Source organism: Chanodichthys erythropterus, chromosome 12 (genome assembly GCF_024489055.1).
Source record: "Chanodichthys erythropterus isolate Z2021 chromosome 12, ASM2448905v1, whole genome shotgun sequence".
Classification (NCBI taxonomy): domain Eukaryota; kingdom Metazoa; phylum Chordata; class Actinopteri; order Cypriniformes; family Xenocyprididae; genus Chanodichthys; species Chanodichthys erythropterus.
Genome location: NC_090232.1, coordinates 46,162,315 through 46,306,493, shown reverse-complemented (window position 1 = coordinate 46,306,493; position 144,179 = coordinate 46,162,315). Strand labels below are relative to the sequence as shown.

Genomic DNA, 144,179 nt, shown 5'->3' with positions numbered 1-144,179 from the left:
GCTCTGTAATTAGAATTCTTAATAGTAAAATTGAATAAAAGCTCTCTAGTTGTAATTGTTACTATTGAATTGTAGAGCTCTAAAAATTTAGAGAGTTCTCTAAATGTTATTTTTACTTGTAAGAATTCAACCGTAGAGCTGTCTAGCTGGAATTTTTACTAGTAAAATTTGATTCTAGAGCTCTGTATTTAAAAGTGTAAGGAAGTCAATGGAGACGAATGACTATTAAAAATAATTTGTAGAGCTTTCTTATTGAAAATGTTACTAGTTAGAATTAATGATAACACTGTTTACAGTGTCATTGTTTCATAATAACTCTAAATTATGCATAATTACATGCAACTAAGCATAAACCAAACCCTAACCCTGTAGTTACTTAATATCACTTATAACTTAAATTGAGCAGCTTAAAACAGCTTGCCTTAAAACTGGACTTGGACTGTTTAAGCATTTGCCATAGAAGATCTGTTTTTTAAAGACAAATGTGAGTCTTACTGCACTGAAGGCCCAGCATGATCCACATTGCTTCTGGTCTTTAACACCAGTCACATAGCCCTTGTCCCTCCAGTCAACGGTATTGGGCAGCACAACACTATCTGTCAGCCGCAAGAATGTAGAGCCACCACGGGCCTTGGTGTTGTTCATGGAGCCCATGCATCCATGGAACACCACCTGTCTGTATTCCTCATTGCTCTGAGAGAGAGAAGAAATATGATGAATCAGTAAAATAGAAAAAAATAAATCAATATTTAAAAAAAAAAAAAATTAATGTGTGTATATATATATATATATATATATATATATATATATATATATATATATATATATATATATATATATATATATATAATTTTTTTTTTACCATGTCAGCAAAGTATGTCATGCCAAGCCTGTAGGATCTGATGCCCTGATCTGCTATCATGTTGTGGACCAAAACCAGTTTGCGATTGGACAACCAGGTCATCTTACGTTGAGACTCTTCCTCAGTAGAACTGTAGCTCTTACCTGAGGTACATGAGAGAAGTTGACGATGAATTGTGTTTTAAACAGCATTAACTTGTATGTTCTGCAAAAATAAAAAAATAAAAAATAAAAAATAAATGTTTGCTGTTTTTATTACACAAAAGGTTCTTTATTGGAAAAAGTTTCTTTAGATTATTAAAATGTTCTTCAAACTAAGGAAAAAAAGGGTTCCTTTAAGAACTGTTCACTGAAAAGGTTCTCTTACCATATCTCATTTTCCATGTGTGGAACTCAATGTCCTCCAGAGAAAGACTGGCAGCACTGGCAACAGCCAGAACAGCAGCAGCAGTGACCAAAAGCCTCATCCTGCACAGTGAAAGAGATGAGACAAGTGTGAGGGCAGACTGAGGTGCGCAAGTTGAAAAAGAACTGACTGCTGAACGTCACTGATCATTTCTTCTCTGACACTCCCACACATTTTCTCAGTATAGTTCCATATGTCTGAAATGTGGTTAAACCTGAGTTTGCGAGTACTTACTTGAGGTGGCATATATAGATAATATCCTTGATGTCAGTCACCTGCGAGTCAGTGTTTGTGAGAATGAAGGTCAGAGTTTGTATAAGAGTCTTTAAGGTGATGATACACGGGGCAACTTTTTGAACAATGTTGGGCCCTTTCCCATTGAGAATGGGCAACAAATTTCTATCTGGATCCTTTAGATTGAAATTTGTTGCCCATTCTCAATGGGAAAGTGACCAAGCAACTTTGCCTGGCAGCATTGCTCAAAAAGTTGACCCATATATCACCTTAAGTACAGGAATACAGGAGACAATGGAGACTGGTAAGTATTGAGCTGGAGTCCTTAAGGAAAGCATTCATGTGACTGAAGTGCAAACGAGACCGGACAGTGAGTGTGTGTGTGAGTCTCTTGTAGTGCGGGTGATTGAAGTGCTGATGATGTGCAGGTGGCGGTGATTAGTACTCTGGGGATTGAGTGCGCTGGTATTGGTGGACAGTGGAACCTACAGGAATGCTTTATTTTTTTGTGTTAAATTCAGAGGGGAGAATTAGCACTGAATAGGTCCTCTGTGAGATCTGGATTGTGTTCAGCAATCTAGGATGAGTGATTATTGTTTTATACAGAAGCATAAATGTGTATTTTGTACATTTTGTGCAAGTATTTTGAAACTTGTGTTACCTTGATGGTAACACTTTATTTTAGGGTCTTTTAACTAGTTGCTTATTAGCATGCATATCACTGGAATATTGGTTGTTTATTAGTACTTAATAAGTACATATTAATACCTTATTCTGCATTACCTTATTCTACATTCTTAATCCTACCCAATACCTGAACTTAACAACTACCTTACTAACTATTAATAAGCAGTAAATTTGGAGTTTACTGAGGTCATAGTCATAGTTGATAGTGAATTCATGTTCCCTATACTAAAGTGTTACCACCTCGATTTGTGCTGAATTATTTGTGTTTCAGATTCAAAACTAATCTGTGATAAAGCTAATACTGTGAAAATACAGTAATAGTTTGAATGATGCATATGGCCTTATAAGTGCAACTTTGTTTTAATTTCAGTTGTGTAAAGGCCACTAGCATTGTCTTTCTGTCTTTTTGTTGTCTTTAAACACCACATTGATTGTTATAACTTGGAAAGTGGAAACCAATTTTTATTTTATTTTATTTCTAAACATTTTTGTCTGTTCTGTAACCTAACTTATCTGCAACCCCAAAAGCAAAAGCTATTTTTAATGTGTCCCTTTGGTCACCGTCGAGAATAAAAGACCATAAGTTTAAGTGTTTTGGCCCTTTATTTTGGCTGGCAACATTAGCATGTGTTAGCATGTGTTATCTAGCATTTAAAGGGTTAGTTCTCCCCAAAACGAAAACTGTGTCATTAATTACTCATCCCCGTGTTGTTCCACATCCGTAAGACCTTCGTTCATCTTCGGAACACAAATTAAGATCTTTTTGATTAAGTCTGAGAGGTTTCTGTCTCCATTGAGATCCAATGCAACTTCCATTCCAAGGTCAAGAAAGGTAGGAAAAAGACATAATTAAAGTACTCCATGTGACTCCAGTGGTTTTAACTCAATTTTATGGAGTGATGCAAGTGCTTTGTTTGAGCAACAACAACAACAAGAAAACCTTATTTGCCACTTTCTTGCCAAATTATTGATCTGCAGCGTGCGTTTACAAGAGCTTCATAATGCATGCATTTTGTGTTCATGCGAGAGCTGGCATTGTTGTGTGAACATGCTTTGGATAATATTATTTTGTAAATAAAATTGTAAATTGCGATGCCGAGAACTGTGGGAGTGGAGGGAGGGTGACGTGATAGTTAATGAGAGACACCTGTGCACCATATACTGTCCTTGTTCCGCTTCCACAGCTCTTGGCCCCACCCCATTTGTCACAAAAAAATTTAAGTTTTACTAAGTTTACATAAATATTTTAGGTAAGAAATTTCCTCCAATGTTTTGAGTATTCTGAACTTAATGAGTTTTACAGTGTAGTAACAGGCTAAATAACAATACATAGGGAAAAAAAAATAGTATAATACAAAAGCAACATGAACAACAAAGGCAATACAAAGACATCTCAACAAAATGCATGTAAACACCAATAGTTCCATGTAATGAATCAATGTAATGGCCACTTACTTTCATGTATTTCAGGAAAAGTGGAGGAATTGACGTGTTATAAATTCGACAGATATGATTCTCTGATTTGCAGTGTAAACTAATATGGCAGTGCCCATCCCACGCTATAGATCAGCAAACATGACCATTATAAAGGTTTTTGAATGACAAAACATTCACTTAAACGTATTTGAGATTCAGAATATCAGTTATTTGATGACTTAGCTAACAAGTTTGTGAATATTTTGATTAAAAAATAAATGATTAAAGAATAAAAGCAATTCATCTACGTGATGCGTCGCCATGGAAATAATAAGGTGAAACTTTCTAAAGTATTTATGTCTGAGAACCTTTATATACACATTATATACACTTTTATACTCATACAGATGCTGAAATTGCATACAATGTGTGGTACAGTATAACTATTTTGAGTGTGTGCATTATTCTGTCACTTATTTTCTCATAAAGAACTGAAGTTGGTAACCCTATGTGTGTCAGATGCCATGCCACTTAATGTTAACTGCCTCTCATAAAATCTCTGATGAGTTTTTCAACAAGACTTTACCCTATCTGACGTTGAAAATGATATAGCATATCACAGGATGGCCTGCTCTGAGTGGCCTGCATACGTTTTGCCTCAGGACAAATCCGCTCTATGACTGGCATGAAGCATCTGTTTTCACAAGCACATCAAAGTGCTCAGTTACTGTAAGTGCATCAGATTTTCTAAGTGTGTCTACTGGAAAGAAACAGTTGATTTGTAAAGCATTAAATCATTCTGAACAAGACACAATGGTATGAATGCCTAAAGCAAATTGTGCAAGAGATTTTCATTCCTGTTTCAGCACTATTCCTGTAAAGTACATTTACTGTGAGGTTTTTAAGTGATTGTTTCCTCATCCTAATAAATCATTCTCCAAAAATGTCCAAGAAAAGATAAAAAAGTATCATGAGTCCACAACTCATGTGTTATTAGTTGTGTTATAAGAAAACTGAGAAAATCCTGTGCGTTAAAAAAAAGACTAAATAAAACAGTTTATGAGCTTCACATCATCAATAGTATTAACAGCTATAAAATAAGACAGTTGTATAACATGTTTTCTATCTTTTGCAGAAAGGAGAAGTGACCATGACAATTAACATCCAAAAACATTGATTCTGTCATATAAAATCACTTCAGCAGTACATTTTATTTCCCAATCATGTTGTTTTAGTCCTCAGTGTTGTTTGCGTCCACAGCAAAGATATCTGAAGAACTTCCTGTACTGCTGCCTGACCTGGACAAGAATGAGACAAGAGGAGCTGAGTGACTTCATGACATCAATTCAACCTTTGAAACTCATCAACCATAGTGGAATTTGTTTATAATAAACAGATAAGACTAGATTTGCATTTTTCAAAGTATATACTGATGCTTTCCTTTCCCTTTCTGTCTCTGGAGACACTGAAATGGTTTACTTATAGAGGAGAATCAAAAAATGTTTGACCTCTTTATTGAGGACACAATAGATCAGGAAGATGAAGGTTCCCTGCAGGGAGTTCAAGATCAGGAAGAGGATCTCCAGCTCCTTACTGCCATTAGTGAAGAAACCCAGAATCCAGTAGCAACCAAGAACCACAAACTGAGCCAGTGTTTTAAATGTCATAGTCTTGCAGAGAAACTAGGATAGTTAATGTGTCTTTATTGACTACATGTACTTTTCTAACAGAGCAATTAAATCATGTTTGTTACTTGGTTTGTTTCACATGTGAAACTTCAGCATTGAGATTTGTGAGAGTTGAGTTCAGAATGATGATGATTTTGATGAAGAGAATCGTGTTTGACTGCAAAGTAAAAAATAGTAAATAATCCCATTGTTTTCCATTTAATAATAAGGCTTGAAAAAAATTAAATGAGAATTGTGTTTACTGTTAGTATCATGCAAACAGGTCCCAGAAAAGTCCAGATGAAGCCCTTATCGATTTTAATCCAGCACCTGTTTGGAGGAAGATACAGTAAAATAATAATGAACAAACAAGGATGAAGATGTTGAGCAATGGATCTCTCCAACTAAACTCACATTTCATTTCCATAGCCCTTAGGATCCACCATAGCAGACACGGCCACCACAACCAGAGGAACTGTATATCCAATCACACACAGGAATCCACTGCTAAGGACCTCCCTGTTAATAGAGCTGATCTGTGATAGGTTCTTGACACAGATGAAGAGCAGCACAGCTTCAATGAACATCCACACAAAGCCGGAGAGAAAGAGGAAGTGCAGCACACCTGATATCACGGCACACAACACCTGGAGACCAAGAGAGACGGTTATGATGATTCTCAGTGAGGCTGTGCTGAGCTGTAGGGCTCCTTCATCATTCTCACCTGATGAGGGCGTATGAGGCTCAGGAACTGTTGTGTGAGCAATAACAGAAGGTGAGCCAGAAGAAGACTGATGCAGATGTTGATTCGAGCCACATTATTCACTCCAGGACTCCACTGACAAAGGGCAAAGGTCAACAGGGCCAAACTGAAGAACACCAGCCCCACGATCACACACACCAAATTCAACAGCTCCAGCAGTGAGTCGCTCTGAGAAAACATGTCAGAGTAAATGAGTGCCAAATCTGTGTTGTTCTTCAGTGGTCACTATAAATGTTCTCGTACCTCTGGTGGTCTGCTGGTTTGCATGATGAGAGCGAATGTCGACAGATGAACACAGGAACACACAGTGTAGCTGCTGTTGGTCTCTAAAACAGAACAACCATCTACAATCCACTCGCTGATATTCCAGTACACACAGGACAGAGAACCGCTGGGGTCGAACTCCTGCAGAAAGAAGAAAGAACATGAAGAAAATATTACAAGACTGAATATTAGATGTTTTCAGATGTTCATCAGTTCTCAGGTTGGACAGAAACACATTTCAGTCTCTCACTCTGATGTGTTTGAGGGTGAAGTTGACTGGTTTGGTGAGTTCAGTGTTGGTGGTTTTGGGAAGAGTAGCTGAGATCACAGTGGACATCATGGTTTTAATCGTGTCATCTGATGTGTTGAAGAAGTCGGGCTTCAGTAGATTCTCCATTGTGTTGAAGCTCATGAAAGCTACAGCAGCTGATCCTGTGTGACAGAAACAGAAAAAGAAAAAAACTTCCATTCAATGCTGTAAAATAAAAACAATAATAATAATAATAATAATAATAATAAACTCTAAGTAAATGTGGTTTAGTGTGTTTATGTCTCTTTCTTCAAATAAAATCACATCAAGACACTTAATGTACTCGTTTCATTGTTGTTCTTGGCGATCCCGATGAGATCAATATCCACAGAAGAATTTGTCGTGTTAAGTCGAGGGATTTTTTCTAAGGTGACATTTGGTCCAACCATGAAGACTTCAACCTCTGATTAAAAAAATAAAATAAAAATACAATAATGTGAATAAAAAAGTGAAAAAGTCTTCTAGACTTGAGCACAGTATGTCAGTGATTTCATAGCGTATTCACAGTTCTGTTCTCACTTACCCACATTGTCAAGAGCGAAACTGACATTGGCAGTTGTGTTTGTCGACATCACCAGCATGGACACAAGCTTCTCACTGGCTTTTAACACACGGTTTCCATCTGACACCAGTTTATTTGGGTCAGCTGATGATGACTCTGAAAACTTCTCTGTAGTGTTGAGGACCATATCCAAAATAGTTTTTACATCCTATTTTAGTGATCATATAAATAGGAATATTTGTAAACACTGAAACAAAAGAAAGCATTTCTACGGAATAATGATTATTTTGTAATTTTTGTCTTACGGTCAATGGGAGCACATTAGTTGTAATGTTCTCTATCCGGTCAAGAAGATTTTCTACACATCGTCCTGTGGTCTGAAATCACATTTGAGCTTAACAATTTAAACTGAAAACTGATTAATTAATGTATACTGGGTCATTTTCTTATGAATTACTATGAATCAACAGCAAAATGATGCTGAAATCACATTGATTTACTGATCTTGTTTTACTGTGACTTCACATTATGAAGCTGTCTTTAATAAGGCCACTGTAAGAATTTTTAAAGTCACCACAATTGTGATCGGTATTCAATTTGCCTGGGAGCTTGGACCTTGTATATTCATATTCAAATTTCTGATTGAGTCAAGTCAGAAGTTTGATTAATTAAAACATTTGTTAAAACAATGACAAGCTAGAATATAAATTAAGCTAATTGGCTGATTATAAGTTAATCAAACTATGTTATTATTAGCATTATTTCAGCATAAACATTTACCAACTTCTTAGTTCAAATTCAAAAATGTCAGTGGACAGATATTTCATACTAGCGAAGCGGCTTCTTCTATCACCGGATGCACAGACATCAATATTTGACATAGAAAACACAACAATTTTGACACTCAACAAATAATAATAAAAGAAATTCTGAACATTACGAAATAAACAACACAAACTGCTAAAAGCGAACCAAAAATAAGCTCAGCAGCACAGATAAAACAAACAAGAATCAAGAAACTCTACAGCACAATCTATTTATGCCACACTGCATGCTGGTTACCTTCATAGTATGCACAACTTACCCTACAGTCTTCCAACAGTGTGATAATCAGACCTAGAATGAGAAAAGTCTTATAAAATCATTTTAAATGCCTTTCTGAATGAAATTCTTTTTAAATTCCTTTCCTTCCATTTCTATGGGACTGTGTGATATTGTGGTTGTAGCTGTGTTTGTGATAATAATCAGTTTTAATTCAAGTTATCTTTTAGATATTAAAATGGCAAGATACATTACTTGGCAAATACAAATGGGTTCATTCTTGATTCTGAAATCATTATCGCCAGTAATCTCAGACCAAGGTTAGAACATACCAAAGCCTATCATTTGATTAAGCAGATGTGTCATTTGTTTAAGTGCAAGCACATGATTACGTTAAATTAGATCAGTTGCAGCCTATGACTTTAATCAGAAAGATGAATTTGTGACTATGAGGTCGACAACAAAAGCATTCATTATGATTAGTTATTAGTTTATTATGTGTAACACACGTGCAAGGGCACTAGCATCTAATATCGCTAATATTTATATATATTTTAATATCACCATTAGGATGCAGTATAATGTATCTAAAGGTCTCCCTGTGGTGAAAAACAAGTTTTTGATGTTGTGATATGTCTATGTGGTGGTGTATTTATGCATTAGAATGAATCATGTGCAAATTCATAGGTCAGCGCACGTACTTTCTCAGAGCTTGACAACCACTTTTCTGTTGCATATTCTTGGTAGTTGGCTATGTTCACTAGGTAGGTCTCTAGCACTGCCCTATGTATTCCCATTCAGTGATGTAATGGCACGTTAGTGTTACGTAGGATTCAGTGGATAGCGAAGTCCACAAATCTGTAGTGATAGTCACCATCACTGTCAATACAATGTTAAACCAGTGTTAATGTGTCAATGTTAGCTGCATTGAAACAACATTACTTTTGCACCTGCAAATAAGTTTGAAAAAATGTTAAAATTTCATCCAAAAATCAATAGCAATGCCACTGAATCAATGTTACAATGTGATGTTGGTTCAACATCATGCTTGCTTTTCCCGAAAATGAAACACAACAGCTACAACTGACTTAAAATCACACAGCCTGAAATCAACTTTAGATACAAGAAGACAATACATCTCTCAAGATCACATCAGAAGTTCCTTTTGAGAATTAACAGAGATTTAGATGTTGATGTTTTATTGAAAATGTTTGGTCACCATTATGGTTATGGTAGTTTGACTCTTGGCATTTTATGGCAAAAAAAAAAGAGCCAAAAACAAACATGATCAGGTGATATAGTTGTCCGCATTATAAAGTAGAATAATTTGTTAAAGTGATTATTTGTTGTTAATAGATAATATTCACCAACAATACATTCTTTCAACAGATCAGACATTCTGAATTTAAAATAAATAATTTTTAGACACACAGACATCAAGAATCAGCATATGAATCTCAACAGGAAAGATTACTTTATCATCCTGAAAACTATACCACTTATCATTTTTGTTTCTGGGTTTCTTTGCAACAAATTATGTTTTGGTAAACACTGTAAAAAAAAACACAAACTCACATAAAAAAGCCAAGAGTCAAACTGCCAAACGAAATGAAACACTGATCACCATACTGGTGACCAAACATTTTCAATAAAACATGAACTCTGTTAATTCCCTAAAAGAACTTCTGATGAGATCTTCATAGATTTATTGACTTATTTCATCTTCAGTTGATTTCAGGCTGTGTGGCTTTAAGTCAGTTGTAGTTGTGCTTCATTTTCTGAGAGTGCAAGCATGATGTTGAACCAACATCACATTGTACCATTGATTCAATGCCATTACCATTGATTTTTGGAAAAAAAATCAAAATTTTTTCAACATCAGTTGCAGGTGCAAAAGTGATGTTGATTCAATGCATTTAACATTGACACAATAACATTGATTTAACATTGTTTTGATGGTTTCTTGTTATATGGGAAGTTATATAGTGTTCCTTTAAAAATTCTTATAAAATGAGGATCATGAGACTTTGTTATTCCCAATGTCATACCTTTATAACTTTGCCATTAAAAACGTGTTAGTGATTGTCTCTAAATAACATTAACAAGACAGAAATTGTCAACAAAACATCACTGACCTGTAGAAGTAACACTTGTAGATGTTGTGGAAGGGACCGGAGGCACAGGAACTGAAACAAAAACAGATGGAAATAGATGTTAAATCAGATTAAAATGCTGAAATACTGTGTTCTTCATGAAAACAATTACTAGGTTGAGCTTCTTACACGTGAATTGTAAATAATTATTTTATTTCAGATGTTTCAGCCATGTTTCTGTTGAGAACTTTATTCCCATTTAAATTAATCTCTATTGCAAACAATAATTGATCTGATTTCAGCCCCATCAACTGCAAATCAAATCAATGACATTTCTCAAGATCCGAGCAGAGGACGATCAACCAACACCAACTGCAACAGTGTTGCAACACTTTTGCTTTGATAAAGTAGATCAGCTGAAATTGCCTGCTTTTACCACATTCAAATTTTTGTAGTACAGCCATTTAAAATTGTTATTTCAATGAAAGTTCAAGGATCAAGAGCACAACTAAGGAAAAGTTGTTTAATCATCCTCTGCAGAGATGAGAGATGTAATTTAATTGTTTATGGTTGATGTTTCAGAGGCTTACATCAGATTTATTTATTTTTAATTTATTATTTATTTATTTATTTATTTTTTGCTGCAGAAATGAATTTAAATGAAAAAGTTTTCAACCAAAACATGACTATAACATTTGAAATAAAATAACTATTTATAATTGATATAAGAACAAATAAAAAATAATAATTATTTATTTGGTTTAATTAAGAAAATAAGTCAAATTAGGTTAAATGAACATGAGCTGTGGTATTAAAAAAAAAAGAAAAAAGAAAAAAAAAAAAAGTAAGTTCACTTTACTTTAAGAAGACATAAATAATTGAGGGTTTTCTTTCATTATTACAGTCCAGTACATCATCCTCACCTGTAGAAGCAGAACTGGAAGATGTCATGGAAGTGACAGGCTGTAAAGGAACTGAAACAGTAACAGATGGAAACTGATGTTAGATCAGACACACATGCTGAATTACTTTGTTCCTCATGAAGACAATTATTAGGAGGAGCTTCTTTTGAAAGCCACATAACAGTTCGACAACACATTCACCTGTAGTAGTGGGACTAGTAGATGTTGAAGAAGTGACAGGCTGTAAATAAACTGAAAACATAGATAAAAACTGATGTTAAATCAAACTCAGATGATGAACTGCTGTGTTCTTCATTTAGAAAACCATTATGAGGTGGAGGTGGTTCTTTTGAAGGCCACATTTAGTCTAGAATGATCCTCACCTGTAGATGTAGAACTAGATGCTGTGGAAGTGAATGGCTGTAAAGGAACTGAAAAAAAAAAAAAAAAAAAAAAACTGATAAAAATGTCAAATCAGACTCAGATGCTGAATTACTGTGTTCTTCATGAAGACACTGATTATGGAGGGTCACGTTTTAATATTGCAGTCCACTCCAGCATCATCCTTACCTGTAGATGTAGGACTGGTAGATGTTGTGGAAGTGTCCGGCTGTAAAGTAACTGAAACAGTAACAGATGGAAACGGATGTTAAATCAGACTCAGATGCTGAATTACTGTGTTCTTCATGAAGACAATTATTAGGAGGGGCTGTTTTCAACACATTCCAGTCTGTCAACATGCTCACCTGCAGAAGTGAGACTGGTAGATGTTGTGGAAGTGTCTGTCAGTAAATGATCTGAAAAATGTACAAGATGGGAAGAGATCTCATGTCAGATTTAGATGAAGTATGGTGTTCTTCATGAAGACATTAATTATGGAGGGTTGCATTTTAATATCACAGTTCAGTCTAACATCAATATCACCTGTAGAAGTAGAACTGGTAGATGTCATGGAAGTGACAGGCTGTAAAGGAACTGAAACAGTAACAGATGGAAACTGATGTTAGATCAGATTCAGATGTTGAATTACTGACTTTTTTATGAAGACAGTTATTAGGAGGAGCTTCTTTTGAAATCGACATCTTAGTTTGGCAACACATTCACCTGAAGTGGTCGGACTGGTAGATGTTGTGGAAGTGACAGGGTGTAAATAAACTGAAAAAATAACAGATGGAAAAGCAGACACAGATGACAAACTACTGAAAATCATTATGAGGTGTTTCTTTTAAAAGGCCACATTCAGTACAACATCATCTTCACCTGTAGAAGTAGATCTGGTAGATGTTGTAGAAGTGACCGGCTGTAAAGAAACTAAAACAATAACAGATATAAATGTAACACCTTACAATACGTGTACATGAATAATACTTCAATAATACTTCAATTAATACTTAATTCAGCATTACTTCTTATTCCTTCTTAAAAAGGCTGTTTGATTGAGCCATAAATGTTAACGTATTAACTATCAAACATTATTCCATTTGCCATTATTCATGCGCAAATCCATATGAATCCTGTCATAGTTAAGGATAACTCATCATTGGTTTCATGATTTCTTCATGCTTTCAGTAATCATTAGTTCATGCTGAATTAATTATTAATTCAGGTATCCGTACATTATCATTTATGTACCCTTATTGTCAAGTGTTACCGATAAACAGATGTTAGATCAGACTCAGATGCCGAATTACTGTGTTCTTCATGAAGACAATTATTAGAAGGAGCTGCATTCAAAAGCCACATTCAGTCCAGAAACATGCTCACCTGCAGTAGTGGGACTGGTAGATGTTGTGGAAGTGTCTGTCAGTAAATGATCTGTAACATTTACAAGAAGGGAAGGGATGCTAAGTCAAATTATTTTTTTTTTCATGAAGGCATTAATGATGGAGGATTGCATTTCAAAATCAAAGTCCAGTCCAGCATCATCCTCACCCGTAGAAGTAGAACTGGTAGATGTTGTGGAAGTGACAGGCTGTAAAGTAACTGAAATAATAATAGATGTAAAATCAGAATCAGATTATGAACTACTGAGTTCTTTATTAAGTCACTGATTATGGTTGTGTTTCAATTTTACAGTGCAGTCCAACATCATCCTAACCTGTAGATGCATAACTGGTAAATGCTATGGAAGTGACAGGCTGCAAAGGAACTGAAACAATAACAGATGAAAACAGATAAGACTCGTCTTTTCTTTTCTTTTCTTTTCTTTTCTTTTCTTTTCTTTTCTTTGTTCATTCTAAATGAGTACTTCTGTAGACATGTGAAAAAGTCAATCTGGTTAGTAATATGTGAAGCTGGTAATGCTGTTTGTGGTGTTGTTTATTCGCTTAACCAGATCTTCAGAGATTTAATGATTTTTATCTTCAGTTGATTTCATCTAAGGCTGTGGCTGAAGTCAGTTGTAGTTCTTATGTTTCTGCTTGTCTCTTTTTTCTGTTCCTGTTGTTTCTCTTTCCTTCAGTGATTCTGCTTGTTAACAGCAGGTGTTCATCATCAATGTTCAATCATCACTTAATTAATTACTTAATTATCTCATTAACTTTAACTCTGATTCAGTGTTATTTTAACACTATTTGGAGAGTGACCATATGTACTTTAAGCAGAGTCGATTTAACTTTTTGCTGTGTACCTAACACTTGATTCACCCTGGTAAAACGCTGCAAATAAACTAATTATATTATTATAAATAATAATAATAATAATAAAATAAAAATACATGGAAACAGATGATAAATGATAACACATTCACCTGTAGATGTAGAACTGGTAGATGTTGTGGAAGTGACCGACTGTAAAGAAACTGAAACAATGAAACAGGAAACAGATTAAAAAAATCAGACTCTGATGAACTACTGTGTTCCTCCTGACGACAATACTTAAGAGGAGCTTCTTCTGAAAGCCACATTCCAGTTCAACAACACTTCACCTGTTGTAGAGGGACTGGTAGATGCTGTGGATGTGATTGTCAGTAAATGACCTGAAAGAAATTAAATAAATAAATAAATAAATAAATAAATAAATAACAGATGGAAAAAGATGTTAAATTAAACTAAAATGATGAACTACTGTGTACTTCATGAAGAAAATTATCATGAGGGGGTTCTTCATGCCACATTCATTCTAGAATCATCCTCACCTGTAGAAGTTGAACTAGTAGATGTTGTGACTGGCTGTAAAAGAACTGAAAAGAAAAACACGAAAACCCATAAAATCAGACTCAGATGCTGAATTACTGTGTTCTTCATGAAGATAATCATTTAATGGAGTTTCTTTTGAAAGCCATATTCAGTTTAGAAACATGCTCACCCTCAGTAGTGAGACTGGTAGATGTTGTGGAAGTGACTGTCAGTAAATGATCTGTAACATTTACAAGACCGAACGAGATGCCAAGTCAAATTTAGATGAAGTACTTTGTTCTTCATTAATACATTAATACATTATTCCCCTTCAGTGATGTAATGGCACGTTAGTGTTACATAGGATTCAGTGGATAGCGAAGTCCACAAATCTGTAGTGATAGTCACCATCACTGTCAATACAATGTTAAACCAGTGTTAATGTGTCAATGTTAACTGCATTGAATCAACATTACTTTTGCACCTGCAAATAAGTTTGAAAAAAAATTAAAATTTCATCCAAAAATCAATAGCAATGCCACTGAATCAATGTTACAATGTGATGTTGGTTCAACATCATGCTTGCTTTTCCCGAAAATGAAACACAACAGCTACAACTGACTTAAAATCACACAGCCTGAAATCAACTTTAGATACAAGAAGACAATACATCTCTCAAGATCACATCAGAAGTTCCTTTTGAGAATTAACAGAGATTTAGATGTTGATGTTTTATTGAAAATGTTTGGTCACCATTATGGTTTTGACAGTTTGACTCTTGCCATTTTATGGCAAAAAAAAAAAAAAAAAAAGTCAAAAAATAAAGTAGAATAATTTGTTAAAGTGATTATTTGTTGTTAATAGATAATATGCTGAATTACTGTGTTCCTCATGAAGACAATTATTAGGAAGAGCTTCTTTTGAAAGCCACATAACAGTTCGACAACACATTCACCTGTAGTAGTGGGACTAGTAGATGTTGAGGAAGTGACAGGCTGTACATAAACTGAAAACATAGATAAAAACTGATGTTAAATCAAACTCAGATGATGAACTGCTGTGTTCTTCATTTAGAAAATCATTATGAGGTGGAGGTGGTTCTTTTGAAAGGCCACATTTATTTAGAATGATCGTCACCTGTAGAAGTAGAACTAGATGCTGTGGAAGTGAATGGCTGTAAAGGAACTGAAAGAAAAAAAAAAAGAAAAAAAAAACTGATGAAAACGTCAAATCAGACTCAGATGCTGAATTACTGTGTTCTTCATGAAGACAGTTATTAGAAGGAGCTGCATTCAAAAGCCACATTCAGTCCGCCAAAATGCTCACCCTCAGTAGTGGGACTGGTAGATGCCATGGAAGTGACGGGCTGCAAAGGAACTGAAACAATAACAGATGAAAACAGATGTTAGATCAGACTCGTCCTTTTCTTTTCTTTTCTTTTCTTTGTTCATTCTAAATAAGTACTTCTGTAGACATGTGAAAATAAAGTCAATCTGGTTAGTAATATGTGAAGCTGGTAATGCTGTTTGTGGTGTTGTTTATTCACTTAACCAGATCTGTTTCTCTTTCCTTCAGTGATTCTGCTTGTTAACAGCAGGTGTTCATCATCAATGTTCAATCATCACTTAATTAATTACTTAAATATCTCATTAACTTTAACTCTGATTCAGTATTATTTTAACACTATTTGGAGAGTGACCATATGTACTCTAAGCAGAGTCGATTTAATTTAAAATGATGAACTACTGTGTACTTCATGAAGAAAATTATCATGAGGGGGTTCTTCATGCCACATTCAGTCTAGAATCATCCTCACCTGTAGAAGCTGAACTAGTAGATGTTGTGGCTGGCTGTAAAAGAACTGAAAAGAAAAACACGAAAACCCATAAAATCAGACTCAGATGCTGAATTACTGTGTTCTTCATGAAGATAATCATTTAAAGGAGTTTCTTTTGAAAGCCCTCACCCTCAGTAGTGAGACTGGTAGATGTTGTGGAAGTGACTGTCAGTAAATGATCTGTAACATTTACAAGACCGAACGAGATGCCAAGTCAAATTTAGATGAAGTACTTTGTTCTTCATTATTACATTAATTATGGAATGTTACATTTCATTATTCATGCGTCCTTGATCCCTGGAAAGGCGCTATATAAATAAAAGTTATTATTATTATTATTATTATTATTATTATTATCACAGTCCAGTCTTACATCATCCTCACCTGTAGAAGTAGAACTGGTAGATGTTGTGGGAGTGACTTCCACTGAATGAGCTGTAAAATTTACAAGATATGAAGGAATGACAAGTCAAATTTAAATGAAGTACAGTGTTTTTTCATGAAGACATTAAAGATGGAGGGTTGCATTTCAACAACACAGTCCAGTATAACATCATTCTCACTTGCAGAGGTGGAGATTCCAGGGGTCAGAAAGTAAAAGTCCTGCCATATTTTTATTCCACCCACTGAAGCATTAATGAGATAATTAGGTGATAAATTGAGAGAGGATTGAGCATTATTGAAGACACCTGATGATAACAAGCAGAATCACCAAAGGAGAAAATCACAATATTTAAGTTACCATCATTGAGGTCAGGGTTTGTTTTAGTTGAGCTCTTGATCCTTGACTTTTTAATATTAGATTTTGTTTGGGCAGTTTTAATTCCATTAAAACCAAACAGACAAGCAAAGTTAAAAGATGATCAGGTGTTGTTGGTTATGTTTTCACATAAACATTATTTGATCTGAATCACTGAACTCATTTAGAGCCCAATCTCTGAGTTAGATTTACATTATTGATTACAGCAGCACTGTGATTCTGCAGAAGATCAACATATACAATACAGAATTTTTTTTAAAAAAAGTTGTCCTTATCACACAAAAAAATATATTTTAGGCACACACAGACATCAAGTATCAGCCTGTGAATCTCAACAACGGTGACAAGCAACATATTCTGATCAACAGATCAACTCTGAACATTAGAAAACAAGCTACTAAAAAGTCACAGAAAAACAGCAACATTTTAATAGTGAGAATAAATGAAATTACTAAGACAATTAAGCTCATAATTTATTCATGCAGCAATGCATGATGGGAGCCATGGATGAATTTTGATTGGTGGCTCCCAGAATGCACTGCAACATGCTTTATGATGGCCACCACTGTTGAGATTCACAGACTGATTCTTGATGTCTGTGTGTTTAAATGAGCTCTGCTTTTTTTAAAAAAAATCAGAACTCTTAAAAAAAAGTGTATTGTAAAAGCTGATCTTCTGTAGAATCACAGTTCTGCTGTAATCAATAATGTAAATCTAACTCAGAGATTGAGCTCTAAATGAGTTCAGTGATTCAGATCAAATAATGTTTATGTAAAAACATAACCAACAACACCTGATTATATTTTAACTTTGCTTGTCTGTTTGGTTTTAATGCAGTTAAAACCGCCCAAACAAAATGTAATATTAAAAAGTCAAGGGTCAAGAGCTCAACTAAAACAAACCCTGACCTCGATGATGGTAGCTTAAAAATTGTGATTTTCTCCTTTGGTGATTCTGCTTTTTATCATCAGGTGTCTTCAATAATGGGCAATCATCACTCAATTAATCACTTAATTATCTCATTAATGCTTCAGTGGGTGGAATGAAAATATGGCAGGACTTTTACTTTCTGACCCCTGGAATCTCCACCTCTGCTCACTTGTAAATTCATAACTGGTAGACGTCATGTAAGTGATCAGCTGTAAAGCAACTGAAACAATAAAAGAAGGAAACGGATGTTAGATCAGACTCAGATGCTGAAATGTTCATCATGAAGACATTTATTAGGAAGAGCTTCTTTTGAAAGCTACACCTTAGTCTGACAACTAGATAGTCTGACCAGCACTACACTCTTAGAAAGGATGTGTTAAAACTGACTCAAAATGGGTTAAATTCTTACACATCAGTGTGTGTGTTTAGGGACAACACTTGTTGTGTTAATTCTGACACATTCATTGAGTCAATGATTTTAACACAGTGAATGTGTCAGAAAGTGTAGTCAAGACCAGACCCTCCAAGACCAAGACCAAGACCATTCAAGAGGGAAGTTAATGAGATAATTAAGTCATTAATCAAGCACTAGTGATGAACACCTGCTGTTAACAGACAGAATCATTGAAGGAAAAAGGAAAACAACAACAAAATAAAACACCTGTGCTACTTCTGAACATGAAGATCAAATTGGCAATGGTCTCCTCGTCATGTCCAGTCAAAAAACATCACTTACACATCAATGCTTGTGTTTTGGGTCAACACTTGTGTTAATTTTGACACTTTCACTGTGTTCACTGTTTGTTCACTGTTAAGAATGTGTCAAAAAGCATTTGTTAAAAACTTGGCTAAATTCGTACACATCAGTGTGTGAGTTTAGGGACAACAATTGTTGTGTAAATTTCGACACATTCACTGTGTCATAATTTTAACACAGTAAATGTGTCAGGAAGGTGATCTGCTGTTAACAAGCAGAATCACCAAATGAGAAAATCACAATTCTTAAGCTATCATCATGGAGATCAGGGTTTGCGTTAGTTGAACTCTTGACGCTTGACTTTTTTAATATTAGACAGTTGATTGCTGGCCAAAATCAAGTGGCATGGGGAGCTTGTGCGCCTACGAAGGGAGACCACCACTCGGATTACACTACTCGAGCCAAGAGCTTCAGCGGAGCTTGAGTCCCTGGTTCACAGCTTCAGAGATGTCTTCTCAAATCTTGTCCGGCAGAGGCCCTATAGATTTCCGGCAGCCCGTCGACAAGCCATTGAGGACGAGGTTCAGAAGATGCTCCAGATGGTGGTCAAAGAACCTTCCAACAGCCTGTGGTCCAGCCCAATTGTGTTAGTTTCAAAACCTTATGGCACATTCCACTTTTGTAATCATTTCCGGAAGCTGAATGATGTATCCTTATTCGACAGCTACCCCATGCCCTGAGTGGACGAACTGATCGAGCGGCTAGGGAGGGCCCGCTACATCTCCACTCTAGATCTCACAAAGGGATATTGGAAGGTACCCCAAGTTCAGATTCCAAGCAGAAGACTGCTTTCAACACCCCCTCTGGGCAATTCATGAATGCCCCTGGCCCATGTTCAAGAAATTTCTTGGTTTGGCAGGGTACTATCGCTGTTTTATACTGGGCTTTTCCTCTTTGGCCTCTCCCCTCACAGACTTAACAAAGAAAGGCCAGCCTGACAAGGTGCAGTGGAGTACCGCAGCAGAGGAAGCATTCCAGAACCTAAAAGCTACTCTGTCTTCCTCTACAGTGCTTCAGACCCCAGACTTTTCTCAGCCCTTCACTCTCCAAACCGATGCCTCTGATACCAGGCTAGGAGCGGACCTATCCCAGACTATCAATGGAGAAAAACATCCTGTAACATACATCAGTCAGAAGCTTAACCCCCTGGAGACCCAATACACTGCAGTCAAAAAAGAAGCACTGGCTGTAAAGTGGGCTGTCTTGGAGCTCTGTTACCCATAGGGAGCTCCTTCACCTTGGTGACTGACCATGCGTGTTTGCTCTCCTTTTCCCCTTAGTCCTGCTACACTTGTTTGGATTATCTTCATCTTCATGCACTCTCTTATATCTACGCCATTCAAACCGTGTGACATCATTACAAACCGTAAGACTTTTGTTCATCTTCAGAGTGCAAATTAAGATCCTTTTGATAATCTCAACGCTTTCTGTCCCTCCATAGACAGCCTACGCAATTGAAACGTTGATGCTTCAAAAAGTTCAGAGATCAGAAAACAAACCCATATGAATCGAGCGGTTTAGCCCAAATTTTCTGAAGAGACTCGATTGCTTTTTATGACAAACAGACATAATTTAGGCTTTTATTCACATATAAACCTTGGTTAGCGAACATAAATAGAAGCTCAACAGAACCTGAATAACGTGTGAGAACAAACCTCTTGCAGAAGATCAAATGTGCTGCATAACCAATGAGGTTCATCTTGAGTGTTACGCAGCACATTTCAGCTTCTGCAAGAGGTTTGTTCTTGCACGTTATTCAGGTTTGGTTGAGGCCTGTTCGTCATAAAAAGCAATTACATCTTTTCTTGACTAAACCACTCAATTCAAATGGATTAGTTTTCTTATGTATTTATGAACTTTTTGAAGCATCAAAGTTGCAATTGTGTAGGCTGTCTACAGAGGGACAGAAAGCTCTCAACAAAAGAAAGATTTCATCAAAAAGATTTTAATTTGTGTTCTGGTCTTACGTGTTTAGTATGAAATGAGCGTGAGTAATTAATGACAGATTTTTTAAATTTTTTGTGTGAACTAACCCTTTAAATTAAAATCAGATGATGGACTACTGTGTACTTCATGAAGAAAATAATCTTGGAGGGTTTCTTTTAAAAGGCCACACTCAGTCTAGAATGATCCTCACCTGTAGAAGTAGAACTAGTAGATGTTGTGGAAGTAACTGGCTGGAAAGGAACTGAAAAACACATAACAGATGAAGACGTCAAATCAGACTCAGATGCTGAATTACTGTGTTCTTCATGAAGACACTGATTATGGAGGATTGTGTTTCAATATTGCAGTCCAGCATCATCCTCACCTGTAGAAGTAGAACTGGTAGATGTTGTGGAAGTGTCCGGCTGTAAAGTTACTGAAACAATAACATAACATGTTTAATGTTTAACGTGTGTATGTATGTGTATATATATGGATGTATATATATATGTGTATATGTGGATATGTGTGTGTATATAGTGTCTATATTTCTCTGCCTTCTGTTTCTTTGTCTTTTAATTGTTTCTTTCATACTTTATGTACACTCCTCCTCCAATTGTTGTACATCACTTTGGTCGGCCTCTGGCTGTTTTTAAATGTGCTTTAGAAATAAACCGAATTTGAACTTGAACAAATAAGACTCTGAATTGATGAAGATGCTGAATTGCTGCGTTTCATTAGGAGGAGCTTCTTTTGAAAGCCACATTCAGAACCATGGTTACCTAGTGGGACTGGCAGGTCCTCTGGAATTGACTGAATATAAATGACCAGTAATATTAACAGTTGGAAATCTTTTGGTAACTCACGATTCAATTTAAATAAATTCTCGATTTTAAATCAAAATTCCATTCGATATGTACATAGATTTGATTCTAGTATGGTTACATTTCCTATTTGACTGTGGTAGACAGTTTAATAGGTCTTGAAAAAAAATCCCACTGAATTAAAAGTGAATCACAGTAAAACAAGAGCAGTAAATTATCGTGATATATCATTTTGCTATTGATTAACAGTATTTCGTAAGATGATCCATCATGAAGTCATTTCACTGTACATGTGTAACTACAGTAATTTATTTTAAAATAATACTCTTTAATCCTGTAAATTCCTGGCAATTTATTTACATTGTGATCCACAAACATTTAGCCAAAACACAATCCAACAGAGCAAACATCATACTTAATACGGCATTACCAGCTGAGGTAATCTCTGGTGTGACTGTTGCATTGGTGCTGCTGATGTTAGTAACAGCTGAAAAAAATAATGACTAATGAATACCAATGAATCAACAAACACAATAAAAGCTCATGTAGATATAAGTACTCTTTCCACCTCTGCTCATCTTTATCTAGACTAGAGACACAAACACACTCACACACATCTGTTCAATTCTACAGATCCACAAACATTCATCCAAAACACAATCTAACAGAAGAAACATCAGACTACATTACCAGCTGAGGTCATCTCTGGTGTGACTGTTGTATCAGTGCTGCTGGATTTAGTAACTTCTGAAAAAAATACTGACTAATGAATACCAATGAATCAACAAACACAATAAAAGCTCATGTAGATATAAGTACTCTTTCCACCTCCCCTGACAGCAACATAGTGTCTGCCCAGATCCGGCCCACACCTGGTCCGCATGTAATCCACATGTACCAGATGTGGGCCGGATCTTGGCCACACTATGTTGCTGTCTGGGTCTGATCATCTTTATCTAGAGACACAAACACACTCACACACGAATGTTCAATTCTACAGATCCACAAACATTCAGCCAAAACACAATCCAACAGAAGAAACATCAGACCACATTACCGGCTGAGGTCATCTCTGGTGTGACTGTTGCATTGGTGCTGCTGATGTTAGTAACAGCTGAAAGAATAATAAATGATGAATACCACCCTGCAAACAAGAATTTGAGAATTTGCTCATTGGCAAATCTTTGGCCTTTTAGCACTGGTCCTGCACAGGCAGCCCTCACTTAGCCTCCAGGAATCTTTAGCACTTTTTTATTTAAAATAATAAAGTTTGAAGTCACCGTTATGGAGGTAATCACTTGCTTTAGTTGCTTGACTTCTTAACTCTAATGTTTTTCTGGCTGTTGTAACTGTGTGTTTCTGAGACACATTTGTTATAACGACAGCTGTGAGAAATAAAAGTAATGTGATTTTCTCTGTTGTCATGTAGTGGTCTGCTTCACTGATCTCACCCAGAGTCTGATTTCTGAGAGCATTTTTAGTAATTTTACTTATCTCTGTAACAGTGACATCAAACTTTTTTTTTTTTTTTTAATAAAACAGTACTGAGGTTTCCTGGAGGCTAAGTGAAGGCTGTCTTTGCAGGGCCAGTGCAATGATGAGCAAATTATCAGGGGCCCTGCACTGGCGTCCTTAAGTGAGCCCATTTGCAGGCTTGTTTGCAGGGCAATGAATCAACAAACACAATAAAAAGAGCTCATGTAAATATAAGTACACTTTCCACCTCTGATCATCTTTATCTAGAAACACAAACACACTCACACACATCTGTTTAATTTACATTGTGATCCACAAACATTTAGCCAAAACACAATCCAACAGAGCAAACATCATACTTAATACGACCTTACCAGCTGAGGTCATCTCTGGTGTGACTGTTGCATTGGTGCTGCTGGATTTAGTAACTTCTGAAAAAATACTGACTAATGAATACCAATGAATCAACAAACACAATAAAAGCTCATGTAGATATAAGTACTCTTTCCACCTCCCCTGACAGCAACATAGTGTCGGCCCAGATCCGGCCCACACCTGGTCCGCATGTAATCCACATGTACCAGATGTGGGCCAGATCTTGGCCACACTATGTTGCTGTCTGGGCTGATCATCTTTATCTAGAGACACAAACACACTCACACACAAATGTTCAATTCTACAGATTCACAAACATTCATCCAAAACACAATCTAACAGAAGAAACATCAGACTACATTACCAGCTGAGGTCATCTCTGGTGTGACTGTTGTATCAGTGCTGCTGGATTTAGTAACTTCTGAAAAAATACTGACTAATGAATACCAATGAATCAACAAACACAATAAAAGCTCATGTAGATATAAGTACTCTTTCCCTGATCATCCTTATCTAGAGACACAAACACACTCACACACGAATGTTCAATTCTACAGATCCACAAACATTCAGCCAAAACACAATCCAACTGAAGAAACATCAGACTACATTACCATCTGAGGTCATCTCTGGTGTGACTGTTGTATCAGTGCTGCTGATGTTAGTAACTTCTGAAAGAATAATAAATGATGAATACCACCCTGCAAACAAGCTTGCACTGGCCCTTTATGGGCCCACTTAGGCCTGCCAGCACAGGGCAAATCTTTGGCCTTTTAGCACTGGTCCTGCACAGGCAGCCCTCACTTAGCCTCCAGGAAGCTTTAGCACGGTTTTATTTAAAATAATAAAGTTTGAAGTCACCGTTATGGAGGTAATCACTTGCTTTAGTTGCTTGACTTCTTACCTCTAATGTTTTTCTGGTTGTTGTAACTGTGTGTTTCTGAGACACATTTGTTATAACATCAGTTGTGAGAAAAAAAAAAAAACTAATGTGATTTTCTCTGTTGTCATGTAGTGGTCTGCTTCACTGATCTCACCCAAAGTCTGATTTCTGAGAGCATTTTTAGCAATTTTATTTATCTCTGTAACAGCGACATCAAACTTTTTTTTTTTTTTTTAATAAAACAGTACTGAGGTTTCCTGGAGGCTAAGTGAAGGCTGTCTTTGCAGGGCCAGTGCAATGATGAGCAAATTATCAGGGGCCCTGCACTGGCGTCCTTAAGTGAGCCCATTTGCAGGCTTGTTTGCAGGGCAATGAATCAACAAACACAATAAAAAGAGCTCATGTAAATATAAGTACACTTTCCACCTCTGATCATCTTTATCTAGAAACACAAACACACTCACACACATCTGTTTGATTTACATTGTGATCCACAAACATTTAGCCAAAACACAATCCAACAGAGCAAACATCATGCTTAATACGACATTACCAGCTGAGGTCATCTCTGGTGTGACTGTTGCATTGGTGCTGCTGATGTTAGTAACAGCTGAAAAAATAATGACTAATGAACGCCAATGAATCAACAAACAAAATAAAAGCTCATGTAAATATATGTATTCTCTCCACCTCTGATCATCTTTATCTAGACTAGAGACACAAACACACTCACACATGAATGTTTAATTCGACAGATCCACAAACATTCATCCAAAACACAATCCAACACAGGAAACATCAGACTACATTACCATCTGAGGTCATCTCTGGTGTGAATGTTGTATCAGTGCTGCTGGGTTTAGTAACTTCTGAAAAAATAATGACTAATGAATACCAATGAATCAACAAACACAATAAAAGCTCATGTAGATATAAGTACTCTTTCCACCTCTGATCATCTTTATCTAGACTAAAGACACAAACACACTCACACACGAATGTTCAATTCTACAGATCCACAAACATTCAGCCAAAACACAATCCAGCAGAAGAAACATCAGACTACATTACCGGCTGAGGTCATCTCTGGTGTGACTGTTATATTGGTGCTGCTGATGTTAGTAACAACTGAAAAAAAAAAGACTGATGAATACCAATGGTTCAAAAATCACACAATTAATAGTGTATAAAAGTGCACTTGTAAATATATTTAGCAGCAAAGTATGAAATGATCACTTTGCCTGAACAAGTCTTACACATGAAAATTGTACTGAATGTCGTAGTAAAGATGTAGCAAATCTACGCTCTTAGAAATGATGTGGTAAAACTGACTCAAAATGTGTTAAATTTGTACACATCGGTGTGTGAGTTTAGGGACAACACTTGCTGTGTTAATTTTGACACATTAATTGTGTGATGATTTTAACACGGTAAATGTGTCAGGAAGGTGAAGGAGAAAATCACAATTTTAAGTCGCCGTCATGGAGATCAATGTTTGCTTTAGTTGGCTTAGTTTAGCTTTTTCAATATAATACAAAAGATTTCTTAAAAGGTTAGATTAAAAAAAATATATATATCTTTAATTTCGAGACACAGACATCAAGAATCAGCCTGTGAATCTCAACAGTGGTGAGATTAATAAAGCATGTTGCGGTGCATTCTGGGTGCCTCCAATCAAAATTAATCCATGGCTCCCATCATGCATTGCTGCATGAACAAATTATGAGCTAAATTATCTGAGTAATGTACATGTATATATAATCAGAACAACTTTCAAGAATCCTTCAGATTATATTGATGAAGCTGATCTTCTGCTGTAGAATCACAGTGCTGCTGTAATCAATAATGTAAATCTAATTCAGAGATTGGGCTCTAAATGAGTTCAGTGATTCAGGTCAAACAATGATTATGTGAAAACATAACCAACACCACCTGATTACCTTTTCTCTTTGCATGTCTGGCTGTTGTAACTCAGTTAAAGCAGCCAAACAAAACATAATTTTAAAGTCAAGAGCTCACCTAAAACAATCACTGATCTCCATGGTGACTCAGAAAATGTGATTTTCTCCTTTGGTGACTTTTTATAATCCATATGACTTATTAGTCTATCTCAGAGCACTGGAGGAGGGGAAGTTTATGAGAACATAAAGAATTAAATTTCAGTCTGTTTCCTCAAAGCACACATGGATTGTAAAACAGTCATATGTCATATACTGTGGATTATTGCTAGGATACTTTATGATTTTGTAGCTTGACAGCTTTAGTTTTCAATTATATTCATTATATGGAAGAAAGACAAGTCTTAATTATGAGGACATGAGGATTTTTAAAACTTTAAAACCTTTGATGACAGAATTTACGTATTTGTTTAGATCATTAGATCAGTGTGCAGGCCCAAACACACACACACACACACAAAACGTCTCGGCTACGTATGTAACCCTCGTTCCCTGAAAGAGGGAACGGAGACGTACATCAGTAGTGACCGACGAATTGGGATATCGCTAGAGAGCCCTATCAGCTTCGAGTGAACTAAAACAAGCCAATGGAATTGGCGTGCGATATTTGCATAATGCGCACCGCCTCCGACAGGTGTATATAAATAGGAAGCAGATGCAATCGCACTCTGTTTTTCGCTGAGGAGACAACTGGTGTCCGGGCAGCAGCAAGGGTACAGAAACTGTGGCGACGGGACGTACGTCTCCGTTCCCTCCTTCAGGGAACGAGGGTTACATACGTAACCGAGACGTTCCCTTTCAGTCGGTCACGTTCGACGTACGTCAGTAGTGACCGACGAATTGGGATCCCAACTAAAGCGCCACAGTTACAAAACCCCTTCCAGTGCCCAGCGCAAGCTCGGCCGCCCATGGCACCAGCTGGGACGGTGAAGGGGGCGAGCTTATGCCGAGAGGGTCTACTGTTGTTCCACCAAATACCCACTAAGTAAACTAGACTCCACTGGGGAAGCGAACCCGTAGGGGACGCTGCGGAGGCCACTACCTACCCAACGGGGGAGGAATTTACATGGAGAATACACATATGGACTGGCCCGAGGGGCAGTACGCATATGGAGTCCCTAGGATGGCTCCACCTGGGTACGAATCCCAGGGCTTCGTATGCCAAGGCGATGGCATCCACTATCCAGTGGGCCATCCTCTGCTTGGAGACAGCCTTTCCCTTCTGCTGGCCTCCGTAACAGACGAAGAGCTGATCTAAGGTCCATAAGCTTCGCGTTCTATCCACGTACACACGCAGAGCGCGGACGGGACAGACCAAAGCTAGGGCTGGGTCTGCCTCCTCCGAGGGCAGCGCTTGCAGGTTCACTACCTGATCTCTGAAGGGAGTGGTAGGAACCTTGGGCACATATCCGGGCCGGGGTCTCAGGATGATGTGAGAGTCACCAGGCCCGAACTCTAGGCACGATTCGTCGACCGAAAATGCGTGCAGATCCCCTACCCTCTTAAGTGAAGCCAATGCAACCAGGAGGACGGTCTTGAGAGACAGTACTTTTAACTTGACTGACTGCAGAGGCTCGAAGGGATGACCCCGGAAAGATGCAAGGACCAGGGTCAAATCCCAAGAGGGTATGGAGGAAGGGCGAGAAGGATTCAGTCTCCTCGCCCCCCTCAGGAACCTGACGATCAGATCGTGTTTCCCCAGGGACTTACCCTCAACTGCGTGGTGATGTGCAGTGATAGCGGCAACATACACCTTCAGGGTGGAGGGAGACAGTCTTTGCTCCAACCCTTCTTTCAGGAAGGAAAGCACGGATCTGACCAAGCATAATCGGGGGTCCTCTCGGCGAGAGGCGCACCATTCGACGAATAGGTTTTACTTCAGCACATAGAGGCTCCTCGTGGAAGGAGCTCTAGCAAAAGTGATGGTGTCTACAACCGCTTGCGGGAGATCACTCAGAACCTCCGCATCCTGTCCAGGGACCACACATGGAGGTTCCACAGGTCGGGACGCGGGTGCCATAGGGTGCCCCGTCTCTGAGTCAGGAGGTCCTTCCTCAGAGGAATCGGCCAGGGAGGGGCTGTCATGAGGAGCATGAGGTCCGAGAACCAGGTCCGAGTGGGCCAGTACGGCGCCACTAACAAGACCTGCTCCCCGTCCTCCCTGACCTTGCATAGGAGTTGTGCAAGAAGGCTCACTGGGGGAAACGCATATTTGCGCAGACCCTGGGGCCAGCTGTGTGCCAGGGCATCCATGCCGAGCGTGCCGCCGGTCAGGGAATAGAACCACTGGCAGTGGGAAGTTTCTGGGGAGGCAAACAGGTCTACCTGGGCCTCGCCGAAATGCTGCCAAATCAGCTGGACCGCCTGGGGGTGGAGCCGCCACTCACCCACAAGTGGAGGCTGCCGTGAGAGCTCGTCGGCTGCACGGTTGAGCACACCTGGGACATGAGTGGCCCGAAGGGACCTCAGATGCTTCTGACTCCACAGCAAGAGATGGCGGGCGAGTTGCGACATGCGACGGGAGCGTAGACCACCTTGATGGTTGATGTACGCAACAACCGCAGTGCTGTCCGAGCGGACCAGTACGTGCTTGTCTGAGAGCAGCTCCTTGAAGCGGCCCAGTGCAAGACGTACTGTACGGTCTTGAGAGACAGTACTTTTAACTTGACTGACTGCAGAGGCTCGAAGGGATGACCCCGGAAAGATGCAAGGACCAGGGCAAAACCCAAGAGGGTATGGAGGAAGGGCGAGAAGGATTCAGTCTCCTCGCCCCCCTCAGGAACCTGACGATCAGATCGTGTTTCCCCAGGGACTTACCCTCAACTGCGTGGTGATGTGCAGTGATAGCGGCAACATACACCTTCAGGGTGGAGGGAGACAGTCTTTGCTCCAACCCTTCTTTCAGGAAGGAAAGCATGGATCTGACCAAGCATAATCGGGGGTCCTCTCGGCGAGAGGCGCACCATTCGACGAATAGGTTTTACTTCAGCACATAGAGGCTCCTCGTGGAAGGAGCTCTAGCAAAAGTGATGGTGTCTACAACCGCTTGCGGGAGATCACTCAGAACCTCCGCATCCCGTCCAGGGACCACACATGGAGGTTCCACAGGTCGGGACGCGGGTGCCATAGGGTGCCCCGTCTCTGAGTCAGGAGGTCCTTCCTCAGAGGAATCGGCCAGGGAGGGGCTGTCATGGGGAGCATGAGGTCCGAGAACCAGGTCCGAGTGGGCCAGTACAGCGCCACTAACAAGACCTGCTCCCCGTCCTCCCTGACCTTGCATAGGAGTTGTGCAAGAAGGCTCACTGGGGGAAACGCATATTTGCGCAGACCCTGGGGCCAGCTGTGTGCCAGGGCATCCGTGCCGAGCGTGCCGCCGGTCAGGGAATAGAACCACTGGCAGTGGGAAGTTTCTGGGGAGGCAAACAGGTCTACCTGGGCCTCGCCGAAATGCTGCCAAATCAGCTGGACCGCCTGGGGGTGGAGCCGCCACTCACCCACAAGTGGAGGCTGCCGTGAGAGCTCGTCGGCTGCACGGTTGAGCACACCTGGGACATGAGTGGCCCGAACGGACCTCAGATGCTTCTGACTCCACAGCAAGAGATGGCGGGCGAGTTGCGACATGCGACGGGAGCGTAGACCACCTTGATGGTTGATGTACGCAACAACCGCAGTGCTGTCCGAGCGGACCAGTACGTGCTTGTCTGACAGCAGCTCCTTGAAGCGGCCCAGTGCAAGACGTACTGTACGGTCTTGAGAGACAGTACTTTTAACTTGACTGACTGCAGAGGCTCGAAGGGATGACCCCGGAAAGATGCAAGGACCAGGGTCAAATCCCAAGAGGGTATGGAGGAAGGGCGAGAAGGATTCAGTCTCCTCGCCCCCCTCAGGAACCTGACGATCAGATCGTGTTTCCCCAGGGACTTACCCTCAACTGCGTGGTGATGTGCAGTGATAGCGGCAACATACACCTTCAGGGTGGAGGGAGACAGTCTTTGCTCCAACCCTTCTTGCAGGAAGGACAGCATGGATCTGACCAAGCATAATTGGGGGTCCTCTCAGCGAGAGGCGCACCATTCAACGAATAGGTTTTACTTCAGCACGTAGAGGCTCCTCGTGGAAGGAGCTCTAGCAAAAGTGATGGTGTCTACGACCGCTTGCGGGAGATCACTCAGAACCTCCGCATCCCGTCCAGGGACCACACGTGGAGGTTCCACAGGTCGGGACGCGGGTGCCATAGGGTGCCCCGTCTCTGAGTCAGGAGGTCCTTCCTCAGAGGAATCGGCCAGGGAGGGGCTGTCATGAGGAGCATGAGGTCCGAGAACCAGGTCCGAGTGGTCCAGTACGGCGCCACTAACAAGACCTGCTCCCCGTCCTCCCTGACCTTGCACAGGAGTTGTGCAAGAAGGCTCACTGGGGGAAATGCATATTTGCGCAGACCCTGGGGCCAGCTGTGTGCCAGGGCATCCGTGCCGAGCGTGCCGCCGGTCAGGGAATAGAATAGTCTTTGAGGTAGTTGAGAATATGAACGCCTTGTTCCTTGAGGGGAACTATGGCCCCCTCCGCAACCTTCGTGAAGACACGGGGTGACAGGGCCAGCCCGAAGGGTAGGACTTTGTACTGATATGCTCGACCCTCGAAAGCAAACCGTAGGAAGGGTCTGTGGCGAGGCAGAATCGAGACATGAAAGTACGTGTCCTTCAGGTCGATCGCTGCAAACCAATCCTGGGGGGGATGCATTCGAAAATGTGCTTCTGCGTGAGCATCTTGAACGGCAACTTGTGAAGGTACCGGTTCAAAACGCTCAGGTCCAGGATTGGCCGTAGCCCACCGCCCTTCTTTGGTACAATGAAGTAGGGGCTGTAGAACCGTGACTTCATCTCGGCTGGAGGGTCCGGCTTGATTGCATCCATCGCCAGGAGGACAGCAATCTCCGCCCGGAGAACAGATGCGTTGTCCAGTGACACCTGAGTGTAGTGGGCACCCCTGAAAACCGGGGGACGCCGGGCGAACTGAATCGCATAGCCGAGTCTGATGGTGCGAATGAGCCAGCTGGACGGGCTAGGGAGCGCCTTCCACGCTTCCAGACACCGAGCCAGCAGGACTAAAGGCACCACAGACGCACCGGGGGTGGGGCAGCGAGGCAGAGTACGGGGACCCGACTCGGACGGCATGGGAGCGGCCCGGAGTGTGGTCGGACTCTGGGAGACAGCAGTGCGTATGAGAGATGGCGCACGGGGCGCGGCCTGCACCATCACACTGCCACCTGCTGGCGAAGTAAGAGGGGGCTGCGAGTGGCAAGGTCTTTGTGGGGCGTCGCACACTGACAGGCACGCCCTCTTGTGACCTGGAGGTTGGGAAAACTGCTCTTTTTGTGAAAAAGTGGGTACCGCTGGTCTCCGGAGAGCCAGCGGCGGTGGACAGACAACATTCGCAAATTCCCCCCGGCCCTCCTCCGGGGGATGAAGAGATGATGGAACTCTCTCCTGAAGAGCAGGATCCTTCCCCTCCAGGTTGCCCATCTCAGGATCGTGACTTCCTCGATCGCTTACCACCTGGCTTGGCTGAGATGGGCTGGGCACCGTGACCGCGACCGGCACTCTGGTGTTTGGCGGGTGTAGGCTGCTGCTTCGCCGACTTAGCAGAGGCGGAGGACGGCGCAGGCGGGCGCCCTCGGCGATGAGCGGGCTGAGGGAGGCAGCAGCAGACCGCTGGGGCATGACGTGTTTAATGGCCCTTAGCCTGCTTCTGTGCGGCAGCGGAAACTGATGGTGGCACGACGGGTTGCAGTGCTGCTGAGGTGGCAGGGGCTCGAGGAGCGGAGTTCGACGGGGAAGCCCTGACGATGATCCTCAGGTCACCCTGCCTACACACCGTCGAACCGTCATTCCGGCCGGAGCCGGAAAAAATGGCCGAACGGGGCATAGGGGAGGGGACCCCCGCTACCTGAGACTTCAGGAACGAGAGTGTAGACCTCAGCACTGCGATAGTCATGTTCACGCAATGAGAACATGAGCTATCCACAAAAGCTGCTTCAGCGTACTGAACGCCCAAACACGTGATGCAGCGATTGTGCCCATCAGCAGGGACCAGGGAACGACCGCACCCAGTAACGCACAGACGAAATGACATCTTTGTAAAGACGCAGGGTTCGTCTGTGAAGCTCTTTCAGAAGGGGAAATTACAGCTCTCTCGTGCTGAAGCACGCAGGGAGTGTCACGATGTGTTCGGGTACACCACTCCCCGAACACAACACAGGAACCGGCCCAAATCACAACCGTACAGCGCGCTTTAAATGGGGCAAACGGTTGCTGTGAAAACAGCATTTTAGAGCTCAATGCTCAGGCTCCTGGAGAAACTCGCGACCTCGCTGCTGTGCTGTAACGCCAACAGAAAGTGCTGCACCACTTCAAAGGCTTGAAGAACACTCTGACTACTTCAGTCTTGAAAGCTGAAGAGACCAACCGGTTGGCTCCGAAGTGAAAGACAGAGTGTGATTGCATCTGCTTCCTATTTATATATACACCTGTCGGGGGCGGTGCGCATTATGCAAATATCGCACGCCAATTCCATTGGCTTGTTTTAGTTCACTCGAAGCTGATAGGGCTCTCTAGCGATATCCCAATTCGTCGGTCACTACTGAAGTACGTTGAACGTGACCGACTGAAAGGGAACTGCTTATACTTACATAGAATAACAGAGATGATAGTCAGTGCTCTTATAAAACCTGAAATATGAAGAAAAAAATGAAATAATCTTAAGTTAATTTACAAAGACAAAAAAAACACACAAAAAAAACAAACAACAACAAAAAAAAAATCCAGTTATGACTTTAAAGGCAGGAACACACCAAGCTGACGTCAACGAACTAGTGGTGATAAAAGCAGACTGCGGGGTTGGCTCACGTCGGAAGCGTCTGTGTCCAAAGTTGCCCTGACACACCAAACCGACGCTCGACAGCCGACAGCCAAGTAGCACGTCCGTTCTGCGCCTGCATGAGATGAAATGCCTTTCTGTACCAGCAGGTGGCAGTAGCTGAACAGCCAATCAGAATGATCAGATGACCTGACGGACCGACGAGTTCTGACGAATTTCACAATAAAAGCAGACGAGGACCAACTTCAGCCGACGGTGTGAAACACACTGAAAAAACTTAGTCAGCTGACTGAAAAAAAACAATAATTGCCTGATGGCCGACGGTCGGCTTGGTGTGTTTCTGCCATAACACTGATTCTTTGAGAAGGAAAATAAAACACTGCATCTTAGATTGACACTATGGGGAACCCCTTACAGAACGAAAATATATTTCCATATATTTATGATCTATATATTAAATGGTGTATATATACTGAAAAATATATGAAATAATATATTCAGTTAATATTCAGAATAATATATTGTTATGTATGTTATAAGATCATTCTTCTTGACATTAGAGGAATGTTTTTGTCTCTGAAAAAAAATATAGCCCCAGTTTTACAGACAAGGCTTAACCTAGTTCCACACCAAAATGCATGTTTGAGCTGTTGTAACTGAAAGCAACTTGTACTAACAGATCTAAAAATATGTCTGCGCCATTGTTTTGTCTCAAGATGAACAACAGTAATGTTTTTTCTAGGTATGTTTATAAAGGATACTTAAATGTCTTAATTGAACCTAACCCTGGCTTAATCTAAGCCCTGTCTAACTCCACAAACAGCATTACCAGCTTCACTTATTACTAACCAGACTGACTTCTGTCACACATCTACAGAAGATCATAGAACAGAGGTTTAACTCTGTTTAATTTGAAGTCACCATAATGGTGATTGTTGAGATTCATAAGCTGATTGTTGATGTCTATGTTTGTCTGCATGTCATTGTAGATTATTTTTTTGTTATAATTTATGTTTTTTTGTCATTTTCTAACTGATTTTTATAATATTACTGAATCTCATGCTGCAGTAACACATGGTTTGTATTGTAAACATATTAATGATACAAGAAAAATGTTCAAATTAATTTGAATTTAAAACCATGAACAGATAACAATCATCACCTGATCTTAATTCATTTTAGCTTACTTTGCTACTGCAAAGGTGTTTGATAAACACAGTCACAGCAGCCCCCCCAGTCAGTTGTAGTTTTTGTGTTTCTCTTTTTCTGTTGTCGTCTTTCCTTCAGTGTTAACAGACTAATTAATGCTGAGATTACTCCATATTTACCCTGGAAATATGCCCATGTGAGGCCCAGGCTGGCTTTTTGAGGAAACAAGTGTCAAGAGCACAACTAAGGCAAACACTGATATCCATGGTGGTGAATTTAAAATAGTGATTTTCTCCTTTGATGATTCTGCTTGTTAACATCAGATAGCGTCAATAACGGCCAATCATCTGACCCCTGGACTTTACACCTCTGCCCATGCAGGTTTTGTGCACTTCCATTTCCCATGTTCTGTTTGGCTGCTTTTTAAAATGTTATGTGAAATTCAAAAATAATTTATTACTCTGCACAGATGGAATAAAAATAATGACAAATTACTGCAATTCACATTTTTTTATACAGAATAATTACTGTATTTTTATACAGTATTTTCTGTTTTCTTAAATTACATACAAATGTACTGTATGTAAAATTACAACAATAATCTGTAATTACTACAATAACAAAACAGTTAGATGATAAAATGGTCAAATGACTGGCAGCAACGGCTGCCAAACAAATACCGTAATATTCAAGTAAAATCTCCTTATTTAAATAAGCTGAAAACACGGTCACATGACTGGCAGCAACAGAATAATGTTTTAACAGATCTGTCTAGATCTAAGCATCTTCACTTATTACAATCCAGTTTGACTATTTCATGCAAAATGTTTAGATGTTGATGTTTTATTGAAAAATAGTAAAGTTTTTCAGGGACCCTTACGCTAGCCCTAAATGGGCCTGTAAAGAGCCAGTGCAGCCTTGTTTTCAGGGATCATACATGCAGATTTTGTGGCTCAGATAAGGTCCAATTCTGGCCATTCATATAAACATATGCACCCTACCCATACACAGCCTTATTCGGACATGCTTGTCTGAGAGTTTTTCCATGTAGCATATGCACACGTATCAGGATAATCAATAAACTTTGGAATGTTCTGCCAAAGATGAGCCCACTTGACACCGTTGTTACCATCCGAGGTAAAACAGAAGGCCCAATTTCCTTGCTCTTAGGACATCAAATGGGCCCCTCATGTGGACTACGGGCCAGATCCACATTCCAACACCCACCACACACACACACAGGCACACACAAAACTAAACAAACATACATTATTGACTGTATATGTAAAATATAACTATGCCAAGTCACATCCATGTATCTCGAGTGTGTGCATGTTTCCTAATGTTTAGACTTAGTAAATAACTGTAGTTGAGTTAGTTTTAGTTTTTAATGATGGAATTTTGTCTGTAAAACATAACTTCTTTTATATGCCTTTCTGATCTATCGAGTTTGATCTCTCCATAAAGCTCCGGACTCAAGCTATTCACTGAAGTATGTCACATAGCTGACAAATGCATTTTTCTATGTGTTTAATGATATTGTGAAGAAAGTACTCCATCTCGAAATCCGATCTGATAGTCATTAAGTATGCAAATTCAGCTAGGAGACCAAACAAAGGAACTTTGCCCGCCAAATAGTGCTGCGCATCTATTGGCCGCTACAATTCAAGAGGTGTGTTAGCTTGGGTTTCCATAAAAACAATGACACACACCTTCTCCTTTGTCTCCCGATTGTCTCACGAGCACCTCGTGCACATCTCCGGTGACCACGCGCCTCCATCGCGCTCCTCTTTTCGGGACCACCACTTCTTTGGACTCTCTCTCTCTCTCTCTTCGGTTAAGTTACTTAAGTTTAAACCTCGTTTGAAAACCCCGCCATCAGAAACCCTCTCGGAAAGGACCAACCAAGCCAGGTGCATTGAAACTGCTACACACGGACTTGAACCAATAAGCAAGTATTATAATTTATCTGAAATTTGTTTAAACTGATTTCTGTGCTGGCTCTCTCAAAAAGGTTTAACTATGTAATTTGCCATTCTTTGATCATCTTTCTTTTCCTGTGTTTTCTTCATTTTTACTCTTGTATATATATGTGTATACCTTGTGTATGTATTTAGACGTATAACCTCTGTAGTCTTAGTTTGCATATATTAAACACATTATTTGTGCTTGATTGTTCTTTTTGTTACTTTCAACAAAAGCCAGGTCATTTTAACGTTTCGATCCTATATCCTTGCTTTACGTTTGGCTGCTAGAATAGGAAGTCTTTTCTTGTGGCCAGAGAACAGACCTTCCTTTTTATAACATTCTGAGGAGCTTATAGTTTGCCGGACAAACGAACAGTTTCTCTAAATAATTATTAAACCAGAACTAATCATATATTTAATTCCGCGGCCTAGTCGCGGAAAACACCACTCTTCCGTTCCATTAAGAACATCAAACATGTTCTCCCCACTCAGTGACGCACCCACTGAGAATCCTGTTGAAAGTGCCCTAGTTATTGGCGATTCTATTACACGGAGCGTGAAAATAGAAACACCAGCCACCATAGTCACATGTTTGCCGGGAGCCAGAGCACCTGACATCAAAGCAAATTTAAAAGTGCTGGCTAATGCTAATCGTAAATACTCTAAAATTATTATTCACATCGGCACAATTAATGTTCGACTTCGTCAGTCGGAGATCACTAAAATTAACATTAAAGAGGTGTGTGAACTCGCAAGTACAATGTCATGAGAAGTAATTTGCTCTGGTCCGCTTCCTATTCATCGGAGTGATGAGATAGACAGCCAGCCATGTGATGATAATCTGCTAACTAAGTGGTGTCCGCAGAATAATATAGGTTTCATAGATAATTGGAAAAGTTTTTGGGGCAGACCTGACCTGTTGAAAAGAGATGGTATTCATCCCTCCCGGGATGGTGCTGCTCTTCTCTCTAGTAATATGGCACATAGTCTTAGAGCTGAAACATGACAAACTACGGCCCAGGTCAGGAAGCAGACAGACTGGCTAAACCGACCGTCTGCTAGCTGCCTCACGTTACAGAAGTCAGATAAATCCCAACACATAGAAACTCTTACACCTAGATATTATCACATAGAGATAATATCACATACATCTGTACCCCGAATTAATAAAAACAAAAAAACTTCCAAACCCATTTAATGGAAAAAAAAAAAAAAATGATGTTTAACAAATAAAAAAAATTGAGATAATAATGATAAACAAATGATAAAGCTTGGATTGTTAAATATTAGATCACTTTCTTCAAAAGCACTTATTGTAAATGATATTATCACAGACAATAATCTAGATGTGCTGTGTTTGACAGAAACCTGGCTAAAACCGGACAATTACATTACTTTAAATGAGTCCAGCCCTCAAGGTTATGATTATCGACACAATCCTCGACAGAAAGGCAAAGGGGGAGGTGATGCTGTAATTTATAGTAATATTTACAGTATTAGTCAAAAGTCTTTCAAATATAATTCCTTCGAAGTGATGGTGCTTTACGTAACATTATGTAAGTTGACATTTGTGCTGGCTACTGTATACAGGCCACCAGGACACCATACAGACTTTATTAAAGAATTTGCTGATTTTCTATCAGAGTTAGTACTAGCTACAGGTAAAGTCCTTGTTGTTGGTGATTTTAATATCCATGTAGATAATAAAAAAGACTCATTGGGATTGGCAATTACAGATATTCTAAATTCTATTGGTGTTAGACAACACGTGTCAGGACCCACTCATTGTCGTAATCATACTTTAGATCTAATATTGTCACATAGAATCGATATTCAACTGCGTTGAAATTCTGCAGCAGAGTGACGACATATCAGATAATTATCTAGTCTCGTGTATACTACATTTAGTTAAAGAGGCTAAACTGCCTCCCTGCCATAAATATGGTAGAACCATCACTTCTACCACTAAAGATTGATTTATAAATAACCTTCCTGATCAGTTTCATCGCCTTAGCATACCAGACAGCTTAGAAGACCTTGATGTTGCAACAGAAACTATTGCCTCTGTCTTTTCCAGCACATTATATTCAGTCGCTCATTTGTGTTTAAAAAAGATTAAGGAATTTAATCCAACACCATGGTAAATGAGCACACTCGGGCCCTAAAAACTGCAGCCAGAAAAATGGAGCGTAGCTGGAAGAAAACAAAACTAGAAGTATTTCGCATTTCGTGGAGAGAGAGAATGATTGAGTACAGAAAGGCCTTAAAAACTGCTAGATCTGCCTATTTTTCAAAACTCTTAGAAAAAAATAAACACAACCCTAGGTATTTATTTGATACAGTGGCTAAATTAGCAAGAAATAAAGCTTCAACTTCTGATGTTTCCAAAGAGCACAGCAGTAACGACTTTATGAACTTCTTTACTTGCAAGATTGATAATATTAGAGAGAAAATTATATCCATGCAACCGTCTACTACAGTATCGTGTCAGACATCGCATTGTAGTGTCCCTGAGGAAAAATTCATTTTATTTACTGCTTTAGGAGAGGAAGAATTGTCTAAACTTGTTAAATCATCAAAATCAACAACATGTATGTTAGACCCTATACCAACTAAGCTATTGAAAGAGATGCTTCTGGAGGTCATAGATCCTCTTCTTAATATTGTTAATTCATCTTTATCACTAGGATACGTACCAAAAACTTTTAAGCTGGCTATTATTTAACCTCTTATTAAAAAAACACAACTAGATCCTAAAGAAGTCCTAAGATCCTAAAGTCAATTATAGGCCAATATCAAATCTTACTTTTCTGTCAAAAATACTAGAAAAGGGAGTTTCATCGCAACTACGTTCCTTTTTAGAAAGAAATAATATCTGTGAGGATTTTGACCGTACCACAGTACTGAGACTGCTCTATTTAGAGTTACTAATGATTTGCTCTTATCATCAGATCGTGGTTGTATCTCTCTATTAGTGTTACTGGATCTTAGTGCTGCATTTGACACTATCGATCACAATATTCTCTTAAATAGACTTGAAAATTATGTTGGCATTAGTGGAATTGCATTGGCATGGTTCAAATCATACTTATCTGACTGTTATCAGTATGTAGTAGTAAACGATGAGATGTCATATCAATCACAAGTTAAATATGAAGTACCGCAAGGCTCACTAGGACCATTGCTTTTCACTCTGTACATGCTACCCTTGGGAGATATCATTAGGAAGCATGGCGTTAGTTTTCATTGTTACGCTGATGATACTCAGCTCTATATTTCTTCACACCCTGACGAAACTTACCATTTCGCTAAATTAACAGAATGTATAGCTGATTTAAAAAACTGGATGAGCAGAAATTTCCTACTACTAAATTCAGAAAAAAAAACAGAGATTCTAATTTTTGGACCAAAAACTTCTTCGCGTAATAACCTAGAATACTGTCTAACACTTGATGGCTCCTCTGTTACGTCTTCGTTGTCAGTTAGGAACCTGGGTGTGCTCTTTGATACCAATCTTTCATTTGAAGGCCATGTTACTAGCATCTGTAAAACCGCTTTCTTCCATCTTAAAAATATATCTAAACTACGACATATGCTCTCAATGAAGAATGCAGAACAGTTAGTTCATGCGTTCATGACCTCAAGGCTAGATTACTGTAACGCTCTACTGGGCGGTTGTTCCTCCCGTTTGATAAATAAACTACAGCTCGTACAAAATGCAGCAGCTAGAGTTCTTACCAGAACTAGAAAGTATGACCATATTAGCCAGTTCTGTCGTCACTGCATTGGCCTTCTGTTAAACATCGTATAGATTTTAAAATCTTGCTAATTACTTACAAAGCACTAAATGGTTTAGCTCCCCAGTACCTGAGCGAGCTCTTAATGCATTATAGTCCTTCACGTTTATTGTGATCTCAGAATTTAGGCCAGCTGATAATACCTAGAATATCAAAATCAACCGCAGGTGATAGATCCTTCTCCTATTTGGCACCCAAACTCTGGAACAACCTTCCTAGCATTGTTCGGGATGCAGACACACTCGGTCAGTTTAAATCTAGACTAAAAACACATCTCTTTAACCTGGCATACACATAACACATTATATATTTATATTTTCAAATCCGTTAAAGGATTATTAGGTTGAATAAATTAGTTCAGCCGGAACCGGGAACACTTCCTATAACACCAGATGTATTCGTTACATCAGAAAAAGAATGGCATCTACGCTAATATTAGTCTTTCTGTTTATCCCGAGGTTTACCGTAGTCAACCGGATTCGGGGCCGTTTCCAGATGAGATCGAGGACGAAGTTATCATAGTTGGTTAAATTTAAGTCTTTGTGCCACCTACAGGCCTTTTGGGTGAAGTGTAGGTTGGTAAAGAACTTGCAAAATAGCCATAGTTACATTACTCTTTTTGATAGAATAAACATGATTAATAATCGTGATTATAATTTTGAGGAAACTGTGGCACTGGCTGTCGTGTTGATGATGTCTTCACAATGGATGATCTAGTCGACTCGATCTCTGCTGATACTTCAGGGCAGCTTTTTATGTAAAATTCACTTTATAAAAGACCCACATTTCTAAATTTAATTCATGGAGATAACATGGATAATTTGACATGGTTTAGTGTAAGATTTTTGCCCATCTTTTGGAAAATGCAGTTTTAAAAGTAAAAAACTATCATTTTTACCAGTAGATGGCTGCAGAGCTCCACTATATGCTATGTGCTATCTGACTGACTGAATTCACAGTTGGATTCATATCTAAATATTATGAAATCACAATTATAATAATAAAGGGTACTTTTTGTCAAAGTTTAGTATTTTTTGTTATGAAAAAAAAAAAAAAATTTTTTCAATATTGTTATATTATGATGAGACTCCACTGTGAAAATTGACAAAATTCCTCCTCAAAATGAACATTTTGGAAAAATGTTTTTTTTTTTTTTTTTTTTTTTTTCAGTACAAAAAATGCCAAACTTTGACAAAAAGTAATTTTTATTTTTATAATTGTGATTTCATAACATTTAGATATGAATAAAAAAAAAAAAAAAAAAAAAAAAAAAAACTTATGAAAAGATGTCTTTCAGTTAGTCAAATAACATAGCAAATAGTGGAGCTCTGCAGCCATCTACCGGTAAAAGTGTTTTTTTTTTTTTTTTTTTTTTTTACTTTTAAAGCTGCATTTTCCAAAAGATGGGCAAAAATCTTACACTAAACCATGTCAAATTATCCATGTTATCCCCATGAATGAAAGTTAGAAATGTGGGTCTTTTATAAAGTGAATTTTACATAAAAAGCTGTTTTTGTAAAAATATTTATTTATTTATTTATTTATATAAATTTAAAAGATACGAGAAATCCTCCAAAAACTGCACAAATATGAAGTAAAAACATTAATAAACAGATTAAAATTACATTTATTTTTTAAAAAGCAGTTATTTTATAACAAAATTACATTTTATTGCCTGGGGTCTGTGGAGGCCCCGAAGACCCTGAGTGTACCTTTTTTTTTTTAAACTAACATAAAAACAAGCTACCACTCGGATTTGTTTTTTTCTTTGTAGATCTAGAAAATGTTAACAACGGTACAAAGTTTCATGTCATTTGGACAAAGAATATTTTTTTTTTTTATTTGAGCAAACGTCGTACCCTATATATAATTATTATTATAACCCTATAAGGGTTAAAAGGAAAAATTATATACCAATTATCAATGTAAAGCTGCTTTGACACAATCTGCATTGTAAAAAGCGCTATATAAATAAAGGTGACTTGACTTGACTTGACTTGAGCTCCACTTCGAAAGGGAACTTCAGCTTTGAGTCTGATGGATTAACTACATTTATTCATAAAGGTTGAGTTGGAGTTTGTTGGGGCAGTGTGAATTAGTCTTTACTAATCATGACAAGAAAAATACTCACTTTTATGAAGAGAGGATTCCATTGTGTATGTATTTTTCTTTATCCAAATGCCAGTTCAGAGGATGAGTTTTGTTTACAGTTCAGAGGAAAATGATCATTGGCACAGATGCATGACTTCTTGTTTGTTTCCTCTGTTTCAGACATGCATGGAAAATTCCATTACATTTATGAATTTGGATAGGACAAGAGTTATAAATGAGGAGAGGTTTAAACATTCATATTTTAAAAAGAATGAAAAAATAAACTCTGCAAATAAAAATAAATCTCTTATATTCAAACGCTTTTATATCAGGCAAATTTCTTAATGTGTAAATATTTGTATTGAGCAATAATTGTTTAATTGAGCACGTTTAACAAGTTTGAAGTTTAATTTCAGTTTTTCATAAGTTAAGTTTTTACAAAGAAATTTCATCAAAATGTGTATATTTCTGAAGGTGTTAAAAGTGTTCTGACAGAACATGAATCTTATTGCTCATCTAGGTATACAGTAACCACACACAAATCACACATGATCACACATCAGTCTGCAGTGTTCGGTTTTCAGAGACTGAGGATCATAATGAGCAGAAAAAAGATCTTACCTGATGTAAGCTGATGTACAGTGATCCTCACCGACACAATTTATTGCTCTTGGTTAACTGTGTGTGATGTTTATTTAGAAGTTATCTGTCTGTTATCCTGATAAGGAAATGTGAGCCCAAGTCCAGTGTTGACTTAACAAATTCAAATTCGTATACAAATGTGTATATTACAATTGCTCAAATGTTCAGTGTCTTTTGTAGTGTATTTTTAGAGAGCTTCCATGTTGCATTCAAAATATAGAAAGACTGTTTAGAATGGCTATATTTGGTATTTCATATTTCAAACTAGGATATTATTCTCAGAGTAACCAGAATCAGAATCACGTATTACCAACCAGATTGACTTTATTTATTTAATTGATCTATAGAAGTTATTTTTTGAATTACATAGCACTCACATATACATAAGGTGGCTTTTTAAGACTTGTTTTTATCAAACATCATTTACATAATCATCTTTTGTGTATCATTTACAAGCCAATAAAGGATTGTGTTGTTAGAAAGTAAGCTTTAAGGCACTGTTCAAATGCTCTAATAAAGAAAATGTCTTGTGTACAACCAGTTCAAATAGGGTTAGATATGCAATATCACAATGAAAAGAAAACAAAAGTTAGTGATTAACATATACATACACTGGATAACTTTTTTCATTGTTGTAATATTCACTGTTTTTTATCCTTTATTCTTTATAAGAATTTATGATGAATCTTTAAGGAAGAACAGCTCTCCAAAAATTCCTGTACTGTTGTCTGATCTGCACAAGATGAGAAAGTAAGTTAAATCAGGTTATTTCACAAGACAAATAATTACCAGATTAAGGGATAGGCAGACTTAAATACATCTGGAACAGCCTTTGTGGCCTAAAAGGTACTGAGTTTTGGAACACGACTGTAGTCTCTCATGTGTGAAAATATGATGAATTCATATGAACTCGGTGAAGCATAAAGAAGATTATCTGGTAGAGTAAAGTGATGTCTGACCTCATTATTAAGGACACAATAGACCAGGAAGATGAAAGTTCCCTGCTGGGAGTTCAAGATCAGGAAGAGGATCTCCAGCTCCTTACTGCCATTAGTGAAGAAACCCAGAATCCAGGAGCAACCAAGAACCACAAACTGAACCAGTGTTTTAAATGTCATAGTCCTGCAGAGAAACAAAGAAAGGAAGAAAGTTAGTATGTCTTTATTAATTACATGTTATTTTAAATCATATTGTTTGTTACCTCTTTTGTTTCATCTGTGAAACTTCAGCATTCAGATTCTTCAAATTTGAGTTCAGACTGATGATGATGCAGATGAAGAGAATCATGTTTAACTGCACAGAAAAAAAAAAGAATCATTAAACAATGATTTCCTTTTAATAGAAAGTCATGAGATAAAAAAAATAAATAAATTAGAATTGAGTTTACTGCTAGTATGACAGCAACAGGTCCCAGAAAACTCCAGATAAAACCTTTATCCATTTTAATCCAGCAGCTGTTTGGAGAGAGATACAGGCAAATCTGATCAATGAGCAAACATGGATGAAGATGTTGATCACTGAATCACTCAAATTAAACTCACAGTTTACTGTCAGAGCCTTTAGGATCCACCACAGCAGACAAGGCCACCACAACCAGAGGAACCGTATATCCAATCACACACAGGAGTCTAGTGCTAAGCACCTCCCTCTTTTTGGAGCTGACCTGTGATATATTCTTCACACAGATGAAGAGCAGCACAGCTTCAATGAACATCCACATGAAGCCGGAGAGAAAGAGGAAGTGCAGCACACCTGATATCACGGCACACAACACCTGGAGACCAAGAGAGACGGTTATGATGGTGTACCATCCCCTGGCACAATTGTCCCCCCTCCCCCGTTGGTCTGCACTCACAATGCACTTTACGTTCTGACCCAGAGCACGCGTATGTCATTTACAATGCAACTTTTTGTTTTGGAAAAAAGTGCTTTCGCTAATAGACAGACTGCTTAATAGATTTATCATTTCTGCCATGCAGCGATTTTAACTTGATTGTACTGCACATATCAGAATATTATTATGGAGGCAGCTGACTTTGAAGGAGAAATTAGCAGCTTCACTTGCAAACTACAATTCCTGATCGTCAATAAGGTGAGAACCAGACCTGTTATTAACCTAAATATACTTAATTTATTTAAATTAATTGAAAAGTGTACTATCCAAGTAGTAGTATAAGATGTTTGCTGTTGTAATGATGGCAGTAGTAGCTGTTCTGTGCCCCGGCACGGTTAGTGATCACACTGTATGCGTACCATGCCCAAGCCCAACTGAACCATGCTCTGGCCCACCTCTTCCAAGCAGGCCAGGACTAGGGGTTGAACCGACTATTTGACTTTAATGCTATGTCATGATGCTTTAAGCTTGACACTGACTAGTCACTGGTCCTATAGAGCCATAGCTGCCATGGGTGTGTACAAGGCAATGTGTTCAAGTCTCAGCTGTCAGCTCAAGGCTCAGGCTTATTTGTTCATTAAGGACATAATCAGCGACTAATCAACACAAACTTGACATTCATCATATAAATGTTGACTTTTGAAGTTTTGAAGTCATTCAACCCCTAGCCAAGACATCAGAATCAGAATCAGAATCAGAAAGAGCTTTATTGCCAGGTATGTTGTTTACACATACTAGGAATTTGTTTTAGTGACAGAAGCTCCACAGTGCAACAGAGTAACAGCGACAAGACAAGACACATAATAAAGAGAATAAAATAATAATATACAAATTTACAAGATAGACAAAGTGCAAAAAAAGCAAAAAACAATATATAATATATACAATTTGTATATACAGTTATGTGTGCAAATTTGAAATATAAATAAGCATTTGAAGTAAATAAAGTGTAATCGTGTTGTGTGTTCCGTGTTTGTCAAGTGTTCATGAGATGCATTGCTTGAGGGAAGAAACTGTTCCTGTGTCTGGTCGTTCTGGTGTTCAGGGCTCTGTAGCGTCGACCAGATGGCAATAATTCAAAGAGGGAGTGTGCTGGATGTGAGGGGTCCAGAGTGATCTTCTTTGACCTTTTTCTCACTCTGGATAAGTACAGTTCTTGGAGAGTGGGGAGGGTTGTGCCAATGATTCGCTCAGCAGACCAGACTACCCTCTGTAGTCTTCTGAGGTCAGATTTGGTAGCTGAGCTGAACCAGACGGTAATTGAAGTGCAGAGGATGGATTCGATGATGGCAGAGTAGAACTGTTTCAGCAGCTCCTGTGGCAGGTTGAACTTCCTCAGCTGGCGAAGGAAGTACAACCTCTGCTGGGCCTTTTTCACAATGGACTCAATGTGGTTGTCCTGGAAGATGGTGGTGCCCAGGAACCTGAATGACTCCACTGCAGTCACAGTGCTGTTCATGATGGTGAGTGGGGGGAGAGCAGGGGTGTTTCTCCTGAAGTCCACGATCATCTCCAATGTCTTGAGCGTGTTGAGCTCCAGGTTGTTAAGACTGCACCAGACAGCCAGCTGTTCAACCTCCAGTCTGTAAGCAGACTCGTCATCGTCCTGGATGAGGCCGATCAGTGTGGTGTCATCTGCAAACTTCAGGAGCTTGACAGAGCGGCCTTTAGAGGTGCAGTCGTTGGTGTACAGGGAGAAGAGCAATGGGGAGAGAACACAGCCCTGAGGGGCGCCGGTGCTGATGGTGCGGGTGCTGGATGAGAATTTTCCCAGCCTCACTAGCTGCTGCCTGTCTGTCAGGAAGCTGGTGATCCACTGACAGAGAGAGGTGGGCACGGAGAGCCGAGTTAGTTTGGGCTGGAGGAGTGATGGGATGATGGTGTTAAAAGCAGAGCTGAAGTCCACAAACAGGATCCTCACATAAGTCCCTGGTCTGTCCAGATGCTGAAGAACATAATGCAGTCCCATATTGACTGCATCATCCACAGACCTGTTTGCTCGGTAAGCAAACTGCAGGGGGTCCAGTAAGGGTCCAGTGATGTCCTTCAGATAAGCCAGAACCAGTCTTTCAAATGACTTCATGGCCACAGACGTTAGAGCCACAGGTCTGTAGTCATTTAGTCCAGTAATTTTGGGTTTCTTTGGGACGGGGATGATGGTGGAGCGTTTCTTGGTGTCTTGTAGTTGGTGATAACTTTCAGACCTTTCCACACTGAAGCTGTGTCATTAGAAGAGAACTGATTCCGAAGTTTATCAGAATAATTGCCACTCTGATCTCCTTTTCCAGTGTGTATTTGGCCTGTTTGTACAAGACTCTGTCCCCTTTTCTGCGAGCATCTTCTTTGGCCTGACGGAGCTGGCTGAGTTTTGCAGTGAACCAGGGTTTGTCATTGTTGTAAGTTAAATGAGTCTTTGTAGGAATGCACAAATCCTCACAGAAACTGATATATGAAGTTACAGTCTCTGTGAGCTTGTCCAGATCGGTGGCAGCAGCTTCAAAAACACTCCAATCAGTCCATTCGAAACAGGCTTGTAAAGCCCGCTTTGTTTCAGCGGTCCATCTCTTTACAGTCCTTGCTACAGGTTTAGCTGATTTTAGTTTCTGCCTGTAGGTCGGTATTAGATGAACTAGACAGTGATCAGAGAGCCCCAAAGCTGCCCGTGGGACAGAGTGATATGCATCCTTTAATGCTGTGTAACAATGGTCGAGTATATTACTGTCTCTGGTTGGACAAGTAACATGCTGTCTGTATTTTGGAAGTTCACGTGAGAGAATCACTTTATTAAAGTCCCCGAGAATGATTAGAACAGAGTCCGGGTGTTGTTGCTCACTCTCTGTGATCATATCAGTGAGTAACTGTAAAGCCGAGCTCATGTGCGCCTGCGGAGGAATGTAGACGCTCACCAGAATGAACGAGCAAAACTCCCGCGGCGAATAGAACGGTTTGCAGTTAATGAAGAGTGTTTCAAGATCTGGACAGAACATCTTCTTTAACACAGTTACATCTGAACACCACCTTTCATTGATGTAAAAGCACGTCCCGCCGCTGCGTGATTTCCCCGTTGATTCTGCGTCGCGATCTGACCTAAACAGCTGAAAGCCCAGCAGACTTAACACGCTGTCCGGAATGGCGCCGTTCAGCCAGGTTTCCGCGAAGCACAGAGCAGCCGAGTTTGAGAAATCCTTATTTGTCCAGGAGAGCAGAAGGAGTTTGTCCGTTTTGTTGGGCAGAGAGTGGAGATTCGCCAGATGGATGCTAGGCAGCGGCGTTCTTAATCCGCGCTGTCTGAGCTTCACGAGGGCGCCGGCGCGCTTTCCCCGACTGCGCGTCCTGAAGCGTCTAAACAGCGCTGCCGCTCCGCCGACTACAACATTCAACAAAACGTCTGAATAATCGAAATCCGGTAAAAGATTTTGTGGTGTGTACTGCCGATTGTTCAGCAGTTCATCCCTGGTAAAACTGATGGTGTTTGAAAAACAAAAAACAGGAAAATCTAACAAAAACAGTACAAACACTGAAGAGCTAAGCACTGTGGCTGCCATGCGCGGCGCCATCTTGAGTAATTAATTTAACAATTTGAAAATTGAATGAATGATTCAATGACTCACTCGAGTACTTCACTTATTTCATTATTGGATGAATAAGCATTTTTGAACAAAACTCTTGAATGAATGATTCAATGACAAATACATTTTTTTTAACAGTAACTTGTCACCACCTTGTGGCGTAACAATGTAATCTATACAATCGTTATTTGAAGCAGCAAATTACTTTCAAAATTCAATTTGCTCTATTTGTGCTACCATAGACATCAGTGTTTTTATCCAAACTATAAACTTTTATCCCAGCACTTCTGTAATGATATGAATACTTGTAACCCAGAAATAACAAAGCTGAATGGTTAAAAAGACAGTTAAGGAGGTGAAAGTCCCATTTGACTTTTATTCTCTTTTATACCACTAGATGGCAAAAACATTCAAGCATTGTTAGCCAACAAATAAGTTCCGTCATTATCAGCATAGTTCAATGAGCTGGTGTTTCCCTGAAACCATACTTCCAACGAACATTTGCAAACTGCATCGAAAAGTTTTGTGATTGGAATGACAATACTCAACCTGTGGTTAGACACAGTTTCTTGTTTTTATGACATATAGACTTAATAAATCCTTATCTTGAGCAAAATTAGCAAGCTGACATTCAGAGCAATCTATATCTTTTATTTCAAATAGCCTATATGTCTTTTACGTCCGGTGAAGCAAGGTTTCAAAGCACAATAATTAACATGATGATAAACAGCTGGCTAACCATTTGTTGACAAGACATGGTTAGATTCAGATGGTGAATATCATACTGTATATTAGTTGAGTGTCCACCTTAGAGATAATCACCATATTTATAATAAAAACATTATATGTGAAAATTTGATAATAATTATATCTTATAATGAAATTTGTACAACAGTTTGTTGGTTCTTCAATTTGATTGGCTTGATTGGTCTTTCCAGCCATGGCAATTCTCGTCACTTCATAACATTAAAGTTGAACCACTGTAGTCACATTAACTGATTTAAATATAACTTTAGTACCTTTCTGGGCATTTGAAAGTGTAAATCAACGCTTTTAATGCAGGCCTCACTAAGCCATCGGATTTTATCACAAACATCTTAATTTGTGTTCCAAAGATGAACAAATGTTTTACAGGTGTGGACATGAGAGTGTGTAATTAATGACATAATTTTCATTTTTGGGTGAACTAACCCTTTAAGGTGTGCCTTTAGCCCCAGTGTTCCCCAAATAACTTCTCTCTCTCTGGGTCAGCGACAGTAAGAACACATATATTTGAATGTTCTGGTGTGAATTTGTTAAAAGGTTTAATAGACACAGGCAAATCGTAGTCATTTAGAAATGAGATCACATGGGTGTGTGTATCGAGATAACAATCGTTTACCAATTAATCGTGTAGCTCTACAAAGTCAGTAATATAATGTAGGCTATACCTGTAATTATTGATACAGTTCTGTTTTCACTTACCCACAGATTCAAGAGTGAAACTGGCATTGGCAGTTGTGTTTGTCGACATCACCAGCAAGGACACAAGCTTCTCGCTGGCTTTTAACACACGGTTTCCATCTGACACCAGTTTATTTTGGTCAGCTGATGATGACATTAAAATCTCCTCTGAAGCGTTGAAGACCACATCCAACAATTTGGTCACATCCTATTTTTGTGATCATATAATTTGTATTACTTGTAAATTACTTGTAAAACAAAAGTAAGCATTGCTACAGTATCATATAGTGACAAACAATAATAATTTATGTCATTTTTCTCTTACAGTCAAAGGGAGCACTTCAGCTGTAATGTTCTCTATCTGCTCAAGAAGATTTTCCACACATTGTCCTGTGGCCTGAAATCACAACTGAGCTTTGAAATCACACTGAACACTGTAGAGTATTTGTTAATTTTAATGTTTTTCTTTTATTGTTTCTAAATTATATATATATATATATATATATATATATATATATATATATATATATATATATGGTGTGAAGAAGATTTTTTATTTTTTTGCATGTTTGTCACAATTTTATGTTTCAGATCATTAAATTTAAATATTAATCAAAGATAACACAAGTAAACACAATATGCATTTTTTAAATAAAGGTTTTTATTATGAAGGGAAAGCAAAATCCAAACCTACATGGCTCTGTGTGAAAAAGTGCTTGCCCCCTAAACCTAATAACTGGTTTGGCCACCCTTAGCAGCAACAACTGCAATCAAGAGTTTGTGATAACTTGCAATGAATCTGTTACAGCGCTGTGGAGTTATTTTGGCCCACTCATCTTTGCAGAATTGTTGTAATTCAGCCACATTGGAGGGTTTGAGCATGAACCACCTTTTTAAGGTCATGTCACAGCATATCAATAGGATTGAGGTCAGGACTTTGACTAGGCCACTCCAAAGTCTTCATTTTGTTTTTCTTCATCCATTCAGAGTTGGACTTGTTGGTGTGTTTTGGATCATTGTCCTGCTGCAGAACCCAAGTTCACTTCAGCTTGAGGTCGCAAACAGATGGCCAGACATCGTCCTTCAGGATTTTTTGGTAAACAGCAGAATTCATGGTTCTATTTATCACAGCAAGTCTTCCAGGTCCTGAAGCAGCAAAACAGCCCCAGACCATCATGCTACCACCACCATATTTTACTGTTGGTATGATGTTCTTTTTCTGAAATGCTGTGTTACTTTTACGCCAGACATAATGGGACACACACCTTCAAAAAAGTTCAACTTTTGTCTCGTCAGTCCACACAGTATTTTCCCAAAAGTCTTGGGGATCATCAAGATGTTTTCTGGCAAAACCGAGACGAGCCTTTATGTTCGTTTTGCTCAGCAGCAGTTTTCATCTTGGAACTCTGCCATGCAGGCCATTTTTGCCCAGTCTCTTTCTTATGGTGGAGTCATAAACACTGACCTTAACTGAGGCAAGTGAGACCTGCAGTTCTTTGGATGTTGTTGTGAATGCCACTGTTCCATGTTTTCGCCATTTGTGGATAATGGCTCTCACTGTGGTTCGCTGGAGTCCCAAAGCTTTAGAAATGGGTTAATAACCTTTTCCAGACTGATAGATCTCAATTACTTTCTTTCTCATTTGTTCCTGAATTTCTTTGGATCTCAACATGATGTGTAGCTTTTGAGTATCTTTTGGTCTACTTCACTTTGTCAGGCAGGTCCTATATAAGTGCGAACAGGTGTGGCAGTAATCAGGCCTGGGTGTGGCTAGATAAACTGAACTCATGTGTGATAAACCACAGTTAAGTTATGTTTTAACAGCGGGGGGCAAGCACTTTTTCACACAGTGAAATGTGTGGGTTTGGATTTTGTTTTCCCTTCATAATAAAAACTTTCATTTCATTTTTTCACACCAGTTTATTGTTGGTGTAAGTAAAAGAAACTAATTATTCAACATATATGTACTATATGCAAATAACCAACACCACTGACAAAACTTAAAATTATTATACTACATTATTCTGCAATATTGTGCTTTTGTTTCAAGTTGTATGGTATGGTGTCCAGCCTTCCAATCACAGTTTCAGAAACTCATCTCAACTTACCCTGCAATCTTCCAGCAGTGTGATATTCAGAACTGAAATGAGAAAACTTAGCATTAATTTAATGGAAGTTCCTTTCAAAAGTCATTTCAGTGGGACTGTGTGATGCTGTGGTTGTAGAGAACAATCTTGTAAAAATCATCTTTTATTTAATTATAAAACTGGTAAGATACATTACTTGGCAAATCCAAGTGGGTTTATTCTAGATTCTGAAATCATTACCTCCTGTAATCTCAGACCAAGTTTAGAATTTAACAAAGCATTTGATTGAGAAGATCTGCAAACCAATTTTGGGCCAGTGGTAAGTTCTTACATTTACAATTTCAAATCAGAACAACAAAATTACACTATAAACTTTTAACATTGGCATTTAACATAATTTGCCTAACTGTGCCCTGCATTAACACGTCATATTTAAAGGACCACAGCAAAAATGTTGCATTAACATTTGGCAAACAATCACACTGTAACATTCATTTAGGTAAGGAGACTGTAAATTACAAGTAACATGAATATAAGTAAAATGTCAAATCAAACTCAGTTGCATTACATGCATGTGACTGTTTCTACATAAGCTGTGACATTAACAAGACAAAAATTGTCACCAAAACAGATTTGGATAAAAGGAAGTAAAGCATCACTCACCTGTAGATGTAGGACTGGTAGATGTTGTGGAAGTGACCGGCTGCAGAGGAACTGAAACAATAACAGATTGAAACAGATGATAAATCAGATTCAGATGCTGAATTACTGTGTTCCTCATGAAAACAAAAGTTAGAAGGAGCTTCTTCTGAAAGCCACATTCAGTCCAGAAACATGCTCACCTGCAGTAGTGGGACTGGTAGATGTTGTGGAAGTGACTGTCAGTAAATGAGATTTACCATTTACAAGATAGAAAGAGATATCAAGTCAGATTTAGTGTACTTTGTGCTTTGAAGTACTTTGTTCTTTATTAATACACTAATTATGGAGGGTTGCATTTCAATTTGCAGTCCAGTCTAACATCATCCTCACCTGTAGAAGTAGAACTAGTAGATGTTGTGGAAGTTATCATCTCTAAAGAAACTGAAACAACAACAGATGGAAACTCTGTCTCAACATCTACATCAGATTTAGATGCTAAATTACTGTGTATTTCATGAAGAAAATCATTATGAGGGCTTTATTTTAATAGGCCACATTCAGTACAACATCATCCTCACCTGTAGAAGTAGAACTGGTAGATGTTGTGGAAATGACCGGCTCTAAAGAAACTGAAACAACAACTGGTAAAGTCAGACTCAGATGATGAAATATTGAGTTCTTTATTGAGGCACTTTCAATTTCACAGTCCAGTCCAGCATCATCCTCACCTGTAGATGTAGAACTGGTAGATGTTGTGGAAGTGACCAGCTCTAAATAAACAATAAACAATAACAGATGAAGACAGATGATAAATCAGACTCAGATGCTGAATTACTGTGTTCTTCACGCAGATACTAATAAAGCATAGCATTTCAGTTTTATGATCCAAGAAAATCCTCAAAAAAGAAGAATATCATTTTGAGGTGTTTCTTTTAAATGGTCACATTCAGTCTAGATGTATTCTCACCTGTAGAAGTAAAACTGGTAGATGTTGTGGAAGTGATCGGCTGTGAAGGAACTGAAACAAAAACCGATGGAAACAGATGATGAATTACACTGTAAAAAATGCTGTTCTTACTTAGAATTTTTGTCTTCTTTCCAGTCCAAATATCTAAAAATTCTTAGATTAAGAAGCATTTTCTTGACAAGTAAAAATTATTTTCTTGTTTTTAGGAAAAATAACTCAAAATTAATTGAGTTTTTCCTTAAAACAAGCAAAATAATCTGCCAGTGGGGTAAGTAAAATAATCTTATATCAAACCAAAAATAAGCTATATAATCTTGTTTTCAGTTTGGATTAAGATTATTTTACTTACCCCACTGGCAGATTATTTTGCTTGTTTTAAGGAAAAACTCACTTAATTTTTAGTTATTTTTCCTAAAAACAAGAAAATAATTTTTACTTGTCAAAAAAAATGCTTCTTGATTTAAGAACTTTAAGATATTTTGACTAGAAACAAGACAACAACTCTAAGTAAGAACAGCATTTTTTGCAGTGTAGACTCAGATGCTGAATTGCTGTGTTCTTCATGAAGATGATTATAAGAAGGAGCTTCTTCTGAAAGCCACATTCAGTCTGTCAACATGCTCACCCTCAGTAGTGAAACTGGTAGATGTTGTGGAAGTGTCTGTCAGTAAATGATCTGTAACATTTACAAGAAGGGAAGAGATGCCAAGTAAGATTTAAATAAACTACTGTGTTCCCTTTCAAAGGTTACACTCTAAGCTGCGCTTTATACAGCGCTTTGGGAACATCTTTAGTCATGACCAGCTGTGAATATATGTGTAAAACAATGTCAATGAAATTGACCTATATTTATAGCCTTGCGTGACGTCATTGGAATGCGTCGTGAGCGAGGCTATAATTAGATGTGCCACCTGTACATCAGGTCTTTTGTCTTCAGAGGCCACCCTGTGAAGTTGTGTGTGAACTATCTCAAAGCATCTATCATTTCTCTTTTTCCTTCTTGTCAGGAGTTAGATTTGATAGGCAGAGCTCAGAAAACTTTCTCTCATCTGTTCCTCCTTTCACTCTGCAGTGCAAGTGAAAGTGAATGTTGCATATTGTGGCGACCAGGGCGGGCGAGAGCCGTGAGGGAACGGCGCATCACCTGGGAGGCGCACCAGCCTTGAGTCTCACGGAGGAGCTCCGGGAGCATAAAAGGAGGAGTGACGACAGTGAAGGACGAGAGAGTACCAGGCCTGGATATTATTTTATGTTTTATTATGTTTGTGTGGCCGGCAGACGTCCGCGAGGGTCTGCCGGCATTACTTTCGTTTTGTTCTTTGTTTATTTTGAATTAAAGTTTTGTTGAATGTTTGCCGTTTCCCGCCTCCTTCTTCCCGTATATACGAACTGTGTTACACATATATTAAATTATATTATATTATTTTATATTATATTATATATGGAACGAGGAAGTATGACTGAACAAGGCAGACGTTGTGTTCCTCCATGTTCACATCTGATCGCCGAAACGGACACACATCCGTACTGTTTTGTTTGTTTGGGGGAAGAGCACACTGTCCTTGCGTTGGAAGGCGGCGAGTGTGAGCATTGTGAACTGTTCACAGTTAAGATGCTTCGTGCTCGTCTCTCTTTCTTCCAGGGATCAGCACCAGCATTACGATCGTGGGGCTCGCAAATGGATCTAGCTGACGAATGGGAGACGGGTCCTGCCCTTTTGCCCGATTTGTCACCTGATCCACGCGTCTCCTCGCGAGATCCTGAAGTGCACCCCGGTGCTTCTTCAGCTCACGCGGGGGACGATGATTCTCTTCTCGAGTTTGCTACCTCTGAGCATTCCTCACGTGATGATAAAGCCGTTGAGGAATTACTCGAGGTAGTAACTCGAGCTGTGGCGAGATTACAGCTAGACTGGCCACAGGAAAAAGAGACCCACAAACCATCTAAGCTTGAGGATAGGTTTTTGTTCGGTGGCAGAGGGGAGGGGCCAAAATGCCAGTCTCTCCCCTTCTTTGAGGACCTCCATGACGAGTTAACAAAGTCATGGAAAAATTTCATGTTACTCCGGGCTCTCATGTCCCTGAGTCGACATCACAAGCTAGTGTCTGAGACTCTCTGTGCTTTGTGACACACTTCACAGCCAGAGGTTAGGGACACACAGTGCGGCGGTGTGGGTATTCTCGTTCCCAAAGCGCTGTATAAAGCACAGGTTAGAGTGTAGCCTTTGAAAGGGAACGCCCCGGGTTATTTCACTGTAACCCTGTTCCCTGAAAAGGCAGGAACGAGAAGCTGCACTTCATTGCCGCACTGAGATGTCTCTGGACTCTCTTCAGACAAAATATCTGCTGATGTACAGGTGGCACATCTAATTATAGCCTCACTCAGGACGCATTCCAATGACGTCACGCAAGGCTATAAATATAGGTCAATTTCATTGACGTTGTTTTACACATATTCACAGCTGGTCATGACTAAAGACGTTCCCAAAGCGCTGTATAAAGCGCAGCTTCTCGTTCCCGCCTATTCAGGGAACAGGGTTACAGTGAAGTAACCCGGGGCATTCTTCATGAAGACAATAATAATGGAGGTTTGTGTTTCAATAATAGAATCCAGTCCAGCAACACACTGACCTGTAGATGTAGAACTCGTAGGTGTTGTGGAAGTGACCGGCTGTAATGGAACTGAAACAAAATCAGATAGAAACTGATGATAAATTAGACTCAGATACTGAATTAATGTGTTCTTCATGAAAAATTATTAGGAGGAGCTTCTATTGAAAGACACATTCCAGTCCGGCAACACATTCACCTATAGTAGAGGGACTGGTAGATGTTGTGGAAGGGACCATGTGTAAAGGAACTGAAACAAAAAAAGATGGAGACAGATGATACATCAGACTCAGATACTAAATTACTCTGTTCTTCATGAAGAAAATCATTATGAGGGGGTTCTTTTAAAGGCTACAATCAGCTCAGCAATATCCTCACCTGTAGAAGTAGAACTAATAGTTGTGACCAGCGGTAAGGAAACTGAAAACATAACAGATGGATGTTTATGTAAAATCAGTCTCAGATGATGAACTACTGCATTCTTCATGAAGAAAACCATTTTTGATGGGTTTCTTTTTAATGGCCAATGAGTTCAGTCTAGATGTATTCTGACCTGTAGAAGTAGAACTAGTAGATGTTGTGGAAGTTATCATCTCTAAAGAAACTGAAACAACAACAGATGGAAACTCTGTCACAACATCTACATCAGACTTAGATGCTAAATTACTGTGTACTTCATGAAGAAAATCATTATGAGGGCTTTATTTTAATAGGCCACATTCAGTACAACATCATCCTCACCTGTAGAAGTAGAACTGGTAGATGTTGTGGAAATGACCGGCTCTAAAGAAACTGAAACAACAACTGGTAAAGTCAGACTCAGATGATGAAATATTGAGTTCTTTATTGAGGCACTGATTATGGAGGGTCACGTTTCAATTTTAAAGTGCAGTCCAGCATCATCCTCACCTGTAGATGTAGAACTGGTAGATGTTGTGGAAGTGACCAGCTCTAAAGAAACAATAAACAATAACAGATGAAGACAGATGATAAATCAGACTCAGATGCTGAATTACTGTGTTCTTCATGCAGATACTAATAAAGCATAGCATTTCAGTTTTACGATCCAAGAAAATCATCAAAAAAGAAGAATATCATTTTGAGGTGTTTCTTTTAAAAGGTCACATTCAGTCTAGACGTATTCTCACCTGTAGATGTAGAACTGGTAGATGTTGTGGAAGTGATCGGCTGTGAAGGAACTGAAACAAAAACCGATGGAAACAGATGATGAACTAGACTTGGATACTGAATTACTGTGTTCTTCATGAAGACGATTATAAGAAGGATCTTCTTCTGAAAGCCACATTCAGTCTGTCAACATGCTCACCTTCAGTAGTGAGACTGGTAAATGTTGTGGAAGTGTCTGTCAGTAAATGATCTGTAACATTTACAAGAAGGGAAGAGATGCCAAGAAAGATTTAAATAAACTACTGTGTTCTTCATGAAGACAATAATAATGGAGGTTTGTGTTTCAATAATAGAATCCAGTCCAGCAACACACTGACCTGTAGATGTAGAACTCGTAGGTGTTGTGGAAGAGACAGGCTGTAAAGGATCTGAGACAGATGGAAACAGATTATAAATTAGACTCAGATGCTGAATTACTGTGTTCTTCATGAAGACAGTTATTAGAAGGAGCTTTTTTAATAGCCACATTCCAGTCCAGCAACACGTTCACCTGTAGAAGTGGGACTGATAGATGTTGTGGAAGTGACCATGTGTAAAGGAACTGAAACAATAACAGATGGAAACAGATAACTCACTGTTGTTCATAGATAAAATAATAATTATTTTCTTTTTAAAGGCCAAATTCAGTTAGTATTTTATTAGTACCATCCTTACCTATATGTGTAGAATTGGTAGATGTCGAGGGAGTAACCGGCTGTGAAGAAACTGAAACAATAAGAAATGGAAACAGATGTTAAATCAGACTTAAACGCTTACTTACTGTGTTCTTCAAGAAGACAATTACTATGCAGGTGCATCGTTTGAAAACCACATTCAGCCCAAATACATGCTCACCCTCAGTAGTGAGACTGGTAGATGTTGTGGAAGTGACTGTCACTAAATGATCTGTAGCATTTACAAGATGGGAAGAGATGCCAAGTCAGATTTAAATGAAGTACTTTGTTCTTTATTAATACACTAATTATGGAGGGTTGCATTTCAAATTGCAGTCCAGTCTAACATCATCCTCACCTGTAGAAGTAGAATTAGTAGATGTTGTGGAAGTGTTCATCTCTAAGGAAAGTGAAACAACAACAGATGGAAACTGTCACAACATCTAAATCAGACATAGATGCTAAATTACTGTGTACTTCATGAAGAAAATCATTATGAGGGCTTTATTTTAATAGGCCACATTCAGTACAACATCATCCTCACCTGTAGAAGTAGAACTGGTAGATGTTGTGGAAATGACCGGCTCTAAAGAAACTGAAACAACAACATGTAAAGTCAGACTCAGATGATGAAATATTGAGTTCTTTATTGAGGCACTTTCAATTTCACAGTCCAGTCCAGCATCATCCTCACCTGTAGATGTAGAACTGGTAGATGTTGTGGAAGTGACCAGCTCTAAATAAACAATAAACAATAACAGATGAAGACAGATGATAAATCAGACTCAGATGCTGAATTACTGTGTTCTTCATGCATACAAATAAAGCACAACATTTCAGTTTTACGATCCAAGAAAATCCTCAAAAAAGAAGAATATCATTTTGAGGGGTTTCTTTTAAAAGGTCACATTCAGTCTAGATGTATTCTCACCTGTAGAAGCAGAACTGGTAGATGTTGTGGAAGTCATCGGCTGTGAAGGAACTGAAACAAAAACCGATGGAAACAGATGATGAATTAGACTCAGATGCTGAATTGCTGTGTTCTTCATGAAGACGATTATAATAAGGAGCTTCTTCTGAAAGGCGCATTCAGTCTGTCAACATGCTCACCCTCAGTAGTGAAACTGGTAGATGTAGTGGAAGTGTCTGTCAGTAAATGATCTGTAACATTTACAAGAAGGGAAGAGATGCCAAGTAAGATTTAAATAAACTACTGTGTTCTTCATGAAGACAATAATAATGGAGGTTTGTGTTTCAATAATAGAATCCAGTCCAGCAACACACTGACCTGTAGATGTAGAACTCGTAAGTGTTGTAGAAGAGACAGGCTGTAAAGGATCTGAGACAGATGGAAAAAAGATTATAAATTAGACTCAGATACTGAATTACTGTTGTTCATAGATAAAATAATAATTATTTTCTTTTTAAAGGCTGTGGCGAGGGGGGCGTGGTTCAGCGAGGTCTGCAACTGGAGAGAATAGCGGGAGACGCTTGGTAAGTGAGTGAGTTGAATGCAAATCACGAACACCTGTTTCTCGTTCTAGTGATTGGCGCGGAGACAGGTTAAGACGCCGTGAGAAGCAGGAGTGTGTGAGAGAGAGGGGAACTGCTGACTGAGGCACAGCGTGTTGCATGGAGTGAAGCCCCCTTGTGGATTGTGTCTACCGAATCTTGGAGTGAAGCCCTTTGTGGATTATTTGTGTTGTTGTCGTTGTGCGTTGCACAGTCTTTCTCTTGAACTTTGTTCTCAATAAAAGCTCAGTCAGCAGTTGTTCGCCATCCCCGACCGCTTCCTTCCCACACACGAACTTTAACACTACTACAAAGGCCAAATTCAGTTAGTATTTAGTTAGTACCATCCTTACCTATATGTGTAGAATTGGTAGATGTCGAGGAAGTAACCGGCTGTGAAGAAACTGAAACAATAAGAAATGGAAACAGTAAGTAAGCGTTTAAGTCTGATTTAACATCTGTGTTCTTCAAGAAGACAATTACTATGCAGGTGCATCGATTGAAAACCACATTCAGCCAAAAAATATGCTCACCCTCAGTAGTGAGACTGGTAGATGTTGTGGAAGTGACTGTCAATAAATGATCTGTTAAATTTACAAGATGGGGAGAGATGCCAAGTTAGATTTAGTTGAAGTACTTTGTTCTTTATTAATACACTAATTATGGAGGGTTGCATTTCAATTGCAGTCCAGTCTAACATCATCCTCACCTGTAGAAGTAGAATTAGTAGATGTTGTGGAAGTGATCTTCTCTAAAGAAACTGAAACAACAACAGATGGAAACTCTGTCACAAAATCTAAATCAGACTAAGATGCTAAATTACTGTGTACTTCATGAAGAAAATCATTATGAGGGATTTATTTTAATAGGCCACATTCAGTACAACATCATCCTCACCTGTAGAAGAAGAACTGGTAGATGTTGTGGAAATGACCGGCTCTAAAGAAACTGAAACAACAACATGTAAAGTCAGACTCAGATGATGAAATATTGAGTTCTTTATTGAGGCACTGATTATGGAGGGTCACATTTCAATTTCACAGTCCAGTCCAGCATCATCCTCACCTGTAGATGTAGAACTGGTAGATGCTGTGGAAGTGACCAGCTCTAAAGAAACAATAAATAATAACAGATGAAGACAGATGATAAATCAGACTCAGATGCTGAATTACTGTGTCCTTCATGAAAACAATTATAAGAAGGATCTTCTTCTGAAAGCCACATTCAGTCTGTCAACATGCTCACCTTCAGTAGTGAGACTGATAGATGTTGTGGAAGGGACCATGTGTAAAGGAACTGAAACAGTAACAGATGGAAACAGATGATAAATCAGATCCACAGACCCACAGACTGTGTTCTTCAAGAAAACAATTATTATGCAGGCGCGTCTTTTGAAAGCCACATTCAGTCCAGAAACATGCTCACCCTCAGTAGTGAGACTGGTAGATGTTGTGGAAGTGTCTGTCACTAAATGATCTGTTAAATTTACAAGATGGGGAGAGATGCCAAGTCAGGTTTAAATGAAGTACTTTGTTCTTTATTAATACACTAATTATGGAGGGTTGCATTTCAATTTGCAGTCCAGTCTAACATCATCCTCACCTGTAGAAGTAGAATTAGTAGATGTTGTGGAAGTGATCTTCTCTAAAGAAACTGAAACAACAACAGATGGAAACTCTGTCACAACATCTAAATCAGACATAGATGCTAAATTACTGTGTACTTCATGAAGAAAATCATTATGAGGGCTTTATTTTAATAGGCAACATTCAGTACAACATCATCCTCACCTGTAGAAGTAGAACTGGTAGATGTTGTGGAAATGACCGGCTCTAAAGAAACTGAAACAACAACATGTAAAGTCAGACTCAGATGATGAAATATTGAGTTCTTTATTCACCTGTAGATGTAGAACTGGTAGCTGGTTGTCCCACATGCTCACCTGCAGCAGTAGGACTGGTAGATGTTGTGAAAGGGTCTATCAGTAAATGATCTATAAAATTTACAAGATGGAAAGAGATGCCAAGTCAAATTTAGATAAAGTAGTTGTTTCTTCATTAATATATTAATTATGGAGAGTTACATTTCATTATCACAGTCCAGTCTAACATCATCCTCACCTGTAGAAGTAGAACTGGTAGATATTTCAGAAGTGACAGGCTCTAAAGAAAATGAAACAGTAACAGATGTGAACAGATGATAAATCAGACTCAGAAGATGAATTACTGTGTTCTTCATGAAGACAATAATCATGGAGGGTTGTTTTTAAATAATAGAATCCAGTCCAGCAACACACTGACCTGTAGATGTAGAACTCGTAGGTGTTGTAGAAGAGACAGGCTGTAAAGGATCTGAAAGAATAACAGATGGATACAAATGATTTTATAAACTGACTTTATTTATAACAACTGTGAGTTTAAATCTCTGAATTGTGCTTTTTGTTCTAACAATTTTTTTAGCAATTGAAACTATGTCTCGGACCTGCTGCTCTCATGCACTCTCTTTAGAAGAGAAACAACTGAGGTCAAGATTTTCTAAATAAATCACATTTCAGTTTGTACCTTATCATACACCTTCAGAACACTTGGAATATACATAAAAAGTTGCATGGGGTTATTTTATGATATTTTTTACATCAGTATTTAAAGTACTTGGTGGTCACCATTCACTGCCATTATATCATCAAAAGTGAACATAGGACACATCGGACTACATTACCAGCTGAGTTCGTCTCTGGTGTAGCGGTGCTGCTGATTTTAGGTAAAACTGAAGAAAAAAAAGAAAAAAAAAATGTATGAATACCAAGGAATCAACAAACAAACAACAAAAGGTCTCATGTAGATATAATTACCTGCACCATATGCTAAATAACAGTTTGACTAAATTACCAACCCACCTATAAGGCTTTAGAACAACATCAGGTTGAGTAAATTGATTGATGAACTGTTCCCTTAAATGTAAATTAACTCATCACACAGTCTTTAAAATACACAGAATGATACATTACCAGGTGAGATGATCTCTCGTGTGACAGCTGTAGAGCTGTTAATGCTGTCATTGTCTGAAAGTTTGGATGAACAGTACTGTAATTAATAAGCACATTTCTTTAAAACAGCTTGAGCACAAACAATCATGATGTAAAAATCCTGCAATTAACTGCAGATGCACATTTCACACAATCTTTTATTTAATGTTTTTATCTAGAAACACACACACACACACACACACACACACACACACACACACACACACACACACACACACACACACACACACACATGTTTGTTTTTGTGAAATGTGGGGACATTCCATAGACATAATGGTTTTTATACTGTACAAACCGTATTTACTATCCCCCTACACTACCCCTAACCCTAAACCTAACCATCACAGGAAACTGTGCACACTTTTACTTTCTCACAAAAACTCATTCTGTGTGATTTATAAGCCTTTTGAAAAGTGGGGACATGCTGAATGTCCTCATATTTCACTTTTTTTGTAATACCCATGTCATACCCATGTCATTATACACATTTATGTCCTGATATTTCACAAAAACAAGTACACACACACACACACATCTGTTCAATTCTACAGATCCACAAACATTCAGCCAAAACACAATCCAACAGAAGAATCAGACAACGTTACCAGCTGTGGTCGTCTCTGGTGTGGCTGTTGTAACAGTGCTGCTGATGTTAGTAACAGCTGAAAAAAATGATGATTGATGAATAACAATGAATCAACAAACACAATAAAAAGAGCTCATGTAGATATAAGTAATACATGGTCCCTCTCTAAATAAAAACAAAATAACAAAGTAACACTAAAGCAGAGTTAAAGTTAATTAGATAATTAAGCTATTAATTAAGTGATGATTGTTTATTAGTGATAAACACCTGCTGTTAACAAACAGAATCACTGAAGAAAAGAGAAACACAAGAAAAGAGAAACACAAGAACTGCAACTGACTTCAGCCACAGCCTTATTAATTGCTTAATTATCTCATTAACTTTAACTCTGCTTCAGTGTTACTTTAACACTATTTAGAAAGAGGGGCCATATCTACTCTAAGCAGAGTTGATTTAACTCTGGGGATTTTACTGTGCACCTGATTCAACTCATCAGCTCATTAGTAGAGACTGCAAGTGCTCATATGCTCATGTGATTTCTTTCCCAGCTATTACCATTCAGAGGCATAACTAACAGCAGTTTGCTTTTAAAGACACACATCATGACTTTAAAATCTCTTTACATGGTCTTTATGTGCAGCCAGAGATTGTGGTTCACATTATAATAGGATGTACAGCTGTAATTTGCAACAATGTGAAGATTCAGTAAACATTGATACATTTATGGTGGACTTTTCTCTCCCCGGACTACATTTCCCATGATCCTCCCTGTTCCACACCTGAACTCACTTCCTCATCATCTCTCCCTGGATTCCCTGCACCTGTTTGTCTTCAGTAGCACTGCCATTATATTGGACTCACTTCCCTGCACTCCTTGTCCATTCTTGTTGTTGTGTACTTTGTTTTTGAGTGTTAGCTGTTCTGTTACCTTGTTTAATAAATTACCTATTTTCGTAGAAGTTCGATTTTGACTCTTCCCTGCTGCAGCTACACATGCTATAACAACTAACACTGATTCAAAAAACAGAATGATGAATAGCAATGTAATAACAAACACAATAAAAAGAGCTTGTGTAAATATCATTCTGTCATGACAGCTCTCTGAGAGTATGGCATGGTAATGAGTATGACAATGTTAATGTGTTTGGTCTTGGTGGAATAGATCTGCTACTCCGCTGCTGCTTTTATTGCTGCTGTTGATTATTGCTTTGCAGCTGCAGAGCAAGTACCGGAGATGCCGCTGCAAATACACACACAACATCTGCTATGAGCAAGCAAGACATGCTGCCACTGTACAAGCATACATGAATGACCCTCATAGCGGATCTATACAGGTGGAGCTGGGGAAGGTGGAGGGTTTCTGAAAGTGTGATGCAAATGTAATTTGTGAAATGTATTTAGATTCAAAAGAATCAAATCGATCAGAACATTGAATTCAAATTATTCAAATGCACAATTTTGCAAACATAACAAAAGGATCTAGAGCAATGTCTAAATGTTAAAGTATTAATCTTCTTGTCAAAATGTATTTAAGTAAAATTAAATGTAACATTTATACAAAGTACATAGCTTACATCCATCCATTATCTACACCAGGGTATGTAACCTATCCTATATTATATATTTTTAAAGTCGATAATGAATTAAAATTCATCCTATCTATTTTCTAAATGTATGGTATAAATAATTGTGAAAAGTGAATATGTGCATTTTTATTTATTGACCTCATAATGTTTAATAAACATGTCAGGTAACTTTATAATAACTGCACTCTATGAAGCATTAGTGAATAGTCAATTCATCATTTATAAAGCATTAATACACTGTAAAAAATGACTGTGATTTTAACAGTAAAAGACTGTAAAAATGCTGCGGTTGAAAAACTGTCAATTGGTTTACAGAAAGTTTCCGTACAATATACGGTGAATAACTGTAATAGATCTAACGGTACATTTAATGTAATTTTACGGTAAAATACTGTTAAATTCCCAGTTTTTGGAAGTGAAAAATAACAATTCATTGTAAAATTTACAGTGAAAATCCGTAAATTGACATTCCCACAATTCCCTGCGTGTCACTTCACATTTGATATATTTCATTGAAATAACTCTGTTTCTTCTTAGTTTTTCTCATTTTTTTCTAATCAGTTATGTACATTAGGGTTTTATGTTACATCTAATGTTGTTAAATTAATGTTTATTGCATTTTTTTAAATTTCATGCATGTTTCCATGATGGTGTTTAGTGTGTGTGTGAATGACACTGTGTGCGTCTGCTTGTGATGAACTTTGATTCATCATGTGACTCTCATCACCACTGTGTTTGGTGACTGTCAGTGTATCATAAAGGTACAAAACAGATATTAGTACTTCATTAGGTTGGTAAATTGACATTATATCAGTTAATGAAATACAGTATTTTACCGTAAATAAAAAAAAAAAAAATAAATAAAAATTACGTTGCTACTGTATTATTTTATGGTAAAGTTCTGGCAACCACAGCTGCCGTTTTTTTTTTTACCGTAAATTTGAGTGTAGACATTCAGTGTAGACATTAGTAAGCAGTTTATAAATACAGCTATAAATGCTTTATTCTTGATTTATAAGCATATATATATATAATGTGTTTAATAATTGTATGTTCATACTTTATTAATAATCGATTTATCATTTCTAAATTAAGAATTACATTATTTACAAACCAGTTATTTAGTAGCTGTCAGTGGTTCATAAGATAATTTAGGAAGTGTAAGTAAATGATTAATAAACTATTTAAACATTCATTTATACATCTTATTATTTAGACATATAGCAATAGTTACTTAGTGTGTTAAATGCTTTAACACATCCTAAATGATCTTATGAACCACTGACAACTCCTAAATAACTGGTTTGTGAATAATGTAATTCTTAATTTAGAAATGAAATAAATGACCATTAATAAAGTATAAAAACATACAATTATTAATCACATTATAGATATGCTTATAAATCAAGACCTAGCATTTATAGGTATATTTATGAATGCTTACTAATGTCTATTAATGCTTTATAAATGATGAATTGACTATTTACTAATGCTTAACTAATGCTTCATAGCGTGATATTCTAAAGTGTTACCAAATGTCATGATTGAATCTTTGACAGACATCTTTCTGATGATGTCTTTTGGACTTCTCCAATCATTAAGTGCACTTAAACAATTTGTGAGAGTCATGCCCACATCTCAACATCCAACCAGCAACTGACACATAGAACCAAGTCCCCGCCCCTACATTTTTGTTGTTGTTGTTTTTGCTCACAATAAGGAAAAGTCATTACTGTCACTACTTAATTTCATTGTGACTTTGAAATGATCACTTTACATGATCTTTATGTGTAGCCAGAGATGATGGTCCACAAAGGAAGTAGTTCCTTAACTACATTTCTAACATATTCACCTACTGACACAAGCACACTCACTCAAATTCACTGGCTCAGATCATCATTCATCAGGCCAGAAAAAATGAGTCAATGGACACAGTGTGTTACATTACCAGTTGAGATGGGCGCTGGTGTGACAGTTGTAAAGCCGGTGTTAATGCTGCTAGTGTCTGAAAGTTTGTATGAATAATGATTAATGAACAGAAACACAAATATCATGAATGTGTAGAAAGAGCTCATGTGAATATTATTACCTGCACAGTATGCTGAATTGCATAAAGTTGGTCTAATCAGCTCATAGACAGAATAATTGCCTGGACAGGCTTTGACTTTAATGGTAAAAGAGCCAAAAATGCAGCAATTATTGCTCCAGTGACTACAAACATCTCGAGTGACGATTCCATCCTCAACTCGTGGGTGTCCACCACGTAGCCACAGTGGGGCAGCAGTGCCACACCTGTATGTTTCAACACATGTCTCTGGGATTTGAACATTCAAGCCATTAAATAAGAGACGATACCAGCCTCTCCAGGTGACAGAAGCGTCGCACATGGAGGAGGAATATGTATAACTGGTGGCTCTCCATGCATTGTCCAGCACAGTGTAATTGTAGCAGGGGTCAACAGAGAGATCTGTATTGAAAATAAGAAATAAGACAGAATGTGTTGCTTACAAAAGGCAAAAAAGACCTAAAGTATGCCATTTTACAGTCTCCCAAACATGACTCTAAGTTACAGGTTACAGTTGTAGATGACACAAAGTCAGCGCGAACCGGAAGTTGTGACCAACCATACAGTGATGTGACATATTTTTCTCCATATAGTGGACTTCAATGGAGCCCGAACGGTTGAAGGTCAAAGTTATAGTTTCACTGCAGCTTCAAAATGTTCTGCACGATCCCAGACGAGGAATAAGGTCTTATTTAAAGAAACCATCGCTCATTTTCTAAAAAATAAATAAATAAAAATTATATAAGTTTTAACAATAAATGCTCATCTTGAACTAGCTCTCTTCTTCTTCTTCTTCTTCTTCTTCTTCTTCTTCTTCTTCTTCTTCTTCTTCGTGTTCTTCTTCTCTATTTGAATTCCGGCAGTGTAGACACTGCTAAGTGTATTACTGCTCTCCACAGGTTAAAGTTTGAACGAATTGTTATATACTTGCACTAGAATATTGTATATTACAATTTAGTTCAAACTTTGGCCTGAGGAGGCCAAGTAATACACTTAGCAGTGTCTACACTGCTGGAATTCAAATAGAGAAGAAGAAGAGAACTAACTCTAGATGAACATTTATGGTTAAAACATATAAAATAAAATAAAATAAAAAATAATATATATATTTTTTTTTAAATTGAGCAATGGGTTCTCTAGATAAGACCCTTATTTCTCATCTGGGATCATTGTAAACTGTAATTTTGACCTTTAACCGTTTGGAGGCCATTGAAGTCCACTATATGGAGAATAATCCTGGAATGTTTTCATCAAAAACCTTAATTTCTTTTCAACTGAAGAAAGAAAGACATGAACATCTTGGATGACATGAGGGTGAGTAAATTATCAGGAAAATTTCATTTGAAAGTGAAAGAATCCTTTAAAGATTACAAAGACACATTTATTTTCTTTCTGGATTAACTTCTAGTAACTAGTAATTATTATTAATTATTATTATTAAATTATGATTTCATGCCAACTTTAATATTTACCTTGGTTATTTGCAGAAGCATAATCTTAACATTCACTGTGATATGATCAAGAGAAAATAGCATTTATTTTATGCTTTCAGTGGCCTGTATAATCAGATCACTGATGCATTCTAATGCCTGATTTACAGTATTTGCACAATGTTTTTATTTTTATTTTTATTTATTTATTTATTTATTTATTTTGTGGACATTCAGAATTCACCCAAAAATTAGTTACTTGATGCAATAAAAAAAGTTACTTGATGCAATAAAAACTGAATGTAGCATCATGAATTAAAAGCTGTGCTTGCGACTGAGTACTCACTAGGACTCAATCGCAAACACAATTTTCAATTCATGCCGTTTCATAAGCAAAGTCATGAGCAAGAATTTGTGTCCTTTCCCTGATCATGCCAGTGTCTTAAACAAATGTGTCGGCACTATGACCCAGAATAAAAACAACTGTTCCTGACACTATAGGATAAACTGCTGATTAACTGCTAGTTTACAAATTAAGCCAATAGAGACACAGTGTGTTACATTACCAGTTGAGATGGTCACTGGTGTCACTGGTGTCACAGATGTAGAGCTGGTGTTAACGCTGCCAGTGTCTGAAAGTTTGTATGAATAGGGATTAATGAACAGAAACACAAATATCATCAATGTGTAGAAAAGACTCATATACATACAATTACCTGCACAGTATGTTGAACAGCAGTGAGGTGGACTAACCAGCTCATAGACATAATAATTGCCTGGACAGGCTTTGACTCTAATGGGAAAAGACCCGTAATAGCAGCAGTAATTGTTCCATTGACCACAGACATCTCGAGTGACTACTCCATCCTCAACCGTTGGGTGTCCATTACGTATCCACAGTGGGATATCAGTTCCACAGCTATACTGAGCAACACACTTGTCTGGGATATGAGCACTCTGGCCATTAATGAAGAGACGATACCAGCCGCTCCAAATGACATTGGTGTCACACTTGTAGTAGTAGTGACAGTAGTAATTGTAGTAATTGTAGTAATTGTAGTAGTAGTAGTAGTAGTAGTCGTAGTATTGTCTGCTGTTGGCTCTCCATGGATCATCCAGCACAGTGTAGCTGTAGCAGGGATCAGCAGAACGAAAATCTGTTGTAAAAACATGAGAATATGTTGCTTTAATTGTACTATTTTGAGTAAAAAAAAAAAAAAAAAAAAAAATATATATATATATATATATATATATATATATATACACACACTAGTTTTGTGTGGAAACTATTAAAACTGTAAGGGCAGGACTATATTTTGTCCATGGGGAATTGGATGGTTGTGGTTTACTATTGGTGGACAATGTGCATGTATGTGAAGTTCACCTCATAGAAACTCTTGCACCTAGATATTATCACATAGAGACTGTGTCACGAATCCTGTCAGTTCCGGACTACATTTCCCATCATCCCCCTGTCAATCACATGCACTCACTCCACCTATCACCTGTTGCCACATCCACCCTAGCACACCACACTGATCACCACACCCAGCTGCAGCTCATTATCAGGCCTATAAAGGACTCACACCACCAGTTTGCAAAGTCTTGATTACCCAGTGTGTCATTTCTGAGCGTTTCCTTGTTTCCTGTCTGCCTGTGTCTGATTTTGCCTGTTCCTGTTTATTGACCCGTTGCTGCCTGTCCTGACTCTTGCCTTGTATACTGTTCTGTGAATGATATCCACCTGCCTTGATCTACTGCCTGTACCCCGACTACGTTTCTGCCTGTTCCTTACTGTTCCTGTTTGCCCCTGATCGACCCAGCCTGTACGACTATGCTCACTGTAAATAAAAGCTTGCATATGGATCTCTGCCTCAGTCCCGCTACGTTACAGACTGTGTCTGTACCCCGAATTAGTAAAAACAAAAATCTTCCAAACTCATTTAATGGTAAAAATTTAATTGATGTTCAACAAATAAAAAATAGAGATAATAATGATAAACAAATGATAAAGCTTGGGTTGTTAAATCTTAGATAACTTTATTCAAAAGCACTTATTGTAAACAATATTATCACAGACAATAATCTAGATGTGCTGTGTTTGACAGAAACCTGGCTAAAACCGGACGATTACATTACTTTAAATGAGTCTAGTCCTCAAGGTTATGATTATCGACACAATCCTCGACAGAAAGGCAAAGGGGGAGGTGTTGCTGTAATTTATAGTAATATTTACAGTATCAGCCAGAAGTCTTTCAAACATAACTCCTTCAAAGTGATGGTGCTTTACATAACATTATGTAAGTTGACATTTGTGCTGGCTACTGTATACAGGCCACCAGGACACCATACAGACTTTATCAAAGAATTTGCAGATTTTCTATCAGAATTAGTACTAGCTGCAGATAAAGTCCTTGTTGTTGGTGATTTTAATATCCATGTAGATAATAAAAAAGACTCATTGGGATTGGCATTTACAGACATTCTAAACTCTATTGGTGTTAGACAACACGTGTCAGGACCCACTCATTGTCGAAATTATACTTTAGATCTAATATTGTCACATAGAATCAATATTGATGCCGTTGAAATTCTGCAGCAGAGTGACGGCATCTCAGATCATTATCTAGTTCGTATATACTACATTTAGTCAAAGTGGCTAAACTGCCTCCCTGCCATAAATATGGTAGAACCATCACTTCTACCACTAAAGATTGCTTTATAAATAATATTCCTAATCAGTTTCATTGCCTTAGCATACCAGACAGCTTAGAAGACCTCGATGTTGCAACAGAAACTATTGCCTCTGTCTTTTCCAGCACATTAGACTCAGTTGCTCCTTTGTGTTTAAAAAAGATTAAGGAAATTAATCCAACACCATGGTACAATGAGCACACTCTGGCCCTAAAAACAGCAGCTAGAAAAATGGAAAAATGAAGAAAACAAAACTAGAAGTATTCCACATTTTGTGGAGAGAGAGAATGATTGAGTGCAGAAAGGCCTTAAAAACTGCTAGATCTGCCTATTTTTCAAAACTTTTAGAAGAAAACAAACACAACCCTAGGTATTTATTTGATACAGTGGCTAAATTAACAAGAAATAAAGCTTTAACTTCTGATGTTTCCAAAGAGCATAGCAGTAATGACTTTATGAACTTCTTTACTTGCAAGATTGATAATATTAGAGAGAAAATTATAACCATGCAACCGTCTACTACAGTATCGTGTCAGACATCGCATTGTAGTGTCCCTGAGGAAAAATTCGATTCATTTTCTGCTTTAGGAGAGGAAGAATTGTCTAAACGTAATCATCAAAAATCAACAACATGTATGTTAGACCCTATACCGACTAAGCTATTGAAAGAGATGCTTCTGGAGGTCATAGATCCTCTTCATATTGTTAATTCATCTTATCACTAGGATACATACCAAAAACTTTTAAGCTGGCTGTTATTAAACCTCTTATTAAAAAACCACAACTTGATCCTAGAGAATTAGTAAATTACAGGCCGATTTCAAATCTCACTTTTCTGTCAAAAATACTAGAAAAAAAGGTCAGTTTCATCACAACTATGTTCCTTTTTAGAAAGAAATAGTATCTGTGAAGATTTTCAGTCAGGATTTAGACCGTACCATAGTACTGAGACTGCTCTCAATAGAGTTACTAATGATTTGCTCTTATCATCAGATCGTGGTTGTATCTCTCTATTAGTGTTACTGGATCTTAGTGCTGCATTTGACACTATTGATCACAATATTTTTCTAAATAGACACGAAAATTATGTTGGCATTAGTGGAATTGCATAGTCATGGTTCAAATCATACTTACCTGACCGTTATTATCAGTTTGTAGTAGTAAACGATGAGATGTCATATCAATCACAAGTTAAATATGGAGTACCACAAGGCTCAGTACTAGGACCATTGCTTTTCACTCTGTACATGCTACCCTTGGGAGATATCATTAGGAAGCATGGTGTTAGTTTTCATTGTTACACTGGTGATACTCAGCTCTATATTTCTTCACGCCCTGGTGAAACTTACCAATTCGCTAAATTAACAGAATGTATAGCTGATATAAAAAACTGGATGACCAGTAATTTCCTACTACTAAATTCAGAAAAAACAGAGATTCTAATTTTTTGACCAAAAACTTCTTCACGCAATAATCTAGAATACTGTCTAACACTTGATGCCTGCTCTGTTAAGTCTTCGTCGTCAGTTAGGAACCTGGGTGTGCTCTTTGATAGCAATCTTTCTTTTTTGAAGGCCATGTTACTAGCATCTGCAAAACCACATTCTTCTTAAAAATACAGCTATGGAAAAAATTAAGAGACCACTTAACATTGATTTCTGAACTTGGAGTGGTCTCTTAATTTTTTCCATAGCTGTATATCTAAACTACGACATATGCTCTCAATGAAAAATGCAGAACAGTTAGTTCATGCGTTCATGACCTCAAGGCTAGATTACTGTAACGCTCTACTGGTTTCTGTTTATCCCATGTTACGAGTCCTTCTTTAAAATCTAGGGGTAAGAGGCGGCAAGTAACAAAAAAAAACTGGAGATAATGAGAGAACCGCCGTCTCCAGGTCCCAGGGCAGGTACAATAATACTCAATAACACAAGATTCAAAGGTAACAAGATTTAGGGCCCTATTTTAACGATCTAAACGCAAAGTGTAAAGCACACGGCGCAGGTGCACTCAGGGCGTGTCCAAATCCACTTTTGCTATTTTAATGACGGAAAAATTGTCCGTGCGCCGGGGCACATTTTTGAAATGGGTTGTCCCTGTTCTCTTAATGAGTAACGGGCATAACGTTCAATAAACCAATCAGAGTGTCATCTCCCATTCCCTTTAAGAGCGAGATGCACTCGCGCCATGGCGGATTGCTATTTACATGGCGGAATTTGTTGGCGGAAAAGCTGAACATTTTTCAAGCGAAGAAACCGATCTGCTCGTGCGCAAAGTTAAAGCGGGCTTGCAAATGCAGGCTTTCAAATAGCTCTGCGCGATGAGTCAGTTAATAAATATGTGTGTGTATTGGCACGATTGTTCAATTAATTAGCCAAGTTCGTTCATCATTATAAGTAGTAATAGGCTGAATTGAAAATAGGTAGCCTAATTCTAATACACACAATGACTATTCATCATTGCATTTTTATATTTATGTAGCCTACACAATAATATTCTTTTACACTGTAATCCTTTTGTTTTTAATATTTGGCATGTTTGTGTGATGCGTATCCCTGTGTGTAATAAGCAAAGTCAACGCGCACTGTGGACGCACACAGAGGTGCAGTTTCTACCAACGCGCTCTAACAAAAAAATTATGCGGCATTGACTTTAGACTTTAGACCAGGTTTGAGTTGGTCTATGGCTCAGTCTATTTTCAGCTCCTTAAAATAGCAATGTGCCGGCAATGCACCTGAACACACCTCTTTTTTAGACCAGCATGCCCATGGGCGCCCTAACTGGCGCAAATGCATTTACTAATTTAAGGACGTGGTGCTGAAAACGCGAACGGCGCCGGACGCAAACTAGCAAACACACTTGCGCTGCGCCTTGCGTCGCATTGCGCCGGGTGTATTATAGGGCCCCTATTAAACAAATGATAGGAATTGTCAAAAAGACTTCAGGAGGGGAGAGGCCAAAATAACAAACAAAAGGATTCTTAAAGTTAAGGGATAACTTACCTACCAAAAGAAAATTAAATAAAAATAAAAAACACAATTCCCTAACTCCCTTTCTGCATAAACAAGAGAAAATATGGTTCTTAAATAAAACGAAAGCATCCACCTCCCTACATACTAAAACGAGAAGACTTAAAGTATCAGGAGAATTAAGGCAACAGAAAAGGATAACTGATGTTCACAAATAACTCTTAAATTAACTGAAAAGCTCAATGCCGCTCAGCTTACACTCAAGTCTCAGGGTTGGAAAAATTAGCTGAAACACTAGACAGCACAGGTACCAGTCAACTGAAGCCCACTTAATTGTTGTAAAGTTTTAAGTATACACACATTAGCTGAAACACATCACAGCTCTTTACCTGAACACTACAGGCAAAACAATATACACAAAAAGAAACCAACAGCACTGGGACCAGTAGATGGTGGTATCTCCGTCTCTCTCTCGGACTGGAAGTTCATTTATACTCCACCTAACAAGCTGCAAAAGGATTCAGGTGGCACTCATGAGCCTGTCAAGCAAACAGGAGGAGCAAGAGCAGCATAGAGAAAAAAAAGAGCAAACGGGGAGAAAAACAAACGATACACAATTCATAAGATAAATTCATACGTCCCTATGGACATAACACCCGAGGTTTACCATAGTCAACCGGATCCGGGCCATATCCAGCTGTGACAACAGAACAGTTTTCCACTTTGCCACAGTCCATTTTAAATGAGCCTTGGCCCAGAGAAAACGCCTGCGCTTCTGGATCATGTTTAGATATGGCTTCTTTTTTGACCTATATAGTTTTAGCTGGCAACGGCGAATGGCACGGTGGATTGTGTTCAACGACAATGTTTTCTGGAAGTATTCCTGAGCCCAAGTTGTGATTTCCATTACAGTAGCATTCCTGTATGTGATGCAGTGCCGTCTAAGGGCCCGAAGATCACGGGCATCCAGTATGGTTTTCCGGCCTTGACCCTTATGCACAGAGATTGTTCCAGATTCTCTGAATCTTTGGGTATATTATGCACTGTAGATGATGATAACTTCAAACTCTTTGCAATTTTTCTCTGAGAAACTCCTTTCTGCTATTGTTTCACTATTTTTCGCCGCAGCATTGGGGGAATTGGTGATCCTCTGAGAGACTTCTGAGAGACACTGCCACTCTGAGAGGCTCTTTTTATACCCAATCATGTTGCCAATTGACCTAATAAGTTGCAAATTGGACCTCCAGCTGTTCCTTATATGTACATTTAACTTTTCCAGCCTTTTATTGCTACCTGTCCCAACTTTTTTGGAATGTGTAGCTCTCATGAAATCCAAAATAAGCCAATATTTGGCATGACATTTCAAAATGTCTCACTTTCAACATTTGATATGTTATCTATATTCTATTGTGAATAAAACTTAAGATTATGAGATTTGTAAATTATTGCATTCCTTTTTTAATTCATAATTTGTCCCCAGCTGTAACAGTAAAACATAGTAAAAGTATTCGAGAGGGTTCCACATTTCATATGCAAAGATGTCAGCCAATCATAGCCCTGAGCATTTACACTGAAATCTCACAGCAGACACGCTAGAAGTTAGAAGTATATTTATAGAAGTATATAGCCTACTTTTAATGGCCTTTATGTGCAGCCAAAGATGGTGGTTTGCAAATCAAGTACCGCAAGCACACTCACTCACTCACTCACTCACTCACTCACTCACTCACTCACTCACTCACTCACTCACTCACTCACTCACTCACTCACTCACTCACTCACATTCAATGTTACAGATCACCACATTCATCAGGCCAGAAAATGAGTAAATAGAGACATAGTGTGTTACATTACCAGTTGAGATGGGCGCCGGTATGACAGCTGTAGAGCTGGTGTTAATGCTGTTAACGTCTGAAATTTTGTAGAAATAATGATTGATGAACAGAAACACAAATATCATGAATGCATAGAAAGAGCTCATGACTATATAATTACCTGCACAGTATGCAAAATTGCAGTAAGTTGGACTAACCAGCTCATAGACATAATAATTGCCTGGACAGGCTTTGATTTTAATGGGAAAAGACCCGTAAAAGCAGCAGTAATTGTTAGCGTGACCACAGACATCTCGAGTGACGACTCCATCCTCAACTTTTGGGTGTCCACCACGTATCCACAGTGGGACATTAGTGCTACAGCGATACTTCTCAACACACGTGTCTGGGATTTGAACACTGAAGCCGTAAAGGAAGAGACGATACCAGCCGCTCCAGGTGACAGACTGGTCACACATGTGGGTGTAAGATTGTCTGTTAGTGGCTCTCCACGCATTATCCAGCACAGCATAGTTGAAGCAGGGGTCTGTTTTTTAAAATAATGAACATAGTTTGAAAAAAAAAAAAAAAAAAAAAAAACATGCATTGTTATTATACATGATTTTATTATTATTTTTTCTCATTTAACTTTTGGTCTGAAATCTAGAAATGCATATGAAGTCATGTATATCTCTATATATTAAGTATTATCAAAACATTCAAACTGGAATTTGGTGGTTATTATCGTATAGCCAAATCAAGTCATCTTTTAAGCTTATATGCTATTCTAATATCAGCTATAATTCTTTCTTCAATAGTAGAGTCACTGACCCTCGTATCTCCCAATAATATGACCATTTTATGTGTTGTATGTACCTAATTTTAAGGCCTGCCAAGGACCAGATGATTTTTTATCATGTCATGTCTTAATACATAAAACCATAGAATTCAATAGGGTGTCCTTTCTCTTTCACATGAATGTATGAAGAAAAAACAAACAAACAAAAAAAAACAATTAGTGTTTCAAAAATTACATTTGCAGAAAGCACATACTTTGTGCTCAAAATGAGCCTAAAATCCTAATTAAGCCGAATGGAGATAGTAAAATCTATTTCCAAAAGCACAAATATAAAATGGCATTGTAAAAGTATATTTGTGAAAATGAAAACATTTAACATACACAACAATTAAAAGCAATAGACATTATCATACAGTGCACTGCCAAATTGCCAAAAAAAAAAAAAAAAAAAACACAATACATTACCAACTGTGGTCGTCTGTTGTGCGTCAGTTGTAATGGCCAAGACAAGTGTTAAGACACCTAAAAAAAAATAATACAAATGAATCAACAATATGAAAACAGCATAACATTTGAAACATGAATCAGTTGGCCTAACAATAGTTAATTCATTAAAAAAATATGTTTTTTATTTCATAATTTTTTCATCAAAAATCTGTGGAATTCAGCAAAAAGGTTTTAAACAAGGTAAAATGTTTTAAAGATGGCTAAGAGTATTAAACTCCTATAAATAACTAAAAGCATGACCAAATTTGTCAAAATATTTAATAAAACACTCTGTAGACCGTTTGTGTTACATTCATTGCAAGGGAAAAAAAGACAAGCAAAACAACACTGCTCACTTACAAAGCATTACAGAGATGGAAGCTGGTGTTCTTGTAAAACCTGTCATGAGATATGAACACAGTTTCCTGAATTGCTATTTTGAGCTTGAGATAACCACATTCATCATCTGACAGCAGTTCATGTAATAAAAGTTTTTGAGGCAATGATAACCAATGTTTAAGAAAAGAAAAATACTTACTTTCATGAAAGATGGAAGCCATTTGACAATCTGGTATATTTCTCTTTATACACAAACCAGTTCAGAGGACAAGTTTCCTTTACAGTTAGAGAATAAACAAATTAGCCATCCTAGTCAACAATTTGATCTCACAGTGATCTCAACATGATCTCCCAAACTATGAGCTTAGTTAGTCGAATTAGTTAGACTTGCTTTAAAAAGCACGCAAACCGATTGCCTTAAACTAAGTAAAGTGAAATAGGAATAGTATCATACTGACAAATGCTTAGTTAGTATAGTTCACTTACACAAGAGTTCTAGTCAATAAAAAGAACTGTAGAGAGTACGTGATCATTTACTTTAAATTAAATTTAACAGTTAGCATTATTGTGTTTTGCATGCGGAAGTTGCTGAAGTCAATTGCAAGATATTTTATGAGGCAAATTTTGAGGGATTTTATCAAGCCAATTAAAAGTTTTGCAAAATGTTTATGACATAAGTGTTAGCAATGTAATTGTACAAGTTCAGCATCAACATGCAAAAGACATTGGTTAATGATTTAGTTAGAAGTCAGGTCATCTTTTAAACCTATTTATTACTTCCCTCCCTTTGAAACCAAAGTTCCTGGTGCTCAACCAATAATGATGAATTCAAACCAGTGACTAATATTTGAACCACATCCTCTCAACCAGCTATGAATATCATATAAAATGTATATGAATTATAAGTATCTTACCTGATATAAGCTGACATATAGTGATCCTAGCCTGACACGACTGACTGAAAAAAACATCAACATTTATGTGTGTTGAGATATAGAGGGTTTTTTCCATAATTCTGATGAGGAAATATGGATCCACTGTTTCCTCCTTATATTTAAATATTTAAAAATTTTACATATAAACACTCACATATCCAGTTCCTTGTTAGTGGATTTTCATATAACCAAGATTATCTGTAGATGGCGCCGCACATGGCAGCCACAGTGCTTAGCTCTTCAGTGTTTGTACTGTTTTTGTTAGTTTTTCCTGTTTTTTTGTTTTTCAAACACCATCAGTTTTACCAGGGATGAACTGCTGAACATTCGGCAGTACACACCACAAAATCTTTTACCGGATTTCGATTATTCAGACGTTTTGTTGAATGTTGTAGTCGGCGGAGCGGCAGCGCTGTTTAGACGCTTCAGGACGCGCAGTCGGGGAAAGCGTGTGGGCGCTCAGACAGCGCGGATTAAGAACGCCGCTGCCTAGCATCCATCTGGCGAATCTCCGCTCTCTGCCCAACAAAACGGATGAACTCCTTCTGCTCTCCTGGACAAATAAGGATTTCTCGAACTCAGCTGCTCTGTGCTTCACGGAAACCTGGCTGAACGACGCCATTCTGGACAGCGTGTTAAGTCTGCCGGGTTTTCAGCTGTTTAGATCAGATCGCGGCGCAGAATCAAGGATAAATCAAGTGATATAAAGGATGCATATCACTCTGTCCCATGGGCAGCTTTGGGGCTCTCTGATCACTGTCTAGTTCATCTCATACTGACCTACAGGCAGAAACTAAAATCAGCTAAACCTGTAGCAAGGACTGTAAAGAGATGGACCACCGAAACAGAGCGGGCTTTACATGCCTGTTTCGAAATGGACTGTGTAACACGGTTAGTAGTTGTGGGAAGAAGGAGGCGGGAACCGGCGAACGTTCAACAAAACTTTAATTCAAATTAAACAAAGAACAAAACGAAAGTAATGCCGGCAGGCCCTCGCGGACGTCTGCCGGCCACACAAACATAATAAACCATAAAATAAAGTCCAGGCCTGGTCCTCTCTCGTCCTTCACTGTAGTCGCTCCTCCTTTTATGCTCCCGGAGCTCCTCCGTGAGGGACTCAAGGCCGGTGCGCCTCCCAGGTGATGCTCATTAACACTCGCGCCACCGGCCTCACGCCGTTCCCTCATGGCTCTCGCCCGCACTGGTCGCCACATACCCCCATCGCCCCTCGCAGGCCGGTGACGAGTCTTCTTACAGACTGGAGGTTGAACAGCTGGCTGTCTGGTGCAGTCTTAACAACCTGGAGCTCAACACGCTCAAGACAGTGGAAATGACCGTGGACTTCAGGAGAAACCCCCCTGCTCTCCCCCCACTCACCATCATGAACAGCACTGTGACTGCAGTGGAGTCATTCAGGTTCCTGGGCACCACCATCTCCCAGGACCTGAAGTGGGACAACCACATTGAGTCCATTGTGAAAAAGGCCCAGCAGAGACTGTACTTCCTTCGCCAGCTGAGGAAGTTCAACCTGCCACAGGAGCTGCTGAAACAGTTCTACTTTGCCATCATCGAATCCATCCTCTGCACTTCAATTACCATCCGGTTCAACTCATCTACCAAATCTGACCTCAGAAGACTACAGAGGTCAGAGTAGTCCGGTCTGCTTAGTGAATCATTGGCACAACCCTTCCCACTCTCCAAGAACTGTACTTATCCAGAGTGAGAAAAAGGGCAAAGAAGATCACTCTGGACCCCTCACATCCAGCACACTCCCTCTTTGAACTGTTGCCGTCTGGTCGACACTACAGAGCCCTGAGCACCAGAACGACCAGACACAGGAACAGTTTCTTCCCTCAAGCAATTAATCTCATGAACACTTGACAAACACAGAACACACAACATGATTACACTTTATTTACTTAAAACGCTTATTTATATTTCAAATTTGCACACATAACTGTACATACAAATTGTCTACATTATATATTGTTTTTTGCTTTTTCTGCACTTGTCTATCTTGTAAACTTGTATATTATTATTTTATTCTTTTTATTATGTGTCTTGTCTTGTCGCTGTTACTCTGTTGCACTGTGGAGCTTCTGCCACTAAAACAAATTCCTAGTATGTATAAACAACATACCTGGCAATAAAGCTCTTTCTGATTCTGATTCTAATTCTTTTGTGTTCTAGTAGGAATATTACAATATAATATTTAATTTTATCACCTTTATTTAATTCCACATCAGGTATAATATCAGGTTTTCATCAGTTTTAACTTAAAGACTGTGATGGTTGTTGTAACTTTGGCAGCTGCTGGTAACTGATCATTAGGTTTTTTTTTTCTTTTTCTCAGCTCGATGTGACCCGTATTCACTAATCCCAATATTCCCTTCTTAACTTACTCAATAAGATGGCCATTTCAAGTCTAATCCATCCCTCAAACTCTGACTATTGACTCATGCTGAAAATTGACAGAAAATGGGCATATACAGTTCTAGGGGGTATTTATGTTACAATTTTTTAATGCAGAAATGCAGTGAACGTTGATTTAGTATTTCATAGTTCAAACTAGGGTATTCCTCTCAAACCAGAGTCAGTCAAAAAAACACAATTATTATATTAAGATATTTTATAACAAAAAAAAAAAAATGCATTACAATAATACAGGAAATGTGACATGAACCAAAGAAAAATGCAATCATCTTATTTACATGTTTTAATACAAACTTAAACCACATGACAAAACAGATTTACTTTGAATTTGAGACTTTAGGTAGCTGTTGAATTATTAAACTGAATTATTTTATTAATATTTATTATTTTATAGTTATTATATATATATATATTATTATATATATTATAAAATGAGCACATTTTATCAAGGTTGTATGTTTATGTTCAGTTATTTCACTTTAATTGCAATGAAAAGGACCTATTAATTGCTATTAAAGTGAAATTACTGAACCTAAACATGCAAACTTGATAAAATGACATATTTTGTGTGAGGCATATGAATATTTATAACCTTATAACCTTTCTGAGCTCAATTAACAAAAAAGTGTAAGATTAACAAATGTGTAACTTTACTACTAAACGACTACAATTCCATACAATTTAAATAAACTTCTCTTTACCATGCACTCATTTTATTTTTAATTTGCAAATATTTAACAGAAAATATTTAAAGTTTGATTATTTTGAGGAATCTATAAAATATACTTTTTACCCTCCACCAAGAAAATCCTGCATGTTTAATTAAAATGGTTCCCTTTCTCTCAGTTGCATCTATCATTGTGGGTCGCTCTTGAGAGCCCCAATCACCTCTGATGTTTTCAGAAAAGACCAATGAAATTGGCAAGCAAAATTTGCATAGCTGGCCATGCTTGTCATTGCTCATTCAACTTTGTTCTTCAGAGCCGAATACCTGCATCTTATCTAAGAGGAGCAACTCCCTCATGCTGCTGGACCATCTGGCATATCAGCAGCTCGGTCTAAGGCTAATACTGCCTTGATTAGACTCTTCCACCCTGTCCTGAGCATTCTCAGCTGGACAACTGGTTTCTGGGATCAGAGAATGACACACCATCGCACCTGTCCACAGTTTCGTTCTTCTGGTAAGTGCATGAGGAACTGTCAAAATCATGGAAGGCACCTTTTTTTTTCTGCCAGGACAAAAATACCAGTTCCTCCATTCTCACCACCCTTGGGGCAACATGGGGGTATTCTGAGGTTCCCCAGGTGGAGGAAATGATTGCAGTGAGCTCAGCTTAGCTTGGCTATGCGGATTTCAGTTTGCCAGGCAACTTCCCAAGTACAACGGCATTCTTTTTTACCCCGGTATGAGGCAAGAGTGCTGTTGTCTTCCAGGCGAAGATCGCAGTCCTACATGATGGAGCCTGTCTCTCCAGCCAAAATGAAGACAGGCTTTTACTACCTTTTCTAAATTGTACTCAAGAGGAATGGGGGTCTCGGACCGATCGAATACTGAATCACAGATGATGAACAAATGACAATGAAGCACAAAAAATGAATGTACAGTAGACAATAGTAAATACAAACAAGAGTTTGTAACTTGAACTGTCAACACCTTTAATTACTCACCCTCATGTCATTCCAAAACCGTAAGACTTTCATTCATCTCCGCAACAAAAATCTTTTGAGAGTTTTCTGTTCGTACAAAAATATCTGTGCAACTACCACTCTGACATTAAAAACTTCATAAAGAGATGGTAATACTAGTCCATATGAATTAAGTGGTTTTGCCCAAATTGCTAAAGAGATTCAAGGGCTTTATATGATGAACAGATTTAATTTAGACTTTTATTCACATATAAACATTGATCAGCAAACATAAACAGAAGCTCAACTGAACCTGCTTAATGAACGAGAACAAATCTCTTTTCCATAAGTTAAAAAATGCTGTGTAACACAGGAGAACCTATTTGGCTCACACGCGTTAAGCAAACATTCTTGATCTTTTGTTTACCACAACTAAAGCGTGAGTTGATGAATTTTTATATGTGAAAAACGCCTAAATTCAGTCTATTCATCATAAAAAGTGATCATGTCTCTTCAAAACATTTTGACTAAACTGCTTGATTCAAATGGATTAGTTTTACAAATTATTTTTAAACTTTTTGAAGCATCAAAATGGTAGTTGTGTAGCTGTCTATGGAGGAACATAAAGCTCTCAGATTTCATCAAAAAGATCTCCATTTGTGTTCCAAAGATGAACGAAAGTCTTACGGGTTTGAACAACACAAGGGTGAGTAATTAATGACATAATTACCATCAATGGAAACTTTAAAGTTTGGACCACCTATCTCAAACATTTAAGCACATTTTGGTAGATGAGTTTGGTGGAGGAATTCATCACCAGATCCATTACCTGTGGTATGCCCCTTTCAGGTTAGTGCCCATTAACAGTGGTCCCATATGTGTATTTCTGGATTATAGGTAATGTGATTTATTATGCAATTTCCTTATTTTATACAAGTTTCATCACACATGAAGCTGAGACTGACATTTAATATCTAAAACCATCTATTCTGTTGTATAAAATACCTAATGGCACTTTTTATTTCCTGATCATGATGTTTTAGTCCTCAGTGTTGTTTGTGTCCACAGCAAAGACATCTGAAGAACTTCCTGTACTGCTGCCTGACCTGGACAAGAATGAGACAAAAGGAGCTGAGTAACTTCATGAAATGAATTTAACCCCTGAAATTTTCTTCCATATACTGTCTCTGAAGAGAGTGAAACGGTTTTCCTAGGGAGCAGGATGATAAAACGGCTGAACTACAAACTATGTACAAAAAGGCCTGTTTCTCTCAAATATTGTTCACAAATCTGTCTAAATATATGACTATTTGCACTGTAACTCATCTCCTTCGCATAGAGTTGTTCAGGTTGTTGACTGTGGCCTGTGGAATGTGGCTGTGCGAAGTTGCTGGATATTGGCAGGAACTGGAACACGCTGTCGTATACGCCGATCCAGAGCATCCCAAACATGCTCAATGGGTGAGATGTCCGGTGAGTATGCTGGCCACGCAAGAACTGGGATGTTTTCAGCTTCCAGGAACTGTGTACAAATCATTGCAATATGGGCCCGTGCATTATCATGCTGCAACATGAGGTGATGGGTGTGGATGAATGACACAACAATAGCCTCAGGATCTTGTTACGGTATCTCTGCATTCAAAATGCCAACTGTGTTCATTGTTCATAACATACGCCTGCCCATACCATAACCCAACTGCCACCATGGGCCTCTTGATCCTCAACGTTGACATCAGCAAACCGTTCACCCACACGATGCCACACATGCTGTCTGCCATCTGGCTTGTACAGTGAAAACCAGGATTCATCAGTGAAGAGAACACCTCTCCAAAGTGCCAGACGCCATCGAATGTGAGCATTTGCCACTCAAGTCGGTTACGACGATGAACTGCAGTCAGGTCGAGACCCCGATGAGGATGACGAGCATGCAGATGATCTTCGCTGAGACGGTTTCTGACAGTTTGTGCAGAAATTCTTTGGTTATGCAAACAGATTGTTGCAGCAGCTGTCCGGGTGGCTGGTCTCAGAAGATCTTGGAGGTGAAGATACTGGATGTGGAGGTCCTGAGCTGGTGTGCTTACACATGGTCTGCGGTTGTGAGGCTGGTTGGATGTACAGTACTGCCAAATTCTCTGAAACACCTTTGGAGACGGCTTATGGTATAGAAATGAGCATTCAATTCACGGACAACAGCTCTGGTGGGCATTCCTGCAGTCAGCATGCCAATTGCACGCTCCCTCAAAACTTGCCACATCTGTGGCATTGTGATGTGTGAAAACTGCACATTTTAGAGTGGCCTTTTATTGTGGCCAGCCTAAGGCACACCTGTGCAATAATCATGTTGTCTAATCAGCATCCTGATATGCCACACCTGTGAGGTGGATGGATTAACTTGGCAGAGGAGAAGTGCTCACTAACAGATTCAGATAGATTTGTGAACAATATTTGAGAGAAGTAGGCATTTTGTGTACATAGAAAAAGTCTTAGATCTTTGAGTTCAGATCATGAAAATTGGGAGCAAATACAAAACTGTTGTGTTTACAATTTTGTTCAGTGTAATTACAGAGGACAAAATAGAAATAAAAATAAAAAAAAAGTTTGAATTAGTTTTAAAAGCTTGGGGTATGAAAGCATTATTGCCTTGCAGTCAGTTAGACAGACATATCAAATAGTGTCTTTTTAATTTAACATTTTTGACAATTGGAGTGTTGAATAGTTTTGGCTCATTGGAACATTCCATCACAGGAAGGAATTGGAAGAATAGTAAGAGATTAAACAACTGCTTCTGACGTTTATCTCTAAAAGACAGAATTGCCAAAATAAGAATAGGACCTCCATGAAAACAACTGTACTAGTCTTTCAAATTCAGTTTTGTCATGGAATATTGTGGTAAACTGAGTGATGTCTGACCTCATTATTGAGGACACAATAGACCAGGAAGATGAAGGTTCCCTGCTGGGAGTTCAAGATCAGGAAGAGGATCTCCAGCACCTTACTGCCATTAGTGAAGAAACCCAGAATCCAAGAGCAACCAAGAACCACAAACTGAGACAGTGTTTTAAATACCATAATCCTGCAGAGAAAGAAAGCTAATTATTTTATATATATATATATATATATATTATATATATATATATATATGGAGTGATCAAATCATAATGTTTGTTACTTGGTTTGTTTTATCTGTGAAACTTCAGCGTTCAGATTTTTGAGAGTTGAGCTCAGTTTGATGATGATGTAGATGAAGAGAATCATGTTTATCTGAAAAGAAGAAAAATAACAGTGAATCACATTGTTTTCTGTATAATATAAATTAAAATCACAAGAAATAAGACATTTTTACTGCGTTTAAACCTTTAATTTTTAAACTTACTGCTAGTATGACACAAACAGGTCCCAGAAAACTCCAGATGAAATCTTTATCCCTTTTAATCCAGCATCTGTTTATAGGTAAACCCAATATAAAAACTATATGAATGTCGAAATTGTTATTTCTGGTGTTGACTGATGAAATATTACAGAATCTTGTGGGTGACTTTGATATAACTTGCCAGAATATGTATTTTATCAGATGGCTGAAATGTCACAAAAACCCAGAGCTGCCTTACTTCCTACTAATCAAATTATCTTACAAAAAAACAGCAACTCACTGTTCGCTGCCGTAGCCTTCAGGAACAAGCCCAACAGACACTCCCACTACAAGCAGAGCAACCATGTATCCAATCACACACAGGAATCCACTGCTAAGCACCTCCCTCTTTTTGGAGCTGATCTGTGATAGGTTCTTCACACAGATGAAGAGCAGCACAGCTTCAATGAACATCCACACAAAGCCCGAGAGAAAGAGGAAGTGCAGCACACCTGATATCACGGCACACGACACCTGGAGACCAAGAGAGACGGTTATGATGATTCTCAGTGAGGCTGTGCTGAGCTGTAGAGCTCCTTCATCATTCTCACCTGATGAGGGCGTATGAGGCTCAGGAACTGTTGTGTGAGCAGGAACAGAAGGTGAGCCAGCAGAAGACTGATGCAGATGTTGATTCGAGCCACATTATTCACTCCAGGACTCCACTGACAAAGGGCAAAGGTCAACAGGGCCAAACTGAAGAACACCAGCCCCACGATCACACAAACCAAATTCAACACATCCAGCAGTGAGTCGCTCTGAGAAAACATGTCAGAGTACATGAGTGCCCAACCTGTTCATTTCTAGAATGGTCACTACTAGTGATGCACTAAAATTTACCTAATCTTTTTAGGCAAAACAACAATTTTTGATTTTTACCAAAATGGTTTTGGAGGGCTGAAATCATTGACCGAAATAAAGCTGTTTTATGAGCGCTACTCCAGTGACACATTTTGACTGTGTTCTATTTTCTGCACATAAAATGGATAATAGCCAATGCTGTTTTCTGATGATGCGTGGAAAAAAAATCACTTAAATGTGTAGCGAAGTCTCAACTCTCAAATTCTGTTGATTTTATTATAAGATTCAAACAATAAATACCATTTTGATGCTCTTTAAAGGATTAGTTCACTTTCAAATACAAATTTTTCCTGATAATTTACTCACCCCCATGTCATCCAAGATGTTCATGTCTTTCTTTCTTCAGTCGAAAAGAAATTAAGGTTTTTGATGAAAGCATTGCAGGATTATTCTCATTATAGTGGTCTTCAACGGACCCCAAACGATACCAGACGAGGAATAAGGGTCTTATCTAGTGAAACGATCAGTCATTTTCTAAAAAAAATCATACATCAGAAGCTTTTTGAAGAATACAAAAGTGCGGTTTTAACGGAAGCGCTTGCAAGGCGATCATTTGTTTATATAAAGCATACATTTACATTTTTTTTTTTCTTTTCAAAAATGACAGATCGTTCCACTAGATAAGACCCTTATTTCTCATATGGTATCGTTTAAAGCCCTTTGAAGCTGCACTGAAACTGTAACTTTAAAGTCGGTTTTCAGCTAAGTGCATCCTGAATTTTCAGTTCTGGCCCAGAATTTTCATTCCAGTGCATCACTATTCACTGTAGACTGCATTTGATTTCTGCTAGTGCCTTCAATGCTTCAATCATGTAAGGAGGTTTTACTTGTACTATTTCTTAACACTAGAAGTCCCAGAGAGCAGCCATTTGGCTTTTCTACCTATAAAACCCGCAGGACAGCCGATGGGCTGGAAGGCTTTAGGCTAATATCCTTAATCAGCTGTGAACAGTTGCTTTTGTTATGTAAACAATGTGGGGCCATGCTGAGCCACTTCAAGGAAACTTGTGTTTCACTTTGCCATCTTAGGGAGAAATCAACACACATGTTTTTTTTTCCTTTGTTGCTGAGATCTATTGATAAAAAATATACAAAATAAAATAAAGAAACCAACCATTTGTACACATATTTACAAATAATATTAAAAAGTGAGTGAGTACATTCCAGCAATCACTCACAATCCTGGCACTGCCTGGCAATATATTATAAATACATTTTGTATATATTCATTATATATTAATCTTATATTTGAAATACATCATAAGTCCATTTTTAAAAGTGTTTGAAAGATGGGTTCAAGCGTACTATAAGTGGTAACTAAATACATTTTTCTATACAGAGATAGTATGTTAAAAGCACATTTTAGTTCAAATTCATGGTGTCTCAAAATAGCACAGTTGAGTACACTTAGATTTTCTTAAGACTATCTTAAGAAGTACTAAAGAAGAGGTTTTAGTATATTAAGTACAAAATAAGTGCACGGAAATAGAGCGCTGTACATTATGGAAGTGTAAAAGTGTACTAAAATAAAGTGTATTTTACTGCATTTTTTTTTTTCACCTGGGTAGACACTCCAACACTTTCCGTTTGGATTAAGATTATTTTTATTACCACACTGGCAGATATTGATCATTTTACTTAAGTAAAATGCACTTAATTTAGATCTCCCCAGGAAACAAGACTAAATATCATATATAATTTTCTCATATAGAAAATCCATCTTGATTTAAGATTTTTTTTTTAAATTTACTTAAAATAGGATAAAAAAAATACTTAGTATGAAAAGCATTTTTGCAGTGTGAATGAGTGAGTTAACTTTTTAAACATCACTTGCACTCCCTCATTTCAGGGTTAACATACTCAGAGTTTTCACTTAACCCACTGCAAAAAAAAATGCTGTTCTTACTTAGATTTTTTGTCTTGTTTCTAGTCAAAATATCTTAAAGTTCTTAAATCAAGACGCATTTTCTTGACAAGTAAAAATTATTTTCTTGTTTTCAGGAAAAATAAGTCAAAATTAAGTAAGTCTTTCCTTAAAACAAGCAAAATAATCTGCCAATGGGGTAAGCAAAATAATCTTATTTCAAACCAAGAATAAGCTATATAATCTTGTTTTCAGTTTGGACTAAGATTATTTTGCTTACCCCATTGGCAGATTATTTTGCTTGTTTTAAGGAAAAAAGTACTCAATTTTGATTTATTTTTCCTGAGAACAAGAAAATAATTTGTACTTGTCAAGAAAATGCTTCTTGATTTAAGAATATTTTGACTAAAAACAAGACAAAAATTCTAAGTAAGAACAGCATTTTTTGCAGTGCCACCTTTCTGAAACCGGCCCATGGTCAATCAAGTTCTCTGCTTTTAGCAGCCCTCCCTCCCCCACACATACATACAAGCCACCAGCAACCATTCACAGACACACCCCCAACCCCCCTGCAGATTGCTCAGGTAATGACCATATTTACACATGAATTGATGCTAATGATAGCCAAAAGACTAGCCAGTTAGCATCCACTTGGCTAAAGGAGGGTTACAAATCTCTGGGACTTCTAGTGTTAATCAGCTGTGAACAGTTGCTTTTGTTATGTAAACAATGTGGGGCCATGCTGAGCCATTTCAAGGAAATTTGTGTTTCACTTTGCCATCTTAGGGAGAAATCAACACACATGTTTTTTTTTTTTCCTTTGTTGCTGAGATCTATTGATAAAAAATATACAAAATAAAATAAAGAAACCAACCATTTGTACACATATTTACAAATAATATTGAAAAGTGAGTGAGTACATTCCAGCAATCACTCACAATCCTGGCACTGCCTGGCAATAGATTATAAATACATTTTGTATATATTCATTGTATATTAATCTTATATTTGAAATACATCATAAGTCCATTTTTAAAAGTGTTTGAAAGATGGCTTCAAGTGTACTACAAGTGGTAACTAAATAAATTTTTCTATACAGAGATAGTATGTTAAAAGCACATTTTAGTTCAAATTCATGGTGTCTCAAAATAGCACAGTTGAGTACACTTAGATTTTCTTAAGACTATCTTAAGAAGTACTAAAGAAGAGCTTTTAGTATATTAAGTACAAAATAAGTGCACGGAAATAGAGCGCTGTACATTATGGAAGTGTAAAAGTGTACTAAAATAAAGTGTATTTTACTGCACTTTTTTTTTCACCTGGGTAGACACTCCAACACTTTCCGTTTGGATTAAGATTATTTTTATTACCACACTGGCAGATATTGATCATTTTACTTAAGTAAAATGCACTTAATTTAGATCCCCCCAGGAAACAAGACTAAATATCATATATAATTTTCTCATATAGAAAATCCATCATGATTTAAGATTTTTTTTTTTAATTTACTTGAAATAGGATAAAAAAATACTTAGTATGAAAAGCATTTTTGCAGTGTGAAGTAGTGAGTTAACTTTTTAAACATCACTTGCACTCCCTCATTTCAGGGTTCATTTTCACTTAACCCACTGCAAAAAATGCTGTTCTTACTTAGATTTTTTGTCTTGTTTCTAGTCAAAATATCTTAAAGTTCTTAAATCAAGACGCATTTTCTTGACAAGTAAAAATAATTTTCTTGTTTTCAGGAAAAATAAGTCAAAATTAAGTAAGTCTTTCCTTAAAACAAGCAAAATAATCTGCCAATGGGGTAAGCAAAATAATCTTATTTCAAACCAAGAATAAGCTATATAATCTTGTTTTCAGTTTGGACTAAGATTATTTTGCTTACCCCATTGGCAGATTATTTTGCTTGTTTTAAGGAAAAAGTACTCAATTTTGATTTATTTTTCCTGAGAACAAGAAAATAATTTGTACTTGTCAAGAAAATGCTTCTTGATTTAAGAATATTTTGACTAAAAACAAGACAAAAATTCTAAGAACAGCATTTTTTGCAGTGCCTCCTTTCTGTAACCGGCCCATGGTCAATCAAGTTCTCTGCTTTTAGCAGCCCTCCCTCCCCCACACATACATACAAGCCACCAGCAACCATTCACACACACACCCCCAACCCCCCTGCAGATTGCTCAGGTAATGACCATATTTACACATGAATTGATGCTAATGATAGCCAAAAGACTAGCCAGTTAGCATCCACTTGGCTAAAGGAGGGTTACAAATCTCTGGGACTTCTAGTGTTAATTTCCTGTCTTGCATGCTCTCGTACCTCTGGTGGTCTGCTGGTTTGCATGATGAGAGCGAATGTCGACAGATGGACACAGGAACACACAGTGTAGCTGCTGTTGGTCTCTAAAACAGAACAACCATCTGCAATCCACTCGCTGATATTCCAGTACACATAGGACAGAGAACCGCTGGGGTTGAACTCCTGCAAAAAGAAGAAAGAACATGCAGAAAATATTACAAGACTGAATATTAGATGTTTTCAGATGTTCATCAGTTCTCAGGTTGGACAGAAACACATTTCAGTCTCTCACTCTGATGTGTTTGAGGGTGAAGTTGACTGGTTTGGTGAGTTCAGTGTTGGTGGTTTTGGGAAGAGTAGCTGAGATCACAGTGGACATCAAGGTTTTAATCGTGTCATCTGATGTGTTGAAGAAGTCGGGCTTCAGTAGATTCTCCATTGTGTTGAAGCTCATGAACGCCACAGCAGCTGATCCTGTGTGACAGAAACAGAAGCTTTGGTAACACTTTACATGTAATAACATGTTAAAACAACAACAATCAAAAAAGTTTATATTTTTTTTCTTTTTCTTTTTTTTTTTATTTAAATAATGAAACTAAAACATCTCACATACTTGTTTCATTGTTGTTCTTGGCGATCCCAATGAGATCAATGTCCACCGAAGAATTTGTTGTGTCAAGTCGAGGCATTTCGGTGGCCTGTGGTCCAACCATGAAGACTTCAACCTCTGATTAAAAACAAACAAACAGTTATGTGCTATTCTTATTTATTTATTTATGTCCAATTAAATACTTCACTTTGCACAAAACATACACAAAATAAAATGACTTCACTATTGTTGGGTTGTCATCACTGATGTAGTTTGAACCCTTACGGTCATCTTTAAGGTAATCTTCTGAATAAAAACTAACTCTATAATTGATTATTACTATAAACTGCACATACATTCTGTATTGTTGTTTGAGTGTATGATATATGTCTTGTGAACTTTGATTGATAGTTTGTGCTCAAGACACCAAAACACACACAAAACACACTGTGGTCAACATAAACCATGAACTTCCCAGTAAGTGAACCAGTGTTTAATTGCATTTAGTTGCAATTATTCTTTCATGTTTTTTTGTTGTTGTTGTTGTTGTTTTTTAATTAGGATACACCAAAATACTTGACAAAAATTATATAGATACTGTAGCTGCATTAATCATTGTTGCTGTCTGCCACCTGTGATCCACCGCTGCTCTTCAGACATCATAAATAAACTCAGTTTCATTATCAATAATAACTCTTTCTCCACTCACCTACAGTGGGAAGAGTAAAACTGACACTGGTACTTGTGTCCGTCGGCTTCACCAATGTAGAGATGAGTTTCTCACTGTTTTTTAACACACGGTTTCCATAGGAGGCGAGTTCAGTTGGGTTTTCTGATGATGATGACTCTGAAATCTTCTCTGAAGCGTTGAGCACCATATTCAAAACTCTGGTCACTGTCTAATTTATTGATTAAATAAATACAGTTACTGTACTGTTACAGTTATTGTAAATGTCAAGAGTAGCAATAAGTGAGAAATGCATTGTCAATCATTATGTAACTGACACAGATTTGATCATTTTGCTCTTGAAGACTTACATCCAAAGGAAACACTTGAGCTGTAATGTTCTCGATCTGCTCAAGAAGATTTTTAAAACATCCTCCAAAAGTCTGACTCTGAAATCACAATTAAACTTTACACCGTAAAACACTCTATGAAGATAATAATAATAATGATAAAAAAAAAATGTTTGTGCATAGATCAATAATAAACTGTGCTTACTGTGCATCCTTCCTGAAGCATTATATTTATACCTTCAATGACAGAAATAAGCATGAAGTAAATAAATAAATAAATAAATAGAACAGTGAATGAAAATGATGTAATTTGTGAAATATTATGAATGTGAGCGTTAGTGTCAGGACAATTTTTTTTTTTTTTTCTGTGAAATTTAATGTGAAAAATAGTAACAGCTAAAAAAATTATAAATAATAATGTACAAATACTCAAATAATAAAAAGAGCTCATATAAATATAATTACCTGCACAGTATGCATGATCACAGTAAGTTGGTTTAACCAGCTCATAGACATAATAATTGTCTGGACAGGCTTTGACTCTAATGGGAAAAGACCCATAATAACAGCAGTAATTTTTCCAGTGACCGCAGACATCTCGAGTGACGACTCCATCTTCAACTGTTGGGTGTCCACCACGTATCCACAGTGGGACTTCAGTGCCACAGCTATACTTCTCGACACACACGTCTGGGATCTGAGCTCTCTGGCCATTAATGAAGAGACGATACCAGCCGCTCCAGCTGACAGACTGGTCACACTTGTAGAAGTCTGACTGCTGACTGATGTTGGCTCTCCATGGATCATCCAACACAGTGTAGTTGTAGCAGGGGTCTGCAGAGAGATAAGCTAATAAGTATATATATACACTTTTTTTTTTTTCCCAGAACCAACACTGAATATTTAGAGAACGCTGTCATAACAAAATTCTGTTAGCTGTGTTCCAAGTATTGAATTGACTGTATAAACAGGCAAGACTAAAAACTCAAATTATTAAAACTCAAACTCAAAATTATTGAATTAGTTAAGTTAGGTTTTATTTAGTTTTATTGTGAATTCTTATGAATTCAGAAGTGGTTAATTACATGTTGTACTGGTTTACTGGTAAGACGGGGACATGATGCAACACAGTATTTGGGTGGGTTGGGTGTACTTATGGTCTTTCTCAATTTAGTAACATATCCGATCATAAAGCAAAATATGTTGAGTTTTCAAGTATTTTATATTTATGATTTAGTTAGGCTAATATTTTGACCATTTATTTAGACTATGGACATATTTTATGAGTTATTTGGCCTTTTGTGAATTCTCGTTAGCAAGGTAAGGTAATTAGGGCCTGAGCACCAATGATGTGAGGACCCTGTTGTAATTGCTCAATCAATTATTCTTCTTCTCCGAAATGAATCACATTTTTAAGGGCCTAAACATGCTCAAAAACTCATCAACTTTGCATACGCGTCAGAAGTGGTGAAAATTTATGTCTGATGTGAGTTTCAGAATTAGGTGTAGCAAAATGGCTTGATAGCGCCACCTACCATCGGGATTTCACCTGAGAACCCAATCACCTTCAAGTGATAACAAAACAACATGTAATGTATTTATTCATTTGGCAGATGTATAAAGAAATGTACATTGTCGAGTGAGATTTGGATTGCAAACCAGGGGCCCAGCTAACAGAATTTTGTTAAGAACATTCTCTAAATATTCAGTGTTGGTTCTGGGAACATTAAAAGTGTCCAGTAAGGTATAATATTCCTCAAATGTTCTTTCAACTTAATTTTGATCTAAAATTCAACATTCTAGGAACGTTGATTTGTAACATTCCAAGAACATGAAAATGTTCAGTTTCCTTAATGTTATTAGAACGTTATTTAAAGGTTATTATGATGTTCCTGAAACATTCTTTCAACTTAATTTTGATCTAAAATTCAACAGTCTAGGAACGTTGATTTGTAACGTTCCAAGAACATAAACATTTCCAGTTTCCTTAATGTTAGTAGAATGTTATTTATAGGTTAGTATGATGTTCCTGAAACATTATTTCAATCATTCAAACACTGAAAGAAAGAGAAATAAGAACACAAACTTTCTTCAGCCATCTCGGTCTCTCCGCTCTGCTGATTCTCTTAATCTGTACCAGCCTCGTTGTAAACTCTAAACTATGGGTAGGAGGTCTTTTTTATATTGCTCCCAGGTTGTGGAATTCTCTGCCTTTTCCTATCAGGAATGCTTCATCTTTTACTTGTTTTAAGAATTTTCTCACAACATATCTTTTTAGTGAAACTTTTAAGTAATAATTTTACAGTACTTGTTGCCATTGTTGATTTATGTTATGATTATGATTGTCATTAAGGAGTAGTATTGTTCTTTTGTTGTTTTTATTGTTGTAGTGCCTTGAGTGTAAGAAATGTGCAATACAAATAAAATGTATTATTATTATTATAGTGCGTGCGCTCCGTGGGCATGGCCACATTAGTGGATAATGAGCTGACTCGCGAATGACTGACATCTCTCTCTCTTTTCAAACAGATTACACAAACAGAGAATATTTAAAACCTGATTTAAGTTACAGTTCTGTGGCTAGGGGGGCGTGGTTCAGCGAGGTCTGCAGCGGGAGAGAGTGTCAGGAGACACGTGGTGAATGAGCGGGTTAAGCGCAAATAACGAACACCTGTCTCTTATTACAGTAATTGGTGTGGAGACAGGATAAAACACCAGGAGAAGCAGGAGTGTGCGAGAGAGAGAGGGACTGCTGACTGAGACCTGCTGGATCCTGGAGAGGATTTATACTGGAGTGAAGTCATTTGATTTGAAGTTATTTCTCTGTTGTGTGTGTGCACTGTGTTTATGTTGATTATTGAAAAGACCAATAAAATACTCTGTCAGCAGTCAAAGTTGACCCTTGTCCTCTTCTTTCCCTACGAACTCTGTTCATTTACTACAAGTTCATTTTCTGAGGACTATCAGAGTGGACTTCATTGAGAAATAGACTGCAACTCATGCATCATGTTAGTTTTCTTTATTTTGCAAAAAGTACAACATTTTGATTTTACTGTGAGTGTACACAAATAATAGAAGACATTTCAAAGTTTTTATTAATATATAACTCTTATTTGTATGTCCAAAATAAACAGAGTATTTTGAGTCTCTTTCGCACTGGTAAGAGAGGTGGTATCGCCGGTGCGACAGCCGACCCCTGAGTGTTAAAGACTCAGACTCGACTAACGTGGACTCGAACCCAACACTAGAAGTAGGCGTATTTGGGTGCAGTGAGTGTGTTACATTACCAGGTGAGATGGTCACTGGTGTGACAGCTGGAGAGCTGGTGCTAATCTTGCCAGTGTCTGAAATTTTGGATTAATATTTGTTAATGAACAGAAACACAAATATCATCAATGTGTACAAAGAGGCCATGTAGATATAATTTACCTGCACAGTATCCTGAACAGAACACAGCTGGACTAACCAGCTCATAGACATAATAACCGCCTAGACAGGCTTTGACTCTAATGGGAAAAGACCTGAAAAAGCAGCAGTAATTGTTCCAGTGACCACAGACATCTCGAGTGACGACTCCATCTTCAACTGTTGGGTGTCCATCAGGTATCCACAGTGTGGTAGCAGTGCCACAGTGACCCTTTGCAATGCAAGTGTCTGAGATATGAGCGCTTGCGTTGTTAATGACGAGACGATACCAGCCGTTCCAGGTGACATAGATGTCACACGTATAGTATGATTTTATTATGTAATCAGTATTATTGATGGATCTCCGTGGTTCATCCAACACAATGTAGTTGTTGCAAGGATCAGACAGATTAGCTGTTAATGAAAATATTTCAAGAAATAAACATGCTTCTTATGTGTTATTATAAAATCGATCTAACAGTGCAGTTGAAAAGATTTATATCTATATTTGTATATTATTAGCGAAATATTACATTAAAATATTATATTTAAATACAGACCCAACTTTAATTCTTTGAAGACATGAATGATGCAAAACTACAGACATGTATATTCTGATAAAATGTTAAAAAGCTCAAGGCACAACTCAATACATTACCATTTGTAGTCGTCTCTGGTGTGACCGTTGTAAAGGTCAAACTAAGTGTTAAGATATCTGAAAAATAATTATACAAATTAATCAACAAAGCAAAAAGACACAAAAAAAAACAAAAAACAAATAGTCAATAGGCCTAAAAAACTGAAGACCAGCTGAAATCTGAAGGCCAAACACTTTCAGATGCTTTAACAAACATGTAACCCAAACAGAATCATTTATGTGTCGTGTATGCAGTTTTACTCCTGCCAAACAGAACTGTGTCAGCATACAGAAGTGAAGGGTAACCAGTCATTACATCATAAAAAAAAAAAAAAAAAAAAAAAAGTTTATACCTACACAGCATAACAGTGATGGTAGTTAGTGCTCTTATAAAACCTGTCATGAAATATGAAGAAAAAAAATGTTGGAATCACACAATGTATTGTAATGTATTGGAATTTTGAATTCGAAAAAACTATATTTTAATATTTGTAGTTTATAAAGAATTTCCGAAGCATGAACTAGTATTTACATGCTAATCATGACAAGAAAATTCACCTTTATGAAGTGAAGAATCCATTGACAATTCTGACAGTCTGGTGTATTTCTCTTTATCCAAAAGCCACAATTAAAGGAAAAATTCCTTAACAGTTCAGAAGAAACAAACAAATGAGCTTTGGCACTGATGCATTACTTTTGGTAGTTCCCTTTCGATACTACACTCGTACTATGTTGCTTATGGGGAAAAGTGCTTTTTCTCAGATTTACTGAAGCCTTTTTGAATAATGCAGTGTGACTGCATGGCCACGAACCAATGATGGTGTGGCGGAGCTGTGCGAGCCTATGCCGATGCAGCGTGCCAAAGTCCGCCAGAATGAGCAGGGCAACTGGCTATATAAGCAAGCATTTTGCCATAGGATCTCAGATCATTTCTCCTTCAGCGATGACAATCATCTCTTCACTGTTACTGAGACAACTGAATGCCTTCTCGCCGTTGACACACCATGCTGTGGATTCGGCTGATCCTCACCTGCCTGCTTCAGTGTCCAGCTCGATCTCTTGCGCTGCTCGCGAACTGCTTGTAGCCTGCAAGCAGCCATTTAGCGCTTCCCCTGCCGCCATCCGGCGAGTATCTAAAAGAGCAATTTCAACGGCATTGTTTCAAATGTTGCGCCACAACTGTGGCAGCAGAGATGTGTGTGTCTCTGTGCCTGCTCTGCTTTAGTTGATCGCCGCTCTGCAAGCAGCCTGATCAGCACACCGCTCACATCGCTGAGCATGTCATTTGCTGGCTCTGCCCCCGCAAGCTCTCACTACGAGAGCATGAGAGCAAGCTCAATGCTGACAGTGCTCAGCCAAATATGACATGATATGATTTCTCTAGCATTTGTTGTAAAATGCTGAACCTCTGTACGTGTCTCTTGCCGACACCTCCCCACAAGCCAAGTTCATTGAAGACTTGCGCTGTCACTATGAGAGAGCAGGAAGGAAGAGAAGGGGGCAATGTCTTGCTGCAGCTGTACCACCCCCCAAAATGCCTCTGTTTGTCTCTCGCTACCCCGTTTAGGTTCCGGGTGTTAGAGAAAATGTGTTTGTTGCAAACACTGGGCCCACACATGTTCATGAGCCCATGCTGCCTACCGCTGTTATAGCGAATATAATGAAAAAAACAAACATACTCAAAAGGAGAGCACATTTCCTCTTACACCTATCACGAAAGCCAGGCCCCTACACAGCGGCCTGTCATCCGATCTAATCCAGCCCCTTGTCATGTGGGCTGAGGCCTGGCAGGCCATCCCTGGACTGTCAAGCTGGGGGTGATAAGACAAGGTTACTCACTTCAATTCACTCAAAGACCCCTTCGTTTCAGCGGTGTGGTTCCCACCTCGGTGAAAGCGTACTTCGCGGCGAAGTGATGAATTTGTTGGCGAAAGGAGACATAGAAATGGTTCCCCCAGCCCAGAGCAAGTCAGGCTTCTACAGTTGATGCTTCCTTGTCCCCAAGAAGGATGAAGGCCTCAGGCCCATCGTGGACCTTAGGCACCTGAACTGCTCTCTCATGAAATGGAAGTTCGTGATGACTACATTGAAGCAGATTCTTGCACAAATATGCCCCGGGGACTGTTTTTTTTTTCTCGCTGGATCTGAAGGATGCGCACTTTCCCATCCAGATAGCCAGTCGGAGGATGAGCCCAGTCGGAGGATGAGCTAACATCTCACCGATCTGTGCTCCTCAGCCACCTGGTGTGCCTAGGACTCAGGGTCAATTTTTCCAAGAGCTCACTGTTCCCCAGCCAATGTATTTCATTCCGCAGCCCAAATGAGGGCTGCAGTCTCACCAGAGCATGCTCTGGCCATTCAGCAGCTTGTGGCTTCTATCAAACTCTCTTCAGTTTGCGCTCTCAGGTCATTTCAGAGGTTGCTAGGCCTGATGGCATCTGTCTCCCAAGTACTACAGCTGGCCCTGCTAAAAATGCAGCCCCTACAGTCTTGGCTAAAACCTCAGTTTCCACTTTGTGCTTGACGACACAGCCGCCTATGCATCAGGGTGAGTCAGGCCTGCTTAGCGGCCCTGGCCCCCACACTGGTTCAACCAAGGTGTGTCCCTGGGAACGGTCTCTAGAAGGAAGGTTGTCTCGACAGATGCATCCAACATGGGTTGGGGTGCTCAGTGCGAGGGAAGACCGGCCTTCGACTCCTTGTTGGACAAGAAAAGTCGGCTACACATCAACTGCCTAGAGATGCTAGAAGTTTATCAAGTCTTTCAGACCTTCCTGTCAGTCCTGAAGGGCCACCACATCTTAGTCCGAATGGACAGCATGATGGTGGTGTTCTACATAAATCGCTAAGGATCATCCAGGCGCCTTTTCATGCTGGTGAAGCACCTCTTGGAATGGGCACAGCCCAACCTGCATTTGCTGAGAACGCACAGAGGGAGCAAACATGTCTGTCTCAGAGCAATGTCCCCTCAGACAAGTTGACGCTCCACCCCCAAATGGCTTTAGTTAATCGGAGAAAAAGGACTTTTCCCCATATGCATCTTAGCGACACAGTACTCATTCCCATATCTCAGGTAACTGAATGTAACTGAGTACGTTTCCCTTTTGTTTCAAACACATATGTTCACATATGTTTCAAACACAAATGTTACGAGGGTTATAAGTTATATTCTTTTTTTTATCAGTGCATTAAAAAAGTACTCATGTACATTTCACTCATGAATTGCTAGTAAAGTTCACATGTAGTTACAAAGAACTATACTGTATTGACAAATAACACATTGATCTAAACTGAAATTTTGATGTAGAAAGTCTGAAATTGTATTTTCTTGTAAAACATACTCCAATAATCTTTGCATTATTAACTTTTTTTTTTTTTTTTTACAGTGCTCAAAATTAACCATAGTGCACTGAAAATGCAAGTATTCTGATATTAAATTCTATAAATTGAGTATCAACATACACATTTCAGTTTTGACCAGCCATCAAAATTTGGACATTTCTAAAGGCTTAAAAGGTTTTAAGAGCCCTGATCTTGTCAGACTATGAATTACTCCACTAAAACTCCACACAAATTACACATCAGTCTATGATCACACATCGACACATGCTGCAGTGTGTTTGATTTAAAAAGACTGATGAAGATCATTATGAGCAGAAATAAGATCTTACCTGATGTAAGCTGATATACAGTAAACCTCACCTGACACAACTGACTGACAAGATATGTCTGTGTTTTTAGAGAAGTTATCTGTCCATCATTCTCTTAAGTCCACTGTTACTTCATCATATTCAAATTTAAATACAAATAAATTCATATTAATATCTCATATGTTCAGTTCCTATGAAGTATATTTTCAGTGACCATCTACAGCAGTGGTCACCAACCTTTTTAAGCCCAAGATTCCTTACCCCGACCTTGATGAAAGAAAAAAAATCAACATATTGAAGAAAAAAAATAATACAAATAGACAGCACAGATTGAATTTTATTTATTTTATTATTATTATTATATATATTTTTTTTCTTCCAGATTCTGATTTATTTATTTAATTTTAAAAGCAAATTGGCCGATTCCAATACTGGTTGTGATGAAATATTTTATATCCTAAAGCTTACTATAAAAGCCAGAAGTGTTTTGAAGAGTATGTGATTACAAGGGTCAGATGTATCTGGGAAGTTAACTTGGCCACTATGCATATTTGCTGGTAGTTTTCCACCAAACAATAGGAGGATGTGAAATTAATACAACCATTATTAAGGGTGTCACATGAAGGCTTCTTGCCTCCAGGGAGTGTGGTTTTTGAAACAATGTTTCACTTTGCCTATGTGAAAGTGTTGATCATCAATTGGCAGAATTCCACCATGAGAGATTAACTCAAAAGATGTAGACTAACAAAGATAACTATTTCTTGCATTAACAGATTATTTATTATTTTTTTTTTTTAATAAAAACTGAATTTAAAATGGGGTTAAATTTAATTATTAATGTTTTTTTTTCTCTAATACACATTGGACACAATTAATGGTATCCTTAGAAATTCTTATGAGTAAAATATCTGGCACACCAGGGCGACAAGTGGCAAGAAATTATCCAGCCATGACTTCCTGTTTCACATGACTATAAATATGGTAAAAACACAAAGGTCAAATTACATTAATCATCCATCACGATGAGAAAAACCAAAGAATATAGTTCTGATGTGCAGAAATATCAAACAGCACCTACATCCCCTCAAGATGTTTGGGAGGGTTTCAAGAAAAATCCTCTTCCCAGATAGCAAGCAATGATCGAAAAAAAATGTCAATCATTGTTTTTATTTTCAGTTTATTTTAGACTGTGTGGCTTTAAGTCTGTTGTAGTTGTTTCATTTTACAAGCATGCTGTGCAAGCATGCTGTTGAACCACCATCAATGCCATTTCCATTGATGTTTTTGTTCAAACTTTGAAAAAGTTCAAAAAGGGATCCTAATACTAGTCCATATGAATTAAGCAGTTTAGTACAAATTTCTGAAGAGTTTCAATCGCTTTATATGATGAACAGTTTTAATTTAGTAATAAACATTGATCAGTGAACATGTTGGGCTTAACTGATCCAGCTTGACGCATGAGAACAAATCAAACGTGCTGCGTAACACACGAGAACCTATTTGGCTCGCACGCTTCAAGTAAACATGCTTGAGCTTCCGTTTACCACACCTGATCTGTGAGTTGATGAATGTTTATATGTGAATAAAAGCCTATTCAATCTGTTTATCATAAAAAGGGATCACATCTCTTCAAAACATTTGGACTAAACTGCTCAATTTATATGGATAAGTTTTACAATCTTTTTATGAAATTTTTGAAGCATCAAAATGGTAGCTCTTAACATAAAGCTCTCCGATTTCATCAAAAAAAACTCCATTTGTGTTCCAAAGATGAACGCAAGTCTTACGGGTTTGGGACAACACAAGGGTGAGTAATTAATGACATTAATGACATTTTTAGGTGAACTAACCCTTTAAAGTTTGCCAAGATAGGGAACTTTGGACCACTTATCTTCATCATTCAAGCACATTTTGGTAGATGAGTTTGGTGGAGGAACTCATCACCAGATCCATTAACTGTAGTATGCCCCTTTTAGGTTAGTGGTCCATATGTAGTGACTCTCTAACAGTGGTCCTATATTTGTATTTCTCCACTGTTCGCCTCCTCAGAACAAACCTGAATGAGCAATACCACAGTGGCCACTTTTATGTCCATGGTGTGGCCAGCGATGCAACTTTTGCTCACCAATTTCATTGGCCTTTTCTGAATACCTCAGAGGTGATTGGGGCTCTCAAAGAGCAACCCCTAGTGTTGGTTTGACACACCGTTTCCATTTTCTCCATCAGGGAACAAGGGTTACAACAGTAACTGAGATGTTTTTGAGCTTTAGACTAATAGCATTAACAAGTATGAAATAAGGCACTCAAATAACATGTTTTTTTCTATCATTTGCAGTAAGAAGCTTAGACTGACATTTAATATCCAAAACCATCTATTCTGTTATATAAAATATCCATATAATAATGGCACTTTTTTTTTATTTCCTGATCATGATGTTTTAGTCCTCAGTGTTGTTTGAGTCCACAGCAAAGACATCTGAAGAACTTGCTGTACTGCTGCCTGACCTGGACAAAAATGAGACGAGAAGAGCTCGGTGACTTCATGATATCAATTTAACATAGTGGAATTTGTTTATAATAAACAAGTAGGAAAAGGGTGTTTTAAAAGGCTCATGAATTGAGAACTCAACTTTTATTTGAGCTTTTGATATATACGAAGTCATTGTACTGTAAGAATATCCTGTAAGTTTCAGAACTGAAAACTTCCTTGTTAGGCTAATAAAAGCTTTTATTGACACCAGGCCCATCAAATGACTGATCCTGGAATTTGCCTATATAAGTTAAATGCCGTCTCCGCAGAAGAAATCATTGCCTACTTCATCATTGCAATGCTAGCCCTGCCCACTGGCGTGTAAGTGAGATGAGGATGAGAGAAGAGCGATACAGGACTTATAATAACATTATCTTTCAATTGATCCTAATGCTAGCAATATGGTTATTTATTTTCAACAATGTGAATTTCTCAGTTGAACTTTATTTATTTCTATTCGTTATTTCACTGTGTATTTCACGTTATTCCAAATACTGTCTCTGGAGAGAGTGAAACGGTTTTGGAGCAGGCTGAATTAATTACAGAGGACAAAATAAAAGAGAGAGAGAGAGAGAGAGAGAGAGAGAGAGAGAGAGAGAGAGAGAGAGAGAGAGAGAAAACCCTTGAGAAGGCCAGGCCTAAAAGTTTTAAGTAGTTTTAAAAGTATAGAGTTTGAAAGCATTAATGCTATGCAGTCAGACACCCTTGTAGAAGGCTACGTTCTTCTGACCTTGCGAGAACGTTCTAAAGAGGACATTTGCTGAGTTAACAGAACATCCTATAGTACTAGTCCCCTAAACATTCCCAGAATGTCCTGAATGTTCCCTAAAGGTCCACCAAATAATGTCCCCCAACCCTTAAAAGAACTCCACACCGTTTTGTAGTCATGAAATGGCCTGATGTCATTTGACATTTGGTTAAATGGCCTAAATGTTCAGAGAATGTCCTGAATGTTCTGTAAACATCTGCCCCCAAATAAAATATTGTACCCTAGACCATCTTGGAACGTACTGGTAACATTTCTAGGCAATGTCCTTAACACCAGTGGGGACATTCTGAGAATGTCAACATACAATTTCTAGCAGGGACAGACAAAATTAGAATTTTAGATAATTGGCGTTTGAATAGTTTTGGCCCATTTGAACATTACATCACAGGAAGGAAATAAAAGAGTAACAGATTAAACAACTGCTTCTGACATTTATCTATAAAAGACACTGACTGTCAAAAAATAACAGGACCTGCATGAAAACAACTGTAATATATTACATATTCAGTTTTTGACATGGAATATGGTGGTAAAATGAGTTATGTCTGACCTCATTATTGAGGACACAATAGACCAGGAAGATGAAGGTTCCCTGCTGGGAGTTCAAGATCACGAAGAGGATCTCATGCTCCTTACTGCCATTAGTGAAGAAACCCAGAATCCAGGAGCAACCAAGAACCACAAACTGAGCCAGTGTTTTAAATACCATAATCCTGCAGAGAAAGAAACACACACACACACACATATATACATATATTAGTTTGCCCATTTATAAAGAGATGAGGGGTGTATACATTTTAATGGTAGGTTTATTTTAACATTCTGGGGTCTGAGGCTGACTTTGTTACAGAGCCCCATGTTTGTCTTCCCCTGTGACCTAGTTTCCCCGTTCTGTTGATTAGTTCATTTGATCCACCTGTGTCTTGTTAATCATCCCATCACCTTGTTTAGCTCCCTTTGTTAGTCATCTGTATTTATACCCTGTGTTCCCATTCACTCCTGGTCCGTTCTCGTTGTTGTCAGATGCTAGTTTGGTGTACTCTGCCTTTGTTTATATTAAAGTCTTATATGTTTGTGGAAATCTGTTATCTGCCTCATCTCTACACCACCAGCCTTAACAGAAGAATGGACCAATACAGTTTTTGCGGCGATTTTCTTTTTGTTTGTTTTTTCCCCTTTCTCCGTCACCATGGACCCTGCTGTTGCCCTTTTGTGCCTGGAGCAGAGGGACCGCTCCCTGGAATCACACACCCTGGCTTTTTTGGAGTTGGCGTGCCTCACACACTATCCAGACCGCTCGCTCTGCGTGTTCTACATCTCCAGCCTTAGTGAGCGGTCCCGGGCACGCCTCCCAGGGAGCGGTCCTCAGAAGGACTTCGCCGCACTCGTGGAGTGGGTGCTGGTAAACAACAACTCTCCGTTTACCATCTGCCCCGCGGAGGATGACTTCGCCGCCAGCCCCACTCCACTGCCAGAAGCCAGTCAGTCACCATCGACGAACGTCACAACGGAGATGTTTCACGAGCCCACCGCAGACCGAGGAGGCCAGCCCACCGCGATGGATGAGCCAGGACCGAGGAAAGGATCGGACCGTACCATCGCCCCGGAGCCAACCTCACAGCAAGGTTCTGACCAGGTGCGTGAGCCGGTAACATCATCTGACGTCGTGGGAGTGCTTGTGGAGCTCGAGGGCTGGGAGGAAAGCTCCGCCCACAACACCACCACAATGGAAACTATGACTGACACTGGCAAATATGCTGAGGAACTGAAAGACATTTTTACAGTTGATTTAATTGATTTTTTTCGGAGAGGTGACTTCCCATTCCCCTGATTCTCCTGTTTTTAATGATTCTCCTGAGCCTCCAGAGGACCAATCTCCAGTGTTCTCCAGATCTCCGTCTCCTGAGTTCCCTGTCTGCCCACCCAGCCTCCCTCTCCCGCCTCCTCCGTCACCCAGTCTCACAGCCAGTTCCTCAGCCCCACCATCACCTCTGCCCTTCAGCTGCTCGACATCTCCCACATGCCAGGTGGGGATGTCGAGCATCTTCAGGTCCTCCACTACATCCACTCAAGAGGATCCCCTGCCTCCACTTCCAGCCTCCACGCCCCCTGCTCCACCTCGGCCCGTCGACACTTCGGCGTCACCCTGGCTCCTCCCTCCCTCGGCTCCACCGGACACCATCGGCCATACGGCTTCTCCGGGCTCCCTCGTCTTTCCGGCTCCGCCTTGGTCAGTCGTCCACCTGCCTGCACCTACGGCTCCGTCTGGCTCCTCCTTCCCTCCAGCTCCGCCTACATCCTCGGTCCCACCGGCTCAGCCTCTGCCCTCTGGATGTCCGCCTCCTCCTCGGACGCTCGTCGCCATGGCTCCTCCTCGGTCTCCAGGACCATCGGCTGCGCGTGGGCTCGTCGGCTCTTCAGTTACACCTGGGTCTCCAGCTGCATCTCCGTTGGTCGTCCCCAGGGTGTCGTCTGCCCCCAAGCCGACTCCACCATGGCTCCTCCCACCTGCAACTCTACCCTGGGGCCTCGTCCTGGCTGGCTTCTGGGGTAACATCTGGCTCCTCCTGCTCCTGGCTTCCCCCTGGCTCCTCCCACCCTCCACTCCCCCTTGGACTGTCTTTGTTGTTTTCTATGGACTCTTTTCTTTTTTGTTTGTACTCCGCCCTCCTCCAGAACCCCCTCCCTCCCTCCTCTGGACTCTTACGGCGCGAGGACGCGCCTATTCGGGAGGGGGCGAACTGTTACAGAGCCCCATGTTTGTCTTCCCCTGTGACCTAGTTTCCCCGTTCTGTTGATTAGTTCATTTGATCCACCTGTGTCTTGTTAATCATCCCATCACCTTGTTTAGCTCCCTTTGTTAGTCATCTGTATTTATACCCTGTGTTCCCATTCACTCCTGGTCCGTTCTCGTTGTTGTCAGATGCTAGTTTGGTGTACTCTGCCTTTGTTTATATTAAAGTCTTATATGTTTGTGGAAATCTGTTATCTGCCTCATCTCTACACCACCAGCCTTAACAGACTTGGGGTCCTGGAGTAGTTTTGACATGCCCTGACATTTGTGCTTAATTATAGATTCTTAATTATAGTGCTTAAATTATAAAATATAAATGATAAATTATAGACTCATTGTTTCTTTGTAAGTGGGCAAACTTAAATCAGCAGGGGATCAAATAATTATTTTCTTCACTGTATATATAGGGGGTAATCAAATCATGATTGTTACTTGGTTTGTTTCATCTGTGAAACTTCAGCGTGCAGATTTTTGAGAGTTGAGTTCAGACTGATGGTGATGTTGATGAAGAGAATCATGTTTAACTGAAAAGTAGAAACAACAACTTTTGAAATAACAGTCAATCACATTGTTTTCCATATAATATAAATTAAAATCAAAAGAAATAAGAAATGTGCTTACCACTAGTATGACACAAACAGGACCCAGAAAACTCCAGATGAAACCTTTATCCATTTTGATCCAGCAGCTGTTTAGAGGAAAATACAATATAATGACTAGATGAATGTAGAAATTGCTATTTCTGGTGTTGACTGTTGAAATATTACAGATTTAAATCTTGTGGGTGACTTTGATAAAACATGCCAGAAAATGTATTTTATCAGATGCCTGAAATGTAATAAAATCCCAGAGCTACATACTGTTCGCTGCCGTAGCCTTCAGGAACCACCGCAGTAGACACGCCCACTACAACCAGAGCAACCATGTATCCAATCACACACAGGAATCCACTGCTAAGCACCTCCCTCTTTTTGGAGCTGATCTGTGATAGGTTCTTCACACAGATGAAGAGCAGCACAGCTTCAATGAACATCCACACAAAGCCAGAGAGAAAGAGGAAGTGCAGCACACCTGATATCACGGCACACGACACCTGGAGACCAAGAGAGACGGTTATGATGATTCTAAGTGAGGCTGTGCTGAGCTGTAGGGCTCCTTCATCATTCTCACCTGATGAGGGCGTATGAGGCTCAGGAACTGTTGTGTGAGCAGGAACAGAAGGTGAGCCAGCAGAAGACTGATGCAGATGTTGATTCGAGCCACATTATTCACTCCAGGACTCCACTGACAAAGGGCAAAGGTCAAAAGGGCCAAACTGAAGAACACCAGCCCCACGATCACACAAACCAAATTCAACATCTCCAGCAGTGAGTCGCTCTGAGAAAACATGTCAGAGTACATGAGTGCCCAACCTGTTCATTTCTAGAATGGTCACTACTAGTGATGCACTAAAATTTCAGCCACCAAATTTTTTGGGGCAAAACAACAATTTTCGATTATTGCCAAAACAGTTTTGGAGGGCTGAAATCACTGACCGAAATAATTCTGTTTCATAAGCTCTACTCCAATGACACGTTTTGACTGTGTTCTATTTTGTGCACACAAAATGGATAATATTCTGTGCTGTTTTCTGTTGATGCATGAAAAAAAGAAAAAAAAATCATTTAAATGTGTAGCGAGCCTGCCATCCAATAACTCTTTTGATTTTATCAGCGAATTCAAACAATAAATGCTGTTTTGGTGCTCTTTAATGTGGCGTGACAGATCATTGTCACATATCATTTCAAGTACTCATGAACCGATCATCTCTTCCACTTCACTACTAGTTATAGCACCAAATAAACTTGAATCAACATCAGAAGGTATTTACAGTAGAACTTACCAGGATCGTGTCTCATGTCTCATGGGAAAAACGTCAATAAATCAGCTTGTAAACATTCACGCAATGTTACATTTAAAGGCAAGCCATTCAATCACCATAAACTCATTAGTTAAGTAGAAAAAAATTTACATTTTGATAAACATATTGTAAGCACTTGATTACATTTTTCGATTAATGGAATTCATTCCTTTTTGAAAGGGAACTTGCGCCTTGTCTAAACGCTAGAAAAACTGAGAAAAACAGACTACCTAAAAGATTTTGGATCTGTGTCCGAGATATCAGACACAAAATGACACACATGAGCTGTGCATTCTCTGTCTGGGAGAAGAGCAAGCATGGGAAGTTCTCGAGGGAGAGTGAGCGTTTTGAATTGTGAGCGTTTTCCTTTGAGAACACTCCATTCTCATCTGGCTCTCTTCTCGAGGGGAGAGAGTTCAGCACCTGTGCCTGGTGGTTTGGGTCCCAATTGTGCTGAGGCAGAGCGGAAACGCAGATCATGGGGCTCTCAGATGGAGTTTGAGAGGGGTGTGGACCTCTCGCGTGATTCTGCAGCTTGTGAGACTGAGCTTCTGGGAGAAGATGCATTGTCAACTGCATACTCAGGTCCAGTGGCGAGTGCTCTTCCAGCTGAGCAGTAGAAGGTTGAAGAGGATACTGAATCCTCTCAGCCATCCTGCCCTGTGTATGCTGATTTACTGGAGGTTATGGAACGCACGTGGTTGGCTTGATGATCGGTTTCTCTCTGGCCATAGCCCTCCAGCTCTTGTGGGCCTTCCATTCCTTCCTGACCTTCATGCTGAGGTCAAGAATGCATTGAAAAATCCATATTCGGTGTGAATTCATCCAAATCAGCAGGCAAATTTTGCTGATGTTGAGGGACTGGGAGAACTTGGGTATGTGTCAATGCCACAAATTGATGAGACGTTTGCGAACGTATCGTATCAGGGCGGACATTGACACTAAAGGCTCCAACCCTGCCATCTAAACCCCTTAAGGTGACTTCACGCTTAAATGGCAGGGCATACGTGACAACGGACCAGGCTGGTGCTGCACTGCACATGATGGCTATGTTGCAGGCATACTAGGCTGACCCACTGAGGGACTTAGACCATGGGCAGGGTCTCTTCCCTAAAGAGGTTGAGGAGTTGCACTGAACCATGGATCTTGCTCTCCGGGCCATGGAGAGGCATCTGTGGCTGAATCTGGCTGACATCAGGGAAAAAGAAAAGGGCATTTTCCTCGATGCGCTGGTTTCGCCCTTTTCGAAAAGTTCAGAGAGGCAAAGCCATGCTCAGCACCATTCAAGACTTGTATACCACTGTGGTCTGAGTCCTCTCCCAGGCAATCTGGACCTGGAGGAGTAGGACGCAGAGGAGGCAAGACTCAAGAAAGAAGAAGGATCTGAGGGAGGTGATCCATCAAAAACACTGTCAGCGAAGAAAGAACTTTTGAAGAACTTCTGTAGATGTCTGACAGAAATAAAGTCAGTCTGGTTAGTAATAAGTGAAGCTGGTAATGCTGTTTGTGGAGTTGTTTAATCAGATCTTCAGAGATTTAAAGTCTTTTATCTTCAGTTCATCTAAGGCTGTGGATGAAGAAAGTTGTAGTTTGTGTTCTTATTTCTCTTTCTTTCAGTGTTTGTTCACAGCAGGTGTTTGAATGATTGAAAGAATGTTTCAGGAACATCACACTAACCTTTAAATAACATTCTACTAACATTAAGGAAACTGAACATTTTCTTGTTCTTGGAATGTTACAAACCAACGTTCCAAAAATGTTGAATTTTAAATAAAAATTAAGTTGAAAGAACGTTTGAGGAATATTATACCTTTAAAAAAACTTTCCTCTAACGTCAAGAAAACAGAACCTTTTTTTTCCCGTTCACAGAACCAACACTGAATATTTAGAGAACGTTCTTTAAACAAAATTCTGTTAGCTGGGATGTTTACACAGAACAATTATGTAACTAGCTAGCAGAGCCAAACAGTGTTGTCCTTTATTTATGGTCTTGCTACAATGTAAAAAATAATGATAGAAACTATTAATTGAAAACACATCAACAAATAATAAAACATTCTTACAGTTTGTGGTAACAAAAACTCTTCTTCTTCTCTAAATCAGCCTTAGATGGCCTTGCTCCCTTTGTTGTGTATCCTCAGGGGCAGGGTTTATGTAAAGTTTAGGGTTAGTGATGTCACTAACCTGTGAAGAAGCTTGTTGTAGTCCCTACCAGACATTTGTTGTAGAGAATTATTTAAATGAAAATATCTCCCTCTGGATTGAACTTTGATCATCGTAACTTTGCAGACATTGTCTACGCTCTAACAGCAACATTACACACTAAATAAAGTTACAAAATTTAAATCATATTCAACCACCCCTTTAAAAAGTTGGTTTTCAGCCAAGCGCATCCTGAATTTTCATTCCAGTGCATCACTATTCTCTGTAAATGTTAAGCATCTACTGTAGATTGCATTTGAATTTAAGGAGGTTTTACTTGTTCTATTTTGTTTCTATTTCTCTATTTCTATTTCCAGTCTGTCATGTTCTCGTACCTCTGGTGGTCTGCTGGTTTGCATGATGAGAGCGAATGTTGACAGATGGACACAGGAACACACAGTGTAGCTGCTGTTGGTCTCTAAAACAGAACAACCATCTACAATCCACTCGCTGATATTCCAGTACACACAGGACAGAGAACCATTGGGGTCGAACTCCTGCAGAAAGAAGAAAGAACATGAAGAAAATATTACAAGACTGAATATTAGATGTTTTCAGATGTTCATCAGTTCTCAGGTTGGACAGAAACACATTTCAGTCTCTCACTCTGATGTGTTTGAGGGTGAAGCTGACTGGTTTGGTGAGTTTAGTGTTGGTGGTTTTGGGAAGAGTGGCTGAGATCACAGTGGACATCATGGTTTTAATCGTGTCATTTGATGTGTTGAAGAAGTCGGGCTTCAATAGATTCTCCATTGTGTTGAAGCTCATGAAAGCCACAGCAGTTGATCATGTGTGAAAGAAACAGAAGCTTTGGTAAAACTTTACAATAAGGGTACATAAATAATCATGTACTAATACCTGAATTAGTATTTAATTCAACATAAACTCATGATTATTGAAAGCATGAATCATGAACCAATGAAGAAATATTCTTAACTATTATTGGAGTCATTATGGATTCACACATGAATAAAGGCAGCCTTCACAGCAAAAACTCCTGTGTTAAGTTAACTCTCCTGGGAGTTTATTTGAGACCACACTCACCCAAAAATGAAAAGTATGTCATTAAATATTTGTTTAAGTCAAATTAAATAATTCCCTTTGCACTAAAAACAAACACTTTAGTATAGGGAACACATATAAACTATTAACTATGACTTTTCCCTCAATAAATTCCTAATTTACTTCTTATTAATGGTCAGTAAGGTAGTTGTTAAGTTCAGGTATTGGGTAGGATTAAGAATGTAGAATTAGGTCATAAATCATTAATATGTGCTTCATAAGTACTAATAAATAGCCAGTATTCTAGTGATTTGCATGCTAATAAGAAACTAGTTAAAATATCCTAAAATAAAGTGTCGTCTTCTTTCTTTTCTTTTTTTTTTCTTTTTTTTTTTTTTTAAGCTGAACAACTTTTGAGAAATCCCTTGGATTATATTAAAGTTGATCTTGTGCTGTAGACTCACAGTTCTGCTGTAATCAATAATATAAATCTAACTCAGAGATTGGGTTCTAAATGAGTTCAGTGATTCTGGACAAATAATGATAATGTGAAAACATAACCGACACCATCTGATCATCTTTTCTCTTTGCTACAACTTAGTTATAACAGCCCAAACAAAAGCTAATGTTAAAAAGTCAAGGGACAAGAACTCAATGATAGTGACTTAAAATTGTGATTTTCTCCTTTGGTGATTCTGCTTGTTAACTTGTACACCATCAGGCTGTTAAAAGTAACACTGAAGCAGTGTTAGAGTTAATTAGATACTTAAGTGGTTAATTAAGTGATGATTGTTCGATGAAGACCCCTGATGATAACGAGCAGGATCACTGAAGGAAAGAGAAACACAAGAACTACAACTGACTTCAGTCACAGCCTTAGATGAAATCAACTGAAAAGACATTAAATCTATCTTATTACAAACCAGACTGACTTTATTTCTGTCATTTGTCTACAATTCTTTTTTAAGAATTAACAGGTTTAGATGCTGATTATTTTATTAATGTTTGGTCACCATTATGGTGGTCGGTGTCCCTTTACTTGGGCAGGTACTCTTGCTTTTTATGTTAAGTTTGTGGTCTTTGTAACAGTGTTATTTTTTATTTATTTATTTATTTTTTTTTACAAATGATACCACAAACAAAAGCAATCAGGTGATATGGTTTATACCATCTAATAGAAAACTGATCAAATAAAGAAAACATCTTCATCAGTTTGATAACACACTGATGATGATGATGACTCTGAAATCTTCTCTAAAGCGTCGAAGGCCATAGTCAAAATGTTGGTCACAGTCTAATTTATTGATTAAATTAACTGACACATATTTGATCATGTTTCTCTTGAAGACTTACATTCAAAGGAAGCACTTGAGCTGTAATGTTCTCGATCTGCTCAAGAAGATTTTGAAAACATCCTCCGGAAGTCTGACTCTGAAATCACATTTGAGCTTATCTTATTTTCTTATTCCTTATTGTATCTTTGGTCTGTTATTGATCGAATGCACAGTAAATTTACCAGTGTTAAACTAACACTGCTCAGAGTCCACTCTCAGGGTGTTATAAGTAAGCAGTGTTGAAGTTAATGAGGTAATTAAGTGATTAATTGAGTGATGATTAAGCATTATTGAAGACACCTGATGATAACAAGCAGAATCACTGAAGGAATGAGAAAAAACAAGAACTGCAACTGACTTCAGCCACAGCCTTAGATGAAATCAACTGAAGATAAAAGACATTAAATCTCTTAAAGATGATTAAACAACTCCACAAACAGCATTACCAGCTTCACTTATTACTAACTAGATTGACTTTATTCCTATCATACATCTACCGAAGTAGTTATTAATAATATTTTGACTTGTACATTGTGGTGACCAGTGTTTGCTGTAGTTGGGCTCTTGACTCTGGGGATTTATATGTTTGAGGTCTTTTTTAACAATGTTTATTGGTACTTAATGTTCTTTTATTTTTCATTGGCTTAGTAGCGATTAGACATTTAATATATTTAGGATAAAAATGCTTAGACAAACATGGACAAAAATAGTGACATGTTTCATGCCGCAATGCATGCTGAGAGACACCATTTTATAAATCCTATAGCTTCCATCATGCATTACGGCATGAAGTATGTAACCATTATCAAGATTCATATGCTGATTCGGTAACACTTTATAATAACTGCACACTATGAAGCATTAGTTAAGCATTAGTTAATAGTTAATTAATCACTTATAAAGCATTAATATACATTAGTAAGTAGTTTATAAATACAGCTATAATTGCTTTATTCTTGATTTAAAAGCATATCTATAATGTGTTTAATAATTGTATTTTCATACTTTACTAATAATCAATTTATTGTTTCTAAATTAAGTATTACATTATTTACAAACCAGTTATTCAGGAGTTGTCAGTAGTTCATTTAGTAAGTGTAAGTAAATGATTAATAAACTATTTAAACATTCATTTATACATCTTATTATTTAGACACATAGTAATAGTTACTTAGTGTGTTAGTAAATGTTTTATTAACAAATATTCCTACTGCAATTCATGATTAATTCAGGTAATTATAAAACATTTAGAAGTAGTCAGTTAACTATTTTTGTGAGCTCATCTAAAGTGAGGACTATTTATGCTTTGTAAAGCTTTTATAAATGAGATTTAAAGGTTCAGTGATCTTCTACACTGCTGTTCTCTAATTTTTAAAGTTAGTACTGAGGTAGTTTTGACACTAGGAATATTTTAATAAAGCATTTATTAACACACTGAGTAACTAATACTATATGTATAAATAATAAGATGCATAAATGTACATTTAAATATTTTATTAATCATTTACTTACACTTCCTAAATGATCTTATGAACCACTGACAACTCCTAAATTACTGGTTTGTGAATAATGTAATACATAATTTAAAAATGATAAATTGATCATTAATAAATTATGAAAATACAATTATTAAACTCATTATAGATATGCTTATAAATCAAGAACAAAGCATTTATAGCTGTATTCATAAATGGCTTACTAATGTCTATTAATGTTTTATAAATGATGAATTAACTATTTACTAATGCTTAACTAATGCTTCATAGCGTGAGTTATTCTAAAGTGTTACCGCTGATTCTTGATATCTGTGTGTATTCAGATGGTGTGCTTTAAAAATAATAATAATAATAATAATAATATGTAAACCTTTATTATTTTTCAGATTATGATTAATATCAGTGATGTGCAGTTCTTAAAACATAGCCTATATATTCAACTAGACTCTGAGTAAGATCAGTAAATTACACTATTACACAATGATTAAATACTGATCATCAAGCCAACATCATCTGAACAGATTTTCTCTTACTGTTCTTGTTATAACAAACACAGTTACAGCAGCCTGAGAAAAATGTAATGTTAAAACATCAAAAGTCAAACTGCTTAACTAAAGCAAACACTAACTACCGTAATGGTAACTTCAAACAGAACTTATTTTCAATAAATTATCAACATCTAAACCTCTGTTAATTCTCAATAAGAACTTCAGTCTGGTAAGTAATAAGTGAAGCTTGTAATGCTGTTTGTGGAGTTGTTTAATCAGATCTTCAGAGATTTAATGTCTTCTTTTATCTTCAGTTGATTTCATCTAAGGCTGCGGCTGAAGTCAGTTGTAGTTCTTGTGTTTCTCTTTTTTTTCTGTTCTTGTTGTTCCTCTTTCTGTAAGTGATTCTAATAGCAGGTGTTCATCACTAATGCTCAATCATCACTTAATTAATCACTTCATTATCTAATTAACTTAGTGTTTATTTAACACTGAGGATTTTGTTGTGTACAACTTCAATTTTAGGAACTCAACTTACCGTGCACCCTTCCTGAAGCTGTATATTTATACCTACAATGACAGTCAAAAAGAAATAGAACAGCAAATGAAAATGATGTAATTTGTAAAATATTATAAAAGCAAGGATAAAAATAAATGATAAATGTAACTGTAAGCGTCGGGGCTAAATTTTTTTAGATTTAATGTGAAAAAAGTAACAGCTAAAAATGATAAATGATGAATAATAATGAACAAATACCCAAATAATAAAAAGAGCTCATGTAAATATAATTACCTGCGCAGTGTGTTGAATTACAGATAGTTGGACTAACCAGCTCATAGACATAACTGTCTGGACAGGCTTTGACTCTAATGGGAAAAGACCCGTAATAGCAGCTGTAATTGTTCCAGTGACCACAGACATCTCGAGTGACGACTCCATCCTTTACTGTTGGGTGTCCACCACATATCCACAGTGGGACTTCAGTGCCACAGCTACACTTCTCGACACACACGTCTGAGATCTGAGCTCTCTGGCCATTAATGAAGAGACGATACCAGCCGCTCCAGGAGACACTGTAGTCACACTTGTAGTAGTGTGATGTCTGACTGCTGTTGGCTCTCCATGGATCGTCCAACACAGTGTAGTTGTAGCAGGGGTCAACAGAGAGATAATCTAAAAAATTAATTATATAATTATATAATATATATATATATATATATATATATATATATATATATATATATATATATATATATATATATATATATATATATATATATATATATATATATATATATATATATATATATATAATTATACAGGGTTGGGGAGTAACAGAATACATGTAACGACCAGGTAACGACGATACATATTTAAAATACAAAATATGAGTAACTGTATTTCATCATGGTTACATTTTAAATAGATGGTAATTAAATTAAAGTTAGATCCGAGAAGTATTTCAGATTACCAAAAGTGATTACTTTGAATTTTAATGTCATTTATTTAATTTAATAGTATAGTGCAGCCTGTTCAATTAGCAATCAACTGAGTGCAGACACACTAGTCACAACATTAAAATGGACAGGAAAATGGAAAGCCCTGCATGTAATTAATTTTTCTCATGTAAAAACAAAGGGAAAACAATGACGTAACACCACAGTGCAATGCAAGCTAACATCTAATCTAAAAAAGCATCTTGAGGTAAGCTGTTCTTGATCTTTGAAAAAGTTTATCCAGTAACTCTTATGTTCCTATTTATGTTATAGTACCACCAGATGGCCAGTCACCACATCCTTTTTCACATGACTACAAAATGAGCTCTTATATGTGTATGCTGAGTTTAGTAAAAATATCCCATTCTGTTAACGAGTTATAGCCGTTTTAGTAAAAATGGCCACTTTAGTTTTGCCGGCCACTAGAGACTGTGAATCAAACTTTCGGAGATATCAATATTTATTGACAATCAGACGCCATAAAATCTTGCTGCACCGGTTTGGTTGTGATCAGGTCAAAAACTTAGGACAAGTTTGCAAAAGTAGGTTTATTACAAAAAAAAAAAAAAAAAAAAAATGCATTTTGTCCATCTTGAGCCAAGGATTACAATGATTAGGAGTTCATACTCCTATAAAAGCGGGAGATTGTCAGAAAAAACGTCATTCGAATGTGCGTTGGTGCTCTGCCTTTATAAAGAGCCACCGAACGCCAATTACACCGAATCGTTCTTCAGATCGATTCTTCAGATTATTGACTGGTCACCTTCTGAACAAGCCCAACATAGAAGTTGATCGTTAAAGAAAAGTGGACTTCAGTGGACTGAATCACTGATCTATAATTTTCTCAGATATGTTTTTCAATGATTCAATGACATTACAAAGTGAAACCAATGCAGGTGTTTTTCATTGCATGTTTTTCAATGTAAAAAAAATATATTTCAGTTTTTATAATTTTTAGTGAAATTATTTGGTAGTCAAAGGTGTGTTTGTATGGGGTGCCAGATTTGTTTAAATGTTTAAAGAGGGATACAACCAAAAACATTTGAGAACCACTGAACCACAAAACTTTAAATGATTTAATAAAAGCATGATCAAACATGATCATTATCATTCGGCCAATATGAAAGTGTGACAATATAAGCGCTGGTGACCCTTTTTACACATGGCTGCACTGTTAGCTTCCCAGTTCAATTTTTCATCATTAATAGTCCCAAGGTATTTATAATATTGCACATATACTCAATAGCATGACCTTTAATTAAATTAGCTTCGTTCATGTGATTGTTCCTCCTAAAATCAATGAGCATATCTTTAGTTTTTGATATATTAAGCTTGAGGTAAGATGGCTCACACCAGTGTACAAAATCATCAATAACTGGGCCATGGCTTCTCTTATTCTCCCAAAGACTAACCGAATCATCTGCATATTGTATGATGGTTTCATTGTCATATGATCTTGCTTATTAGCATCAGGTGTTACTACTAATTGTCAATCATCACTTAATTTATCACTAATTCTCTCATTAACTTTAACACTGCTTCAGTGTTATTTTAACACCCTGTAGTGTGGACACATGTACACTTAGGGGTGTTAATTTAACAATGGGGATTTTGATGAGTACAAATGAACATTACTAGCAGCTTTTTACATACAATATCCTTCAGACATAAGACATTATTACTAAAATCACCAGAAACATGTTGATTTCACAAGATTTAGATTCTAATACAGACTTCCCTTTAATTCTTTGAAGACATGAATGATGCAAAACTACAGACATGTATATCTTGGTAAAATGTTAAAAAACTCAACACATTACCATTTGTAGTCATCTCTGGTGTGACAGTTAAGGTCAATCTAAGTGTTAAGATATCTGAAAAATAATTCAACAAAAATTAATCAACAAATCAAGAAGGGCACAGTGAAAAAAAAGAAAAAAAAGGCAAAATCTGAAGACCAGCTGAAATTTGAAAACCAAACACTTTCAGATTGCTTAACAAACCTCCAACAAAAACATCATCATTTATGTGTCTCAAATGCAGTTTGACTCCAACCAAACAGATCTGTGTCAGCACACAAAAGTGAAGTGTAACCAGTCATTACATCAGTGTGAAAATATATATATATATATACTTACGTATAAGTATATATATATATATATATAAATATATATATATATATACTTACGCATCATAACAGAGATGATATTCAGTGGTCTTATAAACCCTGTCATGAAATATGAAGAAAGAACAAAAAACAATGTTTTGTAATGTACAGAAGCCCTGAAAAAAAAAAAAACGGTCGTAATATGACAACACGGTCTACAGAGTCTTTTTTATAAACATGAATTCAACATAAAACATATAGTAATACATTCAAAATGTAAAAAATATACAACCTAATCGACTTTACTGCAAAAATGTCATTCTTGTAATTCAGCCAAGAGGTCATGCCTTGACAAATCAATCTTCTACTGGTCATCTGTCTTCAAGTGATGGGAATTCACAGATCAGAGTTCACCAAACTTGAACTTAAGAATGCAGTGAAGTACGAAACTTTGTGCACGAGCTTGCGTTTCCGGTCTGATGCATTTGCATGCATTTTAATGGAAGTCAATGGAACAAAAAATGCAGTGTGACCTCCCCATAAGTCGCTATTATGACATAATATCTTGTTATTTCCAGATATTAAGTTGTTATTTCAAGATATTAAGTCACTATTTTGACATAAGTCGTTGTTTCGAGATAGTTATTTCAAAATATTGAGTCATTATTTCATCATAAGTCGTTATTTTAACACATGTCGCTATTTCGTCATATGTCATTATTTCAAGATATTAAGTCATTTCAAAATATTAAATCGTTATTTCGACATATGTCGTTATTTCGACATATGTCATTATTTCGAGATATTAAGTCGTTATTTCAGAATATTAAGTCATTATTTCAACATAATAACTCATTATTGTATATCTAGTTTCATAAAAGACGTTCTCAATGCAATGTCTTCAGTGGCGAAACAGTAGCGTGTCGTCTCGCAGTTCCAGCTTTTACTGCAATAGCCGTGGTTTCGAATCTGCTTTTGCAGAGCCTGCTTTTTCTCGCTATTTTTCCACCACATATCAGAAAGGCATTTTTTTTCAATAAAAATGAAAATAACCTGCCTAATGAATGTTTAATAATATTAAAAGTATTTATTGGGTAGGGTTCGGGGAAGGTGTTGGGTGGGTTTTTATTTTCCCAATAAGGCAGCATCCATTTAATAATTTAAATAAATATAATCATTTACAATGCAAATAACTGTAGATGCTATTTACACTAGTGAAAGTAGCGATACATTCTATTTACACTAAGTGATGATAGCAGCATTTTCTCTTTCGATATTAGCTACTAGAGGGCAGAATAAGACAGGGAATCACACACAGTTTCTGTTTTTAACATCTCATGTTAATCTTGAGTACCTATAGAGTAGTATAGCATCCTTCATATCTCCAAAAAGTCTTTAGTTCTACCTCTTGCTCTCTCGCTCTGGTCGACGTGTGCGTGTGCTCTTCCAGGAGAAGTGCCCATACAAGGAATTCCGAGCTTTCTGATATCACACAAGCACATACTCGAAAAAAAGATCCTGAGATTTAAGAGGATTTGGATTTTTGGCACAGAAATACTCCGTTATAGGTCGTGTTTTGAAACTTTGGCCATGTTTAGCATGAGTGTAAATAAGTCAGAATGCATGAATATACCCCCCTTTAAGGAAAGGTGTAGGGAGGGTTTTTATTCTCCCAATAAGGCAGCATCCATTTAATAATTTTAATAAATATACAATAATTTGCACTCAATGATATTATTGCATCCTGTTAATGTACATAAATACGGAGGTGCAAATAGTATCATGCCAATACAATGTACAGCATCTAATTGTTATTTACACTTCTTGCAAAGAACTGCTACTTTTACAAACCCGATTCCAAAAAAGTTGGGACACTGTACAAATTGTGAATAAAAAAGGAATGCAATAATTTACAAATCTCATAAACTTACATTTTATTCACAATAGAATATAGATAACATATCAAATGTTGAAAGTGAGACATTTTGAAATGTCATGCCAAATATTGGCTCATTTTGGATTTCATGAGAGCTACACATTCCAAAAAAGTTGGGACAGGTACCAATAAGAGGCCGGAAAAGTTAAATGTACATATAAGGAACAGCTGGAGGACCAATTTGCAACTTATTAGGTCAATTTGCAACTTGATTGGTATAAAAAGAGCCTCTCAGAGTGGCAGCGTCTCTCAGAAGTCAAGATGGGCAGAGGATCACCAATTCCCCCAAAGCTGCGGCGAAAAATAGTGGCGCAATATCAGAAAGGAGTTTCTCAGGAAAGATTGCAAATACTTTGAAGTTATCATCATCTACAGTGTATAATATCATCCAAAGATTCAGAGAATCTGGAACAATCTCTGTGCGTAAGGGTCAAGGCCAGAAAACCATACTGGATGCCCATGATCTTCGTCTCCGTTAGGCCTCCTGACCGTTCCCACTACTCGCATGCACTCTATGGGTGACAGGGCTTTCTCTTCCTTTGCTCCAAAACTCTGGAACTCTCTCCCCTGTGATATTAGACATGCAAACTCTCTTAGTGCTTTTAAAGTTTCTCTTAAAACTTATTTCTTTAGACTGGCTTATATGTAATCTGTATTTTTATTTCTCTTCTTATTTTGTATTGACTGTTTTTTTAACTTTGTACTATATGTAAAGCGCTTTGAGGATATCCTTTTAAAGGCGCTATATAAAATAAAGTTTATTATTATTATATTCATAAAATAATTTTTGGGCAGCATGAATTAGTCTTTACATTCTAATCATCACAAGAAATTCACCTTTATGAAGAGAAGAATCCAAGAATTCCACAGTTCTGACAGTCTGATGTATTTCTCTTTATCCAAAAGCCACAGTCAGAGGAAACGTTCCTTTATAGTTCAGAGGAAACAAACAAATTAGCTTTGGCATTGATCCATAACTTCTATTTGAGTTATAAGTGAAGACAGTTTTAAACATTTATAATTATTGCTCATGATTTTTTTTTTTTTTTTTTATGGCATATGCAGGCAATTAAATACTGAATGAAAATTGAGTATCAATATCCGTAGGTAGGCCTATTTATATACAGATTTCAGTTTCGAACAGTCGTCAAAATTTGGACATTTCTAAAGGAAGTTAAAGGGTTTAAGAGCCCTGACCTTGTCAGACCACAAATTACTCCACTAAAACTCCACACAAATCACACATCAGTCCATCTACACATGCTGCAGTGTGTTTGATTTAAAAAGACTAATGAAGATCATTATAAGCAAAAAGAAGATCTTACCTGATGTAAGCTGATATGTAGTGATCCTCTGCTGACACGGCTAACTGAAAAAGTCCACTGTCTTGCACCGTCATATTCAAATTGAAATACAAATATATGCATAACATTATCTCATGTCCAGTTCATATGCATTATATTTTCAGTGACCATCTACAGCATCATATCTGTTTTTCTATCTGCTTGTCACAATCTGAAATATAAAGCTCCGACAATGTGAAAAAGAACATTTGTAATGTTGTTGTATTTCAGATGCTGAATGTTGATGTGAGTGTATAAATAACACTGTCATTGTTAACTTTATTTAAATCATGTTTTATGTCATTTATACACTCACAGACATCAACATTCAGCATATGAAACACAACAATGGTGACATGATCTATGCCAGCATACAAAATTATGTTTCATTAACAAGGTTCGAGAGGAACAGGTGCAGATAATTAACTTAACTAGCTCACTCAGTTAATCAATGCAACCATGACAAGAGGTATAAATACAGCAGACTTACCTCTGCTTCCCAGAAATTATGATATTTATGTCTATAAGACAAGTCCTATAGGAATCTATATGATCAGTTCCAAAATATGATAAAAATTCTAATTTAGAATCATGTACAATTTTCTTTCTGGAATCCTTTAGGATTTTTTCACAAGGACATGGAGTCATGGACGTCAACATCTGAACCCCTGTTAATACGAAATTTTGTAAATTTTTGGAAAAAAAACAAACAAACAAACAAAACAAAAAAAAACTGAATAATACGTGAAGCTGGTAATGCTGTTTTTTAAGTTACACTACTCACAAAAAGATATTCGTGAAAATTATGGAAAATGTAAAAAGTTCATGCTACAGTAATACCATATCATGAAAGTAGGGCATTTAAGTAGCATGCAATGGTAAATTCTTCATCTCAAACAATTTATTGAAACAAAAGCTAACAACAGTGGTGGGTATACCAAAACACAAAATGTCAATGTCTCAATAACTTGTCATGTGTCCTTGAGCATAAATTTCAGCTTGACAACAACATCTCATGCTGTTCACAAGTTGACTTATTGTCTGCTGAGGCATGGCATTCCACTCTTCTTGAAGGGCTATGCACCAAATAATACCAAATAATGGCACAGATTTATCAACATTAGTGCAAGCAGACTTGTAAAGTTGCTGCTACTTACTTGTTTCATGTGGTGTCATATTTTTCCATCACAGCCTCTGATTTTGCCATTTCCTGTGGATTTTTTCTTTTCTGCAACTAAACGACTAATCTTTTTTTTTTTTTTTCAAGGTCTTTATGACAACATTTAGCAATTAAATAGTAAAAGATTATTTCTCAATATGCAAAATAGACTAGTTAATGATTTAGTTAAAAGTTAGTTTACATTTTAAAAGCAACCTATTAATAACTTCCATTCCTTTAAAAGGAAATAACGTCTCGGTTACGTATGTAACCCTCGTTCCCTGAAGGAGGGAACGGAGACGTACGTCATCGACGAATTGGGATATCGCTTAGAGAGCCCTATCATCTTCGTGTAAAATAAAAAAAGCCAATGGAATTGGCGTGCGATATTTGCATAATGCGCACCGCCCCCGTCAGGTGTATATAAATAGGGAGCAGATGCAATCGCACTCTGTTTTTCGCTGAGGAGACAACTGGTGTCCGCGCTACAGCGAGGGTACAGAAACTGTGGCGACGGGACGTACGTCTCCGTTCCCTCCTTCAGGGAACGAGGGTTACATACGTAACCGAGACGTTCCCTTTCAGTCGGTCACGTTCGACGTACGTCAGTAGTGACCGACGAATTGGGATCCCAACTAAAGCGCCACAGTTACGAAACCCCTTCCAGTGCCCAGCGCAAGCTCAGCCGCCCATAGCACCGGCTGGCGGTGAAGGGGGCGAGCTTACACCGAGAGAGTCTACTGCTGTCTAACCAATACCCACTAAGTAAACTAGACACACTGGGGAAGCGAACCCATGAGGGACGCTGCGGAGACCACTACCTACCCAATGGGGTAGGAGTTTACGTGGGAAATACACACATGGACTGGCCCGGGGGGCAGTACGCATATGGAGTCCCTGGGATGGCTCCACCTGGTAGGGGGAGACTCATCTGACAGGTGACAGCAGAGCTGGCTCTGCTAAGGGAAAGACACGGACTCGGCCCGTAGGGAGTTTTAAACCGTGGAAAATACACATATGGGACCGCTCACGTAGAGGTCACGACATATGGGCCCCAGCCAACAGACAGCGTCAGCGACGGATGTAGGCCTGGCATCAGACACTCCGCAATGTCCGAGCCGAAGGGGGAGGCGGAGGAACTCGACAGGGTTCGCCAAGCGGGGAACACGACTGGAGTGAAAGTATGCACGTATCCGGCCAGTGGCGGGAATGGCATTGCAAGCCGACACTTAGAGTGGGTACAACACGTCTACCGACTAGTGGATGCGAGTACACGTGAGGATACCGGCTCTACACGTAGGCTATAAAACCTAGCGAACGTGTTTGGTGTCGCCCAGCCCGCAGCTCTACAGATATCTGTCAGCGAGGCGCCATGAGCCAGCGCCCAGGAAGAGGCCACCCCTCTGGTGGAGTGGGCTCTCAACCCGAGCGGGCAAGGCACGCCCTGGGATTCGTACGCCAAGGCGATGGCATCCACTATCCAGTGGGCCATCCTCTGCTTGGAGACAGCCTTTCCCTTCTGCTGGCCTCCATAACAGATGAAGAGCTGATCTGAGGTCCTGAAGCTTCGCGTTCTGTCCACGTAAACGCGCAGAGCGCGGACGGGACAGAGCAAAGCTAGGGCTGGGTCTGCCTCCTCCGAGGGCAGCGCTTGCAGGTTCACTACCTGATCTCTGAAGGGAGTGGTAGGAACCTTGGGCACGTATCCAGGCCGGGGTCTCAGGATGACGTGAGAATCACCGGGCCCGAATTCTAGGCACGTTTCGTCGACCGAAAATGCATGCAGATCCCCTACCCTCTTCAGGGAAGCCAATGCAACCAGAAGAACCGTCTTAAGAGACATTAGTTTCAGGTCGACTTATTGCAAAGGTTCAAAGGGATGACCCCGGAGAGCTGTGAGAACCAGGGTCAGATCCCAAGAGGGAACGGAGGAAGGGCGAGGAGGATTCAGTCTCCTGGCCCCCCTCAGGAATCTGACGATCAGATCGTGTTTCCCCAGGGACTTACCCTCAACTGCATGGTGATGTGCGGCAATAGCGGCAACTTACACCTTGAGGGTGGAGGGAGACAGCCTTCGCTCCAACCCATCTTGCAGAAAGGAAAGCACGGATCCGACCGAACATGATCGGGGGTCCTCTCGGCGAGAGGCGCACCATTCGACGAACAGGTTCCACTTCAACGCGTAGAGACTCCTAGTGGAAGGAGCTCTAGCGGAAGTGATGGTGTCTACAACCGCTTGCGGGAGATCACTCAGAACCTCCGCATCCCGTCCAGGGACCACACGTGGAGGTTCCATAGATCGGGACGCGGGTGCCACAGGGTGCCCCGTCTCTGAGTCAGGGGGTCCTTCCTCAGAGGAATCGGCCAGGGAGGGGCTGTCGCGAGGAGAATGAGGTCTGAGAACCAGGTCCGAGTGGGCCAGTACAGAGCCACTAACAGAACCTGCTCCCCGTCCTCCCTGACCTTGCACATGAGTTGTGCGAGAAGGCTCACTGGGGGAAACGCATATTTGCACAGACCCGGGGGCCAGCTGTGTGCCAGGGCATCCGTGCTGAGCGTGCCGCCGGTCAGGGAATAAAACCACTGGCAGAGGGCAGTTTCCGGGGAGGCAAACAGGACTACCTGGGCCTCGCCAAAATGCTGCCAAATCAGCTGGACCACCTGGGGGTGGAGCCGCCACTCGCCCGCAAGTGGATGCTGCCGTGACAGCTCGTCGGCTGCACGGTTGAGCACACCTGAGACACGAGTGGCCCGAAGGGACCTCAGATCCTTCTGACTCCACAACAAGAGATGGCGGGCGAGTTGCGACATGCGACAGAAGCGTAGACCACCTTGACGGTTGATGTACGCAACGGCCGTAGTGCTGTGTGAGCGGACTAGAACGTGCTTGCCTGACAACAGCTTCTTGAAGCGGGCCAGCGCAAGACGAACCGCTAGCAACTCGAGGCAATTGGTATGCCAATGCAGCTGAGGCCCCGTCCAAAGACCTGTCACTGCATGCCCGTTGTATGTGGCCCCCCATCCCATGGCAGAGACATCTGTGGAGACCACAGCGTGCCTGGACACTCGTTCGAGGGGTACTCCGGCCCACAGGAACGAAGGGTCCAACCACCGGACAAGGGTGCGACGGCAGCTCGGTGTCACGGGGACACGGAGCGTGCCGCACTGCCACGCCCATCTCGGGACCCGGCCGCGGAGCCAGTGTTGAAGCGGTCTCATATGAAGCAATCCGAGCGGCGTTACCGCGGAGTGGAGCCGCTGTCCTGCACTTGAGCGAGCTCAGGCAGTTCAACACCGACTGGACGCGCGCCTCGGTGAGACGCGCAGTCCGTGCGACCGAGTCTAGCTCGAGACCGAGACAAGAGATCCTCTACCCGGGGGCGAGTTTGCTCTTGTCCCAGTTGACCTGAAGACCCAACCGGCTGGGAGCTACAACCATGTCGGGTAGGACTTTGTACTGACATGCCCGACCCTCGAACGCAGACCGACCTAGGAAGGGTCTGTGTCGAGGCAGAATCGAGACATGAAAGTACGCGTCCTTCAGGTCTATTGCTGCAAACCAATCCTGGGGACGGTCCAGGATTGGCCGTAGCCCACCGCCCTTTTTCGGTAAAATGAAGTAGGGGCAGTAGAACCCCGACTTCATATCGGCTGGAGGGACCGGCTTGATTGTATCCTTCGCCAGGAGGACAGCAATCTCCGCCCGGAGAACAGGTGCACTGTCCAACGACACCGGAGTGAAGTGGACAGCCCTGAAGACCGGGGGATGCCGGGCGAACTGAATCGCATAGCCGAGTCTGATAGTACGAATGAGCCAACTGGACAGGCTGGGGAGCGCTATCCACGCTTCCAGACACTGAGCCAGCGGGACCAAAGGCACCACAGACGCACCGGGGGTGGGGCAGCAAGGCAGAGAGGGACCCGACTCGGACGGCTTGGGAGCGGCCCGGAGTGGGGTCGGACTCTGCGAGGCAGCAGTGTGCATGGGAGACGGCGCACGGGACGCGGTCTGCGCCATCACACTGCCGCCTGCTGGCGAATGGGGAGGGAGCTGTCAGCGGCGAGGCGGAGCCTGGCACACTGGCAGGCACCCCTTGTTGTGACCTGGAGTTTGAGGAAACTGCTCTTTTTGTGGCAAAGTGGGTACCGGAAGATGGACAGCCACCACAAAATCCCCCCCGGCCCTCCTCCGGGGGTGTGAGAGCAGATGGAATACTCTCCCAAAGGGCAGGAACCTTCCGCTCCAGGTCGCCCGTCTCAGGGCCGAGTTTTCCCAGACCACTTGCCACCTGGCTGGCAGAGACGGGCTGGGCACCACGTCCGCGACCGGCACCCTGCTGTTTGGCTGGTGTAGGCTGCTGCTTTGCCAACTTAGCAGGGGCGGAGGAAGACGCAGGCGGGCGCCCTCAGCGACGAGCGGGCTGAGGCTGAGCCACGGGCGGCTGGGTGGAGGCAGCAGCGGACCGCCGTGGCATTACATGTCTGATAGCCTCAGCCTGCTTCTGTGCAGCGGAGAACTGTTGGGCACAGCTCTCCACCGCGTCGCCGAAAAGGCCGACCGGAGACACGGGGGAATCCAGGAACCGATGTTTGTCGGTCTCCCTCATGTCTGCCAAGGTCAGCCAGAGGTGGCGTTGCTGGACTACCAGAGTAGACATCGCCTGGCCAACAGAACGCGCTGTCACCTTCGTTGCCCGGAGGGCAAGGTCAGTGGCAGCGCGCAGCTCCCCAAGCAGCTGTTGGTCAGGACCTTCCTGGGGCATCTGCGACAGCGCTTTTGCCTGATAGACCTGCAAAAGGGCCATCGCGTGCAGGGCAGAGGCAGCCTGCCCACAGGCACTGTAAGCTTTCTCAGTCAGACCGGCTGAGAATTCACAGGCCTGGGACGGGAGACGCGGCTCACCGCGCCAGCCAGCGGCCGTTGGACACAACTGCATCGCAACAGACCGCTCGACTGGCGGGACCCTCGCGTACCCCCTGGCTACCCCGCCGTCCAGGGAGGTGAAGGCGGACGAGGGACCAGGCCCTGTACGAGCCCAATACGGAGCTTGCCAAGACCTGGTCACCTCATCGTGTACTTCCGGGAAGAAAGGCATTGGGGCGGGACGCTGGATTTGACCAGCGCGACCCCCCCCCCCAGACTTCAGGAAGGAGAGCCTCGACCTCAGCACTGCGATGGTCATGTTCCCGCAATGGGAACATGAACCATCCACAAAAGCTGCTTCAGCGTGCAGAATGCCCAAACACGAGATGCAGCGATTGTGCCCATCAGCAGGGACCAGGGAACGACCGCACCCATCAACGCACAGACGAAATGACATACTGTCAGGGTTCATCTGTAAAGCTCTTTTAGAAGGGGAAGTCAACTCACTCGTGCTGAAGCAGAGTGCGATTGCATCTGCTTCCTATTTATATACACCTGACGGGGGCGGTGCGCATTATGCAAATATCGCACGCCAATTCCATTGGCTTGTTTTAGTTTACACGAAGATGATAGGGCTCTCTAAGCGATATCCCAATTCGTTGGTCACTACTGACGTACGTCGAACGTGACCGACTGAAAGGGAACTGTGATTTCTTATTGCATAGCTGCATCATTAGAAAGATAATTACAATAATTTAAATGAATTTCCAAGTGCCCATCCAAATGGAATACCAATCTCCATAATGGTGAGTTCAACGAAAAATATTTTATGAAAATTAAACAATTCCACACAGTGTGCAGAGCACAAATGGTTTGCTAACAAATCTTGCATTAGTCACATTTTTCCATTGTTGAGAAACAGGAAGTAGAATGACCCCCGGTGACTGATATTTGAACCCCATCCTCTTAATCTGCTTAACATTTTGAATTCACAATGAGCTCACAGTATGAGTATCACAGAATGAGTATGGTATGATGTCACTGTGATCACTGCATGATCTCACGCGTTAACTGGGAAGGAAACAACTGATGTGTTTTATTACATTTCAAACAGCTCCATTATCAGTCTCACAGTGGAAAATAAAACCATGTCCATACCAGCTGGGCTGGAATGACACGGACTGGAACAGTTAAGCAATGAGTACAGTTTTGCCGATGGTGGAAAAGCGACTTATGATCCTATTAAATGACTTTACATTGTATAATTCACTTTACCACATAGGCATTTTTTAATTATTTTTATTATTATTATTTGAAAGCATTTTCATTTCCATATTCAGCTTTTATATTAAGTCAACAAAAACTATTAGAGTTAGATTTTTTTTAAGAGTCTGTAGACATATTTTTGTCCTCCACCAAGAAAATCTTGAGTGATTAAAGATTAAATAATATAGAGATAATGAGCTTTACCTCAATCGGATTGACTGCTGTAATATTAAAGGTCCCATGACATGCTACTTTTTGGATGCTTTGATATAGGCCTAAGCGGTCCCTAGTACTGTATCTGAAGTCTTTTTCATGAAATTCAGCCTTGGTGCAGAATTTCAGCCACTACAAGCCAGTCCTACAATTTGCTTTCCTCAGGACTTGCCGTTTCTGGGTCTGTAGCTTTAAATGCTAATGAGGAGGAGATAGGTGGGGCAAGGTGGAGGGTGGGTGTGGCCTTAACCAGCTTGTGGCCACTGTAGCATGTGCTAATGTTGACAGTGGATGTATGGCAATGGCTTGTGACACGCAGTCATTCAAGCGTTTCCGTTTGACCCAGAATTTGATCCGGATGGAGAAGCTCAGCAGCTACAGCAGGATGTCTCCGAATGGTTAGTTTAAAACATTGTGTCTGGATACAGTACTTTTGTTGGTTTATGTATGCTGTTACAGTTATCACGTAGCTAATGCTAGCCTACATTGTTGGCTCTTCATGTTGCTCTGATTTGCTATCGTATATATATATATCAGCTATAGACACTAACCAGCGCCACTAAATTAGTCAGACCTCTGCCATTATTACAAAGACCTTCTCGGATAGGTGCAGTTGTGGAAAATGTGCTACCATGCCAACATCATTTATTTCTTTAAAAAGTTTTTACGATCTTATTACAATTACATCAAGCTCTGCAATCTGGAAATGTGGATATTACGTGTGCCAACAGCAGAACGGTTATCCAAACAACAAAGAAATGTATAACACTCGCGTTACAGTGTGTGTATTCACACACACACTTGATGCTGTCTACCTTTACATTAGCGACAGTAACTGGGCTGTATTGGCCCATGTTGAGGAAACAGTCGTCTGTGAAATGTGTGCCGCAGACATAAAAAAAAAACTTTGGGAAGTTGTATTGGCACATTACCAGAGAAAATAAAATTAACCCACTGTTTCTTCATTGCATCGGATGAAGGAACTAAAAAATGACTAAGGTGTTCATTTGTACATCCAGACACTGAACAACTGCCATGCTTCGCTCGTTTACAAGCCATGATGTTTCTCGAGGAAAAAAATATATATATATTGCGCTCGAATCTCACGGTAGTAGCTCATTTTCTCATGGGCGAGCAAAGCAGAGAAAGGGGAGGTAACCTTTCCCTGTATGACGACATACAGGGAAGATTCCAGATTGGGCCATCTGAGCTTTCATTTTCTCAATTTACCCAGGGCTCGGTTTACACCCATCGCCTTTTCTGGCCGCTGGGGGACCATATGCAGGCTAGGGGAACTCATCATAATGTTAAAAAACCTCATAAAGTGAAATTTTCATGCCATGGGACCTTTAATAAACTTGCAAAACACATTTTTCTATCATTTGCAGAAAGAAGCGGAGACTATGACATTTAACATCCAAAAACATTGATTAAACATAGGGACTTTTTCATTTCCTGAAGATGATGATGTTGTCCTCAGTGTTGTTTGAGTCCAGGGCAAAGACATCTGAAGAACTTCCTGTACTGCTGTCTGATCTGTACAAGAATGAGACGAGAGGAGCTGAGTGACTTCATGACATCAATTTAACCTCTGAAACTCATCAACCACAATGTAATTATAATAAACAGGTAAGAAAATGTGTTTTAAGAGGCTCTCTGAAGTAAACACTGATACTTTTCTTCCATATACTGTCTTTGGAGAGAGTGAAATGGTTTTCTTATGGAGCAGGATGATAAAATGGCTGAACTAATTACAGAGGACAAAATAGGAGGAAAAAAAAAAAAGTGAGAATGCCGGGCCTAAAAGTTTTAAGTAGTTTTAAAAGCTTGGAGTTTGAAAGGATTAATGTCATGTACAGACAGAAAGACAGATCAAATGCATACTTATATTAGAATTTCTGACAGTTGGAGTTTGAATAGTTTTGGCTAATTTGAACATTCCATCACAAGAAAGAAATGGAAGAGAAGTAACAGATTAAACAATGCAATGTTAAATGTGATGCAATGACTTTACCAATCAGTCCTTTAATTAGAAGGCAAGATTTATTCTGCTAGATTGCACACTGCAATTTCATAGTATTATGAGTGCACTGTGTGATAGAGACCCTAGCAGTCACAAGGAGAATCACACCAAGATGTAAATGTTGCCATCCAAAAAGATATTTATTAAAGTGTAAGTGCACTCAAAAAAACACCATTGTTTCTGGTTCAAATGTGATTGCTTCATGTTAAACTGATTTAAAAAGGTTACTCTTTAACTCAACTTGATGTTTTCATTTTGAAATAGCATGTTTAAATCAAGTAACCCAATCAAACAGGACTTTCACTTCCCATCATGCTTTGCAAAGGGATTGAATTAGGATAGTAAATGTTGATTAAATAAAGTGTTTTTGTAAGCATTATGTCACAATATGTCACAGGATTAAACAGGAAGCATTAATTGTATGATTATTTGAATGCCAATTTAAATGAAAACCATTAAAGTTAAACTAAAACCAGGTTTCCCCAGAGTGTGTATGTGAAGTTTTAGCTCAAAATACCCCACATATCCTTTTTAATAGCATGTAAAATTTGTCACAGTTTGAGGGTGAGCAAAAACACTCAGTTTTTGTGTGTGTCCCTTTAAATGCAAATGAGCAGCTGCTGTCAAGAAGAGGGCGGAGTTTCAAGAGCTCCTGTTAGCAGTGCCGATTACCTCATGCAGACTTACATAAATGTCAGAAACTGTTCAGCCTTTTATGTTCAAAACGTAGTCAGACAATGATGGAGAGACTCAAGAAGAAGTGACAACATGTAGAATGCAACAGGACGTTTCTGAATGGTTAGTTGATGAATTCATGTAGCTGATGTGGAGTTAACTATCTTAAAGTTATTGATTGCATATTCATGATAATCAATAAATCGCTTGTGTGGGAACTGTTGTAAGATCCTACAGAGCCAGAGAATATATGCTGCATGAAGATAGAACAGGTATAGTTTAATTTATTTACAGTTATAACTCATCATGTTGTTATCTTGCTTTTATGACATGCTATTGCATTTGTGATAAGTACTTTATTGCAATAACATGGCCTCACCCCTTTGTTGCGTGTTGCTCAGGGGTGGGGTTTATGTAAATTTTATCAAATTTTTATCAGTTTTACTAGTAGTCCACTTTGGGTATAATACAGGGATGGACAACTCTGGTCCTGGAGGGCCAGTGTCCAGCAGAGTTTAGCTCCAACCCTAATCAAACACACCTGAACCAGCTAATCAAGGTCTTTAGGATTAGTAGAAAGTTATAGGCAAGTGAGTTTTTATCAGGGATGGAGATAAACTCTGCAGGACACTGGCCCTCCAGGACCGGAGTTGTCCATCCCTGGTATAATATGTCACAGTTTACTTTATTTTGCTATCTTCACTTACATAAATGAACTATAGTGTGCTGCACCCACTAGGGGAAAAAAATATATAAAAAGATATATCTAGTGTCTGAATAATTTTTGGTTTGACTGTAAGTCTTTGATGATGGTAAACTGAGTGATGTCTGACCTCATTATTGAGGACACAATAGACCAGGAAGATGAAGGTTCCCTGCTGGGAGTTCAAGATCAGGAATAGGATCTCCAGCTCCTTCCTGCCATTAGTGAAGAAACCCAGAATCCAGGAGCAACCAAGAACCACAAACTGAGACAGTGTTTTAAATACCATAATCCTGCAGAGAAACAGAGAGAGTTAATGTCTTTATTTATTATATATTTTCTGCAGGGTTTAAATCTGAATGTTTGTTACTTGGTTTGTTTCATCTGTGAAACTTCAGCATTCAGATTTTTGAGAGCTGAGTTCAGACTGATGAAGATTTTGATGAAGAGAATCATGTTTAACTGAAAGTAGAAAAAGAAGAATTATTATTATTATTTTCCCTTTAATAAATTAAAATGACGAGAATTAAGAAACGTGCTTACTGCTAGTATGACACAAACAGGACCCAGAAAACTCCAGATAAAACCTTTATCCATTTTAATCCAGCAGCTGTTTAGAGGAAAAGACAGTATAATAACTGAATGAATTTATCAAAAATACTATTTCAGATACTATTGAAATTTTAAAGATTTTAATCTTTTCATTGACTCTGATACCCCTGTCAACTATTTGATCTCATAGTGATCTCCCCAAGAGCTCCCAGGATAGTCATGATGTGGTCACAATGTGAAGTCACAGTGAGCTAAAAGTGTAACCTCACAGTGTCTCACTGTGTGCTCATACTATGGTCACAATGTGAGGACTAGGTACCCAGCATGCATTGCAGAATGAAGCTTTTTGATTGTTAGTATTGTTGAGAGGGACAGGCTGATTCTTGATGTCGTCTGCTCTCCAATCGCTCTCACGGTACTTTGATGTCATATGCTGATCAGTCTGCACAGCGCTGATGCATCTCGAGCAAGCCTTGTATGAGAATGGTGTGATGTCACTGTGATCATCACATGATCTCATGTGTTGACTGAGACAGCTTATGCAAAAGTTGTATTTGTATTTAACAGCACAAATGTCAGAAAAGCCCCAAGCTGCTTTATTTCTTTCTAATCAAATTAACTTAAAATAACAGCAACTCACTGTTCGCTGCCGTAGCCTTCAGGAAGCAGCCCGACAGACACTCCCACTACAACCAGAGCAACCATATATCCAATCACACACAGGAATCCACTGCTAAGCACCTCCCTCTTTTTGGAGCTGATCTGTGATAGGTTCTTGACACAGATGAAGAGCAGCACAGCTTCAATGAACATCCACACAAAGCCAGAGAGAAAGAGGAAGTGCAGCACACCTGATATCGCGACACACGACACCTGGAGACCAAGAGAGACGGTTGTGATGATTCTCAGTGAGGCTGTGCTGAGCTGTAGGGCTCCTTCATCATTCTCACCTGATGACGGCGTATGAGGCTCAGGAACTGTTGTGTGAGCAGGAACAGAAGGTGAGCCAGCAGAAGACTGATGCAGATGTTGATTCGAGCCACATTATTCACTCCAGGACTCCACTGACAAAGGGCAAAGGTCAACAGGGACAAACTGAAGAACACCAGCCCCACGATCACACACACCAAATTCAACTGATCCAGCAGTGGGTCGCTCTGAGAAAACATGTCAGAGTACATGAGTGCCAAATCTGTGCTGTTCTTCAGTGGTCACTATAAATGCTCTCGTACCTCTGGTGGTCTGCTGGTTTGCATGATGAGAGCGAATGTCGACAGATGGACACAGGAACACACAGTGTAGCTGCTGTTGGTCTCTAAAACAGAACAACCATCTACAATCCACTCGCTGATATTCCAGTACACACAGGACAGAGAACCGCTGGGGTTGAACTCCTGCAAAAAGAAGAAAGAACATGAAGAAAATATTACAAGACTGAATATTAGATGTTTTCAGATGTTCATCAGTTCTCAGGTTGGACAGAAACACATTTCAGTCTCTCACTCTGATGTGTTTGAGGGTGAAGTTGACTGGTTTGGTGAGTTTAGTGTTGGTGGTTTTGGGAAGAGTAGCTGAGATCACAGTGGACATCATGGTTTTAATCGTGTCATTTGATGTGTTGAAGAAGTCGGGCTTCAGTAGATTCTCCATTGTGTTGAAGCTCATGAAAGCCACAGCAGCTGATCCTGTGTGACAGAAACAGAAGCTTACATGAAATGCTATGTTAAAATAACAACAATCTTTTTTGTTTTGTTTTTGTTTTTCCATGGATTATTCTTTAATCAAACTAAAACATTTCACATACTTGTTTCATTGTTGTTCTTGGCAATCCCAATGAGATCAATGTCCACGGAAGAATTTGTCGTGTCAAGTCGAGGGATTTTATCTAAGGTGACATTTGGTCCAACCATGAAGACTTCAACCTCTGATTAAAAACAAACAAGCAGTTGTGTGCTATATTGATTTATTTGCTTTTTTAAGTCAAATGAAGTAATTCACTTGATGATTATTCACTATTGTTGGGTTTTAATCTCAGTTTGGACCCTTCAGGTCGACTTTTATTTAATCTGCTGACTGATTAAATGCAAATGCCTCATCCGGTGGTCAAAGGTTAGATCTTACAGTATACTTTAATCTCACTTGTTTTGTTTCCAGACATAATTGATTATTACCATAAACTGCATTGACTGTTAAGTGTTAAGTAAATGTCTTTTAAATGTTGAGTGTTTTATGCTCAAGGCAGCAAATATTCACAAAACACATTGTAAGTGTTGCAAACCATGGAACAACCTGTCATTGAAGGATGAATTTGCACAAAAACACTGATTTTTGACATCAACAACAAAAGTTCCAGGCAGTGTTTTTTCCTTTATTTATTAAAACATTTATAAGTCTACACAATTTTATGCACTTGCGATCAAAATTATTGAAACTTCCCTGACCTGCTAGACATTCTTGTTTTGTGAAGAAAAATACTTCAACAAAACCATCTTTGAAAGTTTAATACACATTTGAGTGATTCTGAGAACGTAAAGTTGAGTAAGTTCAAATAAACATCCATATACAAAATCATTCAACCTCCAAAAGTCAAATTTTGTAGAGAATCCTTTACTCTTTGTAACCTCATATAAACATTGTCCTTAAGTGCTTTCAAGCTTCTGACACTCTCCACTGAAATCTTAGGTCATTCCTTGTGTGAAAAAGCTGCCAGCTCACTGATATTCTTTGGTATCTGTGCTGCCCCTGCTTTCTTTCTGTGTGATTTCTGTGAGATTGCAATGCAAAGTACCATGCAAAGTATGGTCTCGACCTACCGAGGAATTCCCCAGAGGAGATGATAGGCTGATATGGCCGCAACATAAACCTTCAAAGTTGAAGGGGATAAACCGTCCGAGAACTTGTCTTGGAGAAATTGTAGCACTAGGCTAACAGAGGAGTGGACAGGGTCCACATTACATTGTCTACACCAAGTAGAAAATTATTTTCATTTATATGCATACAGCTTCCTCGTGGAGGGAGCTCTGGAGTGGAGTATGGTCTCCACAACCTCAGTTGGGAGACCAGAATCTATGACCCTGGCCCTCTCAGAGGCCAGGCCCGCAGTCTCCATAGTTCTAAGCGAGGATGAAGTATCATGCCGCCCGCTTGAGACAGAAGGTCCTGTCTGAGGGGAAGCACCATCGGGGAGCCATCCAAGAGAGACACTAGGTCTGAAACCCATATTCGGATTGACCAGAACAGGGCTACCAATATTAGACTGACCCCTTCCTGGCGCACTTTCTATAGAACTCTTGGGAGCTTCTCAGGTCTGGGAGGATGCATTTTACTGCATGAAATACCTCCATCATTTCCAGCCAATTTATGTGCCAGGAACGCTTATGGTCCTCCCAGAGACCCTGAGCTGAGCGACCACTCATGATCGCCCCCCAGCCCGTGAGGGAGGCATCCGGCGTAAGCATTACGCGACGACAAGGAGCCCCCCAACACGAGTCCTTGGGACAGGAACCAAGGCTTTTTTCCATATAACCAGAGCATGAAGGCATTGCCGCGTGACCCTGATCGTGCAAAAATGATTTCCCCTCGGAGAAAACCCCTTGGTCCTGAGCCACCACTGTAAGGGTCTCATGTTCAGCAGGCCAAAAGGTATCATGTTGGATGCAGCTGCCATGATACCCAACAGTCTCTGTAACTGTTTCACAGTGAGTGACTGGCCTAGTTTCACCGCATTCACGGCACTGAGAATGGAACTCACACGAGCAGGAGACATATGTGCCTGCATCGTGGTGGAGTCCCAAACTACCCCTAAGTAGTTGGTATTTTGAGCCGGATCGAGCACACATTTCTTGATATTATGCCTCAGCCCTAGCCTCTTCATATGTGACAAAACAACATCTCAATGTTGAGCTGCTGGATGTTCGGTTTGAGCTATAATCGATATAGTTCAGTACGCGGATGCCCTGGAATCTTAATGGAGCCAGAGCTGCATCCACACACTTCGTAAACGTGCGGGGTGATAATGCTAAGCTGAAGGGAAGAACCCTGTACTGGTAAGCTTCGCCCCCCAAAACAAACCTGAGGAAATTCCTGTGTTGAGGATGGATGGATACATGAAAGTAAGCTTCTTTCAGGTCTATCGCCATAAACTAGTCCTCGGACTTGATCTGTGGGATAATCTGTTTGAGTGTTAGCATCTTGAACTTTAGCTTTTGCACAGATCGATTTAACATGCGTAAATCTATGATGGGATGCAACCCTCCATCCTTCTTTGGAACAATGAAGTATCAGCTGTAAACCCCTGACAGCTTGCTGGAAGGAGAAACCCTTTCTATAGCTCCTTCTTGCAAAAGCATCATAACCATGTTCCATTACCAGAGACTGCTCAGGGGCCACCACTGTGGGAAGGACCTCATTGAACCGGGGCGGGCGAGACCCGAATTTAATTTTGTAACCCTTTTCTATTGTGAGCAGCACCCATTTTGAAATATTTGGGAGAAGTTTCCATTCTGACAGAAAATTTACTAAGGGAACCAGTCTCTAAAGACTGGCCTCTGGTGTTTTTTGAGCACTTGACTCGGCGCCCTGAAGCAGCAAACCGGCAAGGAACAGTCGAATCAAGTGATGACAGGCCCTCCTCAGAGGGTCGGTGGAGACCGCTGTGCCCTGAAGCACAATGGGTGGCAAGGTTAGCAGAAGGGCCCCCTGAGGGTGCCGAAGAGGGGTGGGTACTGAGTATTTTAATACCTGATCCTCTCTGGAGGGGGCTGCCCTCCAATGTCCCGCGCCACTGGTGTCAGGACCTCTTCGATCCTGCTTGGTGATAATAACAGTTCGCAAGGGATTTTATGGAAAGAGAGAAAGGGAAACTCCCGTCTGCTCAGTTCCCTCCAAATATAAATACATATATATATATATATATATATATATATATATATATATATATATATATATATATATATATATATATTACGGACACGTAATCTATGCGCGGACTCGGCAAACACGAGATCTGAGCTGTATATTTTTACTTGCAGACTTAATCTACACGCTGCCTCAGCAAACGTGAGATCCAGGCCATATATGTCACGGTGCACACAAGAACAAGATGGTAAGATCCAAGTGCAGCGATGTTTATTACAGGAAACTCCAAGCATGTAATCCAGAGCACAGGCAAAGGTTAAACTCCACAAAAACAATCCAATACAGAAAGCCAGAGAAAACAAAAGTGCACGTAACAAAATACAACAAACCACAAACAAAGGCAGAAACAACAGAGACTAAATAGGCAGACACTAATGAAGAAACACAAAACAGCTGAGTGCAATGAATGGGATAATGAGTCCAGGGGTGAGTATGGGAATTGTAGTCCAAGGGGTGAAAACAAGAGTCCAGGATGGAGTGCCCTCTAGTGGCTGACTAGGGCACTCTCACTAGTGATCGTGACATTACCCCTCCTTAAAGGAGCGGCTACCAGACGCTCCACCAGAAAAAAAGAAAAACACAAAAACTCAGGAGGGAGGTGGACAGGAGGAGGATCAGGGGGAGGGATGGTGGGCCAGGACCAGAGCCTCCAACCGAAGGCCAGGGGGGAGCCGGTGGAACGGACCACGGGGGCTCTAAGAGGGTCGGGGTCCTGGCTGAATGCCAGGGCGGCACTGGAGGAACTGACCAGGCGGGTTCCCTGGGGTCTGGAGTCCTGGCTGGTTGCCAGGGCGGCACTGGAGGAACTGACCAGGCGGGTTCCAGCGGTTCCAACGGCCGGGGCAGTGGCAGCAGGGCAGGAAGCCTGGACGACGGTGGCAGGACAGACGGCTTGGTTGACGGCGGCAGAACAGAAGGCTTGGTTGACAGTGGCAGGGCAGACGACCTGGGCGGCGGCAGCAGGGCAGAAGGCTTGGATGGCGGCGGCAGGGCCGAAGGCTTGGACGGCGGGGGCAGGCCTGACCAAGGGTGCTCTGTGGCCGTATCAGGGAGAGCGGGCAGCTCGGTAACGGTCTCCGTGGCCGTATCAGGGAGAGCGGGCAGCTCGGTAACGGTCTCCGTGGCCGTATCAGGGAGAGCGGAGGACTCAGGGAAGGCAGCGGGCTCAGACTGGAACCGCTCAGGGACGGCAACGTGTTCAGGCTGGGGCTGCTCTGGGACGGCAGCGTGCTCAGGCTGGGGCTGCTCCGGCGCCGGCGCCGGCAGGGCAAGGCGCTTCGGTGGCGCCGGCAGGGCAAGGCGCTTGGAGAACCAACGAACAATCTCTAGAGTGGTCTCCAGGCCTTGTAGGACGGAGGAAGCCCTTTTCCTCCTTCTCCTCCGCTTATGAGGGTGAGGCGGTGGCTCACCCAAAATGGACTCACTGGCTGGAGCGGCCTCTGTAGTGGACTCACTGGCTGGAGCGGATTCCCTGGCTGGAACGGGCTCTGTAGTGGACTCACTGGCTGAAGTGGGCTCTGTAGTGGACTCACTGGCTGGAGTGTACTCACTGACTGGAGCGGGCTCTGGAGTGGACTCACTGACTGGAGCGGGCTCTGGAGTGGACTCACTGACTGGAGCGGGCTCTGGAGTGGACTCACTGACTGGAGTGTACTCACTGACTGGAACGGGCTCTGGAGTGGACTCACTGACTGGAGTGGGCTCTGGAGTGGACTCACTGACTAGAGTGGACTCACTGACTGGAACGGGCTCTGGAGTGGACTCACTGACTGGAACGGGCTCTGGAGTGGACTTACTGACTGGAGCGGGCTCTGGAGTGGACTCACTGACTGGAGCGGGCTCTGGAGTGGACTCACTGACTGGAGCGGGCTCTGGAGTGGACTCACTGACTGGAGCGGGCTCTGGGAAAGCCTCCAGACCTTGAGGGATGACTATAGCCTTCCTCCTCCTCCTCCTTTTACGAGTGTGAAGCGGAGACTCAGTGCCAACCTCCTCTGAGGCCTCAGGAGCGGATTCACGGGCTGGGACGCACTCATGGGCTGGAGCAGGCCTTGAAAAGGACACACGGGCTGGAGCGGACTTACGGACTGGAGTGGAGTCACGGGCTGGAGCGGGCTCTGGAGTGGACACCCGGGCTGGAGTGGCCTCACGGGCTGGAGCGGGTGCTGGAGGTAGTCGAATCGGCCCATTCCCACGCAGATGCAGGTAATTGGAGAAATTCCAAAAGTTTAACCCCTTTACCAGCTCCATCTCCCACTGCGGCAGAGGTTTATCCAGGCATCCATTGAATATGTCCTTAAGGACCACATCGGGGAGACCATACCCCTCCGCCCGCGACCAGAACTTCTGGACGAATGCCCGCACTCCCATTCTCCTCTGACGAAGAGTCGACAACAGGGCCTGAGCCTCCTCAGCCCCCACTGATGACCGGAGTCTCCTGCTGCTGGATCCTTGCATAGCAGTGGTTTGTTCTGTCACGGTGCACACAAGAACAAGATGGTAAGATCCAAGTGCAGCGATGTTTATTACAGGAAACTCCAAGCATGTAATCCAGAGCACAGGCAAAGGTTAAACTCCACAAAAACAGTCCAATACAGAAAGCCAGAGAAAACAAAAGTGCACGTAACAAAATACAACAAACCACAAACAAAGGCAGAAACAACAGAGACTAAATAGGCAGACACTAATGAAGAAACACAAAACAGCTGAGTGCAATGAATGGGATAATGAGTCCAGGGGTGAGTATGGGAATTGTAGTCCAAGGGGTGAAAACAAGAGTCCAGGATGGAGTGCCCTCTAGTGGCTGACTAGGGCACTCTCACTAGTGATCGTGACAATATATTCTTTATTGAAGACACAATCCACACGCTGCCTCGGCAAGCGCGTGATACAAGCCTTGCGTTAGACTTTTATTCCCTCAAGAATAAAACCAACAGGAGTGGAGCTAAAAAACTCCCGCTAGTGCATACTTCTCTTCGGGACATTTTTATGAATGAACACTATCAGCTGTGAGCTGATGTGCATGCTCCACTCCCAGCAAACAACACATAAATCATGTGTATCCCCACTCGCTTTGTAGTGTAGCACAGGGAGGAACGTGATTCAGACTGCTGTTCACTATTGATTTGTCTTGATTTTGAAACACAAAATGTGTGTGAGGTGGCGAGTCCTCAGATCAATATCACAACATCCACCTCCTCAGAGCTGGACATGTGAAGTACCGGTGCCTCAACCCGCGGGAAGAAACCGCAGAGCATGCTTCCACCTGGGAAAAGGCACTGAACCTGACAGGTAAGGGCAGAGAAAGGGCAGCGCCCGTCTCTAACCCCTCTGTCAGATCCATTTGTGAACCCCACGAATGGAGCCGCCGCTCTGCTTCAGCAGAAGCGGGACCCGATACGTAGGGAACACTGGCCGCAGCACCATCTTTCTCTTTATCAAGAGTGCCTGGCGTGATTTCAGTGTCCTGAGAGTGAGTTTTTCACAGTGCACACAGACAGCTCCCTCGAGAGCTTCCTAGGCATGCTCAACTCCCATTCAACTGCTGTTTTTCGCCATAATACATGTCATATATATATGGAGTGGTGTGAGATACTCTTGTCCTCAGACGAAGAGATTGTGACTTGTTTATAAGTAATAAGACAGACAACACCGAATAAGACACACAATAACACAGAGCGCTTCCTGAAGACAACAGAAGCTAGCGTTTTTTGTTCTGGGTACGCTTTATAGTTTCCTGGTCCGTGACGTTACCCATTTCTGACGTCTCGTCACGTTATTGGTTAGATTTCACGAGTGCTTCACGACGCAATCACACAGAGGCGTTCCCATTGTGTATCGACGCAGCGTCGACAGTTCCCATGAAAGGGAACTAAAGGTAGTTAAAGAAGACCTTTTTCTCCTCCTCCTTCTAGATCATCTCGGGGCTAGGCCGTTCCTCGCCGTGATGCATCTACTCTTTCATCATCATCATCATCATCCTCATCAGCAGCAAGCCCTTCCATCCCTTCTGTTAAGAAATGGTCTGTCACCACACTCAGGCAACTGCTATCCAATGCAGATACCCATTTCTCCCAGAGGAATTCAAAAGTGCAACTTCACGATCTGCTCATGCGCTCTTACCAAAACTCTCTGCTTCCTCTAGCACCACAGAAGTTTTGAAGCAAACAGCAGCACGATCCATATGTTTTCCCTCCAACCCGCCTCAGTTTCAGCCCATAGTCCTGGCTGCCGCTTCCTCATCCGCCGCTCATTCCAGCCGGCAGTCTATCGCGGCCACACACAATAGTTCCATGACCTCTCCGACTATGACTGTCACCTTTCCTCCTCCCAGATTCTCTCACAACTTCCTCTGTCCACGCTTCCAATATTTCTCTTCTTCCTGTCTTTCAAAATGGCACAGCTTTTTTCTAATTTGTATAGGGAAAAAGTTAATTTATGACTATCATCATTTAAAGAGAAAAATACCGGCGAAATTCACTATTCAACTGCTGGAAATCCAGGATTTTCTTATTTGAAAAATATTCAAATGAACCCCTAGGGTTAAGAATTGGGTTACATTACACTTGTGTCTTCCTTGTGTTAATAATACAGTAAGAGGCTCTACAAGTTAACCATATCACACAAATCCTTCAAATTGTTCAGATGATGAACTTCCTACAATTTTCATAATTGTAATTTAGTCAACAATCTTCAATGATTATTCTTTATTGTCAAGGTGAGTGTCCTTGACTGGTGTCCCAAAATATTGGAAAGAATCATCTGCCTTAATATTAATACAAAATACTCATATTAATATTTAAGACCATAAATAACTAAATTTGTGGTGCCCTCATGTGAGGCTGGTCAAAAAATTACAGGAAATATATTTTCTTTTTGTAAGGCCTAACCCTAACCCTAACCCTAACTAAGCCTAACCGTAACTTCAGCACATGCATGAGCTAAATTCATACTTGTCACAACTAAAGCTAATTAGGTGTTGTTACTAAGTTCCTAAAGGCTTAATTGTGTTTTAACACAATTTAGTATCCTATGCAAACTCATTATCATCAATAATAACTGTTTCTCCACTCACCTACAGTGGCAAGAGTAAAACTGACACTATCATGTGTGTCTGTTGCCTTCACCAATGTAGAGATGAGTTTCTCGCTGGTTTTTAACACATGGTTTCCATAAAAGACTAGTTTAGCTGGGTTGCCTGATGATGATGATGACTCTAAAATCTTCTCTGAAGTGTTGAAGGCCATAGTCAAAATGTTGGTCACAGTCTAGTTTATTGATCAGATTGATAAAGTTACTGTACATGTAAATGTCAAGAGAGCCAATAAGACAGAATTGTTATGTCAATCATTATCTAACTGACTCAGATTTGATAATTGTATCATGTTTCACTTGAAGACTTACATCCAAAGGAAGCACTTGAGCTGTAATGTTCTCGAGCTGATCAAGAAGATTTTGAAAACATCCTCCAGAAGTCTGACTCTGAAATCACATTTGAATTATATATATATATATATATATATAATTTATAAAATCTGTGGAAGGCGTACGACCATAAAATGTTCATACAACCATTATATCATTATTACTGTCAACATTTTTACATTCCCTCACGCACCCTGTTCGCGCAGACATCATGCGTCATCAGCGCATTTCAGACATAGCATTTCATTACCGCAACCAAACAGCAAACACCTTTTACAGTTCCTACCGAATGAAAACAAGCTTATCCTGCCTTCACGCCATACCTACTGTAATTAATAGATGGCAACCTGTGACTTTCTATCCAGACCTGTTCACGTCCTCGGACTCGGAGTTATGTGTATCCACGTCAACAGTATCACGACCGAAATTAATCTGCAGCAGTCAGGTACAAGCTCACTAAGTTTTTTTTTTTTTTTTTTTTTTTAAACGTTCATTATTATTGTAATGATGTGCTTTGAGACATGAGGTAGTTTAAAACCATCTCTTGTGATGCTTTGTCGATAGCATTTGTGTGTGTGTTTGTGCGTTCATGTGTTTGGGTGGAGGCATGGCTTTGGACGATGATTTGCAGGGAAGGTGGGATTTGATTCTTTAAATGCTAGTAGACTAACATTAGCATTTCCTAGATCACCTACTGCAACTAGCAAACAAATTTTAGTTTATGCACAAAACCCTGAAGAATAGATTAAAAAAATCACATTATTATATTGTTAAATATCCACAATACACATCTTATGTCTTATTTTATCTATGGAGTATTATTGTTATAATCTGTGAATTCAACTCTAAAATTTCAATTTCAGAAACACAACTTACGAAGCATCCTTCCTGCAGCATTATATTTATACCTGTAAAGACAGAAATCAACATGAAGTCAACAATACAATAGAACAACAAACTAAAAAACTGTCATTTGGGGCATCTAAAAATTTAATATGAAACAAAACAAAAACAAAAACAAACAAAAAACACATGAAACTAAAATCTAAAGGGGACTCAATCTACTCACAGTCTGTTAAGAATTTGTGAACAAGCTTACCATCATATTCAAAATGTGTTGCCCATGCAACCATATGGACACACACACACACACACACCTGTTCAATTCTACAGATCCACAAACATTCAGCCAGAGCACAATCCAACAAAGGAAACATCAGACTACATGTCACGGAACAGAAGAGTGCAGACATGTAAGTATAAACAGTTTATTTAACAAGTTAATGGAAACACAGGAACACATTTTGGTTTATCCTGGGGTTGACACTGAGCTCAGGGAGCAAATTGCTGCTGATGGTTTTCTCAAAAGGCT

General features: G+C 39.4%; 4 protein-coding genes and 1 pseudogene across 4 annotated transcripts; all 5 read right to left on the bottom strand.

Moving 5' to 3' along the window:
• LOC137031546 (cathepsin L-like) overlaps positions 1–1,328 on the bottom strand; it is a 2,773-nt pseudogene extending 1,445 nt beyond the window's left edge.
• A 3,514-nt stretch (positions 1,329–4,842) lies between these two features.
• On the bottom strand, positions 4,843–16,709 carry LOC137032399 (adhesion G protein-coupled receptor E3-like). Its single transcript, XM_067404155.1, is given in 24 exon segments — positions 4,843–4,902; positions 5,113–5,274; positions 5,333–5,449; positions 5,535–5,601; positions 5,686–5,918; positions 5,996–6,202; positions 6,278–6,439; positions 6,549–6,724; positions 6,892–7,011; positions 7,132–7,318; positions 7,416–7,487; positions 8,853–8,934; positions 10,287–10,337; positions 11,168–11,218; positions 11,717–11,767; positions 11,893–11,943; positions 12,071–12,121; positions 12,251–12,301; positions 12,407–12,457; positions 12,911–12,961; positions 13,079–13,129; positions 13,896–13,946; positions 16,484–16,534; positions 16,663–16,709. Coding segments are annotated over 24 exon segments (2,253 nt in total).
• A 66,216-nt stretch (positions 16,710–82,925) lies between these two features.
• On the bottom strand, positions 82,926–97,063 carry LOC137032398 (putative adhesion G protein-coupled receptor E4P). The gene is made up of 14 exons (XM_067404154.1): positions 96,994–97,063; positions 95,985–96,041; positions 92,127–92,158; positions 91,943–92,020; positions 91,614–91,803; positions 90,929–91,042; positions 90,608–90,783; positions 90,337–90,498; positions 85,840–86,046; positions 85,530–85,762; positions 85,253–85,319; positions 85,049–85,140; positions 84,790–84,952; positions 82,926–82,985 (listed from the first exon to the last, which is right to left on the bottom strand). Exons 1-14 carry the CDS (start codon positions 97,061–97,063, stop codon positions 82,926–82,928), a joined length of 1,701 nt encoding a protein of 566 aa, XP_067260255.1.
• Positions 97,064–102,058: 4,995 nt separating this feature from the next.
• On the bottom strand, positions 102,059–121,067 carry LOC137032397 (adhesion G protein-coupled receptor E3-like). The gene is made up of 10 exons (XM_067404153.1): positions 120,994–121,067; positions 114,667–114,698; positions 110,415–110,596; positions 110,144–110,305; positions 106,877–107,083; positions 106,567–106,799; positions 106,328–106,394; positions 106,139–106,230; positions 103,463–103,625; positions 102,059–102,118 (listed from the first exon to the last, which is right to left on the bottom strand). The coding sequence occupies exons 1-10, from the start codon at positions 121,065–121,067 to the stop codon at positions 102,059–102,061; spliced, it is 1,272 nt and encodes a 423-aa protein (XP_067260254.1).
• An 8,922-nt stretch (positions 121,068–129,989) lies between these two features.
• LOC137032396 (adhesion G protein-coupled receptor E3-like) lies at positions 129,990–143,940 on the bottom strand. Its single transcript, XM_067404152.1, has 13 exons — positions 143,907–143,940; positions 143,684–143,715; positions 142,787–142,864; positions 142,458–142,650; positions 134,271–134,390; positions 133,970–134,145; positions 133,699–133,860; positions 133,417–133,623; positions 133,107–133,339; positions 132,458–132,524; positions 132,285–132,376; positions 132,045–132,207; positions 129,990–130,049 (listed from the first exon to the last, which is right to left on the bottom strand). Exons 1-13 carry the CDS (start codon positions 143,938–143,940, stop codon positions 129,990–129,992), a joined length of 1,617 nt encoding a protein of 538 aa, XP_067260253.1.
• Between the last annotated feature and the right edge of the window lie 239 nt (positions 143,941–144,179).

Excerpts from the sequence above, each read along its gene's own strand:
- LOC137032398 (XM_067404154.1), bottom strand. The coding sequence starts at position 97,063 with ATGGCTGCTTGCAGGCTACAAGCAGTTCGCGAGCAGCGCAAGAGATCG. Across the intron at positions 91,804-91,942 it reads CTCAAGTGTTTCCTTTGGAT|ACAGTGACCAGAGTTTTGAA; the intron begins GTAAGTCTTCAA and ends TCAATAAATTAG. Across the intron at positions 86,047-90,336 it reads AAACCAGCAGACCACCAGAG|AGCGACTCACTGCTGGATGT; the intron begins GTACGAGAGCAT and ends ATGTTTTCTCAG.
- LOC137032397 (XM_067404153.1), bottom strand. The coding sequence starts at position 121,067 with ATGACGGTGCAAGACAGTGGACTTTTTCAGTTAGCCGTGTCAGCAGAG. Across the intron at positions 110,306-110,414 it reads TCACCCTCAAACACATCAGA|GAGTTCGACCCCAATGGTTC; the intron begins GTGAGAGACTGA and ends TTCTTTCTGCAG. Across the intron at positions 106,800-106,876 it reads GCCTCATACGCCCTCATCAG|GTGTCGTGTGCCGTGATATC; the intron begins GTGAGAATGATG and ends CTTGGTCTCCAG.
- LOC137032396 (XM_067404152.1), bottom strand. The coding sequence starts at position 143,940 with ATGGTTGCATGGGCAACACATTTTGAATATGATG. Across the intron at positions 134,146-134,270 it reads CAAGAACAACAATGAAACAA|CTGCTGTGGCTTTCATGAGC; the intron begins GTATGTGAAATG and ends ACACAGGATCAG. Across the intron at positions 130,050-132,044 it reads ATTGTGTCCTCAATAATGAG|ATCAGACAGCAGTACAGGAA; the intron begins GTCAGACATCAC and ends ATTCTTGTACAG.